Source organism: Seriola aureovittata, chromosome 13, assembly GCF_021018895.1.
Source record: "Seriola aureovittata isolate HTS-2021-v1 ecotype China chromosome 13, ASM2101889v1, whole genome shotgun sequence".
NCBI lineage: Eukaryota > Metazoa > Chordata > Actinopteri > Carangiformes > Carangidae > Seriola > Seriola aureovittata.
The window spans coordinates 8569627-8697665 of NC_079376.1; the positions used below are offsets into that span (position 1 = coordinate 8569627).

At 40.5% G+C, this 128039-nt stretch overlaps 8 protein-coding genes, 1 long non-coding RNA gene, 5 other non-coding genes and 3 gene segments (V, D, J or C); 13 read left to right on the forward strand and 4 right to left on the reverse strand.

Annotated features, from left to right (window-relative positions):
* Window positions 1-456: 456 nt before the first annotated feature.
* dnmt3ab (DNA (cytosine-5-)-methyltransferase 3 alpha b) lies at window positions 457-42092 on the forward strand. Of its 4 annotated transcripts, XM_056393086.1 has the most exons (23): window positions 457-575; window positions 1786-2006; window positions 5498-5605; window positions 10118-10469; window positions 15760-15806; window positions 17738-17884; window positions 25105-25491; window positions 26458-26616; window positions 26867-26974; window positions 27803-27959; window positions 28148-28294; window positions 29485-29529; window positions 29890-29969; window positions 30180-30292; window positions 32449-32632; window positions 32751-32835; window positions 33373-33518; window positions 35136-35226; window positions 35392-35540; window positions 35975-36075; window positions 36753-36822; window positions 37323-37441; window positions 37581-42092. In XM_056393086.1, the coding sequence occupies exons 2-23, from the start codon at window positions 1926-1928 to the stop codon at window positions 37720-37722; spliced, it is 3018 nt and encodes a 1005-aa protein (XP_056249061.1). In that variant the 5' UTR covers window positions 457-575; window positions 1786-1925; the 3' UTR covers window positions 37723-42092. The 4 variants fall into 4 exon arrangements, with proteins under 4 accessions (XP_056249061.1, XP_056249062.1, XP_056249063.1 ...); XM_056393087.1 differs by lacking the exon at window positions 457-575 and having other exon boundaries at window positions 35975-36060; XM_056393088.1 differs by lacking the exons at window positions 457-575; window positions 17738-17884.
* A 3604-nt stretch (window positions 42093-45696) lies between these two features.
* On the forward strand, window positions 45697-56936 carry dpysl5a (dihydropyrimidinase like 5a). 2 transcript variants are annotated; one of them, XM_056394391.1, is made up of 13 exons: window positions 45697-45842; window positions 47813-48083; window positions 50183-50341; window positions 50872-51051; window positions 51249-51317; window positions 51502-51546; window positions 52088-52163; window positions 52453-52609; window positions 52707-52848; window positions 53086-53228; window positions 53357-53564; window positions 53966-54134; window positions 55192-56936. In XM_056394391.1, the coding sequence occupies exons 2-13, from the start codon at window positions 47823-47825 to the stop codon at window positions 55275-55277; spliced, it is 1695 nt and encodes a 564-aa protein (XP_056250366.1). In that variant the 5' UTR covers window positions 45697-45842; window positions 47813-47822; the 3' UTR covers window positions 55278-56936. The 2 variants fall into 2 exon arrangements, with proteins under 2 accessions (XP_056250366.1, XP_056250365.1); XM_056394390.1 differs by lacking the exon at window positions 45697-45842 and adding an exon at window positions 47498-47600.
* Window positions 56937-57909: 973 nt separating this feature from the next.
* On the forward strand, window positions 57910-64945 carry mapre3a (microtubule-associated protein, RP/EB family, member 3a). 2 transcript variants are annotated; one of them, XM_056394370.1, is made up of 7 exons: window positions 57910-58064; window positions 60003-60130; window positions 60224-60369; window positions 60506-60698; window positions 61662-61804; window positions 62557-62709; window positions 63503-64945. In XM_056394370.1, the coding sequence occupies exons 2-7, from the start codon at window positions 60010-60012 to the stop codon at window positions 63569-63571; spliced, it is 825 nt and encodes a 274-aa protein (XP_056250345.1). In that variant the 5' UTR covers window positions 57910-58064; window positions 60003-60009; the 3' UTR covers window positions 63572-64945. The 2 variants fall into 2 exon arrangements, with proteins under 2 accessions (XP_056250345.1, XP_056250346.1); XM_056394371.1 differs by having other exon boundaries at window positions 60506-60662.
* Window positions 64946-65535: 590 nt separating this feature from the next.
* trnaa-agc (transfer RNA alanine (anticodon AGC)) lies at window positions 65536-65608 on the forward strand. The gene has a single exon. It is a non-coding gene; the product is annotated as a tRNA-Ala (tRNA).
* Window positions 65609-66347: 739 nt separating this feature from the next.
* Window positions 66348-66420, forward strand: trnaa-agc (transfer RNA alanine (anticodon AGC)). The gene has a single exon. It is a non-coding gene; the product is annotated as a tRNA-Ala (tRNA).
* Window positions 66421-66776: 356 nt separating this feature from the next.
* On the forward strand, window positions 66777-69981 carry LOC130180465 (uncharacterized). The gene is made up of 4 exons (XR_008829409.1): window positions 66777-66991; window positions 67226-67307; window positions 67761-69396; window positions 69489-69981. It is a non-coding gene; the product is annotated as an uncharacterized LOC130180465 (long non-coding RNA).
* A 3917-nt stretch (window positions 69982-73898) lies between these two features.
* Window positions 73899-75436, reverse strand: LOC130180371 (immunoglobulin lambda constant 6-like). The segment is given in 3 exon segments: window positions 73899-74444; window positions 75145-75304; window positions 75392-75436. Coding segments are annotated over 3 exon segments (528 nt in total).
* A 136-nt stretch (window positions 75437-75572) lies between these two features.
* LOC130180464 (Ig kappa chain V region K29-213-like) lies at window positions 75573-79625 on the forward strand. The segment is given in 3 exon segments: window positions 75573-75908; window positions 76001-76140; window positions 79271-79625. Coding segments are annotated over 3 exon segments (375 nt in total).
* LOC130180463 (Ig lambda-1 chain C region-like) lies at window positions 76810-79060 on the reverse strand. The segment is given in 2 exon segments: window positions 76810-77392; window positions 78265-79060. A coding segment is annotated over 1 exon segment (312 nt).
* A 239-nt stretch (window positions 79626-79864) lies between the features above and the next one.
* On the forward strand, window positions 79865-81958 carry LOC130180458 (golgin subfamily A member 6-like protein 22). Its single transcript, XM_056393996.1, has 3 exons — window positions 79865-80314; window positions 80508-81284; window positions 81399-81958. The coding sequence occupies exons 1-3, from the start codon at window positions 80285-80287 to the stop codon at window positions 81816-81818; spliced, it is 1227 nt and encodes a 408-aa protein (XP_056249971.1). The 5' UTR covers window positions 79865-80284; the 3' UTR covers window positions 81819-81958.
* Window positions 81959-86555: 4597 nt separating this feature from the next.
* On the forward strand, window positions 86556-87993 carry LOC130180462 (golgin subfamily A member 6-like protein 2). Its single transcript, XM_056394001.1, has 2 exons — window positions 86556-86913; window positions 87107-87993. The coding sequence occupies exons 1-2, from the start codon at window positions 86884-86886 to the stop codon at window positions 87809-87811; spliced, it is 735 nt and encodes a 244-aa protein (XP_056249976.1). The 5' UTR covers window positions 86556-86883; the 3' UTR covers window positions 87812-87993.
* A 7131-nt stretch (window positions 87994-95124) lies between these two features.
* Window positions 95125-102837, forward strand: tspan37 (tetraspanin 37). The gene is made up of 7 exons (XM_056394000.1): window positions 95125-95510; window positions 97049-97240; window positions 97327-97401; window positions 97512-97610; window positions 100681-100833; window positions 100931-101014; window positions 102226-102837. The coding sequence occupies exons 1-7, from the start codon at window positions 95448-95450 to the stop codon at window positions 102301-102303; spliced, it is 744 nt and encodes a 247-aa protein (XP_056249975.1). The 5' UTR covers window positions 95125-95447; the 3' UTR covers window positions 102304-102837.
* LOC130180799 (5S ribosomal RNA) lies at window positions 98361-98479 on the forward strand. The gene has a single exon (XR_008829474.1). It is a non-coding gene; the product is annotated as a 5S ribosomal RNA (ribosomal RNA).
* On the reverse strand, window positions 99260-99378 carry LOC130180776 (5S ribosomal RNA). The gene has a single exon (XR_008829454.1). It is a non-coding gene; the product is annotated as a 5S ribosomal RNA (ribosomal RNA).
* Window positions 99953-100071, forward strand: LOC130180787 (5S ribosomal RNA). Its single transcript, XR_008829464.1, has one exon. It is a non-coding gene; the product is annotated as a 5S ribosomal RNA (ribosomal RNA).
* A 151-nt stretch (window positions 102838-102988) lies between the features above and the next one.
* elavl1a (ELAV like RNA binding protein 1a) lies at window positions 102989-111806 on the forward strand. 2 transcript variants are annotated; one of them, XM_056393998.1, is made up of 7 exons: window positions 102989-103099; window positions 104506-104565; window positions 106636-106828; window positions 107369-107472; window positions 108096-108249; window positions 108410-108635; window positions 108783-111806. In XM_056393998.1, exons 2-7 carry the CDS (start codon window positions 104530-104532, stop codon window positions 109105-109107), a joined length of 1038 nt encoding a protein of 345 aa, XP_056249973.1. In that variant the 5' UTR covers window positions 102989-103099; window positions 104506-104529; the 3' UTR covers window positions 109108-111806. The 2 variants fall into 2 exon arrangements, with proteins under 2 accessions (XP_056249973.1, XP_056249972.1); XM_056393997.1 differs by having other exon boundaries at window positions 102994-103099; window positions 108096-108258.
* Window positions 111807-111961: 155 nt separating this feature from the next.
* slc1a8b (solute carrier family 1 member 8b) lies at window positions 111962-121904 on the reverse strand. The gene is made up of 11 exons (XM_056393999.1): window positions 121743-121904; window positions 120338-120417; window positions 119414-119629; window positions 116749-116791; window positions 116418-116631; window positions 115843-115942; window positions 114600-114833; window positions 114295-114489; window positions 114065-114199; window positions 113822-113972; window positions 111962-112971 (listed from the first exon to the last, which is right to left on the reverse strand). The coding sequence occupies exons 1-11, from the start codon at window positions 121902-121904 to the stop codon at window positions 112825-112827; spliced, it is 1677 nt and encodes a 558-aa protein (XP_056249974.1). The 3' UTR covers window positions 111962-112824.
* Window positions 121905-128039: the final 6135 nt, after the last annotated feature.

The window sequence follows — 128039 nt, forward strand, 5'->3', positions numbered from 1 at the left end:
CTGATATTTAAGTGTAAAGGCATAAAAAAGTCATAGTATAGTAAGTCATAAAAACTCATCGTATAGGAAAGTATAAAAAAGTCATAGTGTAGAAAGGGATAAAAATGTCATAGTATAGGAAGGTATAAACGTTTTTAAACCTTACTGTACTATGACGTTTAGTATTGTAAGGCATAAAAAAAGGCATCTGTCATTGTCAAATAGAATAATCTAATAATTAATTAATAAACATGTTTTTTTAAGGGGGCATTTGAGTTAACATCATATGAATGTACATCTGCTTAATATAGCTGTGTGTGTATTTTGGGGTTTTGCGCTTTATAATTAGTTATTAGTCTGAGACAACCTTCACCTCGCCTCCCCACCCCGTCAAAATGTGGTGGACACGGTGTAGAAGCGGACGGCTTTAGGACCCGGTGGCAGCAGTAAGACCGTCGGCAGGCCCCTGCAGTGAGAGCGGCGCATCTGGCGAGGAGCTGGCGGGCTGGGGAGGTGGAGGACGGGGAGAGAAGAGGAAGGAGGCTCCGGGAGCAAGCGAGACAAAAAGGGTCAGGCCTGGGACTTGGGAAAATCGGGTAACGAAACACACAGCGACTCACGCATTTAAATCCGTTTAACCCGGCACCAGTAACCGCGCAGGAAGGGTAACCTCTATGTGAACAAAAACGTGAAAGCCCCGAGAGCGGAAGGCGCTCGATGGAAATAGGGAAATAGCGATTTAGGGTTTGCTTTTTTGCAGATGTGCTGATTGGACATCGCGATGTGTACTTGAGCTTGACAAAATTTACAGCACAGAATCAGTATCGCGGCTCCTTAAAACACTGGGCTCATTAAAATAAAAGAAAAAATAAAGAAAAAATATCGGGGGTTTATCCTTCAGTGGCCGTGGCCTGTAAAAGACCACAATCCCCTGGGTCATATTGCAGACTTCCCTTGCTGCAAAAAAGACGTCTAAAACTTTGCAATTTGAACGCATAGCCAATGGAATTACAAATGCAAGTCAGTCGATCGCAGCAATGTGAGCGTTTGCACTGATTGTAGTTTGGTGTGCATGGAAATGCGCTGACTTTAAACGCATGTGTGGCCTTATAATAAATTACATTTTTCAAGATAACGCGTTCTGGCTGTTGCCTGCAATTATTTTTCAGCAGCTAGGACTTAATCCCAGCAGCTCATTAGACCCTCTAAATAAATCACAAGCGATTGTCATTAGTCTGGACTTAACCCTTTCGTGGAAACGTCCTGTGTGAATATAGATACATAGGCCTATGATTATTTTAGCACATTTCCACGAGTTCCACCGTGTAACTGTGGCTCCGCTGTGTGCGCATGGCTGACTGCTGGAGTAACTTTAACCCAGACTCTAGAGGTGAAAATTAAATATGAATAATATTATTATAAACCTTTATGATCATCCTCAGTTTCATTTGCAGCATTATTCGAGTTATTGTGCAGCTAGCAGCCATTTAATGTCAAGTACTGTACGTCCATACATCCATTTGATGTAAAAAGTGGCCCAGGCCCTATAGGCGAGAGCAGGCATACAGTATCCTATAGGCTATCTCAGCATGGGAGCTTCCTATATGAGTCACAAAGAGAAAGCTGATGCTCAGAAAGTGCCTCTTTATGGCAGAAAATAAGATTTTAACTAAATTGATTTGGTGAAATATGCACTGCATGAAACTCCGGTCACCTCTGAATCAAAGCATCACAGCACTAATGTAAAACTAAAGTGGATCTAATGTGTGAGAAGCTGATTTGTTGTGTTTCTTCTTTATCTTCCAGGAGCGCGGAGAGAAGAAGGATCATCTCTCACTTCTTTCTTTTTTTTATTCCTTTGAGTTCATCCTCACCTGAAACTTCCCCCCTCATCTAAATCAGCCCATCATCAGACATTACCCATAATCCCATAAGACTCTTCAACGATGCCGTCCAACACTGTCACCAACACCAACACCACTGCATTCAAAGGCTCAGACTTCACCGACTCACCTGGAAACAGAATGGTAAGAAACACGTGTGAAATATAAAAAGTGCGCCTCAGGAGTCTCGCGTAAGGAATTTCGGAGACTCCTCTGAAGCTTGGCATGTCAGTGAATGGCTCAGGATCTCTCAGCTTTATAGCCCGCGGGTTTAAAGAGTTCATTCAGTCATGTTTTGGTTTTTTGAATGACTTGAGCAAAGCTGTTGATTAATTTGGATTTGACAGTCCATCACTGCAAAGAGCCTCAAACTCACTCAGAGCTGATTTGAAAGGAGATTATTCACTCCAACACTGCTGTAGTACAAAGTGCCTTTTAGTATTTTTATCACTAAAATATCTATAAAGAGAATGTGTACGTAAGTGTGCATGAATATGTGTGTCTATCACAGGGGTTTAAGTCAAATAACAGTGTAATAGTGTTATTATTGTGATGGATAAAAAAGAAAAATTGGTTTGTGCAGTTACTTCATGCCAATTAAAAATTCTCCCAATTTTATGAATGGAGTTAATCAGTCAGTCAAGCTAATTCCTTATTGATCTCTGTAATCCAAAGATTTACTGCGATAGACTTGGTTGTATTGATTGATGGTCTGATTTTTTTTCCTGAAGCATCCACCAGCATGAGGCGTGCCATGTCACTTCTCATGATGCAGACAGACTCATTATCACAGGCCTTGTGTAACTGCAGCATCACCGTTGCTCCACAGCGGCGGCGTTAGCAGCATCACGAGGAGGCTGTGGCGACGTGCAGCTGTATTATGTGACATTTGCTTGTTGTAATGGTGGTTGGTGACGTGGGCGTTGGCTGGTGTAGGTTGAGCTGGAGCTGGAATTGCTCTACGGCTCTTTTACTGGGGGGATCTGTCCTCTTCCTCTACGTTCCCATTAGACAGTACTGCCCTTAGTCTTGTTGCCTGGCAACAGACATTGCCTTAAATAACCGGCTATCCAGACAGAAATAGTGCAGCGATATTGACAGTGTGGTAGGGTTCACTCCAGGCTACAACAAATCATATTTCCTTTTTTTTCCAGGAAATATTAGGGTGAAGCTGTGTGTGAAAATGGCGAGTTATTTTTTTTCATTCAGTGTTTCCGCTCTCAGGTTGAGAATTAGATGAGCGGTGTTGTGTAGGCTGCTCCTGCAGAGATAGCCAGGCACCACTGAATTGTGTCATCCATGTAAGTGGTTCCCAAATGAGCCTGCACACCAGGCTGCACTCAAAACGTGCTATTATCTATGCAAATTCTGCCGCCCTGGTAAGAAAAAACCAAAGCACCAGGCTCTGTATTAGTAATCATCACACAATGAACCAGCACCATCTGCAAAAAAAACACAAAAGCATCCATATCTACATTTAAAATAACCCCTTAAAGTCTTGTTAGCAACCTCTGTATTTTTATCAAGAAATTCACTGATAAGTATTCTATCATATTTTCCCATTTTTATCAGTTATAACCCTGCGCTCATTAATCACAGCAGCATCAGTTACTCTGATCACATGCATCTCTTTATGCAAATCAGTTTATCACACTGGGACAGTAATGGTTGATGGATTTATTCCATATTAAGAGCAAACACTCGCTGGAAGTAACATGGCCTGACCTTTGAAATTCATGCCTCTGTTTATTAACATCCTCCACCTCTTACATTATTTAACAACTGGAGTCTGTTGGAATATGTGTGTGTCCAAAGCCTAATTTTTGTTAAAAGAATATTTTTATGTCTCTTTTGATTCAACAGTAGAAAATATAGAGACAGAAAACAAGCAAACGTGCAAATTTCCCTGGGTGGTGGTACACATTACACATTTTGATATATGTGCAAATGGTGACACCAGGATTTACACAGGTCACAAAGTTTGATAGCAGTGATACATCACTCCAGCCTGTCAATAACAGAGGAGCTCATCAATGGTTTTTCCATTATTAACCCTCAAGTGTCTCAGGACAACATCGGAATCAAACTGGGGATCTCGCAGTTACTTAGTTACTTAGTACCCCATCATAATACACCTCGCCCAAATAGTCATGAAGTAGTAGTAGTAGTAGAATAGTCTTGAGATCATATATGTTCACTTTTCTTTTTTTTCCGCAGCACGGACTCTTTGTCCATGTTGACTTAAAATGTGGGGTTCAGAGTTTACTCTCAACAGCAGCTGAGAAAACAATCTCACCACAAGGCCCTTTCAGTAGCTGCTTCTGATATCACATGAGTTTGCCAAAGGGTTTTAAATCCTTACAAGACAGGTCCTTTAAGTGCACGGGGAAAAAAACAACTGAAATTTCACGATGAAGATCATGTGATAGGACCACTTACTAAATGGACCTTGTCGTCCCTTGTAAAACCAGGATGCAAAACTAACTCACAAATGCCGATACTTAAAGGGACGGATATACGTACATGTTTAAAGTACCACTGATTGCTACTTAGATTGCATAGCATATGTTTTACACTTAAATGCTAGTTTGTATTTGCACTTCCCACTTGTTACCAGGTAGTTTTGGGATAGTTTTAAGCAGGGAGATGATGTAAATGCACATGTGCAGTATAAAGTGTTATAAGCTAATTTGCTTCTTATTGGAGGTATTGAGGATGCTGTACCCATCTCTAGTCTCCCCTACTTTTCTTCTGTGTTTCAGTCACTGAAGGTTCTTGCTGTATTTAACGCCATCCATTATACAAAGACAAGGTCATGTAATGTCCTACAGTAATTGTCTCTCATGTTATTCTGTGTCACAGCTTAAAATAAAAGTACTTAACAACAAGTCAGCAGAGGGTCTTGCAGTAACTGTGCGGGGAGCCCATTTATCTTTGAGGGAATCTTGCATTCAGCACTGAAGGAATTTAATAAGGACCCTGCCCTCCCCCCCACTGCAGCTGTCAGGAATGGTCTTGCAATCTTATTTGCATTCAGACCTGGTGCTGGTGGTCCTATTCAGTCAATATTGACACTCAAAGCATCTACATTAGGATCATCTTTTCTCCCAGGAGCACTTGGTGGTGGCGGACATGGGGCTTTGTTCACAGGGGCAGACAGTTTTATTAATCAAAAAGAAATTGCAGCAAGGAAAGGTGGGGGCCGGTTGACGTCTTTGTAACAGTGTCAAGAGGGGATTGTCTGTGGAAGGTCAGCGCTGCGTCCACAGTTCTTTCACTTCAGCCTAGTTCAAAGGAATGTGTCATTCAATTTCTATCTGTCTCATTGTCCACTCAGCCAAAGACACTCAAGGACCCGCTGTAGCCCCTCCTTCCTTAAATGTTCAAGTGTTTTAGCGAGGTGCAGTTTTGTGTGTGTCCTGCAGATGTAATATCACTCATGCTGCATCTTTGGCTGAGGTGAACTGCCACTTAGTTCACTGGACAAATACAATCTCATAACCTGGAGAGATGTAGCGTCGTGTGTGCATCCAGCCCTTGAAAGTAAACTTGACATTCCCATGAACAAGTGCACTGTTGCTTCAATTATTGCAGGATACTGTGTCTGAATCATGGTGTGGTCTTTTTGTTCACAGGGTGAGAGCACAATACTGGACATGGACCTGAGGACAGAGGAGAAGTTGGCTAAAAATAGTGCCTCTTGTAAAGTTGGCAAGCCTGGAAGAAAGCGCAAGCAGTTTCCAGTGAGTGTTGATCTGACATGTCAGAAACTTTACATTCACATCCATTCATTCATTCATTCTTGTGTTTTAGGGATTTATTGTCAGTTTTTCACAATGTCAAGATTCAAGATCAGTCAAGATCAGATATCAACTGGTCCTTGAGCACAGTAACATAAAATAATTCCGTAAAACTACTTATTTATTTCTTTAGTTTGCACATGAGGGATTTTTGTGAAATAAGCCTTAGATTCTTCCATTACTTAAAGAATTTCTTTAGCCTGGGTTTTAATGGGCAGTTTTAGTGTCCAATGATGTTGTAAATGGTTTAAGGTTTAAGCAGAGTATCCTCGATAAGAACTGGTTCATACAGAGCGTCCTGGTAGCAGAGTGGTCTCAGCCACAGTGTCTACAGTTTCATTTCAGCTGGGGACCTTTGTTCCACTTGTTTTTCCGTCTGCCTCTTCAGTGTCAACTGTCAAATTAAAAAATGGCGAAACGGCAAAAAAAAAAAAAAAAAAGAACTAGGTCATACAACATGTTCATGCAGTCACATCTGAAAGCAGCTGTTCTGAACTGCCACACTCAAAGACAGAGTGAGAATTCTGCTGACAAAGAGAGCGGACGGACGCAATCAATCATTTAAACATGGGTGTAAACTGCGTGTCTTCAGACTCTCCTGGAGGGCATTCAGGGTATTGCACTCATCTGTTCATGTGAAAAGTGATAGAAATAGTTTTTGTGAAGACTGAAAAAGAGTCTGAGACACCTTGATTACTTTCTCACTGCGTGAAGTGAACTGTCGAACGTAGCCTTCGGCATTCTGTCATCAGAAAGGTGTGTGTGTGTGTGCAGGGCGTTTGTGTTGGAGTGTAATTGTGTCCTTCAAACACGGAGCTTGTTGGATCATCATAACTCCCCCCCCCATCCTAATAATCACACTGAGTTGCCAAAACCAACCATCAGACATTCACACCCATTTCACACGGCAACTGGCCAATAGGTGGTGTCTAAGTATCTAAGTTTAAACTTTTCATTCATTCATTCATTCAGAATGTGACACCGTGAATGTCTGGCTTTTCAACCCACTATCAAGTGTGGCCTTTCGGAACAGCTATAAACATTTGGATAGATCATATGAACCAGCCGTAAGCACAACCCAGCCGTGATAGTCTAAATGTTCGTTATGAATGGTTAAAGTGAGTAGATTAGTAATATCTGCACAAGATCTTCCAGCCTTCAGAAACCCGTTAACACACCACATGTACCTGTTTGTACTCATGAATAAACATCACACAGTCTACACTATGTTTCTAAGATGCATGCCGACACTACACCAACACCATTTGCAATCTGTTTGTGATGCCTTTTGTTGTTAAAAGCCCTGATTTAATAATGACTCTTGGGCCAGCATGTATCTGGGTATTTTTTCTCTCCCTGAGATATTATCATTTGCATAAGCCTGTGTTTAAAATCATGTTAATTAATTCTCACAGGGTGATACAACAAACAAAAAAGGAGATTAGAAAAATATTTACCGATAATATATGTTGGGGATATCCCTGAGGGTTTGTGTCGGTGTATTAACAGCAGCTGGCTGGTAGCACCAATAACAATACTACAGTCAAATAGAAATAGTAGAAAAGGAAAACTATACTCAGATGCTCCAGTCACATGGGTGTTTGACTCTTGGTGTCATTCTTCTCAGAATGAGACAGTCACTCAAACATGTACTTGCCAAATTGAAATGCTGTCCAAAAGACACTGAAGGCTCTCTGACAGACATCAGTGCCAGTTATTGAATCTTTGGTAGAAAACAGAAGGTAAAGCTGTTAATGGCTGAAAAAGGTGGTGTATCATTAACCCCCTGAGCCCAGCCCTCCAGAAAAATTCAAAACAAGGCAAAGTATTAACTCATTCACCTCATCTCACAGGGTCTTACATTTTAAATATTAACTTCTGTTAACTGCTCTTTACTATCAGGGGTCCTGGCTGTTACATTCAGTGCTAGTCTGAAGGAGGTAACAAAATGCTCAGCTGGTCACATTATTCAGTAATCTGCTCTAAATTCCTAATATAATATTAACACCTAATTTCCCCCTTTGGGATCAATAAAGCGTCATCTTATCTAAGGCAAATTAGCTGCATGTTAACATGTAACCAAGTTGTTTTATATGTAAGATGAAAAATTAATTGTTAATGAAGCAGCATTAATAGTTTTTTCCCCAATCATCTTTTAGCTCTCTTTTCGTTCTCTACCAACTTCTGAGGAAAATATCTGGCTTTTTAGCTGCTAAATGCTCCAGTTTGTTCATTAGCTAGTTGCTAACTGTGTCTGTCTTCAGTTTGGTGCTGGGCAGACAGTGTACAGTGGTTTATCAGAGCCTTTTAGCTGAGAACAGCTACCTGCTGCTGCCAAAAGCAACACTGATATTAGCAGTGAGAGTGAACCAAAACAGTAAAGCTGCGGGCTGTAAAACCAAAAGAATGCGCTGAAAGATGCTAAAACACTATGTAGAGCTAAGGATCTCTAAGTTGGATAATATTCATGAATAGGTTTATCACTACAAGTGAACGCCTTTCACATTACATATATTCTCCTGATCCATTGTTGAATGAGAATAGTGATAAGTGCAACTTTGATAGTTTATTTAACTTGTTATATACCACTGCATTTGGAAGCACGATGCTGTGGAAGTTGTAATGCTGCAGCAGTAAGTTGGATTAGTCAGTGTTTTGTTTTGACCTCTGTCTGCATGTCTGTGCTGCCTGATTTACTGACTGTGAACTCCGACCTCTGGCAGGGGCCTCATGTAGTTCACTGGGTCACTAATCTGTTGCGTAATTCTTTCAGCGACAGTTGTGTGTACTGTTTGTGTGTGAGCATATTGCCTGAGTTTGTGCATGTGTTCGACTTTCTGTTTGTTTCCCCGTCTGTCTGCTTTTGCATTTGTGTGTGTGTGTGTGTGTGTGTGTGTGTGTGTGTGTGTGTGGGCCTAAACCAACTCACACACTGTAACCTTTTTTCTAGTCATGAATTGATTCAGAATATTAATATTGTTTGAGTTGTGGGTTGTTGTTTTCATTCGTTCTGTCAAATAGATTTAGTAGAGCGCTGCTCCAGTGCAACTGTTCAACATTTACAGTTAATTTGTTCTCAGTTACTACAATGATGAAGTCATTTAGAGTCTTGTGGCCTGCGAGGAATGCTTAAAAACCAACTTTGGCTTGATGTATCTTAGTTTTTACGATACAGTACGACTTTCACTGAAGTTTATTTTGTGCCTCTGTTCTGCATAATTTGCATTGCATTTATTACACAGACGTTTTATAGGTCTCTGGGTCACATTAAAGCTAGTTTACATTGTGTTTGCCTATTCACTCTGCGAGAATTAGATTACGTTTGACCTTTTAGCCTCCAGCGCAGGGTCTTGTGTTTGCTAAATATCTTCTGTTGACAGACAGATGCCTCCTGAGGCGTTGCTGTCGCCTGGCTTCAATGCAAACTGCTGCACCTACATCTACAGGAGTTGAAAGCTTCAGCGCTGCTCTCATCACTGTTGACAGTCTGATCTCACAAGACATGCTCCACTTTCTGCTCCTAGTGACCCAGTAATGGGATTGTCTGAAAAGTGTGTTTTTTTATGGCTATTTTTAGGCAGCAGCAGAGACACTATCACATTTACTTAGATTTGAAACAAATCTTTTCTAGGTCCTCTAAGACAGCCAGCACTTTTTTTTTAGCTGTAAGAACTGAATGTCTGCCGCTTCAGTTAAACTGCAGCTTCAGATGGGTCAGCTCTCTTTGAATTTACTCCTCTGCATAGAATGAAATAGTTTAACTGGGCGTTCCAAACTGGACGGAGGGAAAAAACTTCTCCGTTGTCAAACAGCCAACATTTTTCACATATTTCCATGCTGCTGTAATGATGAATGCATGACTACAGGAAGCTCAGTAGTGTACCTGATGAACTGTAAAGTAATCCCTTCCTCTCTTTCCAAGTTAATGGCTGTACAGCAGATTTACTGGCGCGGCTTTGAAGTTTACAACTCCAGTTTAACAGAGCTAAATGGGAAATGCCATAATTCACTGACTAATAAGTGTAGAAGTTGAGCTACATGTTTGATTCTGTGCAGATAGAGCTGTGGAGGCATAAGGGATGAAATTAAGCTTATCTAATGTGAAATGGGTGAATGCTTTAATTGACATTTTCTTTCAAATAGCCCATTTAGCCAACATAGACTGAAGAGTGCTTATTCCCACTCTGATACTGCCAGCTGTTTCATTGGTACTCACTCTGATGACCTTTTTTTTCAAGCATGCTGGATGATTTGTTGTAAATCCTGGAAAGGTTTTGTTTATCGCACAGACAGCCTCGGTATATCCAGTGATATGTCACAACAGCTGACAGGCACAACACTGCCGCACACCTTCAGAACATCAAACTGTAACATACAGCCACAGCAATAACAATCTATAAAGCTGATAGATTGCCAGGATGTTAACATTTCAAGCCTCTTTTCCTCTGCCTGCAGGTCGAGAGCTTTGGCTCCCTCAAAGATGGTGTGGGTGTGGGCAACAGCTACACTGGGGTGGGTAGGCCGTCCATGGCACAGGTCCACAATGGAGACGTGGGCGGGCACAGAGACAGGACGTCCGACGCCTGTTTTCCCAAACAGGAGAAGAGGGAGGTGGAGAACGGGATCCCCAGAGACCCTTCCTCCTGCCGGGCAGAGGACAGCTCCCATGGTCAGATCCTGAGCCCTTCCCAGGAGAACGGATTCCTGCCCAGCCGGGAAGAGCAGGACTCGGAGAAAGACAAGGAAGACAGCCTGACAACACCGCGCAAGAAAAGAGGGAGGCGGAAACTGGAGCGCCCAACGAAATGTGAGTTTTTGGCCTCCGCTTGCTCAGCTTCGCTATCTTTTGATCTGCTCTCTGCAGACCCAGGAGGAAAAGTCACATGGACATGACTTGTCCGAGAGGTTGAGTAATGAATTGCAAATCAGATTGAGTGGGTCTGCGCAGCTCCGCACACAGAGCATGACACTGACGCTGCCAGGATGAGTAACCCAGAGGCTAAAAGTGTTGCATTCATGCAGCTGCACAGCACTGGGAAGAAAGGCACTCGTAAATATTAGCTCTGCTTATACTGTATACTATACTATACTCTACTTATACTAATAATATTATACTCATTATACTCAATGTTTGACTGCTATATTTCACTTCCTCTCATTTCTTCTCAATGTCTTGGTGTGTTTCCCAAATGCTTTCACTATGCACCGCAAGTTGACATTTGAATGTGCAGCGCCATCATAGATATAATGAGTCTGTCAAAACCTTGTTAAGCACAGTATTGATCATTCAGAGTAGGTGTAGGTTATATGGAACGTTTGCATCTGGACTGTTACTGTAGCTAAAAGTATTGAAGTAGTGATTCATTTTGTGTAGATCTGAAACAAGCCGTTGATTAATTGATTAGTCAACTGACAGGAAATAGTATTTATGGGTAATGGATTGTCGGTCAGAAAAAATAATTAATAAGAAAATGTCACCTGGGGCTTTATTATGGGAATTTTTCTATAGACAAAATGATGAATAGAGACAATAAACATCAGATGAATCAGTTAGGAAAACAATCATTAGTCTAATTATGTGAATTTTATCAGTAAAGGCCCAGTAACAGGAAAGACAGCAGCAGAAAGGTGGCATTACCTTTTCTAGTGCAAAATGCAGCAACATATTTGTTCCTCGAATAATTATCATAACTTAAATGACTTATGAAATAACTAGTAAGTAAAATTGGACTATTACATACAATGTAATAACTATCTTAAATGCGAACGGTCCACATTAAAATAAACTATTTTATGTTTTATGTTGATGAATTTTGGTCACACAACTGAGTCTGCACCAGCCACAGAGCAGAGGTGGATAAAATTAGCATTTAAAGGTGATATAAATCAGGGGGTATTGTTGGGACAGAGTGGTGTTGACAGGTAGTTTTTAGTCCAAGATGGAGATTAACCATATCACTTAGCCCCCCCACACACTCCCCTGCTTTCCAGTCCTATCTCTCTCTCTCAGCCACGTGTCTCTGTGGCTCCTCTCTCGGCCGCAGAGACACCGGCTCTGACCTTGATGAGGAGTGCAGTAAATAAAGCCAGGGGAGGAGCGACTCGTCTCCTGGCAACAAGCCTCTGTTGGGAGCTGGCAGGTCTCTGTTGTGGCCGCCTCCCCGTCGGGGGCCCTGCCAGGTGGATGGCGTCGTGCCCAGAACTCTTTACAAACTGGGTCTGCACTCTGTATTCACCTGGTCAGTGCTTCTAGGATCTGTTACTCCCAAGCAGAAACCAGGGATAACCCTGTTTGCTTTACAAGACTTCTGAGCACTGGATCCAGATCCTGCTCAGCTTTAGTATGATACAGTGGTGAACACAGAGGGCATGACAAAAATCGATATCATAAATCTATATAATTTTTATTTCATCTGTGTATTCTCAGTTGTTGCACGCTGCTTTGTTTTGAACGAGGATGTAGAATTAAAGCAATGTGAGGCAGGGGAATGTGACAGGACCATGTTTTAATTTTTTAGTTACAAAAGCTGTTTCAGGGTCACTCCTCCAGTAATAATGAGAATCACTCAGCCCGTGAAAACACGTACAAAGTCTTTCTTTTTTTTTTTTTTGGAAATAACCCTGACAACATCATCAGGCTTTACGAAACAAACAGGGTTAAACACAACGATGCTTTGGGTTGCATTACAGGAAGAATAGGAAAAAAGATTTTTAGAGCTAAATCGATAATCAGAACTAAACGTATCTCGCTTCAATTTTGACCGTTATTTTTTTTTCTAATTTATCTGTTTTCAGTCCCCAAACCGTATGAAAGTGCAACATTAAATCACCATCTTGCAATAGAATCACACCAGCCAGACGCCCCTCAATATGTTGATGTTCTGACCCATGAGTAGTCAGTAGTCATGACGGACGACACCCATATTTGAACTTGACATCATTGACTGTGTCTTGCATGGTTGTGAGGCTACCACGGTGCCAGAATCTGTCCAAATGCACATAAACAGCTGCTAGAGTTCCTAAAACCACCTCTGTGGTGGTTCCTGCTACAGTAGATGACTCCAGGAGCATATTTTACCGTGATGACACACACAGGCTGACAAGGGGAAAACAATACAGGCCACACACTCACTCACAGTCACGGTTGGTAACAAGTATCAGATCTTTTGTGGAAAAAGCCCCTTTACAGTTTCCACAGACAATAGACAGACAGACAGACAGCAGGCAGGCAACAAAAAACAGCAGACTGAGGTCAACTGAAAGAGGAACCAAGTAGTTAGCAGGAGCAGCGTTAGCCACAAAGTCAAAGAAAAGAACATGTGTGAACATGGCACAGCAAGGACAGCTAGTTGTTTGCAGGCTGCACACACACAAGTTTTACTGTTTGTCACAGTTTGTGAGTAGTATTTGATGCCTATGACACACTGATGCAACATTTGTAGGATTTCTTTCAATCGTGATGTCAAAATCATTTGGGGGAATGAGAAAGTAAGAAGCAAACTGTGAAAATTGTAGGTTTTGTACAAAGGACATTTAGAACAGGCAACTGTGGCGCAAAAAAAGCAGCACAAGTCTGCACGTGCATGGCCACACAAACGTTTAATTCAGATTACATCAGCAAAAAGTGTCCACAGTACCCAGTGCCCAGAATTTAATGGCTAAGTGCTGCACTTGCATGATGTATAGATTTCCCTCTCTGTGAGGTACTAAACATCAAACCAGACTGGCACTGAAGATAAACATGCGAGGAGAAATTAATGCCGTAACTGGACAAGTTTGGATAAAGGGAGTGTTGATGTACATTCATCTGAGAGAGGAGAGTCCTTGGTGGGGGGCAGTGTGGTGGATCGATAGTCAGCTAAACAGGGTTTCTGTTATCCATCTGGAGGGCACAGGAAGGATTTGAGCTCCGGCTGGAGTGGAACTGAGCTCTAGCAATACGAGAGCTGGAACCCGCTCAAACTGGCAAGGTATACTCTCTGTGGGCAACATTAGCCAGCTCCCCTCACAAACCCAATGACCTTGGCAGTCCGCGCCGCCTCACCGATTTGTTATATAGTCACTTATTCCCGATGAGGACGACGAGACCAGGAGAGAGTGATGGAAAAAAAGAGCAAGGGGTTTGGGGGTGGGGGTGGGGGGAGGAACAGGGGGCTCAGCTACACATGGAACCAACTTGAAGAGGCTGCTAAGAGAGCAGACTATTGTTTGGACAGGTCTGTAGGGTACTTCACTGACAAGCCAGTGTTGGCCGTGCAGAAAACATGCCATCAAAAGTTGTCCTTAGCCTCTCAGGGCTCAAGTGTTACGATAGTGTCTGGGCTTCGACTAAGCAGATAGTCATGTTTACTCAGGCTGTGCCATCATGCTAATTTAGGGCACAGCTGCTTGAATGATGTGTGTATACTCCAGTCGTGTCATATCACCTTGCCTGGTCGCTTTTAGAAACACTTGCTTACATTCAAATTAATCATTGTTAAAGTAATACCAGAGGTGTTGGTTTGAGCTTCTGTGATGAAGCTGATTTTGGCTTCCTCATCTGTTTTTCTGCTGCTGCGGGTGAAAAAGTTTTCATGAATCATGCTTCAGTTGGGTGATATCCATGCTCCCTGGCTAACCCCTCACTGCTCTGCTGAACACAGGCAAACAATGCTGTTTAAGAATGAATAACATGCCCTTGTTGTTGTAGACCTCCAGATCTTAAATCATGGCCAAGTTAATGGGAAATCCCAACTGCAGCTTTTATTCTGTTAAAGACATTTTTATTAGACTGTGGTTTCAGTGCACGTTTCACCAAATGTTTTCTGTGCTATTTTGGATCATCTTTGCCCTGGTGCTGCACCTCTCTATTATGGTTTTGCAACTTCCTCTGTGTTGGGCATTTTCTTTCCTGTGCAAAACACTCCCTTCTGAGAAAAGTTCCAATAGTGTGATGAGTTCTGAATCATCATGATAAATCAATGCCGGATGAAACCTGTAGATATTTCATGTAATTAAAGGTTACATGACTTGTTATTGAGCATGCTCAGATACAAGTTCTGCCTGCAACATTTTGTGTAAGTTAAAATATAAAAGCGTAAGCAACAGTATAAAGTAGTTGACAAAATATGCCAAAGTTCACGGTTGTGTTTGAGATCACTTATCCATGTTTTAAAGCACTTTAAATGTCTTTAAGTGCTCTTAAATATAACAAAAAGTTTTAGATTTTCTGGGCAAAGGCCATATGCTGATGAAGATCAGCTACTAAACAGACTGTGAGGTGAGATCATTTTATCAGCGGCTGTTTCCAAGGTCAAGTTGAACCTTTAAACTCAAAGTGCAAGTACCTGAAAACTGTACTTAGGGTACTTAAGTAAATGAATTACTTTTCAGCACTGTACTTAAAATAGGACATTTGAGAAGTGGTACAACACACAACCTTTTTTTTTTTTTTTAAGCCTCTGTCACCTTTTTCTGTTCAAAATAACACAGACAAATAGCAGCTTCTACATTGTCCACCTCTACATAACTCAACAGCAGCAAGAAGAGATTCATGTTGTGATGCAGTCGGGGCTTTGGAGATTGGCAGGGGGGTTGTATACCGCCCCAGAGTCACAGAAGTGAAGCAGCACGTTGTTGCCTTTACGGCTCAGTGTCAGCGGCGTGGGAGGGGTCATGCTAATAGCAACCAGCTGTGTGTCTCATTTAGAGGGGATATAAGGTCAGAAGTGTGACACTTGCCAAAATAAACGTGGCCCCTCTCCACACTCATCATAACCTGGGCAGCCGATCCAAGCCCTCTGGGTTGCATCAAACCTTCTTATGGCACCTGAGCGCACAAGCTACGGTGATCCCAGAACCACTTTGAGCATGCATAAGGAGTTTTCCAGAGCCAGTATCTCTCAGCAGATTTATTCATTTGACTTGACAAATATATCGTTAATGGGATGATATGGAGGGCGAGTTTAACAATCTGGATTAATAAATGTGTCACATGGTTTATTGATGAATGAGAAGCCACTTAAGTTTAACACAGATGCAGGGATAACCGATGTGGCCAATTTCCACTCTCCTGTAAATGATTCAGGCCATCCATTGTGTCGCTGTCCTCTTTCTAGATGTGGAGCACAAGGAGGAGGATGGGGGTGATGCAGTCAAGACCGAGGTAAGATTTCTGCTCTGTTTGTGTCTTTGTTCTCTTGCTGATGTAACTCATGAGGTGTCTTTCACACTTGCCAAGTCTGTAGCTTCCTTTTTGGGGCTGAGTTATCTTTCCTGTCACAAACTGTGAATCCTCTGCTTGCCAGCATGATAGATGGTAGTGGTGCAGGTTGAACAAAAGCAGAAGTGCTTTTCTTGACTTTTTGGAGTAGAAATACCAAATAGAAGATATCATCATACTGGTATGTTGTCAAAACGTCAGTCCACCCAGTGTTGTTATAGCAATGTCTTTCTCTTGTCTTATTACTTTTTCTCTATTGCAGGACAGATTGTATGTTTGATGAGTGGAGGTTTACATGTTGTTTTGCATGACTGTAGCTGAGTAGGAATTATTTATCATTTTGGAAAATACACTCAGGATTTATAGGTAAATATGAATCTACTGCCAACAGCCAGTTAGCTTAGCATAAAGACTGGCGACAGGGAGAAATTCTGGTGTCATAAACCGCCTTTAAGGAAAACTTTGAAATACTGGAAATACTGTAAGCTGATTTACTTTGTTGCAGAGAGTTGGATGAGAAGATTGATACCAATCTCATAAATATCTGTTAAATATTAAGCTGGAGTCTATTAGCTAAGCTTAACATAGAGTGTGGAAACAAGAGGAACAACTAGCCTGACTATCCAACAATAACAAAATCCTCCTACAAGCACCTCTTAATCTGAATATGTTATTTCTCGCTTGGTTAATCTGCACAATCTGTTTTATAGTTCAATGTTTTAAGAGGGCTTTTGTGTCGGACTGTTTCTTGGCTGGGACCAGTGACTTGCTGGCGTTACACTTCAGATTTATATAAAATAAACAAATGAGATATAACATGTTAATTAGTGAGCTTTAAAGGTGCTGGTAGATGGATTTTGTTTGCTTTGGACACAGCCAGGCTAGCTGTTTCTCAGTGCTCGCAGTCTTTATGCTAAGCTAAGCTAACTGGCTGCTGGTTCCTGTTTTATATATATTTTGCATACATACATTAGAATATCGATCTTCTTCTTCTTCATCTAGCTCTCTGCAAGAAAGCAAACACATGTTTCCCAAAATGTTGAAGGATTCCTGTACACAAAGAAGATATGTTTTAATGAGTGAGATTTAGTGGTGCTGCCAGGTGGATTGTGCTATCTTAAGACGGAGCCATGCTAGCTGTTTCCCACTGTATTCAGCCTTTATGCTAAGCTAACCTAATCAGCTGCTGGCTCCAGGTTCATATTGAACAGACAGATACAAGAGTGGTATTGATCTTTTCATCCAACTCTTGGCAGGACAGTGAATTGATGTGAAGTGAGAAAATGAAGAGTGTTTTTCAAAATATCAAACTAATGCTTTCAGTTTATTTCTGTGTACCATTAAACCTTTTGCCTCCTGCTCTCCCACAAATGTATGGTGAAAGCTTGCACTAAAAGTAAACTGTATCTGCACCATTGCCAGGCTAGAAGCTTGGTATAAGTCGCCGATCTCCAAGGTCCAGAAAAACTGATTAGTTCTCTTGCCTTTGGACTTGTGAAAGAAATGGTACCTAATGGTGTATAGATTTGAAATATCAAATACACTTGGGAGCTCCTTGTATCAGTTAGGTGCTGGTGACCTTTAGATTGTTGCCAGGGAGTTGTGATTAGACACTGTGGCATCACTTCTAGCTGCCTGACAAATCACAAGCTGACCGCACTAAACGGCACACAAACATGAGTCATCATCTTTTAGAAGTAGACGATCCCATCGCCTAAACCACAAATTACTCACTTGTTAACTAGAGTCTGGCTCACAGGCTCGAGTCACAGATTGGATGCAAAGATTTCCTAAAATCTGAATGAGTGAAACTCTAAATGGAAGATCAAAAACAAGTAGCTAACTTTTTTTTTTTTTTTTAACACCTTAAACAGGGAGGTCGAGGCAGGCTGCGAGGGGGAGTTGGTTGGGAGATCAGCCTTCGTCAGAGGCCCATGCCCAGAATAACCTTCCAGGCTGGTGACCCTTATTACATTAGCAAGCGGACCAGAGAGGAGTGGCTGGCCAAGTGGAAGATGGAGGTGAGTACCCCAGCCACCATAGTGAGCAGGGCGAGTGACAGGCATGGACTAAAGCTGCCAGGGTCAAAGATAGGGCTCGTGGTGTATTCACAGCCAAGTGTATTTGATGGGTCATTTGATATCTCATGAAGGTACCATTTATTTCAGTGGATTTCCAGGGCCATTGGCTCAGTCGGCTCCTGCGTATCCTGGCTTTGTTCTTGTCTATTGTATTAGCAGAGGGAGAATCACATGCAGCTGTGGTGAACACATCTGTTTGATGCCTTGACATGATTCATGCTTCCTGGATGAAAATGTTGCCGTAAATTTAGATTTTTATAATTCTGAGTGCTTTTGATGTCTTGAAGTTGAGGTGAAATGATTCTAGATTAAAGGGTCAGTTCACCCAAATGCCCAATAGAAACCATTTTTACCTTTAGTTGATATTTGACAGTGCAGAGAGTCAGGCATTTTGGGGGGGGGGTCAGCTTGAGTCAAACTGGGGACATTGCAGTTATTAACCATTCACACCTTAACCATTAGGCCACCAGGGGCACGCCATACTTTCCCTTTTACCCCGAATGGTAGTGAGTTATTAGCATAAACAGATTTTTAGCAACAAAACCAGTCATGCATTTTTTTTTATTTTTTTTTTACAGTTTGAGTTACAGATCCATTAGTTTGAAACAAAACATGAGTGAGGCGTTCATAATTTTTAGAGAGGATTTTACTGCTCTGGAAAGTCATCATGACAGCCGTAATTTTTTCTTTTATCATGGTAATTATGATAATAGGAACCACGGAGGTACAGCGTTCACATTGTGGGTTAGGGTAAGCAGTAAGTAAGTAATCGACCAGGAATGTGTATCAAAGTTGTCCAGTGCAGCATGTTGCTGGATAACGCATCCTATGTGACAAAAGTTGAGCCGGGTTCAGCTTTTTTTGCCAGGTGACCTGGCATTTTTTTGGCTGGCTCCCTTTGCATTGACACCCCAACTGCGTCAACGGAGTGGCCACATTCAAATGAATGAGGGGGAACCTTTGTCCGACAGGATTTAAGTCGGATGAAACGCGGCTTTTGCTGGTAACATTTTATTTGCACAATTTCTTTGATGGAAAATTTCCATCAAAGAGATTTCCTTGTAAATGTAGAGCAATAACAAACTGTTTAAAGTTTATTACTGAGAACAGTAGTTGACTAAATAATCTCACCACAAATTCCTTTTATAGCCCTTCTAGAGCTTTTGATTGTTTCTCATGGGCTTCCTCAGCAGATGGAGATTACCAAGTTGCTATGGAATTGTAGATGCCCAGTTTTCCATTTTTCTGAGCATATTAAGGACTTGTTGTCCATGATATCTTAACGTGAGATTGTAAGTGTATTCTTGACCTTGGAAACAGCAGTTGACAAAACAATCTCTTCACCACAAAGACCAATTAGTAATGGTTTTGGAGCTTTTCGGTCGTATCGCTTGATCTTCAGATCAAATGTTGTGGTGAGATTGGTTTGCTGGTAATACACAGGTATTTTTACTGGATGCAGAAGGATCACTCAGCCCTGCTTCTTTAGCAAATGTGACAATTTATCCGAGCTCTGATTTCTTTTGTAGAACATTAATCCAGCGTGAATTTAATCTCTATAAATGTGAAGTTCCCCACATTGCTCATTATTTAGTCATGTTAAATGTGACTTTTGCTAGCAATGTGATGTAGTACAACCTCATCTGTTACATAATGAGGAGTCTCTGTAGTATCAACATGGGGTCGTCCATTTCTTCTACCTCCCTGCCCCCCTCTGCTCTGCTCTGCTCTGGAGAAGGCTCGGGGAGCGGCCGTAAAAATGTCTCCAGGGAGGAAATATTGCCAAATTAGCAGGACATGCCGGAGTCCCACAAGTGAAATGTCGTAAAATACGAGGCAAGTAGGCAGTTTACATTTTCCAAACAGAGGTGGATTTTCTTTAACAAGTGGCTCCACTGGGCTGAGATTTAAGGGGATTTGCAAGATGCAAATTGTGACTGTGCCTGTTTTTTCCCCCTTTTCTCATCTGGTGCACTGCAAGCTTTGATCTAATTTGCACAAAGACTTTGTTTTGGCATCAAAGCCCTTTTTCCTGAGGAGTAATGTGATGCATAGCCTCCAGTTTTGCTTCTACTCCCGCCACAGAGCATTTTTCTGTTGCATGCTCCTGCAACAGGGAGGACATGGTGGCTGAAAGGGTTACTGCCATCTTGCACTTTCTCCAGGATCTCTCTTTTTTTTTTTTTTTTCATGTGCCTTGTGTTACAGTGGACTTCTCCGTCTCTCCCTCTCTGTTTCCCTCCCCTATTCTTCTCCTGACCCCTCCCCCAGCTATGGAAATGAACTCTGTGCTATGGATATGAGGGTGAAGATGAGGTTTGCAGCAAATTTCCAGCCCTGCTTGCAAGACAGCCTCTTGGCTCGCTGCCAACATTTTGCAAGTCCTCTCTATCCAACCAGAATTCCTGTCGGCAATCACCTGACCCTGAATTCCCAGACAAAGAAATGTTCATGCTTTCTTTTTTTAAGCGATCTCTTCTACCCCGAGAGTGGGGGTGAAAAAAACTGAAGCCCCACACTGGATTATGAGGGTTGCGCGCTGGCGTGTATGGGTATGTGCACTGCATTGTTTGTTTGATAACACAGGGGGATAGTGTGCATGTCTGATTAGCCTGCTTATAGCGAGGGGAATATGCTGACTTCAGGTATTTCCACGAGAGTTGTTGTGGACCATCTGCTCTGCACAGCTTAAAGGGAAACCGTCTCTTTAAAAAAAGGAAGAGTGAGCAGGCTTTAGCCGTGTTTGGGAAAAAGTTGCTTGCATGAAAAAAGTTTTTCCCGTGGGGTGAATATGCATTGAAACTATTTCCTGTTTCATAGCAGTGCCTAGAAATGTCAGATTAACATCATTCTTTTAGGTCAAATACATGTACTTTAAAAATGTTGCTGTTGTTTTTTCAGAGCCAGCATGATTTTTTACCTTACATAACATTAAAGTGGGAAAAAGGTGAAGTTGTTGTGTAGGCCTCACAGCCATTTCCTTCCTATCACTGTGCACTTTGTTCTGTTTGACTCACGACATAGATTTACTACGAGAACAGTAATTTGATAACTTGAAAAGATTTTAAAGAGCTTTGGAGTAAAGCGAGCAGCCTCCTCAGGGGAGGGGGGCTTTTTTTTTTTTAACAACTCCACTTGTGGATTCATGGGGAATTCTGTTTATGTATTCATAGCTGACTCTGTAATATTCCTAATTATCTCTTAAAAGGACGCAATACAATGAGAACCAGATGGCCTCTTTTAGTGTGACCCCCCAAGGCCACTCGTGAAATACACTGCCTTTGTAGGGATCTGTGCTAAAACATCAGGCTAATGAATGCAGTAGCCACATCGCTGCACAACAGAACCTGCCACTGGTGCGTTTTCAGACAATATTTCCACTTCAGAATCAGCCATTTGTTTTTTTATTTTGTTTTTTTTCTTGATCTGATGCATCTCGACTTAACTACACCTGTCGCTGCTTAAGGGAAGTTTTTGCTATTTGTACGTGGCCTTGCTCAGCAGATAAGCTCAGGAGGTCTTTGCACTGAAGACATATCTCACTGTATAATCCATCAAACAATTACAAAAAGCAGACCCCGCTGTGTCTCTCCTGCCTGTTGCGCATGAGAGACTGCTGCATTCAAAGGTCAAACTCTTTTGTGTTGCTTCAAAGGCTCGCTGTCACGTTGTGTGAGGAAGTAATGTTCAGTGACAGTTTATTTCATCTAACTTCTTACTTTTAATCAAAGTTTGCAGAGTGCTTGTTTGTTTGGATTTGGTGGCACCTTTAACATCTTTTTCTTTGATAGGAATTTTTTTTTTTAGGATTGTTGTCTTTGTCCCTGTATTACATGCAAGCTTTCAGGGCATATGTACTGTGATGTTTCATCTCAGCAACCACACTTTTGACTCTTTGACCCTTCGAGACTAAGAAATCTTCCTCGTAAAGTTAACAACCTTATAATAGACAGTTGTTATCTTATAAATAACCAAAGCCACGCAGTAAACGTGACCTTTTTCTTAACAAGTGCAGCCCAGATTGAATCCTAAGGTATGATCTGCACACCCCTGAGACCAATATGTCTTCTCTTTTTTTCTGCCTCCCCGTGCACTCTGTCACCCCTTGAGCCCTCAGGGTATCATGCTGCATGGCCTCTAAGTCAGATTATCCCTTATTGTGCACCCAACATGTCTCCACACTCTGCCAGCAGCCTGTAGAGCTTCTGTTTTCACTATGTCCATAACAAAATCCACAATTACTGTAAGTACAGTAACTGAAGTTTGGTTTTTCCATTGCTTGCATATATAACCTATTTTTTTCCAAGGGGAAAAAAAGAGTAGTTGTTTTTCAATGTGAGGTTGTTTAAACACATTTCCTCCTCTGTGTTTATAGATCTACAGTATGTCTGCTGTCATTTTTGGCATTTGTCTTCGGCACGGCGTGACAGCAGATATAAGTGGTGGTATTTCTGAGCTGTCAGTGACGGGCAGGCGTGCGTAAATGATAAAGACCGCATTGTGTCTCTGCTACCTCCTTTCCTATTTTCCCCTTTAGACTCGGAGGGCCTGTCTTGCTGGTGGAGCTGCACACACACTGTGAGGCCCCCAAAAGGGGGCATTTACAACTGGGAAGAAGTCCAGAGACAAATATCTGGTTCTTATAGCCACTGTACTTTCTCTCCTCCCCCCACTGGCATTTTCAGCGTCACTTTCTCATTGGCTCTGAGGAGAAGGAACCCTGGAGACAGTCTGACCCTAAACACAGCAAAATGAGCACAGTAACAGTAGCTCAGCTGCTTTATTGGCGTTTACAGATCTCCCAGTATACCTGTGATTACTAGTCGCCAGAGATGAAGAAGCTGGACTAAATTCATAAAATCATTTCACCTACTCATTTATTTCTGACTGCACCAGTGACTACTCTCCTCACTTTCCAATATGATTATAGATTGTTTCTCCCCATACACACAACACATTCAGCCGTTTAATTGACATTTGTTAGTTTTTGCAGTTTACCATCTGGAACCACACATCCAAGCAGAGCTGTCGAACACTAACTCCAGTGTGCTTGTGCTGGAGCCAAGAGGCCTAACGCATATGGCCAAGGGCTTTGAACCATCCATCCAGCACTACAGTACAGATATTTATAAACCACAGCAGAGCCTCTTGATTGAGGAGCACATGTTTCTACTCTTCTGCGCAGATACCCCTCCCCACGCCATCTAGGCACCACCTCCCCTTAAAGGCGCTATTGTTTACGAGTCACACTGGGAGAGAGGACGGAGGATTGTACTATACACTCTCTCGGTCTCTCTCCTACTTCCCTTTTTTCTCCTCTTCCCACACACTCAGTCCAGCTCTGGACATTTACAGTGTGTGTGAGACCTGAGAACCTGAGAAAACGACTTGAGGAAAGTAAGCACAGCTGTGCAGCACTGCTCTCACGTGGAGCCTATAGTATGACTAACACGTGTTTACATATGGGACTGCAGATGTATATTCTGTGTGTGTGTGTGTGTGTGTGTATGTAAAAGAGAAAGAGTGAGAGAAGGAGAAGAAAGTTAGCATGTGAGTCCTACCGTGTGTGTGTTTGAGAGAAAGAGATCAGAATGAGTGCAGCTGTTGGGGATTTACTGTGAGAGGCTTAAGTCCCGGCTGCGTCTCGTCCTCTCTGATCGACCTAGCGGTTCAGTGTCAGGTACCACAAACCCAGTGAACTCTCCACTGCAGCTATGGACACTATAGAGTTACTGTATACACTGCTGTTGATGAATGGGCCTTACAGGCGGAGATAAAGACGTGTTTACAAAGGCGTTCAGACTCCCATTCTGCACGTATACAGCAGAGATGACGTGCACTACTTGTTTTGTTCAGCTAAATGGTTAAAAACAGTCTCCACTTATACTGTGGCTGACAGTAATGCAGTTTTATTGACAGCCCTGCGTGGACATTGCCATCGCAGGATAAATGCAGTTCAGTCACTGGTGTGATGCACTGTTCTTTTTTTACGATAATTTTAGCCTTATTTGATAGTCAGCAGTAGAGCGGCAGACAGGAAACATGGGGAGAGAAGAGAAGGGGTGTGACATGCAAAAAAAGGTCCCCAGCCTGAATCAAAGCACGGACGTTGCGGTTGTGTGACAGGCGCTGTAACCATTCGGCTACCAACGCGCTCCATATAGCACAAGTTTTTACTTAAAGCTGCACTACTCAGTATGTTTATATAAACAATGGGTCAGGGTGACTGTGTGTAATGTGAAATCGGTCATTGGAAGTGATGAACTCACAGATTTATCATCTGCAGTGACCCTCAGCTGTATGATGCGTTTCAGTATTTTTCAGCTCATTGTTTTTTGGTTTAACAGCCCAAAGACTTTACTGTTCTGGTTCAGTCTCACTTCTCTCATGAGTATTTCTAGCAGCAGTGAACTGTTTTCACCAAATAGCTCTAATAAACCAACTGTAGGGTGCCTGCCCAGCACCCAACAGAAGAAAGACAAAGGCTACTAAATATAGTGGAGCATTTAGTAGCTAAAGAGCAGGTTTTTCCCTCAGAGGAGAGCAAAACTGAAAGTGAATATTGGACTTGTGTTTTCCAAGTGGCCAGAAGCACAACCCAAACAAATGTTAAGGTTCCTCCATGTCTGTTCAGTGTATAAATAAGTTACAGTTTGTTAACACATTTGCCATAACAACTTGATAAGGTGATAATTTATCAGTGTTGTTCTTCTGCCCCAAAGTGGTCGAAAAATATAAAAGAACAGCGTGACAATTTGCTAAATACACTTGTTTATTGTCTTACCACCAGTCACATGAGAGGCTGGTATCAGTTTAATCTCTGTGTGTCCTCTACAAATAAATTTCAGAACGTGTTTAGCCTAGCAAACGGATGCTTGCAGGGCTGGTTAACAAACCTCAACATGTTTGGGTACCATACCACAGAGTAGCAAGCGTTCAGTCTGCACTGAATCTGTTTGTTAGCTTCTCTCTTTCTTAGACACATTTTCTGATGTATTTTCATAAGTATTTTCTTCGACAATGTCTTTATATTTATTAGAAAAGTAACATATCCTGCTGGATCAAAACTCAGTCTCTATACTCAGTTTTAGACTCAGTGATTGCACACATGATGCGAAAAGCCCTGTCTTTACCTCTGCTGTCACTCGACTGTGTTTCAGGCAGAGAAAAAGGCCAAACTGATGTCAGCGATGAACGCGATGAAGGATCACGAGGAGAATGAAACGGAGACCCAGAAAGAAGAGGTCTCAATAATAAAGCACCCGCAGCCTTCAAAGCAGCAGCAGCCGCAGCTGCAGCAGCCTCAGTCGCACACCCAGTGTCAGTCTCAGCCTCAGTATCAACAGCAATCACAGCCGTCGCTGCAATCACAGCAACAGCAACAGCTACAACAACAGCAGCAACATCAGCAGCCGCCTCAGCAGCAGCAGCAGCAGCAGCCTACTGACCCAGCTTCGCCCACTGTGGCCACGACCCCCGAGCCTGTCGCCATCGTAGGTGGAGACAAGGCGTGCCCCAAGTCTGCAGACACTGAGCCCGAGTATGAGGTAAGATCATTTTGGACTTGATTCGCACTGATTAATATCTGGTTGTAAGCCCCTTTAGGATTTTACAGCAAAGATCTCAGATTCAGTTTAAAGCCAGGGTTAATCCTTGTGGATCAAGTAGCCGTTCATGTTTTGAGAAATTATTCACCTGGGGTCTCATACAACTGTCAGAGAATACAAAGATGCCAAATATTTCACTTTGAATTCTGGGGAAATGTTTATATGATGCAGAGGACATCTGCAGCACAATTACATCTGGTGTAGTTTAATGTAATACTGCTGCATGAAAACCTGGTGTCTTGTAGTTGGTTTGTGTATTTTCCCCCAGTAGCTTCAAGCATACAGTATAAAAAATATATACTTAATAATACTAAAATATATAGACATTTATGTCTCTAAATATGTAAATGGATGTCACTTGAGTAAACTTAAAATTTTCTAATTTATGCACTCGGCACTGAGTTTGGGATTTTCCTGAAACAATTAGTCGCTTAACTGACTAGTCGGTCTACACAAAATGAATCAGGGAATATTTTGATAAGCAATTTATTATTAAGTCTTTTTTTTTCTCCCTTCCTGAGTATGTGCTGAGAATATGTGATAATAAGAGTTAAATATTGGGTTTTGGACTGTTGATGGAAAAAACAAGTTTGAAGATTTAACTTAGAGTTTTGGGGAATTAGACCTAAACTAAGATTAAGTGATTAATCAAGAAAAAAATTGGGTGATTAATAGAATATGAAAATCATTGTTAGTTGCGACTCTCATTTATATTATAAGTAATCACCTTTAATTATTGTTATTATATAATATTTATTTTGTTATGTTATTGTTTATGTAAGTTTTTAATCTAACCCCATCCCAAAAATAAAAAAAAAACTGAGACAGACGGTGTTTAAAAAGGTTTAACAACTATGGCCAGAAGTGAATACAGAGCGGATGATTTGTCTTTTATTTTGGCTGCAGGACGGTCGTGGTTTTGGCATTGGTGAGCTGGTTTGGGGGAAGCTGCGAGGGTTCTCGTGGTGGCCAGGCCGCATCGTATCCTGGTGGATGACGGGACGGAGCAGAGCTGCTGAGGGAACCAGATGGGTCATGTGGTTCGGAGATGGAAAATTCTCAGTGGTGAGTATTTAAAGCCAACATTAATATTACTGTGAGGTGATTTTTTCATGAGGAATTAAGCAAAACAGCCCTCCATTTAGAGTGACAACCACACACTTTATAATAACTTTTTTTTTCTTTTATTTGTTCAACCTATTTCTCATCAACTCTTTTCCACTATAAACATAATAGTCATTAATCCTTTCATACTTTCTAGCTAATAACAATATTAATGCCTATTAATGACTACATTTTCTGTGTATATTTCCAGGTCTGTGTAGAGAAACTCATGCCTTTAAGTTCCTTTAACAATGCCTTTCACCAACCAACTTACAACAAGCAGCCCATGTACAAGAAAGCCATCTATGAAGTGCTACAGGTGAGTGTAAATTCAAAACCTTGTTTTCAGTTTTAATCAATCTCTAGTCCCATTTCATCATGAAAATGAACTGGTCGATAGCATTGTATAGTTGTTTACACTTCTTTAAATGACTAGATAAAAGGAATGTGCTTATCCTGAAGATTGAGACCACTCTTATGTTTGTGCACTGAAGATTTAGCTAGAGTAGGGGACGATTAGCTTAACTTAGCTTAACATAAAGACTGGAAGCAGAACAACTAGCCTGGCTCTTTCCAAAGTTCAAAAATATGCCTACCACCAATATGGCTGAAGCTCACTACTTAACATGTTGCTTCTTTCATGTTTAATCCGCAAACAGTAATAGACCACAAAATGGTGGTTTTATTGGGACCTGGGTGATGGAATTATTTCTTCTTATTTAATTCTCTGCAAAGAAATCATAAGTCCCTTCCCTGAGCATCTAGAGGCCTCTAATGAACATGGGACACACTTTCCTGCAATTATTATAATTAGCAAAAGCTGTTCTCTCCGTGTACAATACTCAGTGTAACATAGAAACAAAATTATGTTCCTTGAATGCTACGCTTTACACAAAACAAGTACAAAGGCTAGTTAAGTGCAAGTTCAGTTAATTAATGAAACGTGCCATCGAACATTCAACAACATGCCTTGTTTCATTAAAATAATCAAATGCTCTGATGGTTACAAAAGGATCCTCTTTTAGGGATAGTATGCACAGTCGCTGCGTCCTAGTTGAAACACTGATCACACTGAATCAGTCGATGATCCTCTCTATAGATAAACTGAGGGTCAACCAAGTCATAAATGTTTTTAATGTATTCATAGGTGGCTAGCAGCCGGGCAGGCAAAGCCTTCATGGCCTGCCCTGACAGTGATGAGACAGAAACCTCCAAATCAGTGGAAATGCTGAACAAGCAGATGATTGACTGGGCTATGACAGGATTTCAACCCACTGGACCCAAGGCCTTAGAGCCACCAGAGGGTAAGAGGAAGTCAATATTATGAAGCTCTAACTTTTGACCTTGTGTTTCAGTTTGACAGCAGCTGGGAGGGTGAAAACCTCCGATGTGTATCACCACTTCATCCAAAAATTTCTCTAGTTAATCGTGTCATTTAATAATTGATCATGCTGCCTGTAATATTAATTTTCTGATATGCTGTGCACCCCAGAGGAGCGTAACCCATACAAAGAGGTTTACCCTGAGATGTGGGTGGAGCCAGAAGCAGCAGCCTACACGCCTCCTCCAGCCAAAAAGCCACGCAAAAGCACAGCAGAGAAACCCAAGGTCAAGGACATCATTGATGAGAGGACACGGGGTAAGGTGCCTCATTTATTAGGTTAAATAGGTGTCATGAACTCTATATTCCTTCCCTTGGGGAGGACTCAGCAGAGTTCTACATCAGAGTAAGTGGTCGGAGAAGAAGCGTATGGACAAGAGCTCCATTAGAGTGACAGTTTTAAGATGAAAGTGAATGATGTGACCAGGCAAAAAGGCTCAGACTATTGTTCCAAAGACAATGAACAGATGTTTGTTTGGGTTTATTTCCAAATGTGCTTAATCAGTATTACTGTAAGATGTTTTGGCAATGAGTTACTTATCAGTACTGCGTATTACTTGAGTAGTAGTACCTGATACAGTAAGAGCACAGGCATCAGTTTTAGTGTAGACTATAATTAGAAAAGCTATTGTTAAAATCTGTAGTTATGAAAGTGTTTAAGTTAAATGCTTTAAAAGTTTCTGAATCATTTGGTGCTTAACAACCTCTTATGTTATTTCCCAGTTATGTACTACTGCTAACAATCTTAGTCCTAATTCATACTCATAAACATCTTATTATTTATTCAACTTTGGCCCTAATCTGAACTGAACTAAGATCTTTTAGCTGAAAATATACTGATGAAGGATTTAACTGAACTTTCAGCTGTACTGATAATAATGTTCTGTTGTTCGAACACAAAAAATGCCAGTCACAATGGATTGAATGCAAGACTGATGACAGAAGTTTTTTTGTAATATTCTCTCTCATAATAATAGCGCCTCCTAGAATTTGGTGTACCACAGGGCTCAGTTTTAGGGTCTCTCATTTTTCAAATACATAAATAATATGTCAAATGTTTATAAATTGACATCTAATATTATATTTGCTTATTACATGAGCATCTTTTACTGGCATAGAAACATTTGCAAATTTTGGTTATTGTGAAAAATAAAAAATTAATTAAAATATATAATAAAACATTACAATTGTATTTAAGTAGTTTTGGGTTTACACCGATGAGGGCATTAAAATTATTTATAATTATGTTGTTTCTGAGATGATATGTTATCACCCATGATATGTTAAAAGAAAGTTCTTTCTTTCTTTTTTGATCTGTTGGAGTAAATAAACAAAAAAAAAAAAAAAAACTAAAAAATTTTGATCTATTGACCTGACAAATACAATGTTAAATGTAGATTGCGTTAACCTACATTTCTCATGATTCTCACCTTGTTTTGTATTTTCAGAGCGGCTCGTTTATGAAGTGAGACAAAAGTGCCGCAGCATAGAGGGTGAGTGATGTGTCCTCCGTGTGCTCTAGCTTGCAGCAGCACTGGGGGGCCTCTCAAGGGATGAACACCTAGACGCGTTACACTTGGCCTTGTTGTTGACAAGCAAGGCAGCAGAAATGTATGTGTCTATGTTAATAAAACGATAAAAGAAGTACAAAAGAACAAGTAACATTTCCATGATTTCTGCTGCCTTGCTGGCTCCCTTGTGTGTTTTCTCCAAACATACCAGTTAAGCTCATTAGATCTAGACCCGCGTCACAGCTGTTCAAATAATTCATTGAAGTGTGTAGCAGCAGAGTGTTCACACCTCTCTGACCTCCACCTGTTAAACACTGACATACGGCACTTCTCTTTCTACAGACATCTGTATCTCCTGTGGAAGTCTGAATGTTAGCCGTGAGCACCCGCTGTTTGCTGGAGGAATGTGCCAGAGCTGTAAGGTAAGCTGTGATTGAGGTCATAAAAGTCTTGAGATTCTACTCCCACAACTGTATCATAAAAAAAAAAAAATCAAAAAAATCACTGCTCCTTTCAAAGCTAATAATAAACTGAATATATTCCAAGAGGCGCCTGATGTGACCCCGTAAAATTTAGTTTTTTAAATATGACAAACTGCTCCCTGACTTTCAACCACTTTTTTTTTTTTACAGAACTGCTTCCTAGAATGTGCATATCAATATGACGACGACGGTTACCAGTCATACTGCACTATCTGCTGCGGAGGACGAGAGGTGCTCATGTGCGGAAACAACAACTGTTGTCGGTGAGGTTTCTGCTGGGTTCTACTGTGTTATGGGGGTAATGTAAATCATCACAGTCTGTGTTACGGTGAAGTTGTATTTTAAAGCACTACACTTGTAGCATCACATAGTAAATTTAGTATAATGTACATTTCCACAGCACTAATTCCATCAGTACAACAACACAACCAAACTCACCACTCTGCCTACCCCCGGGTCTTTTTTTTTTAAACGGAAAAAAATGTTTTCATATGCTAATTAACAACAAACAAAACTCAGCACTTCCTGAAGTTTGTTCACATTAAAAAGGACTGCCTATAATGGGAGCTTTCAGTGTGAAAATGTGTTGAGTTTCATTCACGGCTGCACAGTAAGATCGTCTGGGGGAAAAAAGGCTAAGTGGAACACCTGATGTAACTCTTGCTGTACTGATGAAGTTTGGGCTGTGGAAATGGACTAAATACCGCATTTATCAAGACAACAGGGAAAAAGGAAGTTTTGAGTTTGCATGAACTGGGGAAAGAGAAAGTAAAGAAAATAAATATTGGCAGCAAGTAAAGTCGTATATACTGCACAGAAGCAGGAGACCTGGTCCACAATAAAAAGAAAAGAAAACCCATCACAGAAGGTTTTTGTCCATGTTCAAAATCTAAACATGCACTGTGCGTAGATTTAACTGTATTACTGCATTTATCAAAGCTGGAACTTATTTGTGGAGGCTGTAAACATTTCCAGCATAATAACTGAAAAGGCACATTTTGATTTATTGAGGTATTTAAATCATGAGTCAAAGGGATTACTGAACCAAAATTTCCATCCAGGACTAACATAAGTTTAACCCACTTCTATTTTGCACAAATGATCCTTCACAAGTTTCTCTTTGTGGAGTCTTATAGTATAATATATGATAATATTACAATACTTCCAGAAATTCTTCTTTAGCCTTTGGAACAGATTGTTCAAATGAATCTCCATAGGACATAAATACTCCATCTTTCTATGTATCAGTAGTTTGTCTGTCACTGATAGCAGGATTGTGCCATCATTGCACAAACTAAGCACACAATAGAGGCTTTGTCGTGATGTCACAAAGCTCATAGCTGTGATGTCAGACACCACCGTGGGAGGTTCACTGTAGAAGCGACTGATCACAAATATTGTATAAAGTGCGGTTGTGTGTCAGTTGAATAGACCAGCTATAAATAAATAATCTCATAAAGTATCCTCACAGTCAGAAGATGATTTAAAGTCTAGAAAATACCACTGAAAACAGATTGAGCCTTGTCAGATACACGTTGGATGGACCAATCGCTAAATAATGGTTTGCTGTGTGTTAAGATGATGGCATTTGACATTTGGATGACATTTTGATGATAACTCGGTGCCTCTCAAAACTCCCAGAACTCGTTTAATACCATTGAAGCTAGGCCCTTTAGGTATAAAGCAAAGACTGATCCTGCAACTCTGTGACCTCTGATTGATTTAGAAACTAACTTCAGTAAAAGAGTACTGTCAGTCATTTATTGCTCAGCCTACATTAAAGGATAAGCCTGGAGATATCAGCTTTTGTTACTATCAACGAATCCCATTAAGAGATGAAAACACACAGTGCAACAATGCAGATAAATCTTTAAAATAAGAAGTCACGAATAAACACACTTACATTTTTCAACAAATCCCCTAAAACAGCTGGACGCTGTAGTTTTTAGCAAAGTGAATAGTGCTTTTGTTTGGAGCTATTTTCAGCTGTGTATTAAGACACGTTTGTTGTGCTAGTGAGTATTTACAGCAACAAGATGGTGTACGTGAGTTCACCTCAAAATAAACAAGTGTGTGTGTGTTCACTGTAGTGAATAGTGAATAGTTTTTGACCACAGGAGGAGCTCTGTGCAACACAGGAATAAGATATATCAGGCTCGTGTCAGTAAGATCACTGCAACACTTTTTTTTTGTATGTAATGGGAAATTTTAAACATGTATTATATGTATTTATTGACATGTCTCAAACAAATTTATCCGAGGGTGTTGCCAGATCACAATGAGTGAAGCGAAGCGTTCTTTATAAGGTAGATTTGTTTTGAAACTGTGACCGTACAAACACTATAAACCATAGTTTCTACTAGATGCTAGTAGGATTTATCACTCATTGTAGTAATGATTTTCCTCGGCCTGTGTTCAGGTGTTTCTGTGTGGAGTGCGTCGACCTCCTTGTTGGTCAAGGCGCCGCCCACGCTGCCATCAAAGAGGACCCGTGGAACTGCTACATGTGCGGTCAGAAGGGCGTGTTTGGTCTGTTGGAGCGTCGCACTGACTGGCCCAGCCGTCTCCAGCACTTCTTTGCAAATAATCACGACCAAGATTTTGTGAGTAACCTTTAGGCGATAGAACTAAAGATAGAACTGTCTCACTGAGGAGTGTTTTTCCTCCGTGTTTCTCATTTTCTCCCCCTCCCCCTCTCTCTCTCTCGGTGTTGTATTTCAGGATGCACCAAAGCTTTACCCCCCAGTCATGGTGGAGAAGAGGAAGCCCATTCGTGTCCTGTCGCTATTTGACGGCATAGCAACAGGTTAGACGAGAACCCCCCAATATTGATACAAATGTTCCATGAGTATCAGTTTACACCGTATCCCCCTTTTTCTGTATTAAACGCAACATTTTCATTATCGTTTTGGTCACACTAAAATGAAAAAAATTAGTTAGACTAATTAGAAAAATGTGTTTATCATTAGTACTTTCATGTCATGATTATACCGTTATTGGACAATAAACATCAAATGAATGCATTCCAGTAGTAGCGTTGCTGACTATCAATAACACCATTATAGTCATTGTAAGAGTTTCATCACTCAATACATGACTGGTATCAAAGCATTACATTGGTGGGGAGAGTGATATGAGCATGTTGCAGATACTGTATTGTAAATGGAGGATTTGAATGGTCACTTTCGTTATTATTCAGCGTTTTTCTTTTAGTTAGAGACAACTACAGAGCGTCACATCAGTCTGAGTGGACGCTTTTTTTTTAATCATGCCCAGTTCATTGGTTTTGGGTTTGTCGTTTTGGGTTTTCTGTCTTCTGAACTTTTACCCCTGTCCTGCGCAGGGCTGCTGGTGCTGAAAGAACTTGGCATCCAGGTAGATCGCTACATAGCCTCTGAAGTGTGTGAAGACTCCATCACTGTGGGTATTGTCCGGCATCAGGGTCGCATCATGTATGTTGGCGATGTGAGGAACGTCACACGCAAACATGTGAGTCTAATGCTTTTTTTTTTTTTTTTTTTTTTTTCTATGTGTGCATGGTCTTTTTCAGTTGCTTCACACTGATAAGAGTTGTCTTTTATAACAGCAGTATTGTTCTGTTGCCCTTTGAAGCTGGACTGACCTGAAGAATAGCTGAAACTTATAAAGATCAGTCAAACTGCAACTGTTTTAACAGGCACCGTTTTTTTTTTTTTTTAAAGCCTTAAATGTGGGGGGATGAGCACATGTTGAACAACTGAGCACATTATAGTGACTAAGTGCATAGAGAGAAATACACTGGGTGGTGGTTGGCTATGATTAAAGATGTGTCACTGGGCAACCAAAGAAATACTACAAAAACATGAACTCTTCCTGTCCCAGAAAGACATATTCATCACAAAGAGTTCTCCTTGCTAAGTGTATCTACATGTACTGTATACTGGAGGATGATAAGCAGGGCATTTTTTTTTTTTACATTCAAATCATTTCTAATATATTTGAACCACGCAAAAGACTCCATCCTCTGTCTCAGAGGAACACTACTGGTGTCCCACCCACTGTATAAGTGAGGCTTATACACCAACTGGCTGTCAATCAACCTCTTTGAAGCCTTAGAGATCAGTGACATGGTTTGATTTGACTAAACCTCGAGCAGCAGTTACTTTGAGTATATCTTTGTTGTTGCACTTTAGTTACGAGGCAACTCTAAACTCATTGACCTCACAGTTAGTTGTGTTAGTTGTGTTACTCCTCTGTAGTGAGCTATCATATCTGACATCTTCACAGCTCTGATGAAATACATTTCAACATTTTTTTCTAGGAAAACATAAATTCCACAGGTGTATATGATCCATTAGAAATCTTGGATGCAACAACTCACATCAAATATTCATTTTTCATTTCCTGGAAAAGGAAATGTCTAGTACATGTCCAGTTGATGCTAATAACTCTGAGAGCCACATAAGTGGAAGTGGGGAAAAAAAAAAAAATCCTGGAAAGCCTGCGACTGAAAGGTTAAAGCAGGACTGTTGAGCAGATTATGAATATAAATGTAATGTACTCTGAGTGAGCGAGTAGCTATTATTTTATTATCCACTTCAGTTTTAAGGTCAGAGCCACAGTTCGACTGAAGCTGACCTCACTCTGATGAAGCTCTCTCATCCAGAGGGTTTACAGTTACCGTTTCTACTCAGATCACAGTATAAAACTAATGAGGACATTATATCTTCTCCCATCTTAAAACTCTGATTTGATACACAGATGTTTCTGCTCCCAAACAGCAGTGGGCCTCCTTTTCTAACACTAGTGAACCAGAGAGAACTGGACCCTCTGTCTAATATAAACATCAAATCTGTAGTCTCTCTTGTGTCTGACAATTGAGGTTCCTTAACACGCCAGATGTATCTGGGAAGTAACATTCAACTGTTTTCAACTGTAAAACTGTAGCTACCTTGCCTCATAACCAAAGTGCGTGAACTCAACAAAAGGTAGAAAGTGGAGACTAGAAGACAATAAAGACTTTTTTTTAAGTTGGAGGAGTGTTGTGCTGGTTCACTAAATCTTACAACATGTCATTATCTATACTGCCTCTGTGTTTATCTGACTCTGTCTCTTATCTGTATACAGATACACGAGTGGGGTCCTTTTGACCTAGTTATTGGTGGAAGCCCATGCAATGACCTCTCTATAGTCAATCCTGCGAGGAAAGGTCTTTACGGTAGGTCTAAACATCATCACTTTCCTTTTGCTTTGTGATATTCATTGAATTTCTGTGGTTAAAATTAAAGAAAGCTAACTATATGACCGGAAAAATCACTAGAATATCATCAGTTTGTCCTTTACTATACTTCAGCGTGGTTTAATGGCCACCTCTGTCCCACAGAGGGCACCGGCCGCCTGTTCTTCGAGTTTTACAGGCTGCTCCACGAGGCTCGGCCGAAGGAGGGGGACGACCGGCCTTTCTTCTGGCTCTTTGAAAATGTGGTTGCCATGGGTGTCAGCGATAAGAGGGACATCTCTCGCTTTTTAGAGGTCAGCTTCTTTACTGATAGTAGTACTGGGATGGATCATGAATGCCCCCTTGTGGCACTAATTCATTATCTTTAGAAACAGAACATTACAAAGTAAACATTGACCCTCTTAATCCTGATGTTTAATGTGCTTTAATATACTCCTAGATAGCGTACTTTGCTCTGTATCTTGCATTTTTTATCCTGTAAGAACCCGGTCAACTATTGGTTTAAAAAGATTTTATACTTTAAAAAGGGTTGGATGCTGTGAAAAATGCATTGAAGTTGACATTGTGGAGGTTTTCGGCCGACTCTAAATTCTTTCAATACCAGTAACACATTGCTTCTATGTGGTAACTACACTTCATTGTTTTGTCATATATGTAAACTTAAGCACAGCAGTGCATCTCAACTTAGTTGCTGTCTGATTGGTGTTTTCCTCGGCTGTGTTGTCAGTGTAACCCGGTGATGATCGACGCCAAGGAGGTGTCTGCTGCCCACCGTGCCCGCTACTTCTGGGGTAACCTTCCTGGCATGAACAGGTTGGTGGGTGAATGGTGAGGGAAGCAGCAGCCTTTGACATACACAATGGGGAAAAAAAAACAAGCCTGTTACAACAGGGACAACATTTATTAGAACTGCTCTCAGAATTATAGATATATAGATGGAATAGCAACTATTGCAGTTACACATTGACTAAATGAGCAAGTCATTTTTTATTTTGATGTTGTTTTGTCTTCGTTTTGTTCACAAGCATTTCTATTTGTAGCCATGTACAACAGACTTCTCTCCTAAGGGTTTTTGCTAAAGGTAAAGGAAAACATCCACTTAAAAATAAATGATGATCCTCCACCTGTCCCAAATCCTGCACCTATGTTGCAACTATTGAAGTTGGTTGTTGTGGATATAAAATGCAGAATGATTCTGCAACTGCAATGCCTACTCCGAAATACATTTTCCAGAAATTGAATCAAAAGCAAAAGACTGCTGACAGCCAAGAGGGTGGGGTGTTCATTCAGTCAGGCATCAGAATAGTTCACACTGTACAGAATATTTGGCATGACATCCACTTGAAGCTACGTCACACATGCCCTTTTCAGACCACACTCAGCAAAGTCAAAACTCTGCAATGGGCTTTGTCAGTCATCAAATTTGTGCACAACAAAGTTTTAGAAATGTCCAAAGTCCAAAGTTGTAAATACAAGTTGTGACTCCTGTTCTTTCTCCCTTTTAGGCCTTTGACTGCAATGTGCACTGACAGACTGGACCTCCAGGGCTGTTTAGAACACGGCAGGACAGCTAAGGTACGTAATGTGATACTTGGACTGAACTAATGACACTGTAAAAGGAGTGCATGCATAACCTAGTTGAGAAACCATGATGTAGTGTCCGTAACTTTAGATTTGTATTGCATTCATTTGTTTAAAAAAATATCTTGTAGTTCGACTGATGTGATCACAGAAAAAGAAATGATATTTTCTCTGTGCTGTATCTGTGACAGCAAGTGAAGTTGGATATGACAGTCTATGATGTTTCATATATTCAAAAACATAATACATGACATTAGTTGGGAATACACAACTTTGCACACTGGTGGCTCCCAGTGGCAGCAAGAGGTAGCAGTTTGAAAATCCATCAGTCAGTACTGAGAAATCAGGTAACTAACTTAGTTAACTGCACACAAGATCCTCAACCATCGTATTTGACCTTTACCACTTTGATGTGCATCATATGAATAAAACTTAAAGCTAAGTAATACTTGTAGACTAGTATTATATTTCTTTCATTCCCTTTTTTCTTTCAGTTTGACAAGGTGAGGACCATCACCACCAGGTCTAATTCCATCAAGCAGGGCAAGGACCAGCACTTCCCCGTCTACATGAACGAGAAGGAGGACATCCTCTGGTGCACTGAGATGGAGAGGTATGTAAACGTAAAAGATCGTCCTTTAAATAACTTTTCACAGCGAGATCAAAATCTCAAGATTATCTTCCTGTGTCGTCCCCTTGTTTTGCTCCCTGTCCGTCTCGTGTCCTGTGGTCTGGCTGGTTGCTCCTGTCAGGGTCTTTGGCTTTCCAGTCCACTATACGGACGTGTCCAACATGAGCCGACTGGCGAGGCAGAGGCTCCTGGGCAGATCATGGAGCGTCCCGGTTATCCGCCACCTGTTTGCACCACTCAAAGATTACTTTGCCTGTGTTTGAGCAGCAAGAAAAACTCGCTCTGAACCATTTAGAACTACAACTGTATGTTGTTACTAGAAATAAGAGCCTTGATCCTCAAATTATACTCTGGTATAATTTGCAAGCAAAACATTGACGTAGATTTCACATTATTTCTTGTATTTGAATTGTAATTCTTATTCTATTTAATTTTGATATGTCATTTTACCTTTTAGCAGTGTTATCAAGTATTGTTGATTTTTTTGTGCAAGCTATACTTGAGACTATGCTTTCTTCTCAAGACACTGAGACAGAAAAGTGCTACATATGTATTTTAAAAGAGATGGTAATGCGATGGGAAACATCAGAAAGAGAGAAAGTGGTTTTGAGATATGTGAAATGTTTCTGCTGTGTGAGCGTACTGCGAGATTCCCACCTGCAGTGCAGCCATGCTTCCAGCTACTGAGCCTCACAGAGATGTGAAGAGAAAGGCTATTTTCTTCAGTGTCAGGAGAGCTGTGTCTCTGAGAATCCAAAACACCAGATCACATATACCTCTTTGTTTACAGTTTCTATACACAACTGAAGGTAATAAAAGGTACTACTGTAATATGGTTACAATACCATGGTGCTCCAAAATGATGAGAAACATCATAGCCCATGTGGCACTACAACTTTAGACAATACGGAGCTATTTAACCTGTTGCTGGAAAAAACTTGTTTAATGTTTTTACATTTAATGAAAAAAAAAATCTGTGCCGTTTTTGTTCACTTCAAAAGGAAACATGGGAGTGACAGACAGTAGACTGCAAAATGGAGCATGACCTCTTTTCTGCATTTTACAGCTTTTATACAGTTTTTACTGGTGCTCATTTAATCTCTCAGCCTTGCTGTGCTCAGGCTCACTGCCTGAACCTGCACAAACAGAAAATGAAGCTAGCCACATGGGAAATGATGTTTTCTGTCATTCAAAAAAAAACCTTGAGATCAAAGTCTGTGGTGAGCTACTTTTTTCTAGTTTCATCCTGACCAATGACATTACTGTACAACTGTTAGTAAGCGTGGTGGCTGGAGGAAGGGGTAGGGGTGACCAGCCTCGGTAACGAAAGTTACGAATGTAACTACGGTTCTATGAATCCTAGAGGACCGCCAGAGGCGGTACTTTAAGCACTGGATTCTCCGTCTGGTTGAGTAGACTGGTTGAGGTGTAAGTGTTACAGCACCTTAGGGAGAAACACTGCCTGTGGCCACAAAGTGACACCTGAACCATCTGGATTCCACCAAAGACATGAGTCGCTCACTGACAGTGTGCAGTTCACTGATGCGCTTGGCTGACGTAATGGCAAGGAGCAACACCGTCTTAATAGATGCCCACCTCAGCTCCACCTGTGCCAGGGGCTCAAAAGGAGGTTAGCATAGAGCGTCCAACACTAGGGGCAGGTCCCAGACTGGAGCTCTTGGGGCGCTTAAGGGACACACCCTCCGAGCCCCCCATTGTGTTATTGTTGACTCGAGCATGCCAACGTGACATAGCAGCCACATATACCCTCCAGAATGATAGGTACAGTGCATTGCACAGGGTCCTTGCCCCGGCGTACACACCAGCGTGAAAAGAGTTTCAACCTGTTCATCATACTGTAATCACGTGGGTGGTGCTCTGGTGCCATCAATAGTCTTCCTGCCTCCACGCAACTTCCTCCATGCAACTGCTTCGTAGCGGCTTGGGCCCTCCAGGGGACGAACGCACAACTGGGATAGGAGACCCTTCCATTCAGGGAGGCACCACAGTGAACCATGGCAGAGCCTGCGCTGACCCAGTGGACTGGTCTTCTCCATCGAGGAGAACCAAAGGGGGCAGTGGATCGATGCCTTTGAGGCAAAGAGATCCATCTCTGCCCTCCTCAAAAGACCCCAGATGGTGTGCACCACCTCTGGATAGAGTCACCACTCCCCCATTGGGGGCTTGTGACGGGAGAGGAAGTCTGTAGCCTGGTTCCTCTCCCCCAGCAAATACATCGCCTGCGAGCTGGTCAGCCGCGGGGCTGCCCATGTCAGCAGGTCCCAGGATGCCCTCAGTAACTGTGCTGATTTGGTGCCCCCCTGGTGGTTGATGTAGTACACGGTCGAGGTGCTGTCTGACCGAACAAATACATGCTTCCCCCTCAGGTATGGCAGGAAGTGTTTGAGAGCCATATGCATCACCCATAGTTCTAGCACATTGATATTCTCTGTACAGTCCTGTACAGACCGTTGCCCCTGTACCATCCTGTTCTGCCACATTCCGCCTTAAACCCAAGAGGTTGTGACGTTTTTTCTGCAAGATGGGATGGAGCCCATGGGGACACCCCTTTCCATGTAAGACTTCTCCCTCCATGGGGTCAGAGCAAGGAGGCACTGCCATAACACTTCTGTGTTTGTGCCATTTGGCATCCAAGTGGAGCCTGTTCAGCCATTTTTGCAGGTTCAGAAACAGTAAGCTCAAGGGAACAATGGTTGAGGCTGCTGTCAGTTTGCCCAAGAGGCGCAGGAAGTCGATATATGGCAATGACTTGCCCTTGTGGAAGAGGGGAAGGAGCCGTAGAATGTTGTCCACACAGTAAGGGGATGGACAGGCCCTCATAGTGATTGTGATCAGAGCCACACCAATGAAAAATGTGCTCTGAGAGGGAGTCAGTGAGCTCTTCTTGAAATTTACTGTGAGACAGAGATGGAGAGACTGAATGGAAGCACCCGGAATTGAAAAGCGGCCTTGGAAGGCAAAACGTAAAAACTGCCTGTGCTGAGGCGCAATGGGGACATGAAAGTATGAGTCCTTCAAGGACCACAGTAGTGAACCTGTGAAGCTAAAAGATGAAAAGGAACAGATTCCCTGATGACACCAGAAGATATACCCTCAACCTGCTACTCAACCTGCGCATACGCGAGACAAAAGACCCAGTGCTTAAAGCTCCGCCTCTGGCGGTCAGGAAGGATGAATTAGAACTCTCCTCCTCGACTTCCACCTCTCTAAACTGAAAAACTGTCAGGTGCAAATCCTCAACAATATGGTGCGGCTTCACAAAGTTCTTCTACCTTTTTATAGCAATTTTGTGCTGTTTTATCAACATTATAAAGCACTTTTATATGTATACTTTCTTTTTTCTTGATATTTTTTTAAAAGAATATTGGTTCTTGTGAATTGTTTTTTGTTTTGTTTTATGATGTGAACTGATCTACCCTCGTGTAATACTTTTTGTATACAGTAGGGCTGTGCCAATAGAAGTGAAAGAATGGATTTTAATGTGTGAAACCCATGTTATTTGACTCAGTGTACAGTAGATGGATCGGCATTTGTAACCCCAAACCCCTTTCCCTTTCTTCCATCATCCATATTGTTTTACTGTTTTAAAGCAGCGATACAGTATGTTACTACCCAGATTCAAAGAATGTCTACTTCTATTAAGATTGTAAAATGTAAGACAGAGTTAAAGAACTCTGTCATGTGCTTTGTGTAATATTTTGTCCCTTATGAAGGACAGTTGGCCTCTGCCATTTCCCTGATAACTCGTAGTCGTCATGTTGACAAATTTAAGTGCTGATCCAAATTTGGATTACATTCACAAAACTAAATTCTCTTGATTGTAACCTCTTAAGCTAAACATGGAGGATTTAGGCTGCAGTTTGTCAAAACAAAAAACTGACACAGTGTTTGACAAAGATGTCAGCACTCAAAGAATAAAGAGAATAATAAAAATAGATGCTATCACTTATCTTTATCATATTTAAGATTCTAAATTTGAAATTTAATTTCTTAATGTAATTAATTTCTTAAGTGACCTTATTACTATAATTTTTTGTCCATGCACACTGGGCTCAAAATGAGCTGCTGTGCTTTGTGATATTTTAACCAGATGTTATTCCCCTACTCCTTCTATAATACTTAACATCCCCTCATGTTTGTACATTTTGTACATAGTTTTCCGGTTGCTGTTTTCAATTTTTTTTTTTTTCAATCTTTTTTTTTTTTTACGATTGAGATGTACAAATATAATTCTTTGCTAATATATATCATCAAATTAGAAAAAAAATTCTTAGGTTAAAAATTAAAATCAAGTGACAAATTTGATTCAAAACTTGCTTTGAGCATTAGCTATAGGGAGACTCCAAGTCGACATTTTCCGTACTGATCTTGTTTGTTTCAAGTGAATCCAGATTTAATGTCATGTGATCTTAATAGTGGCCTATGGACAGCTTTAAGATGAACGGTCTCAACTTCACTGCACAGCCCTACATGGTGGTGTTTTTTGCTTCTGTTTCTTTTGTAAGAATTTAAAAAAAGAGGGATTGTAGGTGTTTCCGATGGTGCTAAACATTTTATCTAATCGAGAAAAATATATTTGATTGGAAGAGAAATAAACATGTCTTGACAATGACTGTTTTTAAGTTCCTTGTAGTAATGGAAAAGAACTATTATTTCACTCATATAAATATATTAACAAAGGCATTTTAACTTTGTACTTGAAAAAATAAGGATAACAAATAATGAAAGGTTTCCTATATTGTTTTAGACTAGAGATTGCTGTAGTTGGTGCTTATCTGTGGGAAAATCGTGTGAGAAAAAAAAACGGTAATAACTTTTACTGTAGCATAATGTACGCTTAATACGCATTGCTTCTTAATCCTACATTCCATGCCGTAATATTCTCCATGTCTGTTTTCAAAATGTTTTGAATTGATGCTTATTTGTTTTGTTTTGGTTATTTTTTTTTATTTTTATTTTTTTAATTTTAAAATCAGAAACGTAAAATTTTTACTGTTCAAAGCAGGTCAATAATTCTATATTCAGTGATACTGTTGACACTCTGTGTGACTTTCTTTCTGTCATAACTGTTTTATGGCTTCTACGCTTTTCCTCAAAACCAGTTCGTACAGCAAATGTAGCAGTCATTCTCCACTTTGAACCCCCCATACTTATGTTTAGTGTCCAGAGAGAAGATAAAGGCTCCGTATGCTGGAGAACACTTGAATAAATGTATTGTCTTTGTGCAGAAATCTGAAAACTCCTGTCCTTTTTTTATTTGTTTAATTCAAAAAAAAATAAGTCACATTAAAAGTCCCTGAAAATGTGGTTTCAAATCTAAAGCATTAAATACTCAGAGTTAAATGTTCTTTAATCAAAGTAAGGTTTTATTTATTAAGAATTAAACTCTCAAAAACTCAGTTAACCTGCCTCATCAGGACAGTGTGGGCGGAGTATAATCAGATTTGATGGCCTGAAAACATAAGCAAACTATTTTGATTGAAATATTGGTAAATTCCGACTGGTGACATTTTTTTTCCCCCAACTCATCCCCACCCACGTCAAACCAGTGAGAAGAGCACAGAGAAAAATAACAAAAACAGGAAATTTTACATGTGGAAAAAAGAAAAATGGTCAAAATTTTGCAGAAATTTAGCCATAAATTGTGAAAGTGTGTCTGTATAATGTGGTACCAACATGCTGACAGTACAGAGACTCACAGGTACAAGGTGCCCGATCGTTAACGTTACTAGTGACACCTGTGCTTTGTACTGTTGTCAATGTTGATTACAACTTCTGCCTCTTCACAAAGTATTTTTTCATAAATAAGTTTAGCTTTCTCATAATAATGATGCATTATCTCATAGAAATCCTAACTTTGGGGTAGTATTTTATAGCTACTGTTATTGTTAATTTCCAGTGGGCACTTGTTCCCCTTACTTTTCACAATCCTATCCTTGTCGAGTTTGATTTCTCACTTCAAGGCTCTAAATGATGTCCTCTGACAGACCAGCTGCCAAAGTCCAGATAAAAGAATAGACAGATGTTTATACATTCAAGCAGTTGCCTAAAGGTTAAGGAGCAGTAGCAGGTGTTTTGTAGACTTTTGCCCTGGGTTGTGCCTCTGAGGTTACAGTACATAGAGGCTGTCCTAACTTATTGTTTTGGCTGTGTGCAGATTGAAATAACTGCAGACATTTACTGAGGGCTCATAAGGAAAGACACCTCTTTTGCCTGTTTTTCAGGTTTAAAAAATGTAATCTATATTTTATATCCACAGTTAATATTCTCCTTAAAAGGTGCTCGAAATGACCATTAATCAAAGATAAGACTGTAAAGGACTGCACAATTTAGATTATGCACAAGCAACATTTATCTATCATTAAGTATTAGATTTCTATCAAGGAAACTGGACATGATTCAAATATGGTAAGTGCATTGATGATGCTTCAATAATTTATTATCATGGAAAGCACTTTCAATGTTATCTCACTTGAAGCGAACGGCATTTATATACCTCTATGTTTGGTTGAAGAACCATTTCCTTAATTGCATCCCCATTGTAGTTTTGAAACCAAACCCATGCCCTTGGTATAGCTACAGTCTCAGAAGCTGTGTAATTATAATTAACTACCACATAATTATGCAATGATTAGTCATGATTATGAAGAATTACGCTTAATAATGAATTTTTTTAGTGGTGGAAATGAGATGTCAGCAACACACACTCAAATTATAATTAGGATTATATCATGACTGTGGTCTAGGTTCTAACTGTCAGGAGGTTAATAGAGGAGATATGGAGATTGATTTTCAGCTCCAGTTTCCATGCCATCATGCCCTCCAGGAGGGGATTTTTGTGTGTGTGTGTGTGTGTGTGTGTGTGTGTGTGTGTGTGTGTCTTGACACCTGGGTCCCAGCCACCTTCAGTGCTTAAATCTAAAATAAGGGTGTTGCCCTGCAGCTCCTCTCTGATCAGACCTAAACAAATCATTCAGCCATTAGACAGAGTTAATAGGCTAGCACTTACATACTTGTCATATGCTCAGAAATGTAGGATTTATCTGTTTTATATTTCTTTTTTCTTCAATAATGAATATATCAAGCCCAGGCCATGTAAGATAACACATAAGGGGGAATAGGCTATTAATAGATCCCATTAAAGTTCATAGAGACATGTAAGTCATTAAATGTCAAAGAAATGGTAATGGTCCATTATGCAGCCTGTAGACCACTGTTGTTTTCATGCCACCCTCTTCCTCTGATAGTGGTACAGCCTCGTCATGGTGGACACGCCCAAGGTCCAAAGTAATTGGTTGCTTAGGCGACCAAGCCTTCACTCACCGTTTCTGATTGGAGCGTCGCACCGTCGCACGGCATGGATGCTGCGAGCCGCGTCAAGACAACCGCAGACAGATAGAACAGTACCGGAACACAGGCGATTCGCCTACAAAATAAAAGCATAAGAATGTGTAGGGTAAGTGCCAATGAAAGACGTTGACTGAAAGACTTTTAAAACGTTGATCAGAGATGGCAATGTATTGCTGTCCGTGTTCAACATGAATAAGGTAAGATATGTGCTTATCTTACCTTATTCATACCTTATACCTTATTCTTACACCTATCATTCATTATTACAAAATTTAGAGGCGTTTATGCAAATTAATTAGTCTTGCATTTAATTAAAGTACAAAACAGTACACATGTGAGTAAGGTCACCATATACACAAATATTAACAAAACACATAATAATCGAAATAGCAGAATGATACATCACTTTTGCAACCTGCTCAGCAATCTGTTTTTGTTAGTTGATCAATATTATAGTACTGATTTTTAAATGTATAAGTATCCCCTAAGGTTTAGAAAAATCATAAGTATAGTATTATGTGAGTAAACAGCCTACATTATAACATCTTATGGCAGTAGCAGTAAACTTTTTCCTAAACCTATTTGTAATCTAATGGCCAATGAAGGTTATTTTCTTGATCAGTGCATGGTGAGGCAATGGTGTTTTGCATATGGGACTGTTGATAAAAGCTGTGAAGATTACATACAGGGAAAATTTGTTTTAATTTGATCCATATTCTTTCCTGAATTACGTACGTCGTATGTCTAAAAAGTTGGAAAGTGCGACCATTTGGGTTTTATTTTGAAAGCCATAGCCGGAAGACTTACTTGTATCTCCTTGCTGACTTGACGGTGATGATGCTGCGGTCTGCAGGTCCCAGACCGGCTAGGAAGGCATCCATCTGGTGTGTGTGTGTGTGTGTGTATCTCCTTGGGAAGTGCCATCCACGGATTGTGTTGCATTCTGTTCCTGTCAGAAAGTATCCAGCGATCCGAGTGGAGCAGCAGCAGCAACAGCAGGCCTGTAGAGGAGGTACGTGGTGCACATCATCAGCTTTATTCTGACTAGTTGGCTGCAGTGGCTCTCTCTGGAGGGCGGGGGGGGGGAGATCCTCTGCTGGAGCTTGGAGACTTTGTTTCCATGCCGCCTGTCTACACGTCTGGGTGTCTGCCCTGTCTGCTGTTCCTGTCACCCTCCCGGGACCTATACACACCCTGAAGTACAGCCACACCGCTACACCTGGCAGGAGGGCTGAATGATTACAACGTGAGGCCACTTTGCGCTGTTAGATATAGCGAGCTGGTCATTGTGGAGGAGGCACAGGAGGGACTTGGACGGACAGAGAGCTGGGAGGCGGTGTCTAGGTCGATAATGAACGCCGTGCAGCCGTTCACGCCGGATGGAGACCGGTTTCTTTGTGTCAAGTCGCACAAGTAGAAGTGTCATGATCTCACAGCGTTTACACCTCACCAGCAAAATCTCAGGATTTACCGACCCAATCATTCTGGTTGATGCTAACTGACTAATGCGCGGTTTGCATGTGGATTGTACACATGATATTTGTTTATGGACAAATCAAATGTAGAAATATAAAGATATTTAATTGAAACAGGGCCTGTAGTTTCATAATAGTACTCTAAGTGAAATTGAAAACACTTGATTTAATTGTAGTTCATATACTGTGGTTGTATCATCTATAATCGATTTCATAATTTCTCTACTTCTTTACACAGATTTATATTGCAAGTGTTAAACCAGGTAACACAAGCTCACCTGTTTATTATTTACTAACCGGCGTCAACTTCCATAGTGGTTTACTGAGCTGAAGGCCCTATAATACAACAATAACTTTATCATAGCCTGTGGCTGCTTCCAGGTTTTGGGAAACGGAGGGAATAATGTACGAGTGTTTCGCCTAATGACTTGCAGCCTGTTAGTATTAATGCATGATTATTTCAGAATGAGCCACCCTCCACATTATCACCCATCAGATCTGGATGTGTGAAGGAGTCCATGCCATGCAGTAAAGTTGCCGCACCCTCATACGTACGCATCCTGCACGCACACTTAGACGCAAGCACGCAGGGTGGACACACACACCCACACACACACACAAAATACATCACATCATTAATACAGTTGTGTAAAAGGGAAGGGAGGAGGCAGATCGATTGTGTCTTTGTTGTTGATGGAATAGTTCACTGATATTGTGTTTTTCATTTAATGCCTGCAGAGGTAAAACTATTCTATATTTACAAGGAAACAGGAGAGAGCGGATAAAATAAAGATAAAAATAAGATTTTCTGGAGCATAACTTGTTTTTTTAAATTATTTCCTACCCCAGTAATCCTTTGGTGATCCTAAGATACCTCTTGCTTCCCGTTGTGGGGGTACTGAGCCACTGATTGAGAAGTACTGGAGTAGAGCAGAGCTACTTAGCATGTATGTTGTGTAAGGGAACCCACCTCAACTTACTTAATTTATATCGTTCTGTCACTCTGGTTTTTTCTATCTAGCTTCATAGTGAGTGAAAATCATTGTAATTCGCTTTATGCTGCCTCAATCTTTTCAAAAATAATGGTCTTATTGACCCGTGTTTGCATTCTTGTGATCCACAACTTGACTCACCATACGTCATGGTCTACTGGGACGTCAGGTCACAGGCGGTGACTGACACAGCCTCCTCAGTCTAGTAGCTGATGTCAGACACAGCCTGACAGACTGGTCTCAGAGCAGCAGCACTGACTCTTATCTCTCCTCTCTAGTCTTTCTACACTGTCTCAGAATGAGGTACTGTAAACTGTTAATTTTCGCTAGTTTTTTGTGGAAATGGAAGATGTTATTGTGCCACATCTGAGGACCAAACTGTTTAAAAAGTTGTAGTTGCTGTAACTTTTCTTGTTTTCTTTACATAGCCAGCTCACCACTGTTATAGCAGCTACAACTGATGCTTGACAGAAAGCCTTAAATCCCCCATTGTCACATCTATTTTTCTCTTACAGAGCTATAGCCATGTCTTCCAGCTCAGCGATGGTGCGGATCCTGATTAAGGGTGGAAAAGTGGTGAACGACGACTGCACCCAGGAGGCCGACGTCTACATCGAGAATGGTATCATCCAGCAGGTGGGGAAGGAGCTGATGATCCCAGGTGGGGCCAAAGTGATCGATGCCTCGGGCAAACTGGTCCTCCCCGGGGGCATCGACACCAGCGTCCACCTGGAGGAGAGCTTCATGAACGCCACCACGGCGGACGACTACTACAGCGGCACCAAGGTAACGTCCTGCTGGAAATGGAAGGACAGAAGAAGAAAAAAAAGGGTTTAGATTGCAAGTGACATTGTCCTAAATGTAGATGTAGATTTGTAGATTAAGACTCAGAGAATCATTTTCTATCATTAAACTATTGAGGGCAGTTTTTTAACATCGCTCCACTGATGTTAATTTTATCCAAGATGTCAGTGATGCTTCTTGTTTTTGGTTTTGATGCGATGAGACCGCTTTCCTGATATTTTGGGATCAAACATGGTGGTTATTTTAGTCAGAACTACTTTTGCAAAGTCAGATAGTTAGATGTCAAAGAAAGAAACAGGATGCTAGAATGTAGTTAAGACAATGAAACTGCAACAGTAAAAATAAAATGAAAAATAAAACATTAAAATAGAAGTGTTAGAAGTTATTAAAATTAGGCACCTTATGGTAACAATTTGAATATTTTAGGTAGACTGTATTGCTTGGACATATGGTCAGATATTTAATAATTACATGCTTTGGATGATCTTCCCGCAATGGCATCAATTTTAAAAGTTGAACCACATGTATTAGTTGATTAATTGATTAGTCTGTGGACATCAATTTATCTGATCGACTCTCTCAATCAACCTCTAGTTTCAGCTTTGTAAATGTGAAGTTTTTCTGGTTTTCTTTCTTTTTATACGCTTTGTAAACTAAAGCTCTAGGAGTTTTGAACTATTGGTTGAACAAAACATCTGAAGACGTCACCCTGGACTCAAAGTTGCAAGTGATTGTCCACTGCTTTGTTTAATCATGTTGGTAATTGTGAACCAGATAAACAGTGGACACACACATAAAATAGCAAAGAAACATTTAAAAATTGTAGAACAAGCTCCAACGTAAAACAACGGACCATCAGGTGCAAACCAGATGCACCTTGTTCACACAAGGATGATTTGGCACTTTGCTGTTGGCACTGTAGCCGAGCAGGCAAGGCTAATAGCTGCCAGGAAGACTGGAATGGAGTCATCTTGGTTGCTGATAGGACTGGGATACCCCACTCTGCTTCAGGGCACCATGATGACTCATCACTCTGTAGCACTTTGAGATGATAGGAGCTGAGAGATGACGGACGCTGGGATTCAGATGTTTCAGCGACTGGGCAGACCGGTGGTGACAGACACTATTCTCCACTGTTCTTTCTCTCTCTCCTTGCTGCCCCCCCCCCCCCCCCCCCCATTCCTCCCGGCCCCTCCCAACCCTCTCCACTGCTGCCGTGCTCTAGAATAATTCCAGAAACAAATGCAGATGAGCATCTGTTTCCATGGATACCACAGGGCTGCTGCAAAGACTGCCGCAAAGCCTTTTCACTCACGCTATTGTGCTTGGAGACAATGGCTCTCAGACCCAAACCCCCTCGGTCTTCCCTCCCACTACACTACTCGACTCTCTCGGGTCAGCTGACAGATGCTCAGTGAAGCATGCACTTATACACAAAACACACTCTGTCTTCACTCATTTGGATTATTAAGATTTACTCTAGTTTAAAACATAAATCTATTTTTGGAGGATAAAAATTAAGAAGTGCTGATGCAGTAGATAAATCCTGCAGTTATAGCTTTAAATGCCTCTTGATTATACTGTGAGGGGCAGTCAATCCTGGATTTTAACTGCTGAGGATTTATTTCCCTCAGCAGTCATCTGCATATAACTATAAAGATAAGCATTAATGGCAAATGAGGCTTTTACTTTTATGCTTAAAGCAGGAGCTATGTTGATTAGTGGATTACGGTCTCTTCAGTATTTACAGACTTAATAAATCAATATCTCCTGCGATAGTGTAACTTAATGCCCTGGTTTATTGTTCATTCCAGTTAATTTAAAAGGTCTGCTTTTCAGTAAACCTCAGGTCATATTAGTTTTACATTGCAATTGATAAAAACACGGGTGAAATCGGGACAATAGAGCCTTCGCACAGAAGATCCCATTACAGAAAAAGTCATTTCCACAACAAATGACAGAAGCAGTACAACACATTTACTTAAGCAATACAACACATTTACTTAAGCATATTAAGTAACAGAATTACATCCTGCATTTAAGTGAATGGGTGAGTGAGTGCTATTCTGCATTTCTTCCAGGCGGCTCTGGCTGGCGGTACAACAATGGTGATCGGTCACGTTCTGCCAGAGAAGAATGAGTCTTTGCTGGAGGCCTACGAGCAGTGCCGCAGCTCGGCGGACTCCAAAACCTGCTGTGACTACGCTCTGCATGTGGGAGTCACTTGGTGGGGACCCAAGGTACCCAGCCCACAAGATGGATTCTTTTCTTCACAATTTACATCTAAAGACAAATTTTACATTTAATCTGCGATGCTCAGGAGATAGTTTGTTACTCTTGTACCTCTGTTCGTGACATCCTACCATGTGTTTTGAAAGCTTCCCAAGACTAGTAACTTTCAGATGCTCATATGTGTATGTGGAAATGGTTATAGTGAGAACAATACCTGATATAGAGGGTTTTACTTAAAGCATATAACTAACTAACTGAGGCCGGTAGAGATTTTTTTTCTCTTTTCTATGATGTATAATTGTTAAACATGGGTCCATTTGCTCTTTGGTTGTTTTGGTTTACACCAAAACCTGATGTTTACAATAGATATTCTGGATTATCTACTCTTAAACTCTATTTATCTGCCAGATTAAAACAAATAAATCTCAATAACTGGCATGGACACGAAAATGTACACCAATTGCTGTTTTTATTTGTTCTGTACAAGGACACTTTTCAGGTAAGAGATGCTTGAGTTCATTTGTACCTTTTCTTGCAGGTACGAGCTGAGATGGAGAAGCTGGTGAGAGAGAAAGGAGTGAATTCCTTTCAGATGTTCATGGCCTATAAGGACATGTTCATGCTGAGAGACAGTGAGCTTTTCCAGGCCCTGCAGCACTGCAAGGACATTGGAGCTATCGCAAGAGTCCATGCTGAGAACGGGGAGCTGGTGGCAGAGGTGAGGGAGAATTGTAGTGTGTAGTAGTATACACAGATTAAATACTCAAAAATGCTTGGTGTCATTGCACTTTTCCTAAGATTTTATTGATTTTCACTTATTCTGTTATAGTAAACAGTCTGAATTGTTTCCAAATGTCTCTTGTTTTAATTGCTGTAAACGCATATAATTCATGGAATTCTCTTGTCTCTTTTCAGGGTGCAAAGGAAGCACTGGACCTGGGCATCAGTGGCCCTGAGGGGATTGAAATCAGCAGGCCTGAGGAGGTATGATATTCAGGTTTGACTATGTTGCCGCTTTAAGTGTCTGTCAAACTAAATTAAATAACTATTATATCCAGACTCTTGTCAAAAGTATTACTATTGTTTCTATGATGAAATAAGTCCAGTGTCTATCTCAGCACTTCTGGAAAACTATGACGATTCCTCACTGGCTTCTGTGTTTTCACAGCTGGAAGCAGAGGCGACCCACAGGGCAATTACCATCGCCAACAGGGTGAGTGAGATCATTAGTACGCATAAAAACATATTTCATGCAAACCTACTTTATGTTAAGACAAGATCATTTTCAGCCATGCTAATAGCAAGGCTGTAGGGATGTCACTCTGCTGGTTGGTCTGTTTTTTTGGTCCAGGGTGAAATAACTCAACAACTATTGAATGGCTTGCAATGACCTTTTCATTTATCCCCGTTAAAAGGGTGAAAATAAAAATTGTCCAACACTTTGGTTTATGACCAAATACCTGAAAAAATAATGACTTTGCCATCAGACTCAGCTGTACTTTGTGTTTGTGCTAATTAGCAAAGTAAGCATGCTAACATGCCCAACTAAGATGGCGAACATGGTAAACATTATACCTGCTAAACATCAGCAATGTTAACATTATCATTATGAGCATGTTAGCATGCTGACATTAACATATAGCTTAAGGCATCCCTGTGTCCACTACATCCCCACAGAGCTGCTAGCATGGCTGTAGACAGTCTTATTAAAATTATAATATACCTTATATATACGTGTGTGTGTTTTCTTGTAGGCCCACTGCCCGATCTATCTTGTGAATGTGTCCAGTATGTCTGCAGGAGATGTTGTGGCTACAGCCAAGATGCAAGGTGGGGCCTATTTTCTTTTACATTTAGTGTTACTATTTTAGGAGTAAGTACAGTACAATTTTATGCACATCTACATTCCACTAAATTTAGAAAATAATATCTTAAATGAAATTATAGGACATTTACTTTTATGTTTACTTGGTCACTGGCATATTTCCCTGAGTATTTTAGAGTGAAGGTGGTTCATCTTTTAATCTCTTGATTGTTTAATCTCTGCCTCTTTTCTTGCAGAACTCCTCTCACTAACATTTGATCCAGTGTATGTTCATATTGTGCTGTTTGACCACAGGTAAGGTCGTCCACGGGGAAACAACCACGGCCTACACTGTGCTGAATGGTATGCAGTACTATCATCATGACTGGGCCCATGCTGCTGCCCATGTTACCGTACCCCCTCTTCGCCTGGACCCCAGTACTCCCAATTTCCTAATGAGCCTGCTGGGAAAGTATGCACAAGAGTATAAAATCTAAATGCAATAGAATGTGAGTCTTTCTGTTAAAATCCTATATGTGACCTTCCATTTTACTCTGTCCCACCTGCAGTGACACTCTGAACGTTTTGGGGTCCGATCACCGTCCGTTCACCATCAAACAGAGAGCCATGGGCAAGGATGATTTCACAAAGATCCCCCATGGGCTCCCTGGTATTCAGGACCGCATGAGCGTGATCTGGGAGAAAGGAGTGGTATGTGTAGCTCTTTTGTTCCCGTCGGGCTGCCAGAGAAATTCCATAAACAGGACATCTGTTTTGGTTTTGGAGGATATCGATTTTAACTTGAAAAAAAATATACACTGACAGAAGAGGCACAGAAAACATCTCCTACTTTTAGTGCATCAGTTGATTCAGTCAGATTTTGCGTAAGAATTGCTCTCTAAGATTACAAACATATTTAAAAAATTTTTTGTTTGTCATAATTCACAGATTGGAGGTAAAATGGATGAGAATCGCTTTGTAGCAGTCACAAGCTCGAATGCAGCCAAGATCTACAACCTCTACCCCAGGAAAGGCAGGATCATCCCAGGAGCAGATGCTGATGTGGTTGTCTGGGACCCCGAGGGATCCAAGTATGAAACTGGATCCATCCATTCATCGACCAGCTTGTCTCACTACGCCTCTCATCCCATATCTCAGAGGCTGATTAGGTTTAGCCTAGTTTAAATGGGTCAACTCTTTCTTTCATCTTTGTCTACAGGACCATTTCTGTGGATAACCAGGTCCAGGGAGGAGATATAAACCTGTATGAAGGCCTTCGCTGTCACGGCGTGCCCCTGGTCACCATCAGCCGTGGGCGCCTGGTCTATGAAAATGGCATTTTCACATGTGCTGAAGGCTCTGGAAAGTTTTGCCCCCTGAGAACCTTTCCAGATTATCTTTACAAGAAGATGGTTCAGAGGGAAAAGGTATCACACAGAAATTAGTTCATGCAGTCTCGACATCGAGAGTTAGCCGAACACAGACTTTTATCATGTGTTAACAGAAGCCCTTTATCAAACATTGTTGAATAGTGTCTTTCATTTCAATGGGGACTTTATACCAAACTGGATATACTGTACAGTTTAACATGTAATGATGTTATTTGTGTAGCTATAGACAAGACATGCTATATGTCATCACTTCATCAGTAGAAACACTAATACTGTTAATACTACTAGCAATACCACAGGTGCCGCAACCTCTACTATACTGGTTCAACTGTATGTCGTGCATCTACTACTAGTACTACTACTGTTACTGTACTATTATTGCTGTAATTAACATGTTCATTAACCTGTTTGTTCATTTGCGTCTCTTGGCCTCCCAGTGCCAGGCGCTGAAAGCTGTGGAGCGGGAGCCATACACAGGTGAAGTTGTTGCAGTGGCCAACTCAGGAAAGAGGGACTTTGGGGCCTCAGATCTGGACACTCCGACACGCCCCTGCACCCGGCACGGGGGTGTGAGGGACCTCCACGAGTCCAGCTTCAGCCTGTCTGGTGAGGACCAGTAGATTCATACAGGGATATGAGGAAATTTGTTTTTCATGTACTGACATGTTGTGTGCGTGACATGATGTATGCGTAAGAGAAAGTATTTCTCAGGCTGCGTCCGTTTACAAAAACTGAAAACACTGGTTGGTGGTGCATTTTTGGTATAATCTGGATTGCTGCATTTTGGCACTGCTGTTCTGGCCTTTAAAAAAAATCTAAAGATTGGCCTGATGAGGGAGCTGTAGTTTCAGTAACTTGGAAAGTTACAGTGACAGTGCATCTTATCAGCCACACACAGTCTGTGGTTGGCCCAGAGTACTACAGTTACTCAGCTGTGGGGCTGAAATGTTGAAAAACATGTTTACACAGTATTTTAAGCTTTTATTATGACAGATTTGTAATATCGTCACAAATTGCTTTTCTAAAGTAAAGGTATAAAAAGCTTGGACCATCCTGTTTTTCAGTTTTATTTTTGACATTTACACATATTCAGATCTAGGAGATACTTAGTAATCTTTTTAGTATTTGGGGGTATTTTGACAGTAGAGAGCAGACAGAGCATGAGGGGAGGGACTGGGAATGACGTGTAACAAACCAGGGATGTTGTGGTTTATGGTTGGTGCCTTAAACCCTAGACCTCTGGGGAACACCCACCAGTATACTTGTAGGTCATTGAGGAATAGTAACAGAGATTTTTTTTTTTTTTACCTCTGACAACTGTACAGTATCTTGCTGCCTGGGGATTCGTTTTGCCTAGAAAGATATCATAGTTTTCTCTCTTTAAGTATGAGCATTATTCAGACTTATTCTATTCAGATAATATTTAACATCCAATAACAATAAATGGTTTGCGCAGCATTTTAAATGGAAAAATTGCTTTGATCTTTTCAAGTATGTTGCAATCCTTAAATCTCATTGGAACCACTTTGGACTAATTATAAGCTGTTTAGAGAACACTTTACAATACCATAAGAAAAATATGTTTGAGCTGCTGTTAAGTACTATTAGGAAAAGCTAGTACCTTGTGCTTCACTGTTAAACCTGAGTGATCTGGTGTTTTCAGGTGCCCAGATCGATGACAACATTCCAAAGAGATCCTCGGCCAGGATCCTGGCTCCTCCTGGAGGCAGATCCAGCGGGATCTGGTAACTAATTAGTTGGTTGTCACATGAAGCGGAAGAATGATACCTGAGGGAAACATATGGCCAAGCAAGGATGACTTGTTTTTCTTTGTGAAAGCTTAGAATACATGTGGGGTAATGGAGTCATGTTTTCATTTCGAACTCAGCACATTTATTTAGGATTGTAAAACATTAAACTGTATGACATTGCCGTAATAATATTGAACATGGATCAAAGTAAACCTTTTGTTAAGTGATTATAGCTACCAAATTTCAGTCAAGTTTTAACAAAAAATATGCAGCAAATAAAAAAGATAAGTTGCCAGTGAATTACTTTGGTTATTGGATTACCTTAGGGGAAAATAGTTTTAGGAATGTGAGTCTTGGTTTTTATGATGCGATTGTGTTACCTCACTGTAAAGTACAATTTTGCACTTGTATCATGTACTATTTAGATGCCTTTTTACATGATTTAATGTCACAAATGTCACAGATGTCTTTTAACTGCAAGTCATGGTGAATGAAATGTAATAAATTATTACAAGGGTGTCGGCATGACCTTAATAAGGAAAAAAAAAAATTGTTGCAATTGACCAATTGATGAAAAACAAGATAATGCAAGATCACCTTTTAAATGTGTTTGTTTATTTATTTTTTATATTGCATTATTTAAACTATTTCCCTTTGATGCTACTGTGTTAAGAGTTATTTCCTGAAAAAGAATGAGGTCTTTGTTCAGTAGTTCATCATTGTCAGATTATTATTTCAGATCATGTTTACAGCCTTATAGCAGAATAGACTTCTGTTCCACCCCTACCAAATGTGAATGAACCTATGCTGTGTGTACTGTGCATGGTAGCATAGTTAGAACTACTGTAGTGTGCACTAATATTGCAGCATTCTTTGTGATCGTACTCATTTTCCACAGACAGCAAAAAGTCTCACCCAAACTGCCTTTTTCTCACCTGAGAACACTGACACCCTGAAACACACCCTCCCATACTGCCGCTACAGGTCATGACCTCTGACATGATGACTGCTGTCATTTCTTTTTCCCTATTTTTGATTTGTTCTGGTCTGAAACTGCAGCATTTAAAATTGTCCTTTGACTGACACTTCTAATGTAACATAGCACTGTGAAGCTTAGAGAAGGTGAAAAGATCCTCCTTAGCATTCACGCTGAAGTTTTAACAGCAGAGATATTAGTGAATGAATGCTGTTTCTTCAGGGGATCAAATGCCATCACATGCCAGTGAAAGCTCGGCTTCATAACTGGAAGGCATGCTTGTTTAGCAACTACAGAAAAGCACTGATACTTTGTCAAGTTCTCAACTACTGTATTTTTATTGTTTGTTTTTAGTTACAGTATTTTTCTTGTGAATAATTGTCTTAGATTTTGATTTTGTTGAATTTTTGTGGAAACTGCAGTGTAAGCACGGATGCACACAAGATTTAGCTCATGTTCAGAACATCGTCATGCTACAGTCAAAGTCACATGATGTTGTTTTTTGGACAGATTTCACTTTTGATCTTTAGAAACTCCAGCAAATCCTGTTGTGTCTTCTCCCTCCAAATGTACACTGGTGCTGAACAATGTGTTGTCACATTGAATTCCTTTTCATCTCTTCATTTTTTCTTGCAGCTCTTTATCACATGATTTGAGTGCAAATAAACCACAATGAATCTACTTCATCTGAGTCTGGTGTCTAATTACTACATTTACTCAAGTACAATTTTGGGGTACTTTTGCATTATTTGAGTACTTACAATTTATGCTACTTTATACATCTACATTCAGAGGAAGATATGGGACTTCTTACTCCCCCTGTTTTTATTTGCAATGGTTACTAGTTATTTTTAAACCAGTGGTTTCCAGCCTTTTGGGCTTGTGACCCTTTACAAAAAACTTCTCAGATGGTTTCATTTAAATAACTATTTAAGTGCCAAAAAGGTAAAACTCCAATATTTCACAAATGCAAAAAACAAAACAAAAACAAAAACAAATTTGTAGTAGGTGATCTTCTAATCATCTCAGAAGATCACCTAAGATTTATCTTGTGACCTGTTGGAGGGGGCCTGATCCCATGGAAAGGAACCACTGGACTACAGACTGTATGTAGTTAAAACTGCTTCCACCTACAACAATAAAATGCTACTTAGCATTGATATATCAGAAATAACAACATAATAATGCATTCAAATAATTTTGAATGCAGGACTTTTACTTATTATGAAGGATTTTACAGTGTTGCTAGAACTGAATCGATTAGTTGATCAGCAGTTTTATATCACTTTACACAAATATATTTGTGTTTTGGACTCTTGATCGGACAAAACAAGACATTTGAAAATATTATTCCTCTCATCAACAGTTAATCAGTTAATCAGGTAAACTGATTAATCGATAATGAAACAAAAAGTTAGATTCAGCCCTAATCGTTGTATTAGTAGGCTACTTGTGCTTAAGCAAAGGATCTGAGTACTACATTTCTTATCCTGTAGCAGATGAAACATTGATATAAGGCATTTTTTGTGTGGCCTGACCTCACTAAAACCTTAGTCACTAGCAGGCCTAAAATCCAACCAGACACATCATGTGTCTCTTAGCTGGAACAGGCCAAAGTCCTATTTATAATGAACCTTTAGCAGCATGGAGTCGGGCGCATGCGCGGTGGGAGCTGGATTGTTGCAGCCCCAGACAGGGCGGCCCGTTACCAAGCACTGCACCGCGCAGGGTCTGACAACGACGACAGCAACGGGCATTGACATAAGGAATACTGCCAGCGTGATAACAACACAGACACTCCTGAATACAGTGAGTATAAACGCATGAAGAATCCGCTGACCCACTCTGTCCCGGTCGTTTCTCGCTTTGTGCGTGTTTGCGGGGGAGCTGTGTTTTATTCCCAGCCACTGAGGATATTTCCCGTGCACTGACAGTCCTGAGGTATTCGGGGAGGCCTGTAGAGGGGGCCGCTAGAAGACCAGCGTTGCGGGTTTTTTAACCAGAAGGCACCAGGCAAACGGACACATTTATTGTTCTCAGCTCGGGCTTGAAATGTCAGACCCCCGCCCATTTCTTCTTGCTGGACTTCAGGGTTTTGCTGCAGTCATTACCAGAGCTTTCGCAAAGGCCCGGCAGGTTTTTGGAGAATAGATTGACTTCCCTTTCGTGCGCCGCCCTCGATGCAATAATCCATATTTATTAGGAATTACTTCCATGCAAAGGTCTGCGCCTGTTAACGTAGTAGAGCCTGGTGGTTTCGTCTCATAAACGGCTTTATTGTTGGTTACGCGGTCGCAGGTTGTGATCATGTAATTGTAGGCTAGCCAAGCCCCATGGGAGAATGCTGGTGTAATGTGCGCTGCTGAAAGTGCATTCAGTGTCAGTGTTATCACCAGAAATCACTGTAGTGCACATTGCAGTTAAGCGTGATTCAGTTGTTATTTGTGTGAATCTGAGAGACATGCTGTCATCTCTCCCTGGCAGTCAGCTGCAGACACAGCGGCGTGTGACCTTAAAGGCATCATTTAAAGTCCCTATCTCGCCTGCGTTAATGTGCATCTTTCTTTACTGCAGGGAATATCGAGGTGTCATAGTCCCATTCTGACACGACACTGCTGAAAAAAGTGAGCAGGCTGGAGCTGTCAGATGTGTAAAGCTGCTCACAAACGTCGGGATATTTCTGTTTAATCTAGGGAGGATTATGCTCACAACACATCTGTAGATTAAAGCTAAAGATGCCTCTCAGCCAGGCACTGTGTTTACACTCAGAAATCAAGTGTATTTCCCACAGGCCAATATTGCTGGTCTCAGTGCGCTTTACAGGCCAACAACTGCAACAGTTTCTGACCCACTCCAGGATCGCTAATCTGAGAGGACAAGGAGAAAGCCCCCCTCAAAACTTTAGGACATATGGGAGAAAGTGTAACCTCCAGAAAGTAACTGTAAAGAGAGACCCCCCCCCCCCCACAGATAGCTGTGGTTGCAGTTAGAAAAATGTCAACTACAACATATTGACAGATATTTGTAACAGTATACAGATTATGGGGTTTAATACTAATGCTGCACATTCTGTATGAGAACTCCGGCATGATAAAACCAAGCAATGGATTCAGTGATATTAGTCTAAGTAATGCAGTCTAGAGCTGAAACTATTGGATCGACTGTAATGGCAGAAAATGAAGCAGTTATTTTGGTAAACAATTAACTGTATATCATTCACAAGTAAAAACACTAAACATTTCCGACTTCCAGCTTCTCAAACGTGAGGATTTTGTGTTTTTATTTGTCTTATGTGACACTAGTTAAGTTTTGGGGATTTGGATTGTTGATCACAAGTTATTTGAAGACATCAACTTAGTCTTTATGGAATTATAACAAACATTTTTCACAATTTTCTATCCCAAAGGATTAATCGAGAAGATAGTCATTAGTTGCAGGCCTAAATAATTCTAGTGTCAGTTCCGCTGTCTTCTAAGTCCCAGATGTTTGGTAGGTTGCTTATAGGCTATGGGAAAGTTAACTTGACCATATGATAACAGCACTCAGTTTACTTTCATTTACATACAGTTAGTAATCAAAGACAGATGAACCAATCAGTTTAATATATTTTATGATGACTTTGTTGGCACATGTAGATTTCTCTTTGCTCTTTGGCTCTTAACCTAACCAATTTTCTCTAGCTAACTAACAGACAAACAGAAATCCAACTGAATACCCGTTTCTTTCTTTCTGTGTTGATTGTTTCAGGTAGGGGATGGCAGTGAATGTGTACGCAACATCTGTGTCCATTGACAACCTCAGCCGACATGACATGCTGGCATGGGTCAACGATTCTTTGCATCTCACCTACACGAAGATCGAACAGCTATGTTCAGGTAAGGCTGAGAGTTTGCAGTCCCAAAGGTTTTAATTGAATACTATTCAAAACAGGACAACAAAACAAATGACTGTGTCTTTGTGTTCTCCAGGAGCTGCATATTGCCAGTTCATGGACATGTTGTTTCCAGGTTGCATCCTTCTGAAGAAGGTCAAATTTCAAGCCAAGCTGGAGCATGAATTTATACACAACTTCAAAGTTCTTCAGGCAGCTTTTAAAAGGATGAGTGTTGACAAAGTCAGAATCACTTTATTATCTTATTATTATAAATTTTACTCAATAAGATCATTTATGCCATCATCTCCTACTCCTACCTAAGATGCATGCTGTATCACATGGAACTATTCAAGCATTTCATGTTTCTATTCTCCAGATAATTCCTGTAGAGAAGCTTGTAAAAGGGAAGTTCCAGGACAACTTTGAATTCGTGCAGTGGTTCAAGAAGTTCTTTGATGCCAACTATGACGGGAAGGAGTATGACCCTTTACTAGCCAGACAGGGGCAGGACGTGGCCCCTGCCCCCAACCCAGGTGATCACTTTATCCACAAACCAAAGAGAAACCAAGGTAAACCAAACAGTTTTGCCTTTGCTGCACGGTCTTGCTGAGCTTTGGATGGCTCAAAGGCGCTCCCTGCAAGCAAGTGGTGTGAGCAGCACGATTCACAGAATGACTGCTGTCTTCTTTAGATCCATCTCACTGCCCAGCATTCACCAGCAACATGACACTGTAGGTATGAATGAGTCACTGGTGGGAATGTAGTAATTGCCACAGTGCATAGTGGGATGCAGCAGTGGTGGGGTTGCAAATTCACATCACGCAACTTCAGTTTTCACTTGCTTTCCCAATTCTAATTGATCATGATCAGTAATGCCAGAAAACCTACAGAAATGTCAAATGCAACTATTTTCTCCAGTGTGCCGCATTACACAGGTGACGCAACACTGTTGCAGCTTCACCTCTCTCAAAGCTGGACTGAAACAAGAAAGGGTTTCATTTTACTAACAAGAGTAATGTCAGCCTGACCAGCCTTGCTCTGTCTCTGTGAAAGCTTTTTGCTTGAAACTCATGGCGAACAGTCTAATTTGATTTGTAGTGTGTCATAAGCCTGCTTTGTGACTTTGTCACTGGCAAGCAGTGTGGTTGTAAATGGGCAGAATGACTGCATTTATTTCAAAACAGTAATAATGCGTGTTGGCATGGTTTGTCTTTGAGTTTATTTGAAACACCTCTGCTGAAGCACATATAGAGGTTTGGCAGGTTCTTTCTGTTATTTTGCTAGTTTTACTTTATACGTTGGCTTTATATGTTTGGCAAACCAAATTTTTATCTTTTATATCAGTTCTGTTGTAAAACTATTCACAAAAATAACCAATTACCAAAGACACAATATTATGCTACCAGCTGATAACATCAGCTCTCTATAATGTGCTACATCCATCGCCACAGTTGCTACAAAGCCAAAATAAATGCAGAGATTCTGTGTTCATTCAAATGCTCAACATCTCTCACCATCTCTAACCAATCCAGGACCACAGAGGACATCTCCAACAGTTCCCAAAAACATGCCAACACCACAGCGGGTCCAACACAACACTCCAGCCCTGAGGAAGAACCCACCTTTGTCTAGAAATGGGGGCAGTGATGCTGAGATCATGGAACTAAATCAACAGGTAGAGTTGCATGGACAGGGAGGAGAACCACAATCTGAGACCATATCATCTTCCTCTTACCCTTTTTTTGTCTCATGTCTATGGATTCTCTATGCATTCACACCTAATGAAAGTAATAGGCCTTTTTCTTAGCAGACAATATGACATGTTACAGAAGGAAAAGCACATGATTAAATAATAAAATTTACAATGGCTGAATTCCATTTAGCTACTTTGGTTCAGGGTTCTGCTACTGTGCCTGTAGCGTCACACTGTCATGGCTCAGCTGTGAAAAAGGCAGATTATCCTATTGCTTTTAATGCGAGCAATATTGGAGTTCAAACTTATTTTCCTGTTACAATTAATGTTTTATAATGAGTTTGCAGAATATTGCTGTTGAAAGAGGTTGACGGCCTTATTTTCATTGCTTTAGTGTTTTTCTTTCAGTACAATCTGCACTACATTTTCCTTTCTACTTTTTATGAGGCAAATGCAAAGGTAATTTATTGGTATTGACACCACTGTGAGTAGATTTAAAGTGAACATATAAAAAAGGAGGTGATAGCTTTGCCTGATGCCTTTTATTTACTGCCATTTACATGTTTCATGACAATGAAAAAGGGAGAAAAAGTGAAAACCCTCTTTTCAGATCCTTGATCCCATTTATTAGCTGTGTCCGCCATCACTAGCAAAAACACTTTTTACTGCCACATGGTTCAAAATACTTTTTGGAGACTGCCAGCGTCAACATGATTTTCTCTTTCTGTCCTAAGTTGATGGAGTTGAAATTGACTGTAGACGGACTAGAGAAGGAGAGAGATTTCTACTTCAGCAAACTACGGGATATCGAGCTGATCTGCCAGGAGCACGAGAGTGAAAACAACCCCATCCTCAGCAAGATAATCGACATTCTCTACGCAACAGAGGTACAGTATGTATGCACTACCAACAACAAATCTGCAATGCACCATTGCAGTCTGTATTTTCTTTTCTCACAGTGAATTACTACAGAGAGCTGAAGTGAAACCACAGCTTCTGGGTTCTGTTCTGGTAGCAGTTAAACTTAATTTTAAAAAAATTACCATTTTTAACAACATAAATTACTAAAGATCCAGCTATAGAATATAACCAAACTCAACAGTGTGTTGTGTGGCTATGTTTGGGTTATTTTTTAAGATGTTGTTTCTACAGTGTAGCACCTCTGTTTTCAGCAATCTTTAAAAAACACAATTTCCCATAAGTAAGCTCAACAAACAAAACGAATCAATTCACCATCATTGAAAGTTTGTAGACAGCTAAAAAGTTGGAACATTAATGATTAATGATGAATGTTAGTGGATATAGATATGATACGGAACCAAGTTAAGGTGTGGAGTACCCACATGCATGCTAATAAGTGAACTGTTGTTTAATTTTGTTAAAATCACAAGGATCTCAACTTCCAGTGGAGAACTCTGAAATGGACCTGTCTCTGCATATAGAAAGTAAACCCCAGGAACACACATTATGTTTTCAGAAAGACAGATGAAGGAAAGAGTCAGTGAGAGAATGTAATGAGTTTTAAAAGTTGGTGGAGCAGAGGTTTGCCAGGAAGTGCCATCGTGACTTCACCTCTCTATGTAGAAGATACTGTTAATCTGTTTGGATGTCAACTGTGTTAAAGTTAAAAGAAATTAAAATAAAGCAGAAAACCTGAATATATTCTTTTCTATATCTCAGGAAGGCTTTGCGCCTCCAGAAGATGAAGACCTCGATGAACAAGCTCACCTGGACCAGGATGAATACTGAACCCCTCATCTCCCCCTACCCTAACATCTCCATCCTCCCTTTAATTTTCTTTTTGCCCTTATTTGTTTTCTACTCTCTCTGCACGCGCTCTATAAATACATTATCCCTACTCTCTTTCTGTCTTTTCCTTTCTTTCTCATATGAATCTGTTCGTAACCTCCCCCCATCCATCCTCTGGCCATCTGCATACTATACACAACTACTCTGCATCATCATTGCTGCTCCTCTCTGCCTCCACTTACACAGTAACAATAACAGTAATGTACAACATATCCCAGTTATTTCAGCATGAGAAACACAGAAAATCGAGCCGAGCCTGGCATGGAGGTTGTTATGGCAAACAGTGAATTTAACTCTGTAAATATTACTGACATTTTGATTTCTGAGAGAACAATGTCTTTGCTCATTATGGAGTTATTTATTTGCCTTTGGTGCGCTGTTAATACTACTTTTAGAGCACAGAACAACGCTGCTCCAATGTGCCATCCGGACACTCCCAGAGCTACTAAAACTGTAACAAAAGTGACTTTTTAATAAGAATTTCTTATTTATTTAACTTATATTTAATTTAGATTAACTTTCTGTAGCAAAATTGGTGCAAAACCTACTGTACATGAACTGAAAGCTGAAGGCCCTGTGTGTTATTTGAGAATAAGGTTTGCGCTCGAGTCTGCATAAAGCTTTTGGTTTCTTTTATGGTGGGGTCATGGCATGTAGAAAAACGCTGAAGGAAATTCTTTGGTGTAATGACTCAAGGCATATGATCAGTGCTCTGCGATTATTCATTATTGATCAGCAACATATCTGAGCATGAGAATGTTACACATTGACTGTGAATGAGTGATATTTTGTAAATGTGTTTTGTGTGGAGATTTTGTCTGATGTCGCACGATCCTGGTTAATTGCCGTTTTATCTTTTAGGCGGACATGCAGTAGCCTTTAAGTTTAAAGTTTAGAGGTGGAGAGCCACCTGCAGACTGACAACATGGTTATAGATTGTAGCAGTTCTAACGTTTTATTGTAAAATACAAGGGAGCCTGACACTGAATTAATACAGACACATTTTCACATGACAGCTTGTCATGTTTTTACTGCTAATCATACTGTGTTTATACTTTTGATTTGCTGTAAAGGGTCGCCCAGGGTGTATGACTTGTAGTATGGAAGAAAGTCAGTATTAAGAGAACTGTGACCAGATGACTGGTCATAATTAGCATCCAGTTTAACCAAGGAAGTCTCCTAGTCCTTCCCCAGCTATTTTTACTTTGCAAACTGGCTGTCGTCTGCTCTGGAACCTGCATTCATTGACCATGTAAACATCTACAGAACACTCATCTTTTGAGTTTTGAATAAATAAACAGTTGTGAAATAAATTGTTTCATGCTGATTGTGGTTTATTTTAGGCCCTGCGAAGCAAGATTTCTTGTGCAATAATGTGTTCGCATTCATAGATATACATTGAAGGCTATATGTCAGCTTTGATCCTACAAATTATAGACTTAGTTTAACTTTTATCTGAGAATATACACTTTAGCATGTTAATCTATGACTATGACACATTCTTTTCTTTGGTAAGAGCTACAAAAAAAGTAAGGATGATTATGAGCCTGACACCTTTTTTGGTATGCAGGTCATACTTTTGATGGACATGTTAAAACCTTTGAGTCAGGAGTTGGCGTCCCATCTTTCCATGTAATTCCAAATATGGAAATATTGAAGCTAGTAATTAGACGATAACGGATTTAACGGAATAACTACGTTGTTTTGCATAAAAACTAACCAAATAACTAACGTTATAAAATGGAAATGTTAATTCTAGTGGCAGCAAGAGTCAGTCAAAGTCACTCAAAGGTTGTGTGCGAAGTTAATTGGTAGGTTTGACAGACAAAAGATTAACTGAATTGTTGAACTGTTAGTTCTGTTCCCTCTTTAAGATGGTTATGACGTTCCCCTATGTTCAGCGTGGGGGATTAGCTCAAATGGTAGAGCGCTCGCTTAGCATGCGAGAGGTAGCGGGATCGATGCCCGCATCCTCCAATGTGTTTTGGTTATGATTAGGCCTTAGTTTCATTATTGAGTAAGGTACTTACCGCTCACTTTGCCACCAATCACCGTTTTAGCCGTGGTAACCATCACGTTAAGGAATCGGTTACTGTGATGAAACTAAACTCCTTTTTAGCCCTTACAAACGTTAAAGTGCTCTTTATGACAGCTCGCTAAAAGTTTGTCACAATTACTTATAAGAAATATATAGTTCATATAGGTGATCCTACGGCCTGAATGGTATTTCTATTGCACACAACTGTGGTTATACAAAAATATAGACAGTTAAGTATTCCAACGTCTTACTGTGATGTGCAGGTTGCCTGGTCTAATCATGGATGTATTATAAAACTAAGTTCTAATAATACATCCATGGGTCTAACGTATTTCTCAGCTCAGCTCTTTTGCCCTGAGGATTTGCAACCTGTTAACGGCCCCATCGGAGCTTCAGCGAGACCGCCCAATAAATGTATAGGTATACGAAGGTAGCCAATTCAGAGATTAATTCTCCATTTCATGGGAGAGCAGCAGGATGTTAAATGCACTGAGAACCAGCAGATGGCAGCAGAGCATCATATCTGTATAAGAAGGCGAGTGAGAGTCACTGTTCTACAGAGTATTATGAAGTACAATTCACACGTGATAAAACGTTCTGAAAACGAATTTAGCATATAGACCATAAAAGTCGGCCTGTCAACGCATGATTTTCAAATGTCTAATTCGCTCCAGGGTAGGGGGATTAGCTCAAATGGTAGAGCGCTCGCTTAGCATGCGAGAGGTAGCGGGATCGATGCCCGCATCCTCCAGTACGATTTTAAACTATGTCTGAATTTAATTTACCTGTATCCTTCTGAATGCACCACTTTCACCAGTCCAAACTGCTACTGTTACTTGCAATATAAGATCTGGCCAGAACATTTGTCTAAAAAGTTGAAAAATTAATTAACACTATCAACAGTGCGAAGCAGCCACAGTGACGATGTCATGATCAAGACCTCCATCTGATCTTTTTCAGTTATCTACTGAAATGAGCGTGGTCACCAGCCACCACCGACCTTTCCTGTGTTGTAATACCACTTTGTGACACTAGAGGCGGTGTGAGTCAGTGGAGCGTCAAGTGTGCCTTCGTTCCCACGAAGAACAACTTCCGGCAGAGCTTGAAGTTAGCATCACAAAAACGCAGGACTGGCTGAACCTCCTAAAAGATAATATTCATCTGTATCCCGCAGGACCGCTGCCGACAATAAAACCACGTTTAACAGCGAAGAAAAGAAGCAACACGAGTAAATCTCGGTGTGGCTTTCCACCGCTGGAGACAGCTCCTGAGAGGAAAGAGATGCGGTTTGATGCCGAGCTCGCAACTTTCCTGTTAGCCCGGTGAGTAGCATCAAGGTTAGCTCTTTAGCTAAAAGTATAATCAGTGCAACGACTGACATATTGACGTTATCGACAGATGTTTTAGCGGTTACTAGCGGTTGGAACTGATGTCTGTAAATTGAGATTGTATGGACCCAGTAGACTGACTGTATACACGTCGATCGGTTCAACATATTGTAACCACTTTACATTACTGTTACTCTGGAGACTTCAGCATACCTCTGTCTTCATCAGGACCTGAGCCAGAACAGCTGCAATACCGCCGCCATCTGTCTCACCAACGGCAGAGAGTCTAGACACAGTGAGGAGGATCTAGGTGAGTAACATGCTGTCATTCACTTTTAAAAGTAAGACTTGTTTATACCACTGATTAAATCAGACCCTGAGTGTATACACGTCCATACCGTTGATTCTTAATAATGAATATACCACTGACTATATTGGTTATGTATTTTACAGTATATCCATATTTGTACTACTGAATATGTTGGTTATATAGTGTATGTACATTGAATTCTTATCACGCCTCTAGTTGTTTACCCTTCATTTACATTTCATAATATTCATACTGTTACTAGTGTTCACATTGTATATATCTCAGAATATTCATACTGTCTTTATTTTCTTGCATATTCATATCTATCTTTACAATTTAATACACACACACACACACACACACACACACACACACACCAGATCTAACATGTTTGATTATAAAGAACTTGTATGATCTAAAGGAATTGTCCTATGGCATGTTTGTCTGTATCAGGACCAGAAGTCCAGTCTAATCACCAATGATGGACCAGCACCTGCCTTTTCTTCTGCATCCGGCCTCAGCAATCAACCCCATGACATCAACACCTTGAGGTATTATCCCTGCACATGACGGATATTGTCTATACTGTGATCTTTTGCACGTCCCCTAATCAATACCTTTTGCACATCTTGCCCAGCAGGAGTTTTTGTCGTTCTAAAACATTTTTGTACATATTTTTGTAGGATTGTTTTATTCATTTTTCTTTTAATATATGTATCGATGTATATTTATGTTTGACTGTTGCAGTATTTTACATTTTTATTTTATTTCCTCTGAATACGTTAATTGGATACTACACCAAGCCAAATATCTTGTAAGTGAAAACCTGCTTGGCAATAAAACCTTATTTTCTGAGTCTGCCTTTGTGGTGATGTCGTCATCCCGTCCTCATGTTGCTATAGCCTGCCAAGGACCACCCATGTGTCCTGCAGTATCCCCTTGCCTTCATATATCTGCAAGTGTATGACACTGAGGTTACAAGTATTTAGATCCTATTTTCACACCTGAATTTAAATTCTACTTGTTGGAATTTTGAGCACCACATTTTACAGCTTTGTGCTTTGCATGTGTAGATAGACAGAAGCTCTTCCTCTTTGTGTGTGTGTGTCTTCTTCACATGTACATGTATCATTTGTTGAGATTTAGTCAAAGTCTTGTTTTTATTACAGTATATAGTAAATGAAGTTTAAATGGATGATTCATACATCTTATCTTCTGAAGTCCTTAGAATGCTTCAAAAACATTTCATAGTCAAGAGGAGCTGCTTCTGATGTAAATGTTTATATAATGTTTTATGACGTAGAAATCAGAAAATTCTGATCCTTACAGTAAAAGATGAGTTTGGTTCCTCCACCAAAAGTCCTCCTCAGTGATACAAACTCATTAAGTGGCCGTACAAAAACTTCCTGCACTGAACAAGCATCTATCCACTGAAAACAACCTCTCCTTGTTCTGATAACTCAATAAAATATAAACTATTTTAATCTACAGATTGTTTTTAAAGGTATAGATTGAAAATAATGTATAAATTAAGATGATTTCTTCAGTTTAGTTGAACTTTTCTAAACCTGACAGAAAAACCATCACAGTCTCCTTGTAACAAAGTCACATTTTTCACAGTTTATATCAGTTGATATGTGGTTAAATGAACATGATCCTTTTAATGATGATGATTCATTTTAAGCATCATTAAAATATATGATTAATGTAGAGTAAACACTAAAGGCAGACAAACAGACACATCATACCAACCACAGTGGACACAAACTGATCCTTAAATCCTCAACTGCACTTCTAATATAAATATTTCCTCCTCTTCCATTAAGATCATATTTAGTGTAAATCCAAGCAGCATTTCTCCTGATGTTGTGTCCCACGTTGCCTTCAGTCTGTTGAGAGCAGAGAAATCATTTCCATAGAGAGGAGGCTTTGCATCGTCAGCTGATCCTCCAGTGAACTGAGAAGGTTTATAGTCCTGTGAGTTGAACAGTGCAGGACTCAGATCTGTCAGTCAACACAGCAGAAAGCACAACCACCATGACTCTCATCACCATCCTCATCTGGACGCTGGCCTGCTGCTGTTTTACAGGTTGATTCACTCAGCAACATTTGAAACATGATGTGCTGCCTTTTCTCTCATTTCTTTCTGCTGATAAATGAATGATTTGTTTTTGTCTGCAGGATGCAGCGGTCAGGTGACTGTGACTCAGCCTCCAGTAGAGACAACTACTCCAGGATCCACTGTCACTCTCACCTGTAAAACTAACCCAGCTGTTTATTCCAACTGTGCTAATATTGGTCAGTGCATGTTCTGGTACCAACAGAAATCTGGACAGGCTCCTAATACAATATGTGAGCACACGTGAATCAGGAACACCAGCTCGGTTTAGTGGCAGTGGAAGCAGCTCTGACTTCAGTTTGACCATCAGTGGAGTTCAGACTGAAGATGCAGCAGTTTATTACTGTCAGCGTTACCACAGTGGTGGAGTGTTCACACAGTGATTTGTAGTCGTACAAAAACCTCCCTCAGTCAGACTGCAGAGACACTGAGCCGTTAGAGCAGGAAGAGACTCTGACACAGACCACTGAACACAGAGCTGACAGTCACCTCACCAAGCACTAAACACACATTCACAATAAAGTACTATTGAATATTTTTAATTCCTTACAATCTAATGACACCACATAATATTCTCTTCCTATTAAATATCAAAACTGATAACTGTTGCCTCATCACATATTCGAGTCGTGATTAACTACAAATCTTCTTCAGTACACTCAGTGCACTGGATTTTTATTGTGTTTAATACATGTCCTCTTTTTTTTAAATTACTGTGATATTTTTAAGATCATTGAAACCGAAATCATGTAAATATTACAGGATTGTTGAAACCCCATGGTTTCCGTTTATTTTTCATCAGATAAAAGACCAAAACACTTCATCATGTTATTCATCATAAACATTATCAATATTTTATACATAAAAATCAATCTAGAAATAAGTATTAACTACAGCTGTCAGATAAATGTAGAGTAAAAACTACAATATTTGCTTCTGAAGATGAAGTATGTGAATTATTGATGCTTTGTTTCTGTTGACAGAAAGTCTTAACCCACATCGTCATCATCAGTTAATGATCAGAACTTTCTGATTCTTCTGTGTCAGTGACATCACAAAGATGGAACAGTCTAGAACCGTCTCCTCCAAACAGTTTAACTTTCACTCAGTACTTCACCTGACCATCAGTCAACTCCAGTCACCAGTGATCAGCTACTGTCAACCTACACAGTCAAACAACAATACAACCTTCACCATCTCTTTGTCCAGTCATCATGGAAGGGAGATACAACCTGAGGCCCAGGGTAAGATCTTCTCATTCAACCAAGAGAAACTTGTTTGGTCAACCTTTTTTTCACCACTGCACTAAAGCAGGAGCCAGTCTGCTCTTTCTCTTCTTCATATTTGTTCTAAATGCTGAAGAAAAACAAGAAATCATTTTATAATTTTGCAGACATGAGGATGATCAGACACTTGTTTTGTTTTCATGTATTTCAGGCCTCTGGTAGAGTGCAGACTAACAAGACTAGGAGGCCCCAGCATTATGTGCCACCTGCAGGAGTGCCTCCCAGCTCAGACGTGAACTCCCTCAGACAAGCCCTTCTCTCAGCTGAAGAGTGCAATATGAAGCTGGCCTCTGAAAACGCTGCACTGAGGCAGCAGTTTATCAACCTGCAGGGAGAAAATCACAAATTGATGCACGAGAATCGCTGCCTGCAGGGGACGCTGGGTAGGAAGCTGCACATGGCCAAACAGAGGGTCAATGATTTGGAAAAGGCTCTGGAGGTCACAAAGTCAGGCCCAGATCACAACAATTGGGAGGAAAGAGTCAGAGAGAAGGAAAGAGAACTCTCTTCACTTCGAGACACCCTCAGTGCACAGAAGGAGGAGACAGAGAAAGTCAGAGATTCATGGATGAAGGACTGTGACAAGATGAAGGCTGCCTTTGAGGAGGAATTAAAAATGGTCAAGTCAACGTACGACACCCAGCGGAGCAGTGACCTGCAGGAAATTCAAGCTAATTGTGAGAGGAAGGTGAACCAGCTGCAAGAGGAGATGACAGAGAAGGACACTCAGATCAGCTACATGAGAAATGAGATTAAAACTCTGAACGAGAAGTTCAAGAAGGAGCTAGTGGAAAGGGAGGAGAGCTGGGAAAGGAGGCAGAAGGAAGCGGAGAAACTGTGGGCCCAACGAGAAGATGCCCTTGTGAAAAAGGCGAGCGAAGCAGAGGAGGAACTGAAGACTGTGATAGTTAAAAGCATCAATCTTCAGGTATGCTACTTCACTTTAACATTTCTTTGGTCTGATGGCTCTTTGGTTTAGAACAGCTTAATTTCAGAATTAGCCTTTTCAAAGTTCAATACAATATAATGTGTTTCTCCTTCAGGAGCTCGTCCTTAAAAAGAAGAAGAAGAAGGAGAAGAAGCGAGGCCTCTGGAGCAGAGAGAGAGAAACAAGCAGCCGTGTGGAGGAGGAGGCTGCAGGGTGTTCTGCTCAGGCTGGACAGGAAGGAAAAAAGAAGGAGAAGGAGGAGAAGAAGGAGAGCAGGAGAGGCTTCTGGGGCAAGAAGAAAGAAAAAAGCAACGGTGACAAGGAGGCTTCAGTGTGTCTGGCTCAGACCGGACAGGAGCAGAAAGAGAAAGACAAAATAAAGAGGAGACAAGGCCTCTGGAGCAAAAAGAAGCAAGAAACCAGCTTTGAGGAGGAAGAGGAGGAGGAGGAGGAGGAGGCTGCAGTGTGTCAGGCTGAGGTCCGACAGGACGAGGAGATAAAGGAGAAGAAACGGAGCTACTGGAGCTGGGCTCGCTAGAAGGAAAGCAGCCCCTGTGACAGTAAAGTGGAGGAAGGGGATGGACGACAGTGAAGCATCCATCCTGCACCCACCCTGACCCCCCACCCTACCCCTACTCCTATCCTCCTATCCTGCACCCCCTTTACCCCCACCCCCACCCCCACTGCCTTTACCTCTACCCCCACTGCGTTTGACCCTTTAACCCTTCACCCCTTCACCCAAACATTCTCGTAAATATTCTTGTAAATATGAATAAAAATTGCAAATAACCTGTAAAACAGAGACTAACAGGTTAAGCCTGTTTATTTGAGCCGTTTTCTCTTCGAGTTCACTCTTTATGTGTTTGATGTGAACAGGTGAGTATCTTCTAATGTCACAGCTGGATTAACACACTGATGTCACATGATCTTGAACATATCTAAGGACTGAATACAAAATGAATATGATGCCAACATGGAGTTGTTATGAACCTGAAGTGTCAGCAGAGGGCAGTGTGCTCCTGCTCATCAGCACAGAGACCTTTGGGAGCTTTGCAAAGACAGAAACAGCAGAGAGATGAGGAACAGAAAGTCTCAGGTTTCTACATGTGCTGAATCAGTCCACATGGAGATAAAACCTGCTCCTCCTCCACCTCATCTGTCCCTCTCAGTTTCATAAAGACAGCTGTGCTCACATTTACTTTGCATGACTTTTATGCATCACTGCTCCTCAGAGTTTAAGTTCTTCAGTCACAGAGAGTCTGAACTGTTTTCATGCACTCACACTGAAAACTGCATCAGGATGATGTCGCCAATAACTCTGCTTGTTGTCTTGGGTTTTCTGTGTCAGGGTGAGAAGGTTTTAGTATTTATCTAAGATTTTTTAAATATCAAATGTTAATATTTGGTGCAAATGTAATTTACTTTCTATTTTGCTTCAAATCTAGTCTTAAATTCATTCCAAACTTGTTATAATCTAAATCAGTGATTCTCAAGATTTATTTCTCATTTCTCATTTCAGAGTCTTCTGCCAACAATTTTCTGACTCAGACTGACAAATCCAAGTCTGTGAGTCTTGGAGCGACTGTGACCATCAGCGCCACAGGGAGTTCAGATATTGATGATGATCTGAGTTGGTACCTTCAGAAACCTGGACAGGCTCCAAAACTTCTGATATACACAGCATCAACTCTAAACTCAGGAACTCCGTCTAGATTCAGTGGCAGTAGATCTGGTTCTCAGTACACTTTAACCATCAGTGGTGTTCAGGCTGAAGATCTTGGAGATTACTACTGTCTTGGTGCTCATGGCGATGGGACGTTCACACAGTGATTTAGAGTCGTACAAAAACCTCCTGCAGTCAGACTGAAGTGAAAACAGCCTGCTGCAGGTGCAGAGGGTTGGTGAAGAGACTGTGAGGAGGAGAACTGGTTCAGTGAACACAACACAAGAGTCATCAAGCAGAACCACAATGAACCTAAATAGAACTGAAACAAACTCAGAGACAATTTCTAACATGAAGCTTTAACTTAAATTCTCATCATCAAATCTCAAATATTTCCACTAATAGAAAAACATGTCCAACAGTATTTCCACTAATAGTTTTATATTCATGAGAGAAACAATATATTAACCTGTTACATAAAAACAGTTTTTGTTTACCAATAATGAAGGACGTCTGATGGAAGATAAACTGTGATCAAGTGTGAACTTCACATGAATGATATAAAGCAAAATAAACACAGAGACAGTGATTTATTATAAGGTGTTTAGTTTTATTGTTTAGATGAAAATGTTGACAGACATTATGAGAATAATAACTATGAAGCAGAATATGAGTGAGATCAGTTACAGGAAGCTGCAGGCACATTAAAACACAATGATGAGTTTGCAGAAATATGTGAAGAGAGGAGATCTGTAGCTTCATCAAGATCTCTATCAAAGAAGCAGCATCACCTCCAGACAGGAAGTGTTGCTGAAGCTCTACTCTGAACAGCGGTCAGGCTCCAGGGTTTGAGTGACAGGGCTCTGTCCAGTCAGACCGGCCTCACAGCTCACTGAGCCCGCCTTCCTCCACTGGTCTGCAGGGAGGCTCAGGGTGCTGCTCCAGCTGTAGCGGCCGTCCCTCCCCAGGTCCTCCAGGCTGTTTGACACCCCTGAGGAGCTGCTGCTGCCCCCCACCTTCCAGCCCAGCCTCCAGGCTGAGGGGAAGCCTCCGCTGGCCACACACACCACTGTGGCACTGCCCTTCTGCAGCTCCTCTACGGAGGGGGGGAGGACGGTCAGGGTGGGCCGCACCACCCCCACTGGAGGAGAGAGAGGGGGGAGAAAAGACAAAGGAATGAGAATGAAGGCTTGGTCATAAAGAAACACGACATACTGCTCATTTCTTGCATCTGATCAAATGAAACAGAAGAACTTGTTCTACTGTTGCTCTCATAAATCACTCAGCATCAGACCATCAGCCACATGATTCAAGTGGGTAAAGGCTGATTGATAATGATTATTGATGACATCTTCACATGTGTTTGATAATGTGTGACAGTGTATAACTCATCCCTGTGAAGATTTTCTCTGTTTAAAGTGACAGAGCTGAAACACTCATGTGAAGACAGTTCAAACCTTTGTCATCTGTCTCTTTCACTTCCTTTTCAGCACATGGAAAATGAATGAAGCGTGAACACAAAGCTGAGCTGCTTTTACTGATGAAATCATGTTTGTGTTGAACAGGAATCCACATCAGGTTTTAGTTCAACATTGTTATTTTTCAAAAGGAATAAATGAAAACTAAATGAAACTTTTAACGGTTGGTTTGAAGACTAAACATTTTACTGTCAAAAATTTTGAAGCAGAAAATAAGTCATCAGACTGTGAGATCAGCTTTTCTTGATAAATTACAAAAATTATCAAACACATTTAAAAACCAAACTTAATCACAGTCTCAAGAATATTTGATGAAACCTATAAATGTCATATGTTGTTCAATATAAAATCTCTGGTACTTACAGTCAACGACGAGTTTGGTTCCTCCACCAAAAGTCCTCCACAGTGATACAAACTCATGAAGTGGCCGTACAAAAACCTCCTGCACTGTGAACAAGCTTCTATCCACTGAAAACAACCTCTCCTTGTTCTGATAACTCAATAAAATATAAACTAGTTTAATCTACAAAGTGTTTTAAAGGTATAGATTGAAAATAATGTATAAATTAAGATGATTTCTTCAGTTTAGTTGAACTTTTCTAAACCTGACAGAGAAACCATCACAGTCTCCTTCTAACAAAGTCACATTTTTCATATTTTTATATCAGTTGATACGTGGTTAAATGAACATGATCCTTTTAATGATAATGATTCATTTTAAGCATCATGAAAATATATGATTAATGTAGAGTAAACACTAAAGGCAGACAAACAGACACATCATACCAACCACAGTGGACACAAACTGATCCTTAAATCCTCAACTGCACTTCTAATATAAATATTTCCTCCTCTTCCATTAAGATCATATTTAGTGTAAATCCAAGCAGCATTTCTCCTGATGTTGTGTCCCACGTTGCCTTCAGTCTGTTGAGAGCAGAGAAATCATTTCCATAGAGAGGAGGCTTTGCATCGTCAGCTGATCCTCCAGTGAACTGAGAAGGTTTATAGTCCTGTGAGTTGAACAGTGCAGGACTCAGATCTGTCAGTCAACACAGCAGAAAGCACAACCACCATGACTCTCATCACCATCCTGATCTGGACGCTGGCCTGCTGCTGTTTTACAGGTTGATTCACTCAGCAACATTTGAAACATGATGTGCTGCCTTTTCTCTCATTTCTTTCTGCTGATAAATGAATGATTTGTTTTTGTCTGCAGGATGCAGCGGTCAGGTGACTGTGACTCAGCCTCCAGTAGAGACAACTACTCCAGGATCCACTGTCACTCTCACCTGTAGAACCAGCCGAGCTGTTTATAATAATAATTACCTTTTCTGGTACCAACAGAAATCTGGACAGGCTCCAAAGCTCCTAATAAGATATGTGAGCACACGTGAATCAGGAACACCAGCTCGGTTTAGTGGCAGTGGAAGCAGCTCTGACTTCAGTCTGACCATCAGTGGAGTTCAGACTGAAGATGCAGCAGTTTATTACTGTCAGAGTTACCACAGTGGTGGAGTGTTCACACAGTGATTTGTAGTCGTACAAAAACCTCCCTCAGTCAGACTGCAGAGACACTGAGCCGTTAGAGCAGGAAGAGACTCTGACACAGACCACTGAACACAGAGCTGACAGTCACCTCACCAAGCACTAAACACACATTCACACTGAATGATTGATTCAACCTTTACAAGAATATTTTTGTAACAAAGATAATTTAAGAATATAATGATGTTCTGTTAATATTCAAAGTCGATGGCTGATATAAATGCTATCTGTTCACTTAGTTTTATTTTTATTTTTGTCTCATTTCAAAGAAAACTCACATCATTTCTTGTCTACTTCTCCTATCACAACAAAAATATGAATTCCTTAGTTTTTGGAACAATAAGAGTAACAACATTTATTTTTACATCATCATTTAATTCCCAAACTTTTCATTCTCCACAGAGACAAGAATTAGTAAAGTTATAAAACAATTCAATTTCTTATTATTTTTCATCAGATAAAAGACCAAAGACTTCATCATGTTATTCATCAGTTCAAGCTTTATTAGTAAAAACATCAGTCATCAACATGACAGTTATCAAGCACACTCACATCCAGCTGCTGAGCTCTGCACATTACTCTCTGACTTGTTGTTGTCCAACACTTTGCAGCAGTGTTTTTCTCTGTCACACAAAGCTTCACTTTCCTCTACAAACATTAAAACTCATATTGATCAGAGCAGCAGGGGTGTTCCTCCTGCTCCCCCCAGACACAGCTCCTGTCCTGGGCTTCAGTCAGACCCTCTAGCCCTGACACTTGCTCCTGCGGAGGGACTGGATCTGGCTGTGGCCATGATGGAGGACCTTGCAGGAGTACAGCTCTCCTTCCATCCAGCGCTCCTGGCTCAGGCTCAGGGTGCTGCTGCTGCTGTAGCGTCCGCTCTTCTCCTCCTCTGAGCCGGTCAGGACCCCGTCTGTCACCTCTGTACCGTCCACCTCCCAGCTCACCACGGCTCCCTGAGGAGAGTAGCCGGTCAGCAGGCAGGCCAGTGTGGCCGAGCCCCCGGAGAGCTGCTCAGAGGACGGGGGAAGCAGAGAGACTGAGGGCCTGACCATGGAGCCAGCTGGAGGGGAGAGCAGAGACACACAAGGAGCAGATTAACTTCCACTGTAGGACAGACAGCTCAACATGACACAGTTATCATACATGACAGAGGTTAACACTACTGTGGATTAGCTGTGTTTTATGATACTGTGATCAGACAGAGGAGAGGAAGCAGCGAATGAGAGGAAAAGAGGGTTTAACAAATAAAACTAATGAATATTCTACTGTTGGACTCATCATAAATCAACAGGAATTAATTCTCACATGCAACATGACAGAGATGTAAATGTTGTTATAAATGATGATTAAGTGAAATGTTGATGTCTGTTTTAAAATGTGTGACAGTTTATAATTCATCTCTGCAATGAATTTGATGTGGAAAAAATAGTCATGTCTGTACACCGTTAAAGACTTTGACATTTGTTTCTTTCACTTCCTGTTCACCACATCAAACTAATGAACTGTGAACACAAACTAAACCTATACTGGATGAACATATGAACTCACTCACTTCTTTATTTTAATAACTATTTCAACTTTAAAATGAAAAATAAGACACCTGATGTCATTTTTAAAACGTGAAAAATGTTCCCCAGACAAATTTTACAAACACATCTGAACAAATATTCACTTAAAATAAAATATGTGAAATTTCTAATTATTTAGCGTAGACCTAACCATACCATCATCTATAAAAGCCATCTACACTTAAAGAATATTAATCTCTGTAAAATGTTTACAGAAAAAGTGACATCAGCCAGACGTGATAAATTACAGAAAATATACATATCACATTAAATACAGTGAAATAAATGTTTGTTTTATCACATTCTGATGTAAATGTTTATATAATGTTTTATGACGTAGAAATGAGAACATTTTTATACTTACAGTAAATGACGAGTTTGGTTCCTCCACCAAAAGTGTACCACAGTGATACAAACTCATGAAGTGGCCGTACAAAAACCTCCTGCACTGTGAACAAGCTTCTATCCACTGAAAACAACCTCTCCTTGTTCTGATAACTCAATAAAATATAAACTATTTTAATCTACAAATTGTTTTAAAGGTATAGATTGTAAATAATGTATAAATTAAGATGATTTCTTCAGTTTTGTTGAACTTTTCTAAACCTGACAGAGAAACCATCACAGTCTCCTTGTAATAAAGTCACATTTTTCACAGTTTATATCAGTTGATACGTGGTTAAATGAACATGATCCTTTTAATGATAATGATTCATTTTAAGCATCATTAAAATATAGAATAATGTAGAGTAAACACTAAAGGCAGACAAACAGACACATCATACCAACCACAGTGGACACAAACTGATCCTTAAATCCTCAACTGCACTTCTAATATAAATATTTCCTTCTCTTCCATTAAGATCATATTTAGTGTAAATCCAAGCAGCATTTCTCCTGATGTTGTTTCCCACGTTGCCTTCAGTCTGTTGAGAGCAGAGAAATCATTTCCATAGAGAGGAGGCTTTGCATCGTCAGCTGATCCTCCAGTGAACTGAGAAGGTTTATAGTCCTGTGAGTTGAACAGTGCAGGACTCAGATCTGTCAGTCAACACAGCAGAAAGCACAACCACCATGACTCTCATCACCATCCTGATCTGGACGCTGGCCTGCTGCTGTTTTACAGGTTGATTCACTCAGCAACATTTGAAACATGATGTGCTGCCTTTTCTCTCATTTCTTTCTGCTGATAAATGAATGATTTGTTTTTGTCTGCAGGATGCAGCGGTCAGGTGACTGTGACTCAGCCTCCAGTAGAGACATTTACTCCAGGATCCACTGTCACTCTCACCTGTAGAACCAGCCAAGATGTTTTCTCATACAGTGATGGAGATCAGGCTATGTCCTGGTACCAACAGAAATCTGGACAGGCTCCAAAGCTCCTAATAAAATATGCGAGCACTCTTGAATCAGGAACACCAGCTCGGTTTAGTGGCAGTGGAAGCAGCTCTGACTTCAGTCTGACCATCAGTGGAGTTCAGACTGAAGATGCAGCAGTTTATTACTGTCAGAGTATACATGTAATAAACAGTGCCTGGGTGTTCACACAGTGATTTGTAGTCGTACAAAAACCTCCCTCAGTCAGACTGCAGAGACACTGAGCGGTTAGAGCAGGAAGAGACTCTGACACAGACCACTGAACACAGAGCTGACAGTCACCTCACCAAGCACTAAACACACATTCACAATAAAGTACTATTGAATATTTTTAATTCCTTACAATCTAATGACACCACATAATATTCTCTTCCTATTAAATATCAAAACTGATAACTGTTGCCTCATCACATATTCGAGTCATGATTAACTACAAATCTTCTTCAGTACACTCAGTGCACTGGATTTTTATTGTGTTTAATACATGTCCTCTTTTTTTTAAATTACTGTGATATTTTTAAGATCATTGAAACCGAAATCATGTAAATATTACAGGATTGTTGAAACCCCATGGTTTCCGTTTATTTTTCATCAGATAAAAGACCAAAACACTTCATCATGTTATTCATCATAAACATTATCAATATTTTATACATAAAAATCAATCTAGAAATAAGTATTAACTACAGCTGTCAGATAAATGTAGAGTAAAAACTACAATATTTGCTTCTGAAGATGAAGTATGTGAATTATTGGTGCTTTGTTTCTGTTGACAGAAAGTCTTAACCCACATCATCATCATCAGTTAATGATCAGAACTTTGTGATTCTTCTGTGTCAGTGACATCACAAAGATGGAACAGTCTAGAACCGTCTCCTCCAAACAGTTTAACTTTCACTCAGTACTTCACCTGACCATCAGTCAACTCCAGTCACCAGTGATCAGCTACTGTCAACCTACACAGTCAAACAACAATACAACCTTCACCATCTCTTTGTCCAGTCATCATGGAAGGGAGATACAACCTGAGGCCCAGGGTAAGATCTTCTCATTCAACCAAGAGAAACTTGTTTGGTCAACCTTTTTTTCACCACTGCACTAAAGCAGGAGCCAGTCTGCTCTTTCTCTTCTTCATATTTGTTCTAAATGCTGAAGAGAAACAAGAAATCATTTTATAATTTTGCAGACATGAGGATGATCAGACACTTGTTGTGTTTTCATGTATTTCAGGCCTCTGGTAGAGTGCAGACTAACAACACTAGGAGGCCCCAGCATTATGTGCCACCTGCAGGAGTGCCTCCCAGCTCAGACGTGAACTCCCTCAGACAAGCCCTTCTCTCAGCTGAAGAGTGCAATATGAAGCTGGCCTCTGAAAACACTGCACTGAGGCAGCAGTTTGCCAACCTGCAGGGAGAAAATCAAAAATTGATGCACGAGAATCGCTGCCTGCAGGGGGCGCTGGGTAGGAAGCTGCACATGGCCAAACAGAGGGTCAATGATTTGGAAAAGGCTCTGGAGGTCACAAAGTCAGGCCCAGATCACAACAATTGGGAGGAAAGAGTCAGAGAGAAGGAAAGAGAACTCTCTTCACTTCGAGACACCCTCAGTGCACAGAAGGAGGAGACAGAGAAAGTCAGAGATTCATGGATGAAGGACTGTGACAAGATGAAGGCTGCCTTTGAGGAGGAATTAAAAATGGTCAAGTCAACGTGCGACACCCAGCGGAGCAGTGACCTGCAGGAAATTCAAGCTAATTGTGAGAGGAAGGTGAACCAGCTGCAAGAGGAGATGACAGAGAAGGACACTCAGATCAGCACCATGAGAAATGAGATTAAAACTCTGAACGAGAAGTTCAAGAAGGAGCTAGTGGAAAGGGAGGAGAGCTGGGAAAGGAGGCAGAAGGAAGCGGAGAAACTGTGGGCCCAACAAGAAGATGCCCTTGTGAAAAAGGCGAGCGAAGCAGAGGAGGAACTGAAGACTGTGATAGTTAAAAGCATCAATCTTCAGGTATGCTACTTCACTTTAACATTTCTTTGGTCTGATGGCTCTTTGGTTTAGAACAGCTTGTTTCAGAATTAGCCTTTTCAAAGTTCAATAGAATATAATGTGTTTCTCCTTCAGGAGCTCGTCCTTAAAAAGAAGAAGAAGAAGGAGAAGAAGCGAGGCCTCTGGAGCAGAGAGAGAGAAACAAGCAGCCGTGTGGAGGAGGAGGCTGCAGGGTGTTCTGCTCAGGCTGGACAGGAAGGAAAAAAGAAGGAGAAGGAGGAGAAGAAGGAGAGCAGGAGAGGCTTCTGGGGCAAGAAGAAAGAAAAAAGCAACGGTGACAAGGAGGCTTCAGTGTGTCTGGCTCAGACCGGACAGGAGCAGAAAGAGAAAGACAAAATAAAGAGGAGACAAGGCCTCTGGAGCAAAAAGAAGCAAGAAACCAGCTTTGAGGAAGAAAAGGAGGAGGAGGAGGAGGCTGCAGTGTGTCAGGCTGAGGTCGGACAGGACGAGGAGATAAAGGAGAAGAAACGGAGCTACTGGAGCTGGGCTCGCTAGAAGGAAAGCAGCCACAGTGACAGTAAAGTGGATGAAGGTGATGGACGGCAGTGAAGCATCCATCCTGCACCCACCCTGACCCCCCACCCTACCCCTACTCCTATCCTCCTATCCTGCACCCCCTTTACACCAACCCCCACCCCCACCCCCACTGCCTTTACCTCTACCCCCACTGCGTTTGCCCCTTTAACCCTTTACCCCTACCTCTACCCCTACCCCAACTGCCTTTACACCTTTACCCACACCCCCACTCCATTTACCCCTTTACCCCTTCACCCTAACATTCTCATAAATATTCTTGTAAATATGAATAAAAATTGCAAATAACCTGTAAAACAGAGACTAACAGGTTAAGCCTGTTTATTTGAGCTGTTTTCTCTTGGAGTTCACTCTTTATGTGTTTGATGTGAACAGGTGAGTATCTTCTAATGTCACAGCTGGATTAACACACTGATGTCACATGATCTTGAACATATATAAGGACTGAATACAAAATGAATATGATGCCAACATGGAGTTGTTATGAACCTGAAGTGTCAGCAGAGGGCAGTGTGCTCCTGCTCATCAGCACAGAGACCTTTGGGAGCTTTGCAAAGACAGAAACAGCAGAGAGATGAGGAACAGAAAGTCTCAGGTTTCTACATGTGCTGAATCAGTCCACATGGAGATAAAACCTGCTCCTCCTCCACCTCATCTGTCCCTCTCAGTTTCATAAAGACAGCTGTGCTCACATTTACTTTGCATGACTTTTATGCATCACTGCTCCTCAGAGTTTAAGTTCTTCAGTCACAGAGAGTCTGAACTGTTTTCATGCACTCACACTGAAAACTGCATCAGGATGATGTCGCCAATAACTCTGCTTGTTGTCTTGGGTTTTCTGTGTCAGGGTGAGAAGGTTTTAGTATTTATCTAAGATTTTTAAATGATGAAATGTTAATATTTGGTGCAAATGTAATTTACTTTCTATTTTGCTTCAACTCTAGCCTTAATTTTTTCTTTATGTGTTATAATCTAAAACACTGATTCTCAAGATTTATTTCTCATTTCTCATTTCAGAGTCTTCTGCAAACAATTTTCTGACTCAGACTGACAAATCCAAGTCTGTGAGTCTTGGAGCGACTGTGACCATCAGCGCCACAGGGAGTTCAAATATTGATGATGATCTGAGTTGGTACCTTCAGAAACCTGGACAGGCTCCAAAACTTCTGATATACACAGCATCAACTCTAAACTCAGGAACTCCGTCTAGATTCAGTGGCAGTAGATCTGGTTCTCAGTACACTTTAACCATCAGTGGTGTTCAGGCTGAAGATCTTGGAGATTACTACTGTTTTGGTGACCATGGCGGTGGAGTGTTCACACAGTGATTTAGAGTCGTACAAAAACCTCCTTCAGTTTGACTGAAGTGAAAACAGCCTGCTGCAGGTGCAGAGGGTTGGTGAAGAGACTGTGAGGAGGAGAACTGGTTCAGTGAACACAACACAAGAGTCATCAAGCAGAACCACAATGAACCTAAATAGAACTGAAACAAACTCAGAGACAGTTTCTAACATGAAGCTTTAACTTAAATTTTCATAATCAAATCTCAAATATTTCCACTAATAGTTTTATATTCATGAGAGAAACAATATATTAACCTGTTACAAGTATTGAAGGACCTCTGATGGAAGATAAATTGTGATCAAGTGTGAACTTCACATGAATGATATAAAGCAAAATGAACACAGAGACATTTATTATAAGCTGTTTAGTTTTATTGTTTAGATGAAAATGTTGACAGACATTATGAGAATAATAACTATGAAGCAGAATACGAGTGAGATTAGTTACAGGAAGCTGCAGGCACATTAAAACACAATGATGAGTTTGCAGAAATATGTGAAGAGAGGAGATCTGTAGCTTCATCAAGATCTCTATCAAAGAAGCAGCATCACCTCCAGACAGGAAGTGTTGCTGAAGCTCTACTCTGAGCAGCGGTCAGGCTCCAGGGTTTGAGTGACAGGGCTCTGTCCAGTCAGACCGGCCTCACAGCTCACTGAGCCCGCCTTCCTCCACTGGTCTGCAGGGAGGCTCAGGGTGCTGCTCCAGCTGTAGCGGCCGTCCCTCCCCAGGTCCTCCAGGCTGTTTGACACCCCTGAGGAGCTGCTGCTGCCCCCCACCTTCCAGCCCAGCCTCCAGGCTGAGGGGAAGCCTCCGCTGGCCACACACACCACTGTGGCACTGCCCTTCTGCAGCTCCTCTACGGAGGGGGGGAGGACGGTCAGGGTGGGCCGCACCACCCCCACTGGAGGAGAGAGAGGGGGGAGAAAAGACAAAGGAATGAGAATGAAGGCTTGGTAATAAAGAAACACGACATACTGCTCATTTCTTGTATCTGATCAAATGAAACAGAAGAACTTGTTCTACTGTTGCTCTCATAAATCACTCAGCATCAGACCATCAGCTACATGATTCAGGTGGGTAAAGGCTGATTGATAATGATTATTGATGACATCTTCACATGTGTTTGATAATGTGTGACAGTGTATAACTCATCCCTGTGAAGATTTTCTCTGTTTAAAGTGACAGAGCTGAAACACTCATGTGAAGACAGTTCAAACCTTTGTCATCTGTCTCTTTCACTTCCTTTTCAGCACATGGAAAATGAATGAAGCGTGAACACAAAGCTGAGCTGCTTTTACTGATGAAATCATGTTTGTGTTGAACAGGAATCCACATCAGGTTTTAGTTCAACATTGTTATTTTTCAAAAGGAATAAATGAAAACTAAATGAAACTTTTGACGTTTGGTTTGAAGACGAAACATTTTACTGTCAAACATTTTGAAGCAGAAAATAAGTCATCAGACTGTGAGATCAGCTTTTCTTGATAAATAACAAAAATTATCAAACACATTTAAAAACCAAACTTAATCACAGTCTCATTGAATATTTGATAAAACGTATAAATGTTTTATGTTGTTCAATATAAAATTCTCTGGTACTTACAGTCAACGACGAGTTTAGTTCCTCCACCAAAAGTCCTCCACAGTGATACAAACTCATGAAGTGGCCGTACAAAAACCTCCTGCACTGTGAACAAGCTTCTATCCACTGAAAACAACCTCTCCTTGTTCTGATAACTCAATAAAATATAAACTAGTTTAATCTACAAAGTGTTTTAAAGGTATAGATTGAAAATAATGTATAAATTAAGATGATTTCTTCAGTTTAGTTGAACTTTTCTAAACCTGACAGAGAAACCATCACAGTCTCCTTCTAACAAAGTCACATTTTTCATATTTTTATATCAGTTGATACGTGGTTAAATGAACCTGATCCTTTTAATGATAATGATTCATTTTAAGCATCATTAAAATATATGATTAATGTAGAGTAAACACTAAAGGCAGACAAACAGACACATCATACCAACCACAGTGGACACAAACTGATCCTTAAATCCTCAACTGCACTTCTAATATAAATATTTCCTCCTCTTCCATTAAGATCATATTTAGTGTAAATCCAAGCAGCATTTCTCCTGATGTTGTGTCCCACGTTGCCTTCAGTCTGTTGAGAGCAGAGAAATCATTTCCATAGAGAGGAGGCTTTGCATCGTCAGCTGATCCTCCAGTGAACTGAGAAGGTTTATAGTCCTGTGAGTTGAACAGTGCAGGACTCAGATCTGTCAGTCAACACAGCAGAAAGCACAACCACCATGACTCTCATCACCATCCTGATCTGGACGCTGGCTTGCTGCTGTTTTACAGGTTGATTCACTCAGCAACATTTGAAACATGATGTGCTGCCTTTTCTCTCATTTCTTTCTGCTGATAAATGAATGATTTGTTTTTGTCTGCAGGATGCAGCGGTCAGGTGACTGTGACTCAGCCTCCAGTAGAGACAACTACTCCAGGATCCACTGTCACTCTCACCTGTAAAACCAGCCAAGATGTTTACACATACAGTGATGGAGATCAGGCTATGTTCTGGTACCAACAGAAATCTGGACAGGCTCCAAAGCTCCTAATAAAATATGCGAGCACACTTCAATCAGGAACACCAGCTCGGTTTAGTGGCAGTGGAAGCAGCTCTGACTTCAGTCTGATCATCAGTGGAGTTCAGACTGAAGATGCAGCAGTTTATTACTGTCAGAGTGCACATTATATAAACAGTGCTGATGTGTTCACACAGTGATTTGTAGTCGTACAAAAACCTCCCTCAGTCAGACTGCAGAGACACTGAGCCGTTAGAGCAGGAAGAGACTCTGACACAGACCACTGAACACAGAGCTGACAGTCACCTCACCAAGCACTAAACACACATTCACAATAAGGTACTATTGAATATTTTAAATTCCTTACAATCTAATGACACCACATCATATTTTATTCCTATTAAATGCCAAAACTTATAACTGTTGCCTCATCACATATTCGAGTCGTGATTAACTACAAATCTCCTTAATGACACTAAGTGCACTGGATTTTTATTGTGGTTAATACATGTCCTCGTTTTTTAAATTCATGAAATATTTTTAAGGTCATTGAAACAGAAATCTTACTGGATTGTTAAAACCACACGGTTTTCATTTATTTCCATATATATATTATTTATTTCCATTCATGTTTATACAATATAAATAATTTAATTTCTCATTATTTTTTATCAGATAAGAGATCAAAACACTTCATCATGTTATTTGTCATAAACATTATCAATATTTTTATACATAAAAATCAATCTAAAAATAAGTATTAACTACAGCTGTCAGATAAATGTAGAGTAAAAACTACAATATTTGCTTCTGAAGATGAAGTGTGTGAATTATTGATGCTTTGTTTCTGTTGACAGAAAGTCTTAACCCACATCATCATCATCAGTTAATGATCAGAACTTTGTGATTCTTCTGTGTCAGTGACATCACAAAGATGGAACAGTCTAGAACCGTCTCCTCCAAACAGTTTAACTTTCACTCAGTACTTCACCTGACCATCAGTCAACTCCAGTCACCAGTGATCAGCTACTGTCAACCTACACAGTCAAACAACAATACAACCTTCACCATCTCTTTGTCCAGTCATCATGGAAGGGAGATACAACCTGAGGCCCAGGGTAAGATCTTCTCATTCAACCAAGAGAAACTTGTTTGGTCAACCTTTTTTTCACCACTGCACTAAAGCAGGAGCCAATCTGCTCTTTCTCTTCTTCATATTTGGTCTAAATGCTGAAGAGAAACAAGAAATCATTTTATAATTTTGCAGACACGAGGATGATCAGACACTTGTTGTGTTTTCATGTATTTCAGGCCTCTGGTAGAGTGCAGACTAACAACACTAGGAGGCCCCAGCATTATGTGCCACCTGCAGGAGTGCCTCCCAGCTCAGACGTGAACTCCCTCAGACAAGCCCTTCTCTCAGCTGAAGAGTGCAATATGAAGCTGGCCTCTGAAAACGCTGCACTGAGGCAGCAGTTTGCCAACCTGCAGGGAGAAAATCACAAATTGATGCACGAGAATCGCTGCCTGCAGGGGACGCTGGGTAGGAAGCTGCACATGGCCAAACAGAGTTTGGCCATGTGCCAAACAGAGGTCACAAAGGCAGGCCCAGATCACAACAATTGGGAGGAAAGAGTCAGAGAGAAGGAAAGACAACTCTCTTCACTTGGAGACACACTCAGTGCACAGAAGGAGGAGACAGAGAAAGTCAGAGATTCATGGATGAAGGACTGTGACAAGATGAAGGAGAAGGAGGAGAAGAAGGAGAGCAGGAGAGGCTTCTGGGGCAAGAAGAAAGAAAAATGCAACAGTGACGAGGAGGCTTCAGTGTTTCTGGCTCAGACCGGACAGGAGCAGAAAGAGAAAGACAAAATAAAGAGGAGACGAAGCCTCTGGAGCAAAAAGAAGCAAGAAACCAGCTGTGAGGAGGAGGAGGCTGCAGTGCATCAGGCTGAGGTCGGACAGGACGAGGAGATAAAGGAGAAGAAACGGAGCTACTGGAGCTGGGCTCACTAGAAGGAAAGCAGCCACAGTGACAGTAAAGTGGAGGAAGGGGATGGACGGCAGTGAAGCATCCATCCTGCACCCACCCTGACCCCCCACCCCCACTGCCTTTACCCATTCACCCCTTCACCCAAACATTCTTGTAAATATTCTTGTAAATATGAATAAAAATTGCAAATAACCTGTAAAACAGAGACTAACAGGTTAAGCCTGTTTATTTGAGCCGTTTTCTCTTCAAGTTCACTCTTTATGTGTTTGATGTGAACAGGTGAGTATCTTCTAATGTCACAGCTGGATTAACACACTGATGTCACATGATCTTGAACATATATAAGGACTGAATACAAAATGAATATGATGCCAACATGGAGTTGTTATGAACCTGAAGTGTCAGCAGAGGGCAGTGTGCTCCTGCTCATCAGCACAGAGACCTTTGGGAGCTTTGCAAAGACAGAAACAGCAGAGAGATGAGGAACAGAAAGTCTCAGGTTTCTACATGTGCTGAATCAGTCCACATGGAGATAAAACCTGCTCCTCCTCCACCTCATCTGTCCCTCTCAGTTTCATAAAGACAGCTGTGCTCACATTTACTTTGCATGACTTTTATGCATCACTGCTCCTCAGAGTTTAAGTTCTTCAGTCACAGAGAGTCTGAACTGTTTTCATGCATTCACACTGAAAACTGCATCAGGATGATGTCGCCAATAACTCTGCTTGTTGTCTTGGGTTTTCTGTGTCAGGGTGAGAAGGTTTTAGTATTTATCTAAGATTTTTAAATGATGAAATGTTAATATTTGGTGCAAATGTAATTTACTTTCTATTTTGCTTCAACTCTAGCCTTAATTTTTTCTTTATGTGTTATAATCTAAAACACTGATTCTCAAGATTTATTTCTCATTTCTCATTTCAGAGTCTTCTGCCAACAATTTTCTGACTCAGACTGACAAATCCAAGTCTGTGAGTCTTGGAGCGACTGTGACCATCAGCGCCACAGGGAGTTCAAACATTGGTGCTGATCTGAGTTGGTACCTTCAGAAACCTGGACAGGCTCCAAAACTTCTGATATACAAAGCATCAACTCTAAACTCAGGAACTCTGTCTAGATTCAGTGGCAGTAGATCTGGTTCTCAGTACACTTTAACCATCAGTGGTGTTCAGGCTGAAGATGCAGGAGATTACTACTGTCTTGGCTACCATGGCAGTGGAGTGTTCACACAGTGATTTGTAGTCATACAAAAACCTCCCTCAGTCAGACTGAAGTGAAAACAGCCTGCTGCAGGTGCAGAGGGTTGGTGAAGAGACTGTGAGGAGGAGAACTGGTTCAGTGAACACAACGCAAGAGTCATCAAGCAGAACCACAATGAACCTAAATAGAACTGAAACAAACTCAGAGACAGTTTCTAACATGAAGCTTTAACTTAAATTCTCATCATCAAATCTCAAATATTTCCACTAATACAAAAACATGTCCAACAGTATTTCCACTAATAGTTTTATATTCATGAGAGAAACAATATATTAACCTGTTACATTAAAACTGTCTAAATGTTTACAAATAATGAAGGACCTCTCATGGAAGATAAATTGTGATCAAGTGTGAACTTCACATGAATGATATAAAGCAAAATAAACACAGAGACAGTGATTTATTATAAGCTGTTTAGTTTTATTGTTTAGATGAAAATGTTGAAAGACATTATGAGAATAATAACTATGAAGCAGAATATGAGTGAGATTAGTTACAGGAAGCTGCAGGCACATTAAAACACAATGATGAGTTTGCAGAAATATGTGAAGAGAGGAGATCTGTAGCTTCATCAAGATCTCTATCAAAGAAGCAGCATCACCTCCAGACAGGAAGTGTTGCTGAAGCTCTACTCTGAGCAGCGGTCAGGCTCCAGGGTTTGAGTGACAGGGCTCTGTCCAGTCAGACCGGCCTCACAGCTCACTGAGCCCGCCTTCCTCCACTGGTCTGCAGGGAGGCTCAGGGTGCTGCTCCAGCTGTAGCGGCCGTCCCTCCCCAGGTCCTCCAGGCTGTTTGACACCCCTGAGGAGCTGCTGCTGCCCCCCACCTTCCAGCCCAGCCTCCAGGCTGAGGGGAAGCCTCCGCTGGCCACACACACCACTGTGGCACTGCCCTTCTGCAGCTCCTCCTGATGAAGAGAAACAAAAGTAAAGAAGATAAAACCAAACCATTTTAATTTAAATGCTGAAAATCCTAAATCCTGACTATAAATATATAAATATATTTATATAAATATTTCCTTCTCTTCCATTAAGATCATATTTAGTGTAAATCCAAGCAGCATTTCTCCTGATGTTGTGTCCCACGTTGCCTTCAGTCTGTTGAGAGCAGAGAAATCATTTCCATAGAGAGGAGGCTTTGCATCGTCAGCTGATCCTCCAGTGAACTGAGAAGGTTTATAGTCCTGTGAGTTGAACAGTGCAGGACTCAGATCTGTCAGTCAACACAGCAGAAAGCGCAACCACCATGACTCTCATCACCATCCTGATCTGGACGCTGGCCTGCTGCTGTTTTACAGGTTGATTCACTCAGCAACATTTGAAACGTGATGTGCTGCCTTTTCTCTCATTTCTTTCTGCTGATAAATGAATGATTTGTTTTTGTCTGCAGGATGCAGCGGTCAGGTGACTGTGACTCAGCCTCCAGTAGAGACAACTACTCCAGGATCCACTGTCACTCTCACCTGTAGAACCAGCCAAGATGTTGCAACATGTAGTGGGAAACCCTGTATGTTCTGGTACCCAAAGAAATCTGGACAGACTCCAAAGCTCCTAATTAAACATGTGAGCACACTTCATTCAGGAACACCAGCTCGGTTTAGTGGCAGTGGAAGCAGCTCTGACTTCAGTTTGACCATCAGTGGAGTTCAGACTGAAGATGCAGCAGTTTATTACTGTCAGAGTGTCCATGTAATAAACAGTGCTGATGTGTTCACACAGTGATTTGTAGTCGTACAAAAACCTCCCTCAGTCAGACTGCAGAGACACTGAGCCGTTAGAGCAGGAAGAGACTCTGACACAGACCACTGAACACAGAGCTGACAGTCACCTCACCAAGCACTAAACACACATTCACATATGTAATTTTACATTTTAGGATTTTTAAACATTTTTTAACTTTTTATTTCCTGTCAAAATATCGAAACCAACATTGTTATAATATCCAACATCCATTATGTTATTTTTCCACAGATATTAGGAGGCCTATGAGCAGATATTTAAAAATAACAAAACAGAGTAAACTAAATGCACATAACATGTTGTTCATCACTTTACAAAGATACATGAAGTCAAATCTAGCAGTTAGCTTGGCACATCTGACATATTATCTGGTTAATCTGTTCAAAACCAGAGGTAGAAGAAGACAAATTATGTTTTTCAGACTGTTAATGTTCCTTGAATCTTGTCTTCATTGTGAATATTCAACCTAACTATTGTAGACTGTAGCTTCCGTACAGATTCAACAAAACAAAAATGTGTGAATGTTTATTGACAGATTTTCTTGCTTTCGGACGTACTAACTGTTTGCCCTTTGTTTCCAGTCGTAATGCTAAACTAAGTTCAGTCAGAGACATGTCAAAGAAATGAATACTTACAGCAAATGGTCATAAATTTAGATTTGGTGGAAAGCTTCTACTGTTTGAGGCAGGTTTCAATGAGGATTATGGTGAGAGAGCTATTCCCATAATAAACACACACATGAAGATAAATCTTACTTAAATCAGCCATGTACCACATAAGGAGGATGTTGGGGTGGTGGAGGGAGCTGCAGCAGCAAACTGAGCTGACTTGAACCTGAGTCCCAGTGAGGACATTTCAGGTCATAATGTCACAGTGTACCAGAATGAATGTGATTGGATGATATTAGCTACACAGCTGTGAATACGCCAATCATTTTAAAGCATACTGAATCAGAACTGAGGCTTTGTTTTTAACTTTGCCTGAAGTTACAACCTGTTGCGATGTTGCTGTGAAGCTTGGAGGGAAAAATCATGCGATTGATGTGTTGTCAACCTTCTGTGTGTGTTTCAGTACTCTGAATCTAGCAGCAGCATGAGGATGACAAAAATGAATGTGAAAACAAGGTGATTTAAAATCAGACAATTGTTGCGTCAGTTCATTCTGAGTTCAGTGTTGATACAGTTTGCCAGCAGGGGACGCCATGCACCTGTTAATGAGGACAAAGTCATGTGGACAAGACAAAAAGAAGAGGGAAATGTTGATGATGAAGAGAAACAAAAGTAAAGAAGATAAAACCAAACCATTTTAATTTAAATGCTGAAAATCCTAAATCCTGACTATAAATATATAAATATATTTATATAAATATTTCCTTCTCTTCCATTAAGATCATATTTAGTGTAAATCCAAGCAGCATTTCTCCTGATGTTGTGTCCCACGTTGCCTTCAGTCTGTTGAGAGCAGAGAAATCATTTCCATAGAGAGGAGGCTTTGCATCGTCAGCTGATCCTCCAGTGAACTGAGAAGGTTTATAGTCCTGTGAGTTGAACAGTGCAGGACTCAGATCTGTCAGTCAACACAGCAGAAAGCACAACCACCATGACTCTCATCACCATCCTGATCTGGACGCTGGCCTGCTGCTGTTTTACAGGTTGATTCACTCAGCAACATTTGAAACATGATGTGCTGCCTTTTCTCTCATTTCTTTCTGCTGATAAATGAATGATTTGTTTTTGTCTGCAGGATGCAGCGGTCAGGTGACTGTGACTCAGCCTCCAGTAGAGACAACTACTCCAGGATCCACTGTCACTCTCACCTGTAGAACCAGCCAAGATGTTGGAACGTGTAGTGGTAAACCCTGTATGGTCTGGTACCAACAGAAATCTGGACAGACTCCAAAGCTCCTAATAAAATCTGTGAGCACACTTCATTCAGGAACACCAGCTCGGTTTAGTGGCAGTGGAAGCAGCTCTGACTTCAGTCTGACCATCAGTGGAGTTCAGACTGAAGATGCAGCAGTTTATTACTGTCAGAGTGTCCATAATGGACCAGTGTTCACACAGTGATTTGTAGTCGTACAAAAACCTCCCTCAGTCAGACTGCAGAGACACTGAGCCGTTAGAGCAGGAAGAGACTCTGACACAGACCACTGAACACAGAGCTGACAGTCACCTCACCAAGCACAAACTATCAACAACTTGACACCCAGCCAATGGCGGATTTAGATACAGGGGACATGGGCAGCTGCCAAGGGCCCGCTCTGATCCACGGGTGTCTTTCCTATAGTTTGTGCAGCTTCTGCTGAGAAGGTCTCCTCTCTCTCTGAGTTGGAAAACATTTGGATAGTCTCATTGTCTCACGTTGCTTCATTCCATTCCATGTTCATTTATTTAAAACAGAGCATGGATGCAGATAAACAAAACTGTAAGTATTTTAGACTAATTTCAATTAAGAGAACGTGAATAAAGTTCAAAGAAAATAATTCTGTGCGAAAATATGCGTGGAATCCTGCGCAAGCACTGTTTGATACGTTTGATTAAAAAAAAATTGGTGCTTACGCATCTTTTCAGCTTCGTGCGTGGCCTACGTCACGTTTCAGTGTGAATTCCACGCAAGGCGTTGTTACCTGCTTGCAGGTGAGTCAGGTCCAGACTCTAACAGTCGCTCACTCCTGAAGGTGGTCCTGAGGGGAAGGACGCTTCAACCTGGAGACGTGGGATCGAACCCGAGCAAAGGTACTTTACGTGTGTGTGTGTGTGTGTGAAAAAATAAAAACAACACAAACTGAGCTAAAACTTCAAACGCTGCGTTCATGTTCATGAAACTCGTCCGTTCGCTTCTATTTCTCCGTTCGAATTTCCGAATATCCACGATTTCAACCGAGGACCAACGAGGAGGGAAAAGGGACTCTTGTGCAGAACTAGTGCAATTACTAAAATCAGTCACAGGAGGAAAAGCTGCCAAATAAACCACAATTCATTCATGATACTGTGAAATAATAAACTACTCTGTACACCACCATAAGTGTGTGTCTTGTTAATTTTGTTATTTATTTATCTATTTATCTATCTGTCTATCTATCTATCTGTCAGTCTGTCTGTCTGTCTGTCTGTCTGTCTGTCTATCCATCTATCTATCTATCTATCTATCTATCTATCTATCTATCTATCTATCTATCTATCTATCTATCTATCTATCTATCTATCTATCTATGTGTTACTTTATTTTGATATTCATGATTGTATATCATTTAGGTACTAATTGATGATGAAAGCAACAAAGGTCAGGCTTCAAATAATAAGTAGGTTCTCTTGTTAATCTATTTGTGGGATGAAGGATTTGTGCAATTCAGTAATTTGATTGTCTTTGTTTTTTGTGTGTATATAACAGAGACATAGACTTTTTCTATTCTTACATTATTTTGGTATTTATGATTGTATATAATTGGTATTTATCATTTATTTAGTTTTTTAAAGTTATGATAATTTGTTCCGTGGCTTTCAGTAATATCTTAGCAGATTAACATTAATTATATTTATATTACAACAACTCTCACCCTCTGCATGACACTGTAGGGTCTCTGAGTAGCTTCTTCAGCAGCAGACTTTTACATCCTCGCTGTAAGAAGGAGAGGCTCCGCAGGTCCTTCATTCCAGCAGCTGTCAGACTCTACAACTCCTGCTCTTCCTGACCATGTGCAAACTTGCACTTTTTCATGTACATATCGTGTGTATTGTGTATATTGTATTTATTGGTGTATATTGGGTGTATATTGGTGTATATTTGATGTATTTTTGATATATATTTCCATTGATGTATATTTCCATAGATGTTAATTCCATAGATGTTTATTTCCTCTTTTCAGCTGTGGTGAGTGAATTTCCCATTTGTGGGATTAATAAAGTTAATAAAGTTAAAGTTATTTCATTAAACAAATTCTAACTTAAAAATTATATATACATACATACATACATATATATATATTTAAAAAACTATATATATATAGTTTTTAAAAGTTATGATAATTTGTTTAATAAAAAATTAAAGTTTGTGCAGAATAGTGTCTTTGGTTGTAGCTGGGGTGGGGGGGGTGGGGGGGGGGGGCTGAAGGGGGTATTTGCCCAGGGCACCATAAGCTAGAACCGCCACTGAGTGTTCTGTTTGTAATAGAGTATCTGCTGTTATATTTTATATATAACTTTTACATAAGTAAAGGCACTGAATACCTTCTCCACCACTGACCATGCCCTGTCAACCTGATCAGATTTTTTAGCTCTCTTTTTGTTGTCATTTCACTTAATTTGGCAGGAGGGCGGAAATGATCAGGTGTAACTTTTGCTTCGTCTTGTCCATTCCTCTTCTTCAGTCATGCAACCGTAAAGGTCACAGCACTGATTCCACCTCTTAATATCACTGAAAACCTTTGTGGTTGTTTTATTGCAACCATGTTTCCGCGTATTTTGAGGAAGCTGATTTTATGCCATGGCGGAAGGAAAGTTGCACCAGTCTACAGCTCTCACGTGCCTCCGACTCTCCCTCTTTTCGTCAAACACATTGTGTTCCTTTACGCAAAGGTTCGGTTCACTTATGTTACATTAACTAATCTCCTGGTGGTTACGTCGATTATTGCGCGCTCGTTCCTCGCGGGTCCTGACGTCTGAAAATGAGCGATCAGAGGAGAAACGCTCTCAAAACAATACTTCAGCTGGCGTGTCAGCTTCTGTGGGTAGGTGACACTTTACTAGTTGCTGTATTTTCAGCATAATATGTTCTTCGTTTAGTCTCACGCAAAAATATTGCCAATAATAATCTTTTAGCCCATATATTTATAGCCTAATTGAAATGACCATTTATGCCAATTCTTCATGTTAGCCTATACTAATAAATCATTATATATGATATATGATATATGATATTACTATATACATTATATATCACACTTAAAATTATGTAAAAACAGAATAAATCACCTGTGTTTGTTGTGTTGTGTGTGTGCATGTATTTTGATATAGCCTACACGTCTGAATCTCACAAGTCATATGACACAAGAGTGCATGTGTGCGCGTGATTTTAGAAGGAAATGTACTTTGAACACTGCAGGACACTAAAATGATTTGGTCGTCTGTCTAAAATATCATTGACGCATATGTGTCAAACTTCATGTCATATTGTTTTGTATTTCATTGATTTATGTGTTTATGTATGTATGTTATGTGTTCATTCTATATTTCCTCTAACAACATACACACATTCTACTTTTTAAATTCCACTATATATTATATAGACCTATAACAAGTTTCCACTATATTATTCCACTATATATTATATATAAGATTTACGATGACATGCACAACCATGAGACTTTAAATATTAAAGCTCAGGCTTCTATTTTAACCTGCAAATAATCATTCTACAACTTGAATTAGTCTGAAGGCATTATTTTCAAGAGACACCATGAGCCAATTGCACAGAATAAACAATAATAATTGCATAGAATGAACAATGTGTGATGCAGGTGTGGCCTAAGTATTGTGTGATCAGAAGGTTACTGGTTCAGTTGCCCTCACTCCTCCCTAATAACCACCACTGTGGTGCCCCTGAGCAAGGCCCTCAAGCCCCATCTGTAACTGCTCAGTTGCAACAGGCAGCTCGTTCTCAGTCAAACCTTCCTGAATAAATTAAGTTTATTTTAAAGGAATACTTCAACAGTTTGGGAAATCTGCTTACTTTCTTGCCAAGAGTTAGATGAGAAGATTGATAACACACTCATATCTAAGATGTAGTTAGAGCACATAGTTTAGCTTAGCTTATTTTAGCTAAGCCTAAAGGCTGGGAACAGGTGGAAGCAGCTTGCCTGGCTCCGTAAAAAAAAAACCAAAATCAGCCAATCGGCACCTCAATAATTAACACATTTTATTTTGTGTGAAATCAAAATCAGTACAGAAACTGGAGCATAGCAGCATCAAGTTACCATTTCACATGGGGTCACGCTCATTTTGTCACTGCTTCCTCTGCCTCCATAAATCCACAAGTGTTTGTTTCCACACTTCAGTTTTATACGAATTACACAAAAAATATATTTTTTCTAAAGTAATGGAGGAATGTGAAAATAGGTCTGGTGAGTATGCTCTTTGACAGCTTACAGGTGTAGCTATACTCTGTTTTAATAGGTTCTTGGTCTCAGTGATACAATGCAAACTGTCTGTTATGTGATAATGAATCAAGAAAAAAATACAACAGCAGTCTTTCTTTTAACTTCACCAGGTGATGGGGTTGGTGGTGGGCTTGAGTGGATTCTATCTGCTGATGAAATACAGGCACAGCAGCTTATTTTTTTCTCACACCTACATCACCATGCCAGCTATCCTCGCTCTCGCCAGCGCTGCTTTCCTATTGGCCAGCGGGTTCCTCGGCACGTGGCTGAGCCTCAGAGATTCCACCTTTCTGCAGGGACTGGTAAGGTTCTCAGAGTGTGTATGAATGATGTATCTGTATGTGCGACAGTGTTTGGCCTGTACATTGTAAAGTGTACTCTTCTCCAGTTTGTTTATCTACTAGTTGTGGTCTTTTGTCTGGAAAGTTCGGCTTCAGCGTTGGCTTACTGCCACTCCATAAAGGTATACAAGTTACACCAGAGTTCACATGCACTGGACTGGAGTTATCAGATTATTAGTTAACCGATTATTGCTTGTTTATGTTATTTGTGTCTTCTGCCTTTTTGTTTTAGCTGAATACAGAGACAACTTCCCTCAGTGGTGTGTTTCAGAATTACACAGGCAGCAGCCAGGACCCCAACTCTCGAGCTGTGGATGCTACACAAGAGCAGGTAGTGTGCTCAGCCATCACTCATGTGAACTGAGTTATATAGGCCTCTAAATACGCGAAGCAATGTTTGTGCAAAATGTTCAAAAACAGTATAGCATTTCAAAAAGGCTATAACACATTGTCATTATCCACAGCAACAGCATATAAAAGACTGTAAGTAGGGATATCAAAACAAGCAGCAACAACTGTAGCTGATAGTTGAAGCCACTTGGAGCACACTTCCTGTACCGATATCTATATTTAAAAGAGGAAATGCCCCAATTTATCTTGGTAGCCATTTTGAAATGTTTTTTTTTACATTACATTGGTTGTAAATTGAAATACTTGAATGAAATACAAGTACCTCAATAAGAACTAGTGGTTACATTCCAGTAGAGTCATGCAATGTCTAAATCATTCATGTTGATGTGCATTAATTGTATCACTGCAATCAGAGCTTCTTGCACAGAACTTAAAAATGCACTCATGGTCAGAGACTAATACTTTAGTTCTTACTCAACTACATTAAACTGATACCGTGTGGATTAAACGAACCAACAGGATATAATGTAACCTAATAAATAATAGCTTAACTATTAAAGTGCGGTTTTTAATGCATCGGGTTTAGTGATAATACAGAATAGGCTTTGTCAAGATGACAGGTTGAGCAGAGTTGGTTATTAAAGCTCACTAACTACAGTTACTACATGTACAGATATGAGTACATGGTGTTAAGTGACCTATAAAAGGCCTGTCTGTCTCTGTTGTTGTCGCTTACGGCCATACCACTCTGAACACGCCCGATCTCGTCCGATCTCGGAAGCTAAGCAGGGTCCGGCCTGGTTAGTACTTGGATGGGAGACCGCCTGGGAATACCAGGTGCTGTAAGCTTTTTCACTTCTCTTTGCAACCAGCAGAGGACGCTGCTGCTGCTGCTGCTGCTGCTGCTGCAGTGTGTGAGCAGCATTGTAGTTGCTAACTAACTACAGAGACACCAAATAATTCTAATTGTTGATTTTTATGTTCAAGCTTCATCTCCACAGTAGAAGATATGCTGAATAGTGTCGGCTATATTGGCTGTATATTACCAAGGTTCTCCAACATGCTGATGTTTTACAAATGTCTGCAAACAATTCAAAAGAAGCAGGAAATGATGCAAAACTTCCAAACAGTGATGTTTGGATATATAACTCCCATAATGAATGTGAATCCTGACCATCAGCATGAATGATGGCAGACCCTCAGACAGCTCTGGAGGTCCCAGGAGCAGCACCTTTGATTTTAACAGTGACTCCTTTTGTACACAGAGGAAAGCAGGAGCAAGCTGCAGGCTGTGGGTACATTTTCTGATAGTCTGGAAACTTTATCACAGCTGATAATGTGAGTTCAGCTCAGTAACATTTTCAGCTCAACAGAGCATCTCTGTGATCCAGAAGCCTCCTGAGCTTCTGCTGGATATAGCAAAGTGGAAAAGCATCTTAAATTAGGCACAAGGATTTCTTAATTTTTCTATCATGTTCAGTTTTTTTAACAAAAATTGAAAAGCATCACAGTCAGAAGTGATTTCATAATTATTGTGGATAGGCTTCTTGAAGTGTTGTCTCCTCTGCAGCAGCAGCAGCAGCAGCAGCAGCAGCAGCGTCCTCTGCTGGTTGCAAAGAGAAGTGAAAAAGCTTACAGCACCTGGTATTCCCAGGCGGTCTCCCATCCAAGTACTAACCAGGCCCGACCCTGCTTAGCTTCCGAGATCGGACGAGATCGGGCGTGTTCAGAGTGGTATGGCCGTAAGCGACTGTATCAGACACAAACACGCTATTTAATCATCACCATCAGCAACATCTTTTTATATTTCTGTCCACAGAAACATGAGCATATTTTTTTATTTTTCTGTGCAACAAGCTCTGATAACAGTGATACAATCACTGCACATCAGCATGAACGATAAAGTCTCTCTATTACACTCCTGTCATGTAACTAAATACATTTACTCAAGTTCAAACCTAAGTAGGCCTACTTATTGAGGTAATTGTATTTCAATTTTCTGCTACTTTAAACTTCTACTCATCATGTCATCTCTTCATGTCAGAGACTAATACTGTAGTTTTGACTCAACTACATTAAACTGATACCGTGTGGATTAAACGAACCAACAGGATATAATGTAACCTAATAAATAATAGCTTAACTATTAAAGTGCGGTTTTTAATGCATCGGGTTTAGTGATAATACAGAATAGGCTTTGTCAAGATGACAGGTTGAGCAGAGTTGGTTATTAAAGCTCACTAACTACAGTTACTACATGTACAGATATGAGTACATGGTGTTAAGTGACCTATAAAAGGCCTGTCTGTCTTTGTTGTTGTCGCTTACGGCCATACCACTCTGAACACGCCCGATCTCGTCCGATCTCGGAAGCTAAGCAGGGTCGGGCCTGGTTAGTACTTGGATGGGAGACCGCCTGGGAATACCAGGTGCTGTAAGCTTTTTCACTTCTCTTTGCAACCAGCAGAGGACGCTGGACACAAACAGGGCTTCTATATGTAGTCCTATGTTTGTCCATGTAGTAACTGTAGATCATGAGTCTGTACAACAGACTGTGGTCACTCTGTCATCTTTTCTACATTCTGTATTATATAACAGGATCAACACTGATGCATTAAAAACAGCATTTCCATGGTGAAACCACATTAATTTATATTCTGTTGAATCTTTTAAGTCATTCATGAAGTGGAGTAAAAACTATTCAGTATTTGTCTTTGGCAAGGGACTGAGGGGTCAGTGGACCACTGGGTTTTACCTGTAAAATTTCACTTAAAGAATTGAAGTGACCACCAGAGATATTTAGGCTCATAGTAGAGATCGGTAGGTTTGGGAGGTGGCTGTCTTGATCGACAGGTGTCTCAAGTCACACTTAGCAGTGATAGTTGGCCCTAACTTGCTCCATCTCATCTCCACAAAACCCAAACCTCAGGCCTCAAGCCATCCATGCATGAACTCATGCTGCCATCACAGATATTTTTATATTAAGAATTTGTATTAAGATTCATATTGATCGATAGTGACTGGGCATTTTGTGTTTTGATCCATGTTAGTTGCAGTGCTGTGGTGTCCATGACTACAGGGACTGGCTTGAAACCTCCTGGTTTAACCAGACTGGAGGACTCAGTGTTCCTCACAGCTGCTGCAACTCTACTTTCCCCTCCTGCAATGGAACTGCGGACCAGCCATGGCAGCTTTACCCACAGGTAGACATCCAGATAAATTCACTACACATGAACACAAAAGCACCCCGGCATGCATGTTGGATTGGTCCTCTCTGTTTCTAATGCCTCACTCTTTCAGGGCTGCCAGGTGAAGCTGGAGATGGCTTTACAGTTTGTTCTGAGTTTCATCATCTGGGGCTCCCCAATGGTTTTTCTGGTGGAGGTGCGTAACATCATCATTTTTATTCTGTATAGACTTGATATGCAAACTAACTGAAAAATGAAACACTGAGGAACTTTTGCTATTATTAGATTGGCGGTTCGTTAAAACTACAATATTTGATTTTTTAAATTTTATTTTGACGAATTTATATACACAACATTTTCATCTTATGAAGTTGTTGTGGAACACAGTGGCCTAATTGCACATCCAGCAGATACAGAGCAACATTAGCAGTGATTTGTCATGGTTCTTACCCAGTGAAGTCCAATATTCACCCTCCTTTTAGCTCTGTTTGAGTATCCACCAATTCTTGATGATCCTTAGCTGCTAAATGCTCCACTATATTCACCAGCTTGTCACTAACTGTGTCTGTTGGCCATTTCCTGTTAGCCAGTTAACATTCTGTGGCTGAAAATAATGATTATTTTAATTAATCTGATTAATCTGAGGATTATTTTCCCGTTGAATCCTTCGGTTAATAAAATGTCAGAAAACAATGAAAATACCCATCACAAATTTCTAAAGCTCATCATCACATATGAAAATTAATTATTTTGTCAAACAGCCACAGACCCCCCCGAAAAAATCTCATAGAGGACTAAGAAAACCAGTAAATTTAAATACTTAAAACAGTATTATAGTAGTAGTATAAAGTATTGTATATTAGCAGTGTAAAAATAATATTTACTTAAAATAGGTACAACCAGTTTTTGGGTTTTTTTGGGCATTTTTGCTTAAAAACATCTAAAACATTTATCATAATTGTTGCCAATTATGATAAATGATAAAATCAACCAATGTTCTTTTATACAAATCATTATTGCTCTTGCAGTGCCCAGTACTTTCACTGAAAAAAGCTGCTTGCTGCTTGAAACAAGGCCAAGGAGAGCAGTGAGAATGAACCAAAACAGTAACAAGATGGTCTATTAAACCAAAACAATGAGCTCAAAGACACTAAAAACCTCTAATAGAGCTGAGACGAACTGTGAATTCTCTGTAGATTCTCCACTACGACTTCTTTCACATTACACAAAGTAATTTGAGCAACTGGTAAAATAAATTGCCTTTTAATTATCTGTATTGCTGACGTATTGTGGTGTTGAATTATTCCAATGATAAATGTGTCTCTGTTAAGTTTCAGAAGTGAATTACTGTTTAATTTTTTCAGTTTACCAGAATCCTCTTCTCTTTTCTTTACTCTTTTCCTGTAGTTTGTTGTGCTGCTGACGGTGGCACAGCTGATGAGGGACAAGCCATTTATCAGATATCACGTACTGGACAAAAACTAAAGACAGATGGGACAGCACTGTACTGTGCACAGATAGTGTAATATTATATTATTATTACTGTTCCTGATTTTCAAACTTGTGTGATCTCTAATCTGTTTCACTACTGTTAATTAATGCAGGTTTACTCCAGCACACTACAAAACATGTGACATAAAACTATGGATTGTTGCCGTCATCATTTTTTGCCTACACATGGCTGGAGCTCTGTCATATCTTCCCTTACCACTATTAAACAAATCAATGTGATATGATGACTTGCGTTTGGGTGTGTAAGGTAATTTTTGTGTTGACCCAGATTGTAAGTGAATTATTATTGTAAACAGAACACTTGTTGTTCACTGTCTCTATGTGTACACTAATGTTTTGTTGTGTTTGTTTGAAATTGTCACAGGGAACATTTCTGAGGGGGGCAATAATCTAAACTAAAACTATACCTAATTTGCTCTCACTGAGCTGTTGATTAAACACATCACTTCCTGATCTGAACACTTGTCCCTCACAGATCACAAATTGAGCATTATTACCTTCATGAAGGTGGTTGAATTACAAGACTGTTGTATTACACTGCATTAGTTTCAGCTAGGTGCTCCTAATAAACTGTTACCCATGGCTGTTGCCCTCACCGGCTCCTCTGCAGAGGCGTGGTCGGACGCGAGTGGGCGTGACGGGATTCGGCACGTAGCTCCTTCCTCTGTTTCTCCACTACGTGAGGTCGACTTGGAGGGAATCGAACGTCGCTAAGAAAGACAAAAAATAGGAGAAGAAAGCAGAAACACCAAACCCCCCCAATAAGCTGGTAAGTTTTGAAATGCTGACAAATGTTTCTCGAACCGTCTCAGCTGTATACTCGTTGTTTCTAGCTTTGTCAGATGACTGCCGTGCCGTTCCTGCGGCCCTTGGAGCTACTGGTTAGGTAGCTGTGGCTAACATTAGCCTCCGTGGCCTGTTAGCAGGCCGCTGGGGTTTAGGCGCGGGGACAGAAACGCAATGATCTGACGCTCTCTAAAATAGGGCCACGGTGCTTTACGTTAGCTAGCCGACAAGAGACCGCCACGTAAGCTATCCTCGTAATGTGAGTGACTGTGTTCATTGGTTTGCTATAAGGTTTACAATAGTAATATTATGCCGTTTTTGTCCAGCCTGGTTGTACATATTGTTTACCTATCTATTCAGAGAGGGGTGAGCATGCAGCGCCTAGCCTGCTAATGCTAGTCAGGCCTCTGCACGTTTCCTAGATGGAGAGCAACTCATGAGCTGAATTGATGTGCTGTTGGCCGGTAATAAAAAAACAAAGGCGCACTATTAATACGGGGTTTGTAGTAGCAGAGGACAGCTCCACTTTGACGCCCCTCTCTCACTGGATACCATACAAAAATACTGGCACACCAGACTGGGATTCCACTGGGAGTAGTGGTGCTCATTACTTAATAATTTAGGAGCACCATTAAATTGAAGCACCACGACATACTCATACTTTCTCCAGGTCAATTGTTTCCGACCAATGCTTCAGTAATCAGGAGTTATCTTGTAGAGATGTACTGCTTTGTTGTCATCTGGGACGTTTTATTTTGTAATTTTCTCAAAATTCAAGTCATAACCAGGTGTTGTGGAGCCTTACAAGTCAGCGTATTCAGATTTATTAAATGTGTGTGTGTGTATAGAAGGAAGGAAATAAAAGGTCTGGCTCATTTGTGCAGCAAGATTATAAATTCTCCAGCACTGTACAGAGCAGCATGCAGGAAATAATGTAAGCATGCAACAATCCACAAAATGATGCAAACTGCCTACCAAAGAAGCCAATAGTAATTAATAATAGTCTCTCATCATTGTTTACCATATTGTTCCCACAATATGTGCGCCACTTTGTAGATTCATTCATCTGCACCACGCCTTGGTGCCGCTTATAGCAGAAATGAAAAAACACTGTTAAACCAGAAGAGTCTATTGAGTTATCTTGGATATTCGCCCTCATTATAACCTTTTGATCAAACTTTTCTCCATTGCCATACGAACAGGTTAAAACCATGAAAAATGTTGTTATTCTCTGGTGATGTTGTGTTTTTGCCTATTAAAAAGGTATCAGGTGTTCGTCAAGTTTCTTTTTTTGGTCTTTGTGTCATGTTCTTCAGACAAAAGATTTGCTATTTGATCGCTGCCACATTGATTGACTAAGTTGTTTGATTTTGTCTTATCCCCATCCAGCCTCAGGAGCAGTGAAGTGTCTTCATGGCAGTTCGTCGAGGACACATTAAGTACTTGAAAGTGAGTATGAGATCCCAGCTCCCATTTCAAACCATACTACAGTATGCAACCATATCAACTGAGTGTTAGCAGTGTGATAAGATGTTTTTGATGGAGTTCTTGACAAGGAATTGAAAGCTCATGTACTGTTATATGGTAGCACTGTTTAATATGTCTGCAAGAAATGTACAAACTCGTTGGAATGGCCAGAGCCTTGTTATAAATGTGTGTAAAGATGTCACGGCTGTACAGCTATTTTGCTGGAACTAATGATTTTATATTCTGTACAAGTGAGATGGCATTAAGAGAAATCACAAACAAACAAGCACACCAGCTCCCACCAGCTTTGCCTATGTTGACTGGTTAACACAGGACTCTCATTCATCCTCTCAGGCAGTGTATCTTACCCACCAGAATACACAATCACAACCCTTCTCTTGCATGAATGGACCTCTGTCAGGTTGACCGCTGGACTGGTTCCCATTTCGAGCTTGATCCCATTTCAGCCACCAGCAAATGTGTCCACCATGACAATCTGCTGAACAGAGAATGGAAGCAACTTTTAAAAAATGTATTATTAAGTTATACTGCAGTTTCCATTGTTTACTAAACTCATCTCAGACCCTTCAGACTGGTTATCAGACTAGATTGCAGTCTGACATGTGATTGAGGTAATCTGGGGACTTACCTACTTTGCAAATGCAAACCATCTGTGTGCAGACTTTATATTGCATGCCATTGTTTAAATATCACATTGGCTTAGTGTAAACCACTTCATTGAGAGCAATTTGCACCTTAAATCTAGTCACATGCTCGTGTAATAGTTGCTATTATGTGGCCCTATAACTTTAGACCCCTTCTATTCTGCTGTAATAAAAACAGTAATTGCACAGACACTGTTAACCCTTCAAAATGTTCCAGGAACTGCCGAATCAGGAAATAAACTATGAATTAAAAATCCCCTTTGCACACTACTGTTTAATTAGTAAAAAAAAAACAATTGTTAAACCCAAGGAAATGACAACTCTTTTTTGTAGTTACTGTGGCATTACTTTGATGTTAGATCTGATATAATGAATGACATACAGAGTTGGAAAGAGAGACTGAAAACAACAGCTTGTCTGTCCCCACAGTAGACATTCAGCTGAGTGTTTGGTTACTTCTGCTTTGGAAAGAAATTCCCATGAAACTATCAGCAAATACAGTTTAATTTCTTTTGTTCATGCACATTGTACTCTCATCGCAGCTCCTACGCACTCACTCTACCTATCTCCCACTCGAGCCCCTTTTAAAAGCAAGTCAGGAAGCTGGCAACAAAGCCTAACTTTGTTTTTAATGTTAATAAATAACAAGAAATGCCTGCTTCTCGTCGTAATATCATCATTACCTTCTTTTTCATGAATAAAGTGTTGCATACGTTTCACCAATTAGTGGCAGTCAGGCCTCCAAACTCCACTGCTTCAAGTTTCTGAAATAACCATTACAGCAGGGGCTTTTTCATGCAGGAGTTAATGCCGTCCCTGGTTCTTCCAGTCGGCTGATAATTGTGTTTTTGCTTTTCATGAATTAGCCACCAACAGATTGGTCCTTTTTTTCCTTTTTCTTTTTTTCTTTTTTTTTTTTTTAAAGACTAGAGGTGGGAAAAACATTAACAATTTCTTTCAAATGGGTGCTTTTTCAGAAAACACGCACCTCCTGTTGTTTTAATGTTCCCACTGTATGCTCTAGTTTCTGTGTTGCTGTATCCTAGCCAGTGATGTAATGCGGTTGTAGGCGGTAGCAGGGTTTAGGCGAGGTCAGTGATGCCTGAAGAGTAGAAATTATAGGATGTGTATGGGACACTGATTGTTCAATCTGCTTTGACTTTGTGCTGCAGGCGGCAGTTTAATTTGAAAGTGATTTGTTTGAATTGATTTCCTTTAGCATCTGCTCCTTTCCTTATTGCCTGTGTAGGTGTAATTGCTTTTTTGATATTTTTGTGTTAATAAACAAATTTATTTTTTACAAAAACTTCTTTTTTTTTTCTTTCTTTTTTTTTTGCTCTGCATACTTGCGTGCTTACCTTGCTTTGTGTTTTTTTTGGCCCACCAGGCTGACTTGCAGGAGGTGTATGACATGTCAAACGGTTATGAAGACCACATGGGAGGGGACGAGGGGAAGGATGCCAAGACCAACCTGATAGTGAACTACCTGCCTCAGAGCATGACGCAGGACGAGCTGCGAAGCCTCTTCAGCAGCATCGGAGAGGTGGAGTCTGCCAAGCTGATTCGAGACAAAGTCGCAGGTATGCTATGCTCTGAAGCGATAAGACCTGTGACAGACCTGATCGACGCTTAAACACAAGATTTAGTTTGAAATGGCAAGGAGTTCCTGTTACAGACTTGGCCAAAAAAAAATTACAAGTTGTGGCAACCTCTGAGTCTATCAGTGGTGGCCCAGCCTTATGACTTAGTTTGGCCTCTCACTCATTTTCGAATTAGCTGTTCTTTACTGTCAGGATATCTACTAAAGAGTGTTTTCTGGCTTCTCTGTTCTCAGTGATTTTTATAATGTAACTTTTCTTTGAAAGATATCCCAAATAGATTTTCCTGCTTGAGTTGGGGTAGTACTTTGCACAAAGTTTTTCACCACCATAGACTTGTTTTATTTATTCCAACCAGTCCAACCCTGTTTAACTGTAGACAGTTTCTTTGTTTGTTTGTTTAGACTAGCATGCAATGTTAAGATTTGTTTTTGTTTTTAAATATTTATTTGTTTGCAGCTTTTTTTGAACTATACAACGTTTTTTTGTTTTATTTTATTGTTTTCCTTTTTTTTTCTCTAGGCCACAGTTTAGGGTACGGATTTGTTAACTATCTTAACCCTAGTGATGCAGACAGAGCTATCAGTACACTGAATGGACTAAGGCTACAGTCCAAAACTATCAAGGTAACGTGCAATAAGGTGTTCTACAATTCTCAAACCAAAGATGTCATGTCATATAACTCTCCTGTGGCTCCTGTGCTGTCCGCTAACTAGCTAGTACATGTCAGCCCGAGGAAGTGATACTGCTTTTACAGCTCACTTACTGCCCTATCTGACATGTCTGTTGAGTTTGACTTTAATTTTACTTATTTTATTTGACACATTCTGTCAGATTCAATGTATTTCATGTATTTAATTCCTAAGAAAAGTACCTTTTTGATCAGTTTGATTTCATTTTTTTGTGGCTGTAATGTTCTTTTATGCTTCTGACTTCACTCATTTTGCTCAGCCTGAAGATTTAATACTTAAAACCACTTGGGTGACATTTTGTTTATCAAATCATTTTATTTAGTTTTCTTTAATAGAGTCCAAAAGTGTTGTTTTTAATAAACGGATATGAATGAGTTGATGATTGCAACTTTCAAAACACCTGATATTATGTCCTAAAGTCCAAAAAATTTGTTAGAATGTCAAAAGTTCGATAGATTAAAGTGCTTGTTGTACTTTTGATAGGTTTTTTTTTGTTACCTTATTTAGTTCATGTGTATCAGAGTTGTAATCAGGCGTTTGTTGCTTCCTGTTATCAGGTTTCATATGCACGGCCCAGCTCTGATACAATAAAGGATGCCAACCTGTATATCAGCGGCCTGCCAAAGTCCATGACCCAGAAGGACGTGGAGGACATGTTTTCACGTTATGGACGCATCATTAATTCCCGGGTACTTGTTGATCAGGGTACAGGTACGACAGGTGAATGACTTCCTTGCTTTTAAAAATACTTTGCAGTAACACATAGTGCCTCTGTGTTCAAAAAAAAAAATTAATAACCAGAGAGCAGCCATATATGAAAAGTAGTCATGCTGTTTGTATAGGCAGTCACCAGCCGCTCTCTCTTACCTAGGTGTGTCCCGTGGGGTGGCTTTTATCCGGTTTGACAAGCGGGCAGAGGCAGAGGAAGCCGTCAAAAACCTGAACGGCCAAAAACCACCGGGGGCCTCTGAGCCAATCACAGTGAAATTTGCTGCCAACCCGAACCAGGCGAAGAACACGCAGCTCATTTCTCAGCTGTACCACAACCAATCACGGCGGTTCGGAGGGCCGTTACATCACCAGGCGCAGCGGTTTAGGTGAGGGGCATAGTGAACATGAAAGGAAAAGTTTGCTAAACAAATTACTGGAACAGTTTTTAAATGTATATAGACATACTTGTCTTTGACTGCGTCTGAATGTGTATATAACGTGTTCCTGGCTCAGTAAAAAACTTCCCATTCCAGGTTTTCTCCCATGGGTGTTGATCACATGGGCAGCATGGGAGGTGTCGGTGTCCCTGGGAACTCCACCTCAGGCTGGTGCATCTTCATCTACAACCTGGGACAGGACGCCGACGAGAGCATCCTGTGGCAGATGTTCGGCCCCTTTGGTGCCGTCACCAACGTCAAGGTGATCCGAGACTTCAACACCAACAAATGCAAGGGCTTCGGCTTCGTTACCATGACGAACTACGAGGAAGCGGCCATGGCCATTGCCAGCCTGAATGGCTACCGGCTCGGAGACAAGATACTGCAAGTGTCCTTTAAGACCAACAAGGGCCACAAATAGAGAGAGCTGGACAATCAGGTGTAGAGGAGAGAGGGAGATGCCCTGCGCCAGGCTTTTATTTGAGAGAGCAAAAGATTGCAAAGTCTGGCACATCAGTTTGGGTTTTAGTGTATTCAGAGATCAATGAGACGTTCACTCTTCTGCACCTTTGTACTTGTCTAAAAGAGTGTTTAGACTGATTTTTTTGTTTTGTTTTTTTTTTCCATCTTTATACTCATGCTTGGGGCTTGAGGACACTCAGTAGTTTTAATTTGTAGGGCAAGGATGTAGAGGGCAAAATCCCAAGACACCCCCAAGATAACGTTTGAAAATGATCTAAAAAGCTAAAATATTGTCCGTTATGTGTTGCATGTATAACTGTGGGGACTAGATAAAGGAGGCAGGCAAACAGTGCACTGAAAGAGTATAAGGAGAATAAGCCCTGCAAATTGTTCTCCCAAGTGTTGACATTTTAGTGGATAATTCACAGTCTAAAGAAGGTGAAGAACAATATTTTGCCAGGAGCCAGTTGTTGTTTCATTTTGGGAAAGCAGTGCTTTGTCCTGGATCCTCATCATAAGTAGAAATAGATGCCTTAAATGATCATCCAGTGGACACACAGACCTACAATACCACTCACTGTCTAGAGTCAATCTAAGAGCAAAGCACTTTTAACCAATCTGTTTTAGGTTACTATGAATATCAGTCTTTTCGATGTTAATCTATGACTTTTGCTCACCCTCCGCCCAGGTTAACAGTTTTAAAAACAATGAGCTCTGGAGGGAAATGTTTGTGTTTTGTTATCCCTGTGTAAAGTGTCTTTTTTTCTAAGTTGTATTTAAAGAGAGTCCTGTTGAAAATCATCCCCAGTCAATGAGTAGGGAATCAAGATGGACCAAAGACAGGGAGAGATTTGATCTTATAACCCCATAAGAGTTTTTCTAAACAGATTTTCGCAAGGTAAATTCACATCTTTTTGGACTTTTTTTTCTCTTTTCTTTTTTTTTTTTGAAGAGGTACTAAGGCTATATCTGATGCTGACTGAGAGAAACATCATTCAGGCTCAGTTTGCCATTCTGTTTTGTTTTTTCTTTCATTTTGAGTTAATTTGTTTTCTTTTTGTTTGGATTTTCTTTCTTTCTAGAAGAATAGATTTTTATTTGTTACAATGTAAGTTACAAACTTGTTTTAACGAGTGCTTATCTCAAGTTTGGAGAGAAATTAATGGCCTTTGTTAATGATTTCAGTTTAGATTTACTTTCTTTTCTTCCTTTTTGTTTTGGTTGTTTCACTTTGAACATAAACCATTAAATTTTATTTCTTTTTGCTGAAAGTTTTGTTTGGTTTGTTTCTTTTTTTATTTACCTTTTTAGATTTGATTTGGAGTTTTGTTCTGTTATTTTTCTAGCATTACATTTGCAGGAAAGAAAAAACAGGCCGTTACACATTGTTTCTGCTGAAGGCTTTTAAACAGGCTTAAACTTTTAGAAAGATGAACATATGGACCAATGTTAGTTGAGGTGAGGTTATTTAAACTGTACACAGAGACTTGAAGGAAAGCGATTGTCCTGCAGACATTTCACGAGGCAACATTTCTGAGATAGCCAGATCAGTATAAACCACTGAAGAGTAACGAGATCAACGCATTGAAGATGTACGTGGTCACTTTAGAAACAGTTGTCTTTTCAGCGGTTGTGAGTTAAATGTCAGGATTATTTATTATTATCTGCTTTTTGATGCCCGGCTGTTTGGGGAGGGAAGCATCTGATAACACGGTGAAAAGACGGTTCACATGAAGATTTAGGCTTTTAGACCCAAACCCAGTGCTCTGATGTTTTTTGTCTCGTTTGTTTTTACTTTTCACTAGTGAGGACTTTGTTTACAGTGAAACACTCTCTCATATCGTCTGTTTAGAAAAGATTAATGGCGTATCACAGGTCGTCTTTTGCTAGTGAGGAATTGTCTTGCCCGTCTTGTTCTCTAAGGTGGTTGAAAGGTGGAGCATAAGCATCGGTACTGTAATTGTTTCTTGTTTAACCTGACCACAAATTGAACAGAGGAACTACTCCGTGATAAAAATAGCAAGTGATTCTTGGGAACAGTACCTGCTCACACTTTTTAGGATTCGTTTTTAACCACCCCCATCACCCCCCATGCTCCCCCAAGAATAATTCACCTGACACTTCATTAAATGCATATTTAATCTATTTAATCTCTGAAAGGAATTTTTCCATCACAAACTTCAGCTTTTGGTCTTAAAAGTGCTTTTTGATTTTAGTATTTCCATGTTATTTTTGTGTCACAATCCTTAACTTTGTGCAATACTTTGTGACTTGCTCAAAGCAGGTGATAGAAATTTGTTGTAGTCTTGGACTGTCATCTTTTTTGATAATTTCTTTTTTCTACTTACGTTGTGTTACTGCTTAGTTTTCTCAGCAGTCTAGTTGGATTTGCATGAAAGATGCAAGTGAATTTGTTTTAGGGGCAGTCAGAATAAACTGCATTCTGCCTTAATTTATAAGTGGAAATGGTGTATTTTACATCAGGAGGCGCAAATATTTATTTGACAATGTATGCGGTCATACTTGTTACGTATTGGAGTGTTTTTAATGGATTATTGATTTTTTTTGTTTTTCTTGGTTCTGAACGGACACTAAGTTGAAGTCCATTAAATGTCTTCTAACATTGGATCATTTCAATAAAAACATGGTGCAATAGCATTGTTGTAAGATGACTATATTACCTTTTTTACCCATCAGGAACAAGTAGACGGAAGTAAAGTGTTGGAAGACAACAGCTACAAAGTACGATTCCGGAGGGGCGGTTGTGTCGTCGACCTTCAGCTGATCACATGGGACAGGCCCAGTTATTACCTTCTGAGACCAGATGGTGGTGACAGGGCTGCATATTTTCACCTGCAACTGTTGGTACCATCAACACTGAATAATTTTTCTGCAGCACTCTTAGTGGCTGTTATCCTTCAGAGAAAAGAATTTTCAGAATTTGTTTTCAAAATAAAACCACTCATTGACAGGACTTTACGGTGCAGCAGGTTTTTATTAGAAAAACAACACAAAATTAAAAGCATATGTATAAAAACACAAGTTATCATCTTAATGTGGTTTCTTTGTGCTATGATAGTTTTTGTAATTGTTGCTTTAATGTCTATCCATAAATACCTTGTTTGACAGATAAAGACTGACCTCAACAAAATTAATTCGCTCCTTGTCTACCACTTCCTGTTTACTTTCAAGTCATTCAGATTCTCAGAATCATTGTGAAAACTGAGATCAGGTTAAGGCAACTCAAAACCTGCAATCAAACTTCATTAAGACAGGCCTACTATGAATGTCTGTCACCACTGACTGATAAACATCAAGCTCCAGCTAATGCATGTTATTGCAACACGTGATCATGTCTGCAAGTGCATTTGGGCAATAACCAGTGTCTGTACAAGATTTAGGTTACATGTGAATCTTAATGCATTTCATCACATCTCCTGTCATCCAGTCAAAACTCCGCTGGGACATACAGTATACATCAAGTAATGGAGGTTTTTGTTTTCGGCATGGCACAGGCAAAATCAACTTAAGCCGCTTCACCCTGACACCACAATATACTCGGTCTCATTTAGGATGGAAACCTAACTGGATTTTTAGGCCGTACGATGAGGGTCCCTTTGATCCCGAGAGGTGAATCCATGTGCTGTAGAAGGCAGTATCCTTTGCTGTCTGTGTATCAGACTTGGCAGAGGTTGTAGCAGGCCACAGGCCTCTCCAGCACGTTGTCTCCATCCACCTCAAACACATAATCGCAGCGGTGTGCGATCAGAGGAGCATCAGACAGCGCCACACTCTGATTACCAAAGGAGATGACTGTGTCTCTCTGTAGGGAAGATGCAAACAGCAGAACAGTTAGTGAAAGTAGTTCTCAGAGGTTGGGTGTGTATAAATGCCTATGAAATTGATGGCAGGGTAAAACATGTCTATTATTAGAAACTTGTTTTTTTATTACATCCTATACAGAATTTTAATACGAATGTGAATAGTTTCACATGGGTCACAATAGGCTTTGTCATTGTAAGCATGTTAGCATGCTGATGTTAGCATTTAGCTCTAAGCTCTGTTGTCCCCAAGTGCAGTCTATCCAAAATGTATCTTTTATAGTTGCTTAAAGGTCCCACATTTTACAATTTCCTACGTTTTATTTGAAGTGTTGATATACGACATACGAAGATATATTTGTGGTTTGAAGAACCAAAAACCATCTCTACGTAGTTTTACATCCCCTCTCTCAGGCCTCTCTCTGAAGCTCTAGTAAGAACAGGGCAGTGAGCCAATCAGAACAGAGGCTCTGAGCCTCTCTCTTCTTGACTGCAGGGTTGGATGGTGGGTCTGGGTTGCCGGGGCTTGGTGCGGGGCTAAGTGACTGCTTTATTGTGACATCATAAAGTTTCAGAAGTCCTGACGGCTCGTTTTAAGGCTCAGTCTCTGAATACAGGCTGTGTGCATTTCTCTGTGGACTGAGTGCTTTGATACTTTCACAGTATTAATATAGAACCTAGACCTGCTTTATAATCAAAAAAGACATGTAAATCTCACTTTATACAATATGTGACCTTTAATATTTAATCTTATGGAAATGTACTTAGATCTCAAGACAGGTTTTCAGGGGCTTTAATCCTCATACATGCATTTTCACTTTGAGTTGAACAAATGAAAATTGTCTAGCTCACCCGTTTGGGTCCACCTCCATTATTGGCAGGAGTGGTGGAAGCAGCTGATTTCTCAGTGGCTGCTCTCTCAAAGTCCTTCTTACATAAATGAGCCATGATCCCAGCAGCTAAGGCATCACCAAGAACATTGATCATTGTCCGGAAACGATCGCTGAGAAAGAGATGGAAGGAAATCATTTACACATTGTCCCAACAGCCCCCAGTGATGCTCAATATAGTATGAGAATTTTTAGTGGAACTCACAGAACCCAATCGATGGCTACAATCAGTGAGATGTCAGCAGGCGGTAACCCCACAGAGGTCAGGACAATCACCATGGTAACCAGACCCGCCTGAGGTATCCCAGCTGCCCCGATGCTGGCTGCTGTTGCCGTTATACTGATGAGACAAGAGCCAAGACGTTAGAGATGGAAAATACAATCATTTCAAAGTAGTTATCATGGGAGGATGGTGAGTTGAGAGTTAATTCTTACCTAATGGTGACCAACTGGCCAAAGTCCAAGTCATACTCATTGACCTGAGCAATAAAGATGGCCGCCACTGCCTCGTACAGAGCTGTCCCATCCATGTTGATGGTAGCTCCCACTGGCAGCACAAAGCGAGCAATCTGCCGGTCCACACCACAGTTCTCCAGGAGACACTTCATGGTGATTGGCAAAGTGGCGGAGCTGCAAGAGAAGAAGACAAAAGATTTAGAAGAAGGTACTCAGTGGACAGACTGGGTTACATCTCCACAGCTGGGTTAAAAAATAAAATAAAAAAACATTTCTCCTCTTACCTAGATGACGTGGCCAATGCAATAACAAGAGCCTGCAGCAGCCCTCTAATATAAGGGAAGGGGTTTCTGCGAGTGAAGAAGAAGAAGAAGAGGGGCAGCAGGATGAGGCCATGCACAAACAGTCCAGACAGGACCGTGATGAAGTACATGCCCAGCTTCTCCCCCAGGTGGGCTGGATCATGCATATCCAGAATCTTCCCGGCCACAAGGAACACAATACCGAAGGGGAAGTACCTGCATAGAGGAGAGAAGGAATGTCTTTGAGACTTCATGACAGCATTTTGGGGAGAAGCTCTTTTCTCTGTCAACTTAAAGGTATCCTGTGGAGATTTTGACCAATAGTGGTAGAATGGAGCAATGTTGATGGGTGGGTCACAGTATTGTAGCAATGTAACAAGGCACCAACAAAGGCAATGAACAAGACGTCTGTTAACATGCAAACAGAAATGTAAACAATTCCCAATTTAAAAATATTATAAAGGATGCATTCAGCACTCTTGTTATACCTCAAGGACAGACACAATGTGTTTTGGTGAGAAATACTGAATGTGAAGAAAACCTTTGCTGTTATACAAGAAAAACTCCACAGGGCACCTTTAACAATATGCTTGCACACAAAGCCAGGTAATGGTTGAATGGTAAGAAATGTTTTTTTCTGAGCCTGGTGTGGAAGAACTTGACTTGCCCGAGCTCAACCCCGTCCAAACACCTTTGGGATTAACTGGAACACTCACTGTCTGCAGTCGCCTAACAGCAGTGGCCAACCGCGCTAATACTCTCGTGGCTGAATGCCAGCAAATCCCTTCAGCCAGGCTCCAGGAGCGTGGAGGCTGTTACGTCAGTAAATGAATGCCCATGACTTTCAAAATGAGACATTCAAAAATCACATATGTGCGTAATGTTCAGGTGGCCACAATGTTTTCTCAGGTGTCCACATACACTGTATGATACTATCCACCATCCCAACCATGTGTATTTGTATAGACAATTATTTAACGATAATTTTATTTATGAAAATTCCTCTTTGCTATGTTTACACAAATGTAATCTGAAAGTCAGCTCCCGTGAGAAGCAGCAGGGACACTTCACACACCAGATTTATTTTTAGATGTAATCCAGCTCTGATGTGCGAACTCAGTGTAGCGTGTCTTTCTTTGGATGTATGCAGGGAGCAGTAGTGTATTTGTGTGTGTGCGCGTGTGTGTGTGTGTGTGTGAGAGAGAGAGAGAGAGTGCAGCCTTACCACATAGCTGCGTTAATGATCTTCATGACGCACTCATTAATGCACTGGCACACGTTGACCAGCGGTGCTCCACGTTCTCCCATCTTCCCTAGCAGCAGACCTGAGAACAGATCGTACATTCACACGTGTGTTCGTAGTTAGTCATCATGGTTTAACTTTCTTATCTCTGATACAAGGTTTATAGAAGTTGTAACTAAATACTTAATCAATGTTTACTATTAATTAACCATTTACTAATAATACATTGAATCGTTTCCAGGTTGTGAAAACTCCCTATTCCATATTAGTAAATCATTAACAGTGATGGAAATTAACTCACTGTACTGTTGTTACGGTTTATTTATTTATTTATTTATCTATGTAATTAATGTAATATTGATTTATAACGAATCTGTAAAGCATTAGATTTATTAACAATCAATGAGGCCATTAGTGGCAACTTATATATATATATATATATATATTCAAAAACCCGCAACAGAAAGTAGGACCATAAGGCTTATACTTAAATAAATAAGGCTCAGGGTTAGAGTGCAGTGCTCTCTGTGATATAATCAGCTGTGTAATGTTCTTACCCATGGTGGCCGAGAAGATGACAATCCCCAGTACGTTCATACCCTTGCTCGTACTGGGAACGATCTTATACTTGATGTCAGGTGCAGGGGTGATCTCCAAGAAGACCGGGTGGCCCAGTTGAGGGTTGTGGTAGTCGGGCATGACGTACACATAGTTGGCCTGGGACTCTTTTACATTAGCAGTTTGCACAATAGGTACCAAATCTGTCCGGTACTGGAGTGGGATGAAAGACAGAAACCGCAGAGACTAGTTAATAGGTGCATGTTGAACATTGCATTGATGAACAGTATTTTACAATCCATTGTGAGTTTCCTCCTCTTGGCCACTCACCTGCTGAAATGTTGCTTCAATAAGATTCGATGGGATCATGTTCCTATAAAAGACAGTATACAGACAAATAAAGTGTATTAGATCATGTCATGTGAAACAGCATGGTAAATATATCCAATGTAGATATATGTATATTACTGCTGTTGCCCAGTTTATATAAAGAGCTGGTGACATGTTTTTTTTATTATGATTGTTAATGTTCATTCTTGACCTGGGAAATAGCAGTGGATAGTGGTAGATCATCAAGGTAATAGGGTCTGACTAAAAGCTCCATGTTGCCAAATTCAACAATGAACTTTGTACCTCAACTTTTAAGCCAAATGAACAAGAAATCTTTAAAGTGCTGAGAAAAAAAATAAAACATAAATTTGAAAATTTACAATTCCCTTAAACTGGCCAAACTCCATCTGCTGATGAAGATCGTTTGATATGATGGAAAGCACCACAACAGCTACTAAATGGACCTAGTGGTGAAATTGTTAATATTTGTCTGAAGCACATATCAAATGCTCAAAAAGTCAGTATTGTAATGATAATATTGCAATGAGTGATGCTGGCTTATGAAGTTAATAAAGTTACCATTGTAGTTACTAGTTACTTTACAAATAAAGCTTTCACATGTAAAACAGATTAACTTGTGAAATACTATACATTGTTATAAATTAAACCACCTGACAGTATATAAAACAGGAGCTAAATTAGCTCCACCTTGAGCAGTTACAATGGTAAAACACTTTTTTTTAAATAATATAATATATAATAATATATGAAATTATATAGAATCATTGGACTGCCACTGTTCATTGTTGCTTCTGTTACATTTTCAGACAACACAGGAAAAACAGAGAGAGGCCTTCACATGTCAACAAGGAGGAAGGTGCAAGGGCAGAGGCAGCATCCTGTACAGGGACTGTATTTGTACAGCACACGTCAGTGACACTGGCAACCCAGGCAGCAATCCTGTCAAACACGTAAGAGGGCTGAAATGTACACCCGACCTTTGGCTTACAGCAACGGACACACACCGGCCACAGCTCTCTAAAATACTCCGGTCTAAGAAGGTATTAGTAGATATCTGACATGAATGGCCCTGAGCACACGGACACACACACACACACACACACACACACCAGACTGCATGCTCGATCTTACAGAGCGTCACACTGCACAAGGGCCTTCTGAGAAAGTGCAGGCTTAACAGATCACAATTAAAGTGTCTCCCTATTCTTAGCTGACCTGCTGCATAGGAGAGACACTGCAGCACTTTTTTCCCCCTCACCTTCTCAATACAATGCCGACAAAAAGAGTTTGATATCACACGTACATTCAGATGTGGATCTGTTTTCTCTTGTGTTGTAAATGATTGATAGATTTGTTGCCTTTTCATTAGTTTTTATCATCATTTGTGGAGTCGCTGGAGTTCATGAAACGTCAGCACAAACCACATTTTCAGGATTCATTTTTTACTTTACTTGAGGATTTCATGATTTCTGACATCCTATTGTTTCGCTGCAAAGGCAATTATCTCAGCTTCCAGGATCACACTCATCCCTTCAGATTTTGGAATTAGGGAAGCTTTCTGTTCCTGAGGAAGCACATGGAATTTACAAGCTCTAAACTATGATCTGCACTGGATTGAATTAGTCTCTACTGGTTTCCCCAGGTTTTAAAAGCTGTCACACAGCAAATCTTAATCCTGGGAAACAACACTAATAAGATAAGAGTGGAAAATCGTAAATCTTCTGAAAAGCCCATACCATGAGAGGGATTTTCTCCATTCTTATAGAATAAGTGAAGGTGGGGAACACTTTCTCCACTTAGGATCTTGTTTAAAAATAGCAGAGACCGTCTGTGTCACTATCTCTTCTTACTGTCTCTAAGGCAAAATCCCCTGCAGAACACGCATGAAAGATGTGTTTACCAGGAAAGCCTAATTTGGTTGTTTGTTTACTGGGACAAAAGGCAGCATAGTCCTAAAAGCCGCTCTTGTGAAAAGCCAAAGAGGAAGAACATCTTAAGCCAGTTGACTAGTTTTTATCCATGTTAGTGACGGTCGTCTAGGGATGGCAGTGGAGGTTGGGCCACCACTTTGGTCCGGATTGAAATTTCTCAACAGCTAATGAAAGGATAAATTCATTCATTCGCCCAGAGGATGAATCCTACGGACTGCACCCCGATGAGGTTGGCGTGTGTGGTTTTTAGTAAGGGTTTTCATCTGGCACCACCAGCAGGTTACATTTTTCTCTTATCCAGTGACATCTCAACATCCACCGAATGGATTGGCACCATATTTTGTGTGTGGTATCATGGTTTCCATGCGATGTATCTTAATGACTTTGGTGATCCCGCTGACTTTTCCTCTGAAGGTGACATTTGTGGCTTTGATTAAAGTGTTTCAACAACTATTGGTTGCATTGCCAGAACATTTGATACAGACATTCATGTCTCTCTAGGGGTTAATTATAAATTCCACACCTAGTACCATCATCAGGTACAAATCTTAACTTGTATATTACTCGATTGGCATGGCTGTAAACTCTTAGACTCTTTTTCATCATGGAGGGAAGAAAAAACTGAATGATGTAAGAGGTCAGAGGTCAGGCACAGAGCAGTAGCAAGTAGAACTGGTAGGGAGCTCAGTGTCTTTGCTCAAGGGGATGTTTACCTGATTAGATCCAGCAGAGCATCAGCGGAGGTCATAACAGGCCCTGAGCTTGCATGATGACCATCTTTCTCTGAGCCCGTCCCCGGGTGAATGATGAGAACCAGCACGATGCCGACAATGACAGCGATGAAGGTTGTCCAAAGGTAGTAGGTGATAGTCAGGACCCCCAGCCGACCGCTCGCTCTCGTGTCCATGGACGACAGGCCGGACATAAGACTGGATTGTAAAACGGAAGATGTGTGAAGAACTGATGGATTGGGAACTGATTGGTTTCAAATCAATGAATTGAAGAGTCGTATAATTTTGTTTCAATGTGGTCCTGAAACTATGAGCTGATTAAATGTTAATTAATAAGTTTAGCAGTTTATAGAAAAAAAGAAGATATTTTAGATAATTATCAAGTAAAAATACCAAACATTTGTGGGTTGTAGTCTAACAAAAGATTCATTTGAAAGAAATTTAAGATATAATAGTGAGTTATGTGACTTGTGATGGATATACTGAAATATAAATTGATTACTTGAGGAACAATCTTTCCCAGACCAGACTCAAAGTCACAGCATCCTGTCTGAACGCAACATTGATCTTTGCCATGCGAACCACCAGGACGCCCTCTGACTTCTCACCTCTGAGGAAATATTCTGCCGCCAAAGCTACATGGAAAAACTTTGCACTCAAATCCCTTCTTTGAGAATAAAAATGGAGGATCTGAAAAAATTGTTTTTACTAATACTGCTCAATAAAACACTCTGCAAGTGAAAAATTTTCATCCAAAAATGCAGGTGGTGGGAAAACCCCACACAAAACATCCCTTTATTTACAGTATGTAAAGGATTGCGTGGTTGATGCACTTGTATTAATGTCGGAATGTTTATGTTGTATTTCACCCGAGTTTGATCTGACGCAGGTGAGAACCTTTCTTACCTGGAGGTGATGAGCGGCAGAATCAGCATCTTTAACATCCTCATCAGCAGCTCTCCGGGGAAGGAGAAGTAGATCTTGGCCTGAGTGTGAGAGAGAGAGAAACACCTGAAGCAAACCTTATTCCTACATTCAAAATGGCTGGAGTGTGTATCATACTGTAAGGACCAAATAACATAACACATAACATGTCTTTCTCATGCACTTCATTACACATTATAATCTTTTAAACTTTTTAACAGACTGATAAATAAATGTATCTTATTTGTAGTTTTGATTAGATTTTTTAAAGGACCAAATTCATTTTAGCATTAAGTGAAATTAAACACTCTTACATTATTTTGTAACATCAGTTTTTTGGGGTTTTTTTTTGCCTCTTTTGTGGGTGATTCATGTGTTAATATGTTTTTAATAGCTCGACTACAGGCTACTGCTTTCATTTAGTAAATTGCATAACACTATTTATGAAAGTTATTGAAGATCAAAAGGAGGTCCACGTCAAACATTTCAAAGTGTTGTGTGTGTAAATCACATGTAGCAAATTTTAGCTACTTTTAGCTAGCTAACTGATTACTATTAGATTCAACATGGTAAAGCCATTGTTGTCCACATTCCCATGTGAATGTGTCCCATGTGTTGCAATTTGCTGTTTGCATTTCACAGTTTTTTTCCTTGAGGGTGAGGATGCTGTGTGTTTTATGGGCTGCTGCCAGCACATAGGTTACATTGCTAAGCACACTGGGCTGATTCAGCCTCTGCCAAAATTCGTAAGTCACTTCATTTACACCATCTTACATCATGGCAACATAATATCAGAAGAGCAGTTGGCCTTTGACCAGACATTTGAACGTTTCTAAATTTAATACTTTATCGAGCGAAATTTATCCTGAAATTATAACATATACTCTTTAAACCTTCAGTGGCTGGAATTCTTGCTACTAGTTATTACCCTTATTACTCTTGAGAAGCACTTGTTAGCAAATATTGGTGTTTTTTTGGGGCCACTTTGCAAATGTGATATTCCCTCTCTTTTTGCTCTGTTTTGGTCTCCACCAACCCCCGGCTCTTTATTTGCCAAGTTATCCCCACTATCTTCACCAGCTAGTCGTCATCAGCTAAGTTTTATAGCTTTTTTGATAGAAACATAGCCTGAATCAAAATAGTAAAGTTGTGGGCCAAAACTATGAGTGAGAAGATGCTTAAAAACGCAACAAAGCTGATGGTACTCATTTGATCCAATGTTAATGTAAACATATTAATTATAGCTACTTTAACTATTTATACACCTCCCCTGTTCTACCTGATTTTCTAGTCTCACTTTCACATAACTAGCTTTAACTACAGTGCCCAGACTCCAGGCCAGTCATATTGCCTCTTGTTGCATCTCCATCCATCCATTCATCCATACCTGTGTGGACAGGTTGAACGACCTGAGGACAAATCCAAGCACACATCCCGTCACCACAGCGAAGACCGAGAGTGTCAGAAGGCCGTTCCTCTTGCAGTAGTCCTTCACGTACTCCCTGATTTTCACCGACACCAAACCCTTCCACAGCTTCTGAAACCCCATTATCCTGACTCAATTTTGGTCCGTATCCCAGCAAGGTTCCCCCCCCACCCCCCTGAGTGACTACAGATATCCGGATCTCCTGGTGAGTGAAGCGGATCAGTATGTATCCCTACAAGATCCGAGGAGAAGGACAGCGAGCGAATCTGATCAACACTGGGTCCTGTCTCGCACTGAGGAGCTCATCTAGTCTGAGAGAGGAAGTGTTGACTGACTGATTCCTGGTAAAGTGTTGCCTAAAAGGATTATCCCTATCCCATGGTAGGAGAGGCTCCTTCACAGCCTCTCAGGCTTATTTAAGGGGCTAAAGAGAAGACTTCAGCACTGATTAGCTCCTCCATTCATAGCTCATTATGAGTTATTACTATTGCCTCCAGATCATCACATTCATAAAACAGGTGCTTGAGCTTTGACCTCTGTGAATTAACCCCCATGAGGACAAGGTTGAGCAACTTTCTCTGCATAACTTGTCTGTCCTACGTCCTCCAGTCAGTCCTGGTTTTGTTTAATGAACTAGTCAGATTATACTTAAAAAAGAAATCTATAGAGAAGCTACAGAAGATGCATTACTAAGTGAGACGTGACATCTACCCAGACTGTCACTGCATAAATAACCACTGCTACAGTTTATGCTCTCCAGGGACAAACAATGATGGTGGACTTTGATTCCATTGCGTGTAAGTGAACGAACTAAACTCTGCAGGAAGGATTACCAGAGGGCAGAGCCCAAAGGCATTGGCCCTCTGTGCTCGGGACATGCTATGACACTTTGTTGACCTCTGATTTACCATGATGTTAGGTTGTATCCAGGGGTCAGGGGGTGCACCGAGAGACCTTAATGTCAGGACTTGGCATTTTAGCTGGTAAATAATGCCTCACTGGCTCAGAGAAGGAGCCTCAAATTAACCCCCAGTTGTCGCTGCAAACTTAAACCCAGAAGTCTGTTGAGGGGAGAGTCACTGTCACGCTAACATGTTGTAAACTGTACATATTTGCTGTAAACTAAGCAGAGTTAAATCTCTAAACAGGTAGACTCAGATTTATTTATGCATCATGGAAAATAATAGGAAAACAATCTAAAAGAAGAAATGTGAATTTCTTCTAAAAACAGCGGGACATGAGCAACCAACGACGCTGTCAACAGAAATCACGGCATGCCATTGTTGTCGGTTATCCAAGTTTTCTCCGTCTATTCCAGTGTGTTGTTTGCATGCCTTGTTAATTCTGTAGTCGCCCTACGTCTGCTGGCGTCACAGGCTCCATGCTGACCTGGGAACAGATCCAAACCTGACTCCCTCCTGTCTAACAGTGTCTGCGCCGACGTCACCTGTTACCAATCCAATAACATTTAATCCTCTTCTTGAACAATGCACGCGGCGAGATCAAAGGATGGTACAAACAGGATGCCTTCTGAGAAACATTTGTTTCTTTGTGACCTGTCTTACCTACCTATATTCCCGAGCACTAAAATTTTAACCATAAGATTAACAAGCAGTCCCCCAAACCTAGCTCCAAACATGAAACTGATTCTTACTCTGATGTTACTGCAATAACAGGACTACAACACTGTCACTGCTGTTTGTTTTCCCCTTGTCAAATCAAAATGCATGAGGGTCAGGAGATTACAGGAAACATTAGAATTGAAATTCTGTATGATTGAAACAAATTTCATGGCAATCATGAAAAGTTACTGAGGCATTTCACTAAAAAAAGTGAAAAGTGTGTTGGAGGTATTAGGGGAGGCTTTATCCTCTGGGGACCATTGATACTCATATGTTGCTGAGTTAATGAACTTATAAGACCTGCAGTAAGACTCATATTACATCATATATTATCCTCTAAAATGTAAGTAGTGGAAACAGAACGTAGCAGAGAAGAGGAATACTGTAGTACTCTAGAAGTACCCCATAAATGTACTTAAGTGTATGTTGTGTATATTCAGAAAGACAATAGTTAAAATTAACTATTAGTCTCACTACATTAGTTTACAACCCTGGAGGTGAAACAGTGTAATTACATATGAAACATTTCTTCTACTTATAACCATCATGTCATAGAAGCTGTTTAGCTAAAATGAAAAACACTCAGAAGTATTTAGTATAATGCACTTTAAACTAAGTGTGAATGTGTGTTTAGTGCTTGGTGAGGTGACTGTCAGCTCTGTGTTCAGTGGTCTGTGTCAGAGTCTCTTCCTGCTCTAACGGCTCAGTGTCTCTGCAGTCTGACTGAGGGAGGTTTTTGTACAACTACAAATCACTGTGTGAACACCCAGGCGCTGCTAATTACATGTGCGTTGTTACAGTAATAAACTGCTGCATCTTCAGTCTGAACTCCACTGATGGTCAAACTGAAGTCAGAGCTGCTTCCACTGCCACTAAACCGAGCTGGTGTTCCTGATTGACGTGTGCTCACATATCTTATTAGGAGCTGTGGAGCCTGCCCAGATTTCTGTTGATACCAGGACATGTGATCAACACCATTACTGTCTCTATAAACATCTTGGCTGGTTCTACAGGTGAGAGTGACAGTGGATCCTGGAGTAGTTGTCTCTACTGGAGGCTGAGTCACAGTCACCTGACCGCTGCATCCTGCAGACAAAAACAAATCATTCATTTATCAGCAGAAAGAAATGAGAGAAAAGGCAGCACATCATGTTTCAAATGTTGCTGAGTGAATCAAGCCGTCACGACCTTGAGAAAGCCATCCATGCACTAATAAGCTCAAGGTTAGACTACTGCAATGCGCTTTATGTCGGTGTCTCCAAGTCTTCTCTCGGTCGCCTTCAACTTGTGCAAAACGCTGCTGCGGGGTGCACATCACTCCTGTTCTTAACTCTCTTCACTGGCTGCCTGTCCGTTATAGAATCGATTTTAAACTTTTATTGTTTGTTTTTAAAGTTCTCAACGGCCTTGCCCCATCGTATTTATCTGATCTTTTAACTGTCCGAAATCCTGGTAGACCTCTGAGGTCAACAATTCAACTTTTGCTGGAAGTGCCCAGATCCAAATACAAACACTGGGGTGACCGAGGCTTTTCTGTTGCTGCCCCTAGGCTCTGGAATAAGCTCCCCACCGAGCTCCGTCTTATTCCTGACCTGGGCTGCTTCAAAGCTAGTTTAAAAACCCACCTATTTAGGATGGCCTTCAATACCTAGTAGTATGACGACACTTTTTACAATCTTTTCTTAATCAATTTTGTTGTATTTTATTGCTCTTATTGTTCTTTTATTATTATTTTTTTTTTTTTAATTGTTTTCCATTTATTTATCTCTGCACTTATTATCTGTTGTAAAGCACTTTGGTACACCGAAAGGATTGTTGTAAAGGGCTTTATAAATAAAGTACATTTACATTTACATTTACAACCTGTAAAACAGCAGCAAGCCAGCGTCCAGATGAGGATGGTGATGAGAGTCATGGTGGTTGTGCTTTCTGCTGTGTTGACTGACAGATCTGAGTCCTGCACTGTTCAACTCACAGGACTATAAACCTTCTCAGTTCACTGGAGGATCAGCTGACGATGCAAAGCCTCCTCTCTATGGAAATGATTTCTCTGCTCTCAACAGACTGAAGGCAACGTGGGACACAACATCAGGAGAAATGCTGCTTGGATTTACACTAAATATGATCTTAATGGAAGAGAAGAAAATATAATAGAAGCAGAATTGAAATTGTTTCAATCTGGAACATTTTTGACTTTATTATTTTCTTCACTGCTGTTTCTCTTCAGTGTCAACATTTCTGTCTTCTTGTTGTCTTGTCTCAAATGACTTTGTCCTCATTAACAGGTGCATGGCGTCCCCTGCTGGCAAACTGTATTAGAACTGAACTCGAAGAGAACAGGTCCAAACTTTTAAAATGTTTTTAAATTACCTTGTTTTTCTCTTGTTACATCATATTAGTTTTCACCTGATATTTCCCTGCACACTTCATAACAACATCATGACTATTTTCAACTAAGTAAAATATAAAATCAAGAATTTCTGATTCAATCAGTCACATTTAGGGGATGTTAAGCGTCACAGATCATTCTTAGTGAGTCTGTTTTTGTAGAGGAACATTGGGGACATTATATATAATAACACACAGGAGTAGTATATATTATCATGTGGAGACCCTCCACCCACTGTCCTCCCAGACCACTCAGACAACACGTGGAAAATTTACTACAATCATCACTGACAAAACTAGATATACTTTTACTGTTAATGTTTGAATGATGTGGAGAATCATCATGTAGATTATCTTCATTCATCTGTTTAAGAAATGTTTCACAGCACTATTCTGTTTATTGAGAGGAAGTGCTGAGGATTGTAAAACCCAAGAAAAATCAATCATTTAGTTGTTTCATGCCTCGTAAGTCTGAGAGGGAACCTTAGAGGCTGATACAAAAACCTTATTGAAGTGCTGTTTTTGTTTTGTTCATTTGTTTTTCTTGTATATGTGTAAATGTATAACAGTTTGTGCTTGGTGAGGTGACTGTCAGCTCTGTGTTCAGTGGTCTGTGTCAGAGTCTCTTCCTGCTCTAACGGCTCAGTGTCTCTGCAGTCTGACTGAGAGAGGTTTTTGTACGACTACAAATCACTGTGTGAACAACCAGGCACTGTTTATTTCATGTATACTCTGACAGTAATAAACTGCTGCATCTTCAGTCTGAACTCCACTGATGGTCAAACTGAAGTCAGAGCTGCTTCCACTGCCACTAAACCGAGCTGGTGTTCCTGATTCACGTGTGCTCACATATCTTATTAGGAGCTTTGGAGTCTGTCCAGATTTCTGTTGGTACCAGGACATAGCTTCAATAGTTACATGACCAAGAGCAAGTGCGAAAACATCTTGGCTGGTTTTACAGGTGAGAGTGACAGTGGATCCTGGAGTAAATGTCTCTACTGGAGGCTGAGTCACAGTCACCTGACCGCTGCATCCTGCAGACAAAAACAAATCATTCATTTATCAGCAGAAAGAAATGAGAGAAAAGGCAGCACATCATGTTTCAAATGTTGCTGAGTGAATCAACCTGTAAAACAGCAGCAGGCCAGCGTCCAGATGAGGATGGTGATGAGAGTCATGGTGGTTGTGCTTTCTGCTGTGTTGACTGACAGATCTGAGTCCTGCACTGTTCAACTCACAGGACTATAAACCTTCTCAGTTCACTGGAGGATCAGCTGACGATGCAAAGCCTCCTCTCTATGGAAATGATTTCTCTGCTCTCAACAGACTGAAGGCAACGTGGGACACAACATCAGGAGAAATGCTGCTTGGATTTACACTAAATATGATCTTAATGGAAGAGAAGAAAATATTTATATTAGAAGTGCAGTTGAGGATTTAAGGATCAGTTTGTGTCCACTGTGGTTGGTATGATGTGTCTGTTTGTCTGCCTTTAGTGTTTACTCTACATTAATCATATATTTTAATGATGCTTAAAATGAATCATTATCATTAAAAGGATCATGTTCATTTAATCACGTATCAACTGATATAAAAATATGAAAAATTTGACTTTGTTACAAGGAGACTGTGATGGTTTCTCTGTCAGGTTTAGAAAAGTTCAGCTAAACTGAAGAAATCATCTTAATTTATACATTATTTTCAATCTATACCTTTAAAACACTTTGTAGATTAAAGTAGTTTATATTTTATTGAGTTATCAGAACAAGGAGAGGTTGTTTTCAGTGGATAGAAGCTTGTTCACAGTGCAGGAGGTTTTTGTACGGCCACTTCATGAGTTTGTATCACTGTGGTACACTTTTGGTGGAGGAACCAAACTCGTCGTTGACTGTAAGTACCAGAGAATTTTATATTGTACAACATATAACATTTATATATTTGATCAATTATTAAATGAGACTGTGATTAATTTCAGTTTTTGAATATTGTTGATAATTTTTGTTATTTATCAAGAAAAGCTGATCTCACAGTCTGATGACTTATTGTCTGCTTCAAAATGTTTGACAGTAAAATGTTTCGTCTTCAAACCAAACGTCAAAAGTTTCATTTAGTTTTCATTTATTCCTTTTGAAAAATAACAATGTTGAACTAAAACCTGATGTGGATTCCTGTTCAACACAAACATGATTTCATCAGTAAAAGCAGCTCAGCTTTGTGTTCACGCTTCATTCATTTTCCATGTGCTGAA

What these genes read in the sequence shown, in the direction of transcription:
- dnmt3ab (XM_056393086.1), top strand. Translation starts at nt 1,926, where the DNA reads ATGCCGTCCAACACTGTCACCAACACCAACACCACTGCATTCAAAGGC. An exon ending in ACTGGAGCGCCCAACGAAAT is followed by an intron (nt 10,470 to 15,759) that starts GTGAGTTTTTGG and finishes TCCTCTTTCTAG; the next exon opens with ATGTGGAGCACAAGGAGGAG. An exon ending in TGGTGCACTGAGATGGAGAG is followed by an intron (nt 37,442 to 37,580) that starts GTATGTAAACGT and finishes TGCTCCTGTCAG; the next exon opens with GGTCTTTGGCTTTCCAGTCC.
- dpysl5a (XM_056394390.1), top strand. An exon ending in ACGGGGAGCTGGTGGCAGAG is followed by an intron (nt 51,052 to 51,248) that starts GTGAGGGAGAAT and finishes GTCTCTTTTCAG; the next exon opens with GGTGCAAAGGAAGCACTGGA. An exon ending in AGATGGTTCAGAGGGAAAAG is followed by an intron (nt 53,565 to 53,965) that starts GTATCACACAGA and finishes TTGGCCTCCCAG; the next exon opens with TGCCAGGCGCTGAAAGCTGT.
- mapre3a (XM_056394370.1), top strand. Translation starts at nt 60,010, where the DNA reads ATGGCAGTGAATGTGTACGCAACATCTGTGTCCATTGACAACCTCAGC. An exon ending in AAAGGATGAGTGTTGACAAA is followed by an intron (nt 60,370 to 60,505) that starts GTCAGAATCACT and finishes TCTATTCTCCAG; the next exon opens with ATAATTCCTGTAGAGAAGCT. An exon ending in TCATGGAACTAAATCAACAG is followed by an intron (nt 61,805 to 62,556) that starts GTAGAGTTGCAT and finishes TTCTGTCCTAAG; the next exon opens with TTGATGGAGTTGAAATTGAC.
- LOC130180458 (XM_056393996.1), top strand. Translation starts at nt 80,285, where the DNA reads ATGGAAGGGAGATACAACCTGAGGCCCAGG. An exon ending in GATACAACCTGAGGCCCAGG is followed by an intron (nt 80,315 to 80,507) that starts GTAAGATCTTCT and finishes CATGTATTTCAG; the next exon opens with GCCTCTGGTAGAGTGCAGAC. An exon ending in TTAAAAGCATCAATCTTCAG is followed by an intron (nt 81,285 to 81,398) that starts GTATGCTACTTC and finishes TTTCTCCTTCAG; the next exon opens with GAGCTCGTCCTTAAAAAGAA.
- LOC130180462 (XM_056394001.1), top strand. Translation starts at nt 86,884, where the DNA reads ATGGAAGGGAGATACAACCTGAGGCCCAGG. An exon ending in GATACAACCTGAGGCCCAGG is followed by an intron (nt 86,914 to 87,106) that starts GTAAGATCTTCT and finishes CATGTATTTCAG; the next exon opens with GCCTCTGGTAGAGTGCAGAC.
- tspan37 (XM_056394000.1), top strand. Translation starts at nt 95,448, where the DNA reads ATGAGCGATCAGAGGAGAAACGCTCTCAAAACAATACTTCAGCTGGCG. An exon ending in CTTACTGCCACTCCATAAAG is followed by an intron (nt 97,402 to 97,511) that starts GTATACAAGTTA and finishes TTTTTGTTTTAG; the next exon opens with CTGAATACAGAGACAACTTC. An exon ending in CATGGCAGCTTTACCCACAG is followed by an intron (nt 100,834 to 100,930) that starts GTAGACATCCAG and finishes TCACTCTTTCAG; the next exon opens with GGCTGCCAGGTGAAGCTGGA.
- elavl1a (XM_056393997.1), top strand. Translation starts at nt 104,530, where the DNA reads ATGGCAGTTCGTCGAGGACACATTAAGTACTTGAAA. An exon ending in TACAGTCCAAAACTATCAAG is followed by an intron (nt 107,473 to 108,095) that starts GTAACGTGCAAT and finishes TCCTGTTATCAG; the next exon opens with GTTTCATATGCACGGCCCAG. An exon ending in TCAGGGTACAGGTACGACAG is followed by an intron (nt 108,259 to 108,409) that starts GTGAATGACTTC and finishes TCTCTTACCTAG; the next exon opens with GTGTGTCCCGTGGGGTGGCT.
- slc1a8b (XM_056393999.1), bottom strand. Translation starts at nt 121,904, where the DNA reads ATGGGGTTTCAGAAGCTGTGGAAGGGTTTGGTGTCGGTGAAAATCAGG. An exon ending in GCTCTGCTGGATCTAATCAG is followed by an intron (nt 116,792 to 119,413) that starts GTAAACATCCCC and finishes TGTCTTTTATAG; the next exon opens with GAACATGATCCCATCGAATC. An exon ending in GGCCAGTTGGTCACCATTAG is followed by an intron (nt 114,200 to 114,294) that starts GTAAGAATTAAC and finishes TTGTCTCATCAG; the next exon opens with TATAACGGCAACAGCAGCCA.